At 36.1% G+C, this 144179-nt stretch overlaps 1 long non-coding RNA gene across 1 annotated transcript; it reads right to left on the bottom strand.

Annotated features, from left to right (window-relative positions):
* Positions 1–40596: 40596 nt before the first annotated feature.
* Positions 40597–110086, bottom strand: LOC126649623 (uncharacterized). Its single transcript, XR_007631093.1, has 3 exons — positions 109955–110086; positions 76878–76992; positions 40597–40695 (listed from the first exon to the last, which is right to left on the bottom strand). It is a non-coding gene; the product is annotated as an uncharacterized LOC126649623 (long non-coding RNA).
* Positions 110087–144179: the final 34093 nt, after the last annotated feature.

The following is a 144179-nucleotide window of genomic DNA, read 5'->3' as shown; positions in this document are numbered from 1 at the left end:
AACCCATCCTTCTGAAATTATATATAAAATGTATTCAGGTTAAATTGCTGCCACATAATTTTTTTTCTTCTTCATGGAAAAAACTGCACTGTATCTGGAAAAAAAGAATTAGCATACTTCATCTGGAGAACATTATCATTGTTTCAGATGAGTCTTACTGAATCTAGAGAAAATAATGGTAATATCTCTGGGAAAAAAATAGCCACTGAGAGGGAAAAAACAAAACACAGAGATTGCAAGAATAAAATAAGGTTATTATGAAACTCAGAAAAAAAGTATGGACTGGTAGAATGCAAAATACTTCTGACATGAATGTTTACAAGATTAAATGTGCTGATGTAGCTTTGGTGCAAGATCACAATACCTTACTTCTAGTTATGCAAAAAAGGTTGACAGATCTCAAATATCTTTACTTCTAGGAACTTATTTGAAAATCAAAAGTGGGAGAAAGACTTACATTACTAGAAACCATATTTCAAGAATGATTACATATAAGGATATCAAATAGGCTGTTAACTTAGTCTTTACTATTAGTTCCACTAGTGCATTAGAGTCATAGTTTTAATTCTGTTCATGGGTGTGTTTTTCTTCTACAACGAGAAAATAAATTAAAAAAAAAATCCAGGAAAGAAGAAAATCCAAAATAAATCTGAGATAACTGAGAATTAGTCTGAAGCATCCCACTAGGGTTTTTTTTTTAAAGTAGTTGCTGAGGACATATGCCACTCTGTACTTCTGTTATTCACAAGCCTTGGATAGAAAATCTGTGAAAAACGAACTCCGATCAGCAGCCCAGTTTTGGTGCAGACAACCACATGATCTCCATTTTTAATTTGATGGTTTATTTTGAAAAGTAGTGTCAGTGTGTTCAAACTAGATTCTTTTCTGAGGACATTAAAACCTAAGATCTAATTTAATGTACACTAAACACACTCCCATCTGTAATAAAGGCAGAGGTAATTTTCTTCTCAGTAGCTGTTATGGTGCTGTGTTTTGAATCTGTGCTGATAACACAGGTATGCTTTATTTACTGCTGAGCAGTTCTTGCACAGAGTCAAGACCTTTTCTAGAAGCTCCTCACCCCATGCCACCACCAAGGCAGCTGGAGGTGGACAAAGAGTTAGGAGAGGACAGAGTCAGGACAGCTGACTCCAACTGTCTGAAGAGATATCCCATACCATATGGTGCTATGGTCAGCCTGTGAAGCTGGGGGAAGAAGGAAGAAGGGGTGTATTTCAGAGTGATGACATTTGTCTTCTCAAGTCACCATTACGCATGATGGAACCCTGCTTTCCTGCAGATCACTGAACACATGCCTGTCCGTGGGAAGTGAATGAATTACTTGTTTTGCTTTGCTTGTGCACACAGCTTTTGCTTTACCTATTAAGCTGTCTTTACCTCGGTCTGAGTTTTCTCACTTTTACCCTTCTGATTCCCTTCCCCATCCCAGACGGGGAATGCGCAAGTGTCTGTATGACTCTTATTTGCCAGCTGGAGTTAAACCACAAAACTAAAGACCTGGGGTTGATCCTTTGTTTCCTTACAGTGTTCTTCTATATTTTTGTCAGTCATTTGCTTCCTTGCTTTTCTCTTTCACAGTTAGACCTGATATATCAAGAGTTGTGGGGAAGACTTACACTGTACATTTTTATTGTTTTCAAAATGTAGCAGATCCTCCCCACAGTCATGTGGCATTTACCATTCCTGACATCTGTTTCTTGCTGTTCAGCCCAGAAAAGCCACAGTCTTGGATTCATGCTGTTGTCTTTAAAAGCCTGGAATATGTTGTCTAGCACTAATATTTGGATAAGTGCTACTAAATCTGTCTTGCTAATGATTTGTATTGAAACCAGTCTTGACTAAATAAATTCAGTGGAAATGAGTTTGCAAACCATGTACCCAGGCTTTGCAAAAGAAGACTGTATCTTCAAAAGAATTTTTTTCCACTGTTCTGTTCCTTTTTCTCCTATGATAGATACTTTTATCTACACAAAAGAGGAAGCAGATAATATTTTTCCCTATCAGTCTCTGCATATGGTACTAGATAAATATAAATATTACACCAATAGAAAATTTCCATTCCCATATTTTCTAATTTCATTTTCCAATTATTCTATACACAATGGCAGTCAGGCAATCATATATATTTTTCTCTATTGAGCTGCTAATTACAATGTCTTTTGTTTATCACCCAATTTAAGCACTTCAGGAAAGAGGGGAAAATGTCTACGAAACTTTAATACTTGATGTATATATACACTGTTTGAACACATGTACGTAAAACAGGCTGAATGACCAGGTCCGGAGGATGGTACAATACTCAGAAGAAGGGTTCAAAAAGCTTGGAGACAGACTCTTTTTGGTGGTGCTCAGTTACAGGACCAGAGACAATGGGTATAAACTGAAGCACAGCAGGTTCTATATGAGCATTAGGAAATACTTTTTTACTGTGGGGTTGACTGAGTACTGGTACTGGTGTCCTAGAGAGGTGGTGGAGTCTCCAACCTTGGAGATATTCGGAAGTCACTGGGCATGGCCCTGGTTTCTACATGACCCTGATGTAGCAGGGAATTGGACTAGATGGTCCAGAACCCCTGGTCTGGCTTATTCATAAAGACAGTATCTTTATTAATTAACTGAAGGAAGTCTATTCAAACAACCACTTGATCCACTTAACTGAAGTCACCTGATCCACTGATGTTGTTTTCTATCTAAAACAAAGGCTACTCTGGTCCTCTGTGTATTCAGATAAATTCAGCTTTCTTTTCCTTTCAGCAACACTCAGTCACTGATGAGTCATGTTCGTCCCTGAGCTTGCCCTGAGAGTGGTCATTGCCAATCTCCTCTTACAGTGGAAATTTGTTGATTGATCAAAATAGTTCCAGTAAGTGTGCCCTGGATAAAAGTGTATTTTAAGATAGTTTAGACATTTGAGACCACAAAGGAAATAGCTATAAGAACAAACAAAGGGACAAATACCTGAAGAGCAAATGCTAAAACATGTTGTAAAGATGTATTCATCTTTGAGTAGAGATTTAAATACAAAAACAAAGAAATAGGCAAAACAAAACTTCATGACATTTATTATCATGTTCTGCTAACATTTTTCTAGAATCTCAGATGTGAATACAACAGGTATAAACAGGGTTTTTTTCATACTGGAAAAATTTTCTTTTGCATCTGACAATGGTTTACAACAAAACTAGAAGACTTTAAGCCATGTTGTAAATTTTGTCATGTGTAAAAATTAGATTTTATGATTCAAATGAGTTCCCCATTAAAACCTGGTAAATGGCAACTTTATTTGTGGGTTCCATTTTTATAACTTTATACAACCCTACATATGGCAGAGGAACCCAGGAAAATTATTCATCTTCTCTTTATGAACTAGATTATAATGAAAAATTACTCAATTTACTTTCAGGTTTCTAAAATCTTTTTTCACCATTTTTTCCACCTCCTGCTAGGTAGAAATATTTAAATAATTACAAAAATTATGATTTTGAAAGTCAATAGAACACAGTAATGCAGAAAGACACATCGTTGCTTTAGAAATTTCCTGGTTTAGCCCATGTCTTCACTAGAGATTGAGTCTATGTTTGAAATAGAATGGGATGTTTGTCCTTAAGACGTCCCACCTCCTTTTGTGCATTAAACTTTTTGATGCTGAAGTCTTTATAAACTGCTTTCATTATCCACTATGTACATTTGATAAACATCAAGTCAGAAGTCTTTGGAGATTTCAGATCATTATTACTCTCCTGTTAGTCATACCATGTTATCCATAATGCCTACAGAGCAAAAAAGAATTTGATTTAATGTTTTATTCAAAGGGTAAATCCTTCACTGGTATAACAGTCCCTAATGCAGGGCAGATATTAGTTGATGTAAAATGGCCGGTTTATTGCATCCTGAGATGTAGATTTGTTTTGACCCTTTCAACCTGGAGGTGAAAGAATTTACTATTGATGGCCAGTTACAAAACTATTAGTACTAATAGTATTTTTGACATCCTTTCTTACTCTGATTAATAGTTATATATCCATGCAAGTGCTTTGCCATCAACCCTCTGTCGGTTTTCTGAAAATACTTTACTCACTTTTGCTCTCTCACTGAGATAAATATAAATAAATACAGTGCATTTTTTGCTTTCCTATTTTTCATAATTGTTTCAGGGTTACCCTATTTCATTACATTAGTTCTCTAAATGTGTGAAGGCCACAGAACCAGTAGATATAGAACTCACTAATTTAAGGAGAGAAATGAAGTGGCCTCAGATGTAGTTGTACTCAGTATGGCTGTAACTGTGAGGTTTCTAAACTCTGAGATATTGGTATTCACTTCAATGGAAACAGTGTAGGCTCTCAGTAGAACAATTTATTAATGTTCTCTGAAATGCTCTATTCGATGAGATCATTCAATAAAGTCCAGTGGGTGTTAGTGATGTTTAAAGTTTTTGTATTGGAAAGTCTCAGATCTGACTGCTAAAGCATATCCTTAACATTGGGAAGATAATTGATGACTCTGGCTTTGGTGAAATTATTTACATTCTGAAAAAGCAGCAAGTAATTTCCACATTGGATTCACAGTTATGATAGCTTAAAAGGTTCCCATGCCGGAACTGTATCAAATGGAGAATGGGACATTCATAAAAAGTTGAAATCCAATTTTATTTCATGTGTGGTAGAATGTCCCATTTGTTTGAGTAGTAGAAGTACTAGTGTGGTTAGTAATTTTGTCCATCCCATGTGCAACATGTCAACAACTAAGAATCAGTGCTTGGAATTCCAGTTTAAACAGTGAGACATTATCCTACATGTGCTAAGTTCTCGTGCGCAGGAATAAGTACCTTCAATAAACAACAGTTTCAACAGAGTTCACAACTACTACTGTCAAGATAGCTCACATAAGTAGTTCATAATATGCCTTCAGTGTCATTAATATTTTTAAGGGAACTGAATCTAAATAACTATATTTTAGTTAGTTTACGTCCTTAGATGACAACTGTAACGTCTGTGTTAACCTAGACTTACCAATTTTTATCATGAATTCCGTATCTACCATCTCTCCATCATCCAGTTCTGACACGCTCCTGCATCAGTCCCAGCTGCAGCTTCCTTGCTATTAATTCAGACACCAGAGGCATCATGAGATGATAAACTATAAGCTGCTCCTACAAACTACTACATATCTCACAGATCAGAAAAGCCAGTAAACACCTGAAAAAAATCCCATAAAAAACGCTGTGAAATACAACCAGGCCATTAAAGATTTGCTTGATATACCCAGTTCATCTGAGTAAAAGAAAACTGAACCACCAAACTATTTTCCAGAATGCATCTTTGAATGACCTCTGAAAGAAATACATGAAAATTAAGTACAAAAATCAAAATGTGTTGCTGATAGTACACCCCTAGCAATCACATACCATCATAAGCTAAAACAAAGACTAAAATTTATTAAAGAAATGTTATTTGTATCTTGAAATACATGGTCAAGATTCCCCTATTACTTTTCGAATGGTACCCTCCTAGAGCAAAATGTAGGCCCTCCAAGGATATCTATATAGGTGAAGTTGAACAACTACAATACACTGAAGTGAGCTCAAACAGACATCTGATAAAGAATAAACCAAATAATTACTCCTAGGTGAGCAATAGCTTTCACAAGACTACCACCTACCAAGACCTCACACTACAGATTCCTAAGGAACAGCTTCAAAGCTCCTTTCCAATTGCACTAATCTATTGGATATCCTCACTCATGGACTCAGGATATAAGGACTTCTCTATGTTATATCTGTCCCACCCCTAAAGTGCTGGAAGTAAAGTTGGTTGATGCCTGTTTCTCTCTTTTATATAAATTTAATACGGTTTTCACCTGCTTTACTGTTACCCCTGCATTACAGCTGCCTATTGTCCTTTCAACTGTTCTATAGGAAAACATCATATTGTACTTAAAACAACTATCCTAAACCTTTAGGTCCCTTCAAAAGTTGCTGCTTCTATTACAAAGCAGACTACAAGCATGTGAACCTAGGAGATCACCTCATTCTTTTTTTTCCCCAATTATATAATTGATCTAATACTGGATCTGTTTAACCTGTTTTCTCATACTCTCATAAATACAAATCATAGTGTGACTCTGAATGGCAGATGTCATTTTAAAGATAAGCATACTTATTTCCTAATATTTACTGTTTCCAGAATATAGAAAACTCTAGTCTTTGTCTATAAGAATTTTGGCCATTAACTATCATTCTCTATCTTGTCTTAACCATGGACTGTATTGCTAGTGACAGTTAAGTCAGCTTCTTGGGAATTCCATACCTCCACAAAATTAGTCTTAATCTATAAATTTTAGTATAGAATTGTGACAAGAATAAACCTCAGTGTCCAAATATTTCAGTCTAATTCTTCTGTCTTCTCACTATGCTTCTGCTGATATTTTATTTATAGAACTTTTTTTTCCTTAATGTAAATTCTTCTGTTGTTATTTTGGGGCTGAGAACTGGATAAAACCATAAGAAAGCTACTGAGTAAAACATTTGGTCTCTTTAATGACAAATTTCAATTTAAAAAACCCAAACAAACAAGGAAACAAACAAACCCCAAAAAACACCAAATTACTTTTGTGATGGAGAAAATAGAACAATAGGCATTAATGCAGAAAACAGAGTCTATAAACTAAGAGATAGCAGAACATGAGCTTTGTTATCCAAGTAATTTCACAGACCTTCACAGCAATTAAGGTTAACATTTTGATTGGTTTTGTGGTATCTGTGTACACACTGGTTTTCAGACAGCAGGAACAAACAGGCCAGCATTTGTGTTTGTTTCCATGGGGAAGTTTAGGGACAGAATAATTCTGGCTAAACTAGTGATTGTAAGAAAGCTTGTATCTTGTTCCTAAAATATTGTGCAATGTTCTACTGAAAATAATAACCTCTGAAAATGTGGAATATTACCACATAACTACTCTTAAGTGAAATATTTAAGTTCCTTCTGTCTAGAGTCATATAAGTTATGTTATTTTGGTTCCCATCACTGTTGGATTTGGGATGAAGTATTGTCATGAAGGGCTTGTGAGATGGCTAAGTTTATATCTTCTATTTTTGAGAAATAATATGAAAATGATATTGGCATTCTATATGAATGAATTAGTCAGGATAGTAGGAACTTATGTTCCAAACCCAATTTATTTTTTGTCTTTTCATAGAATACTAAAATAAGATGATGTCATATTTCCAGAATAACACTAGCTATCTTTTAACGTTTAAAGAAGAAGCACTGCAGTGAGTGTTCAAGGCACGTGAATAAAATCTGGCTCTCTGATGTCTCCTCAAATACATTTTTCCTGTCACTTATGCTTCCAGATTTCAATGAATTTTACTATGTGAACCATCTATAAGTCTATGGTGGGTGTTGATATTTTGGGTATCATGCAGACAGAGGTACAGGGATGGTTTGAATCTCTGTGGACAGAAAAAAGAAAAAAAAATGAGCAAACTCTGAGACAACAAGGAGAGAATTAATAACTTGACCATGAAGACTGTAAAAATTTTAGTATTACACCATGAACTCCATTATCAATCTCTCTCTATAGTGGAAATAATTAACAAGCTCCAATTTTCAGTTAATTGTTTAGCTGAAACATATTACACTGACACATTTTTAATACAGTTTGGCCTGCATATCATTTTGGAATGGGTAAAGCTTGAAATAAGCTACATTTTATGTTTAATGGTGTGGGAGTAATTATGTGAAGTGGTATATGATTTACATAACACATGTTGTGTTACAATGTACATTCTGTATTTCAAATTATTCCTTCCTTAAAATGTTTATTATTTCAGTAGTTATCAGTATTGGAAGAGATTACTGTAACTAATTCTGGTACAATTTATATAGTAAGCATAGTTTCTTTGAATGTTAATTATTTTGAAGCTTTCTTTTCTTTAGTTTTTCTTCTATATTTCTATGCTTAAAGTAATTATAAAATAAGCATTGAATTTTCAAAAGTTCTCACGAGGTTCTCAAATAGTATATTGATGGACTGGTAGACAACTTACATATAGTGAGAAGAGGGAGGAAGACGGAAGGGAAAAGAGTAGCAGTGAAGAGAGGGGAAGGAAGAGAAGGGAGTCATGGATCTCACCGTAGATATGCATCATGAAAGGGTTTAAGGGGTTTTTAAAGTTGCTTTTGAGAAACTTACATCTATTGCATTGTAAGTAATTAAGTCCCTTTTGAGGGAGGGGTGTTTTTTTCTTGGTTTGGTGTGTTTGTTTTTTTTAACTTTTTTTCTTTACTTTGACTTTTATTTCAGTACTCATTTTTCACACTTTGGTTTAGTCAATTATTTTTAAATTTTAGTATGAAATTTTTATTTATTTATACTTGTCACCATGATATAAAATGATTTTCTGTTACTTATTATGGTTCTATATAATTTACATCAATTCATAATGTGATTTGAAGTAAAGCTAATTAAAAAAAGATACTTTTTCATGAACATAAGAATTATTTGTTGAATGTATAATAATCTTGTGGATGAATATTATAGAGGTTTGGCACACAGAATCTGTTTATATTTCTAAAAAAAATATTGGGTCATAGTTTTAATATGTCAGTCCCATATATGCCTGTTAGAATTGTTATGATATCAGAAAATGTTCAAAACATTTTCTCAGAACACAGTGAGTGGAGAAACAGAGAAATTGTATATGTGCAGGTGAACTGCTTTTGAGATTCACAGCTTCTGTTAGATTCTAAAATGAACCTTGAGACATGAGTCCACACAACAATTCTATTTCATGAAAACTTCAGATACTCAGATTACAAACTGGACTCTTTTTGACAAAATTAAAACAGAAGGCTCATTTCAGGATAGTACTTAATGCACTTCAACTGCTAAAGGGTATTCAGTTCAACTCATCAATCTAATCCCATTCCAAATTTAACTTTTATGAAAGACACACATAATGTAGTCATCAGATTCTTGGTGAGAACTGTTTGTCTCTACAAATCCACCCTTGTTGGGCCACACAACTTGCTAAGGAGAGCTACATTCTTCAAAGAACCTCCACAAGACGTTACAGGTTCAACTTGCCAAACAATTTGTCGCATTCAGAGGTTTTGGTTTTTGATTTCCTTACTTACAATGAAGACACTTGATCTGATTTTACAGGAAAGGACCAGAACCAACAGAACATGTATATAACCACAGGGAACTTCAGTCACTCAGACTTTGTGATTCCTATATCATTCATCAGGCCAAAACCCTTTGATTTTCCAGCTGGAAACATCCACTGGTGTGTGTTTCAATGTTTTGTTTCTATCTTCACATGATATTGTTTATAGTTATCTCTACAACATTTAAAATGGATTATATATAAGACTAGAATGAGATTCTTTATCAAAATAGAGAATACTGTGACTAATGCGATTTAGATGTTTTTGGGTGTCCACTTCTGCTTGAATATCCTAAGATCAAATCTGAAAAAGTGAAAATTATAATAACTTTTTAAATCTTTCTTTACTGTAAAACCAACTTGCAGATTATTCTGCACATGCATAATGTGCAGACCAATTCTATGGGTACAAAGATTCATATCTATGCTATATCAGTAAATAATTTGTTGCACTTGTCAAACAATGTGGAAAAAATAGAACTATTTTTAATAATTTGTGTTCTGTATCATGCTTAAAAGGTCATTGAAATTACTTAAAATTGTTGTGAATCATCAGAAAATAGAACTGTCAAATTTTCCAGGAGGTAATACCCACCTGACTTTACAGAAAGTAACATATTTTTGTTCTGAGACACTAAATCAGACTGCAATCATCTGCCTGCATAGTCAGAAAATAGCAAGAAAAATTTTTCAGAAGAATATCAATTGGAATATTTATTTAAATATGCTCCTTGCCTTTCCCTGAGACAGTCCTACTTGTTTTTCACCTACAGTAGGTTTAGTGTTCTTTTTAAAGTGATAAGATCTGTTTGGCAAATCCTGTATGTTCGTCATACTGTTGCAGATGTGTACAAACCTACTATCATTTAATTTTGTTGCTTGAACTTATGGTTAAATATATTTATGGCTCAATTAATAATCTGTACACATAAACAGAGATACACATACACAAGGAAAACTCAGAAATATTAGAAATTATATTTCATTTAATAATTTCCAAAGGAGTTAGAGAAACTTGGACTTAGTTGCAAGTTTCAATGGCATTTGCTATTTTCTTACTGCAAAATCTTACAAGATTGTATGTCACAGGAACGACATACAATAAGTGAAGATATTTTTAAACTTCATTTTAGTAAAGGGTTTATAACACAATTAAACCAAATAATAGACAGAAAACAGTAATCAAAATTATATCGATGCATAATTTTTAAAATTAGGTTGTAATCTCTTTAATTATTATTTTTTTCTCAGTTTTACATGTTGAAAATGCATGAAAAAAACTATCCATAGCAGAGTACACAATGGTGACTGACACACAAATAAAAACTTTTAAAGGTGTACATATACCTTTACCATTGTTTCTCTTATTAGGCCTGAACTGAATCTAAGATTTGGAAGAGGAATAAATATTGCAGATTTGAAATTAACAGCCATCAGGAGAAAAACTCCAGAGGTTCATTCACCCTTAAAATCTAACTTAATGATGTCTAAAAAAATTTTATTGACAGTAAAAAATCCAATAGGGTTCCTATAAAAAGAGTGTCCCCTGAGCAGAGAAGCTATTGGAAATGACAGCAATTAAATCAAGCTTATGAAATATTTAACTCATTCCAAGGTGAATTTGCTTCAGTGAATATCAGCTCTTAGACCAGGCAATGGAAGAAAGAGAAGATTGAAAGAAATGCATGTATACAGAATTAATAAATTCAGCATTTGCACACAAAGGGATGGATTTTATTTAATCAGAATATATGTTTAACATTTTGTCACAATCTTGAATAACTGGATTCAGAATAATAAGGAATGACAGAACTATTGCAAATAGTGTTACAGATGTGCAAACAGTGGATTGCCATTGCAGACATATAGTACCAAGCACAGAATGAAGGGCATTTTAGCTTAAAAAAAAAAAGAAAATAATCACAAACCACTTTAATTACCTGCAAATGCTCTTGATGTCTTTTCTTCTTCATGTGCCTTGCAAAAATGGATGATTTCTAGACAGTAATTTTTATATATCACTTCTAACAACTCTATTATGCTCTGGAAAAAAAGATAACATATTTATCCAGCTTAACAGGCCACTCTGGGAGCAGTGATAACAGAAAAATCCACCTGAAGCAAGCAAGGATTTTGATGTTCTGTATATGGGAAACTGATGTTTTGGAGTCATAAGAAGAGCTACTAAACATCTTGTATGGAATTGAATATTACAGCTAAAAAGCAATGTTTTATGTATAAGACTTTCACATAGAAAATTAAATGGTTTTATCCCTCCCTAATTAAAATTCCATTTTAGCAAAGCAAAGACTGTAATCTAAGCTACTGATGATTGATCTTCCTGATAGAAATTCAAGGATATTGCTCTTCAATACGTTGCAGAGATTTTCTTTATGTTTAAAGTATGTCAAGATGTACACAAACATAAGAACTGAAATTTACTACATAGAATAATTCTCTCTACAAACAAAAAAAAAGAAAAAAATCCCAAACAACAAGAAACAAAATGTGGAAAACTAGAGCTAAGCCACAGTCTTTTGCACTTCTATTTGAGAAAGCTTAGAGCTGTGATTACAGCTTCAAGAAATTTGTTTCAGTGTAAACTTAACTTACAATTTCAAGAGATCCTCTTTATCTAAATGTTGTTTAGAGACATAAGCTTGTAGCACTTTTTTGGGTTGATTTACTAGCCAGCAAAGATAGTTTATATCTGTTAAGATCATGCCACTCAAATTTATCTTGTTTTCTGTTCCCTAACATCCATTTACATGAAAGCCCCTTCTGCAAGTAGGTAGAAAGGAATATGTAGCACAATAATACAGTCTATTGCACCCACCATAATGTTACCTGGATTGTGGTCAGACAGTCTTCCAGAAACATCTTCCAGAGCTTCAGAAAAAACCTCTCAGCCTCTCATGATTTACCCCATCACTAGCACTTACTACTCTCATTGTTCAGTTTTACAAGTGTGTGTCATCTTCTCACACATTTTGTGTGAAAATATCCAGGTTTCTTCTTACTGGTGAAGGTGTTTAAACTGAGTGTTTACAAGTAAATTAGAAGCACTCAAAAACTTTTTTTTTTTCTCCATTCCCCATAGGAATAGCAGAGAGAGGAACAGTTACTTCTTCCTACTTAGTTACATGGCATTTTAAATGCCTCAAAGATTTCTGCAGCAATTGTGTCTGTGGGGTTGCACACATTTGAGGGCTGGAACAGGCCAGTCAGTCTCATCTCTGTGCCTGATAAGATAATGAGGCAGATCCTCCTGGAATCCATGCTAAGGCACATGGAAAATAAGGAGGTGATTGCTGACAGCCTTAATGGCTTTATTGAGGGCAAACAGTGCCTGACAAATTTGGTGGCCTTCTATGATGGGCCGACAGTGCTGGTGGATAAGGGAAGAGCAACTGACATAATCTTCCTGGGCTTGTGCAATGCATTTGATACAAAACATCCTTAGCTTTAAATTAGAGAGACATGGATTTGATTGATGGATCACTCCGTGGATAAGGATTTGGCTGGATGGCCACACTCAAAGATCTGTGGTTAATGATTCAATGTCCAAGGAGGGACGAGCAATGAGTGGTGTTTCTCAGGGATCAGTGTTGGCACCAGTGCTGTTTAATATCTTGCTCAGCGTCGTGGACAGTGGGATCAAGTGCAAGTTTACTGATGACACCAAGTTGTGTGGTGCAGTCAACACACTGGAGGGAAGGGAAGCATCCAGAGGGACCTGAACAGGCTGGAGAGATAGGTCTGTGTGAACCTCACTTCAACCATGAAAGTTTTTTTCTTTTTTTAGAATAGAAAACAGAATTTATGGAACAAAGTGGAGCATTGTCCCCAGGTAAGATTTTAGAAATAAAAGTTTCAAAAGACAGAAAGGTTTGGAAAAAAAATGGCTCTGGTTAATAATGATGATAGAAATTGTTGGGCAAAAAAACCCCATGTGAATCATGCACTGAAAGACCATTCCATCTTTGATCCACAAGCAGACCAAATATCCTCTTTCTTTTTTTTTTTTTTTCCCACTAGAATAATCATCTAGCTCAAAGAGAAGAAAGGTTGGTAAAGAGTTAAAATACAATGTCTTTCTATGGTGTCTAGTAACTAATCAGTAAGACTTGAAAAAATGTTGCAAAAAAAAAGCAAAAGCCTAGTGCCCCAGACCTTGAAGATCAACTATAGGCAAGACTGAATATTTTATACAGGAAAAATATGCATTGCTATGACAATAGTTGGTTCTATTTTAAAATTCCAGGATCATAGCAATCTATGAATATTCATAATATCATTTTTGCTGCTACTCTGGAGAAATCTTTACTGTGCTCAAATTACAGATTAAAACTGACAGTAAAGAAAGGAGGGAGAGGAACAGGGAAAAGGAAGAGAAAAATATTGGCTAAGACAATATATTTAAGCAGTGTGAAAGAGTGAAACACCAGGCCTATCTGGGCAAGAATGTAAAAAACCTGGAAGTATTCAGTAATTAGAAAGAATATCTGCAGATGCAAGGAGAAAGAATTTGAGACACAATTTTAGGATAAATTCACTGACCAAATGAACCAGAACAATGAGACTAAAAATAAATCAGAACAGGAGTAAGATGGTAAATACTGTCTCTGCTTCCTAAATATGGGTATAAATACAAATATACAAACACATAAATATGTAATTATATATGCATATAAAAATATAAATGTTGATTTTTTAAAACTCTTGTTTTTAATCCTAAATGAAAATTGAAATGCTACTCCACCAGTTTTACTGAGCTCAAATTCTACACTTAGGAAATATTTTTAGAACGGAATTGTTGTATTATTCCCAAAACCAAACATTTCACTCAGCTGCTTGAGTCCAACTTCTTTTCCTTTCTACCTGTCAAAAAGGAGGGCAATATTCATTGCCTGGAGAACTGAGTATGTGGGTACCTACTGAGTCTAGATTATGAGGCATCTGTGAGCAATATGAAAGCTATCTACTTGGGCTAATTTCTGGAGATCCTTTACTTTCACCTGGGGAGTAAAACACTGGAGAAACCTCTCAGGAATCAAGGTGGTTTGTACATCAAGGCCTATCACAGGTGGTGCAGAGCACGAGTTGTCAAAGCTCAAACCTAAGCTTGATGTCAGGTGTAGCTTATCCAGACTGGAAGTGGAAGAGAATGGAGGTACAGGTGATATACTAAATTAACAAAAGGATACATTAAAAACCTAGCAGACAATAAATATCATAATACCACTCTTTCCTTTTAACATCTCTCCCACATTGACACTCATTCTCCGGTGCTGTAGAAGAGAAGGTAAAGACCTACCAGTTTTCTCACAGAGAAGTTTACAAGTTGAAGGAAGCAAGCAGGCAGTCTCTGTCTCCCAGATTACATCTAAACACAAGTTGAAAACAGCTGTCTTCATCCTTGGCTTCCTAGAGCATATGGCAACAAGTTAGCTCAGGAGGCTCTGGCACTTAAAAGGAGTTGGGGAGCCTATTCCCCTGAAGGGACATACTAATGGAAAGCTTTTGCTGGGCCACTATCCTAGGAATAACTTGAAAAAACAGAAAGAAAGGTGATAACAGACAATAATTGAATTGCAAAAATACCATATCTAATTTTGGAAAGCAACATTTTGGAAATGAATGAAACTGTCTTTTTGTAAACTTAATGGGCTATTTTAGCCTAATATCTTTAAAAGTTATTTTGGCACCAGTAAACGTGTTTGGACTGTTGTCACAAATGACCTTTCATCTTGATTCCCAGATGCAAATCTAACTGCAGTGACATTCATTCTCTAGAAGAACTCAGGCAGCTACAGTGAAATGAATGTGAAGAAAGAAAACACTAACTGGGTTTTCCAAATGTATAGGAAATGGGTCATGCAATTTCTAGCTTTTCACCAGCTAAGGAGTGACTTGAATAGAAAATGAAAAGGTGGTGACAATGTGGCTGTAATGATATAAAAAGCTTGAGAAGTCTTTCAGATTTTTTTTCTTCAAGAACATTGTGGTGTTGCACTCCCTAAAAGCCTATTTGTCTTAAACTAAAAGGAAAGATTTTCTTGCAAGTCAGGGCATGAGCAATTTTTTTCTTTTCTTTTCTTTTTTTTTTTTAATTCCATGAGCTATAAGACAAATAAAGACAGTTTTCTCATTTCCTCTGCAAAGATAAAACTGAGATAGTGTCCCCCAAGGCATGTTGAACAAATAGAGACAGAAATTTAGGCCAAAGTATTGTCAGGTTACAAAGCAAGATAGCAGTCAATGTATGATTATCTTTTGGTTAAAATTGTCTGCTGACCTGGATATTGTCAAATGGATTTTGATAGTTGAAGGTGACTCACAATTACTATTGCATAGTTTATGTTCATTATTTCAGCTTATAGTCTTTGTGGTTGCACAAATCTGTAAATGAAACAACAGACAACATTTTTTTTGTTATCATGATGAGGATATTTAACGTTATGACCTTCATGCAGTAGTAAAAGGGTAAACGTCAATCACTAGAGCCAGTTGGATTGTCTATAGCACAGGAGTTTGGGATGTAAGAAAGGAATTCTAGAATTATAGAAATGTTGACCTATGGAGGTCATTTAGTCCAGCTGTCAATTCAGAGATAAACTCCTGCACTGAGTCTAACTGGCATGGAATTAACTGTCCTCACAGCAGCCCACACTGTGCCATGATTTGCATTTGTGGCTAGAAGAGTGTTTTGCTGCTTGCACAGCATCAAGGCTGTCTCCCCACACCCAAAGGCTAGTTGTCTGGAAGAGGATAAGAGATTGGCAGGAGACAGTGATCCAAATTGGCCAAGGAGATATTACAGACCATATAACATCATGTTATGACATTCATCTTCCAAAGCAACCATTACACATACTGAGGTCCTGTTCCCTAGGAAGTCTCTGCACATCTGCCTACCAATAGGAATTAGTGAATAAACTCCTCTTTATATTTGGTTTTCATACTCAGCTTTTTCTTTTATCGAATCACATTTATGAAAAATCATGAGCTTCCCCACCTTATTTTCTCTCCCTGTCCTGTTGAGAAGGTGGAGTGAGAGAGCAACTGAGTGGGCATCTGGCAGCCAGTCAAGTTCAGCCTGCCACAGCTGCCACCGACACTACAAGTCATCACACCAGCCCTAGCTTTACCCTCCAAGGCTTGAAAACCTCATAGGATGGAAATTCCACCACCTCTCTGAGCAACCTGTTCCTGGGCTGTGCAAATCTCCTACAGATTTTCTTTTTCCTGAATGATCAAGAAAAAATTTGTATTTTCCTTTTTTATATTGTGTGATACTACCAAAAGTAATCCGACTGTAACATCTTCATAACTGCCCCTATTAGTATCAAGAAAATTGGGGCATGGCCCCATGCCCTCAGGTATTAATATCCATAGATTTTACTGCTCCTGTACTTTGCATTATTCCTAAGAACTGTAAGCAAATTAAAAATGAAATCACTACTAGTTCCTATTTACAAATGTAGCACAAAAAGTTTAAGGTCTACATCAAAGAGGAACTTGCAATGCTCAGTGCAGCAATGGCCAAAAGTTTAAAATATTTCTTGGTGCAGAACTCAAATTTAAAGCCAGGAATTCCCTAATTACTGAGCATAAAACTTTCAGGTTGATAAGAATAGGATCCACAATAAGCAGCTAGCAGTTGCTTCTTGAAGTACAACATGCAACTTTTGGAGGGAAAAAAAGTATAATCCTAGCTCATTTCCTTGAACATGCATCTCTCTCATTCTTCTCTGCTAAGAGATATGCTGCTACTGTTCCTGAAGTCTCTATTTTATACAAAGTCTAATGGTTGCAGCACTTGCCAAGACTGAAATGTTTCTTTAGGTCTGAGCTCCTGTTTATGAGGATAGCTCTTTACATGTTGAAGGACACAGATCTTTCTCTTCCACTTGAAAAGGTGTCTCCATGGTTTCAAAATAAAACATTTTTAGGGGCTGAATGCAAACAGACAAGTGTAATCATTCCTTATTAGTCTAGTGTCCTTGATAATCAAAAGGTAGTATGAACTAAGCTGCTGTTCCTAGAAAACTGGTATATATTACTTTACATAATAAATAATTAAGACAAAAAGATATTCTTTTAATCTCACTGTAACTGACTTATTTATAGCACTCAGAAAGATTCTGGCAAAGCAGATAATTGATACTGTATCACCCAAGTGCTCATCTAGTGATTGATTATAAAATCATCTTTCCTTTTTGTCCTGTCTGTGTAATAATAACTGATTTTTAGTGCATCTGGTTGCAGTTGGTAAAATGCTCTAAAAAGTACGTACAGTTATCATGAGGGAGGGGGTGAAATAGCTCTATACTATACAAACAGAAAAACGTTGTAATTTTTGTATTTGTTTTCACAGTGTCCCAACACCAAAATAACAACCGTGTCCCCTCAGAGAGGATGTGAAGCACTGAGAGGTTTGAGTACAGAGCTGCAGTGCAAGAGCTTGTAATGAAAAGTGTAGAATGGCTGTTTTAATTGTTTCAAAGATTTTCAAGAGTTTCATGTACCTTGTATTTAATCATTGTTTCAATTATCTCACCAGATATTAAGCACCTGCAATGAGTGCTTAATATGAGGCGATCTTATTAATATATATGGTCATGGACATCTGGACCAAGGCTGTTATTTAAGCAAATAGAAAAGGAAGTTTGAATTTGAAGTGAATGTCTTCTTTGTTTATTATTTGAAAATGAAATTTTTTTGAACATAAGAGCTGGGCTGGACATATTGCTCCCTCATGGAGACACTGAATTAAAGTCTCTCTTTAACTGAACATCGATGATGTAAAAAAGGACAGCTGATGTATAGATGTAATTCAGAGCACAGTTTGAACTATTCTTTGAGGGAGATGTACAAGTGAAAATCTATAGTGACAACATGCCCCATGGGAAGTGTACAGGCCCTGACTAATTTTTGAAGGAAATAAACTAGACTCTGAGGTTAATCTTAAGTATCTTCTTCTCCTTTTCAAAACCATTTTTTATAATGTTTTGGTCTGAGCATTTATGTGTTTCTTGTTTTTCTGGTGTTACTGAATCTTTTCTGCTCTGAATCGAACACTATTGAAACAGTTTGACATCTCATTGACTTTCTCAAGGTTAGTCTTATTAAAATAAAGTTTCTGGTTTCTGTAGTCAAGTATACCTTTATAAAGGTAGCAGCACAGTGTCAAGAGATGAAGTGACTGTACAGTACTTCGTGTTTGTTAGTTTGTGTTTCACTTGTTAAAAGTATGTGTCTGACTGACTGCCTACAATTATTTAAATACATGTCTAAACATGAGAGTCTTGAATGTGAACCATGAAAAGAATGAACTTTATCAAAAAGCTTCTCTGCAGCATCTGATTACTACACCTAATGCTTTCTTCTGCAGAAGCTTTCTTGTCTCACAAGCACTGACTTATCTGTTGGAAGTAATTGCTCCCCTGAGCTTGTCAGCAGATTCCAGAAGCAAGAAGCTGTGGGGATATAATCCTCCTGATGCCTCTGAAACAAAGTGTTTCCCCCTAGTTTCCTTCTCTTAAAGAGATCAGGAGTTTCTAAAAAAATCTGGTTTTCCTTTAAATTTTAACTGTTTGTTCTATCTGCAGTTTAGGTAAAAGAATACGCTGACGATCTATAAAAGCATGTCTACCAGCATGAGCTCTCACAGCTGCTTCATGAGCTCATCTGGTATACCACACATTTTGGAGGTTTAGGGACACACCATTTAATGTACTGTCCTGTAGCTCTCTGAATTATATAGGTCTGGGGCCATTTTCGGTGGCTCATGTGTGTGCAGAAAGCACTGCTTCTGGAACACACCTGCAAGTCCACCTAATTGTATATGTCAGAATAAAAATCTGGTCAACTCATGTCAACTGGAGCTCAGTTTAGTTACTCTATCTTCTTGTTTTGTGTTTAAATAGGGTCTTAACTGAGGAGATGTATAAATAAAACAATGAAGGAAAGGAAATCTCATGCCTAAAGGTAAAGAACTGTAGTTCTGTGGATCACATTATAAGGGGGACTCAAGGTCCCATGTCATTAATTTTCTGTATCAGTAAGCACTCGATGTCCACTGGCACAGGAAATAGGAGCCTTCCATTATTCTACATGGCAAAATGATGTGCTGATATTACTGTCACAGAGCAGGCACAATCATTTTACAGAAAGGTGAATGTGTTTGGGCTAACAAAGGTCAAGGGACTTGTTGTATTTTTAAAATTTTCTCTAACCCTGATGTCCAATAAATAATCTTTACTGAGGGGACCTTAGTGCTGAAGACTTTGTGAACAGGTCTGTCTGTTGTGTTGTTTTGAGTCATACACTGTTTTCTGAGATTCAGCTGGTCCAACAAAATTCATTTCACTTTGTACCATAATTCAGCCACAGTTTAAAAACTGATGCTCACAGCAGGCAAGTGGTAAGAACATTTTGAAACATGTTCCTATTTTTATGATTTTGCTATCAGTTGTCTCACACTGTTTAAATAGAACACGTCCATGGTTGTATAGTTTGTAATTATATCAACCTTTTATTTAACTAAATACCTTCACTACTTCACCTTCTTTCACTCAGAAAAATGTTTAATTTACCACTGAGTTTTGCTGAAATGTTTGACTTTTTTTATGGATAAGAATTGAGTAAAGGATCTGAAAAGACTTTTAGGTCTACTTTTATTTTTTTTTTAAACACTATTTCTGAATATTTGTATGAGTCATTTGCTGATACTTTTATCTTTCTGGTATGATATTAGTGGTACTTCACCCTCTCTACCAGAAGTGATATACACCTTAAAAGTTCTTTCACACTGTATTGAGTTATGAAGTGCTGTCACATGTCATACAACAATCGTGTTTACTGAAGATTGATTCAAACCTACCTTCTGAAAAGTAAGAATTCCACTTAAAAAAACCCAAAAATCCACAGCTGTAACTAAACAGGAAAGTATGTAGACAATCATAAATATTTTCTGTATTTTCCATGAATAGAAGATTTTCCAAAAAGATCTATTGATTACTAACATTATTGATTTCTCAAATGTGATATCCTAAGGTTAAACTTTTATCATATGAAAAGTTCAGGGGATCAGTGGTTATATCCTCTCATCTACCACAGTCATTAGGTACCATAGTGTGTTTACTGCTGGAAAGATATCTTCCTTCTTTTCATAACACAATATGAAATCTTTTTTTCTAATAATGAGTTGCCTAATAGAACAGTCTAGCTTTCTTTATGATACAGATGGGAAACATTGAGATGTCATGACATGTCAACTGCAGCTAAAGATCTTCAGTATGAGAGAAAAAAAGAACAGTTTGATGCTGTGGGTTTATCCAGACTAATAACAGGCCTATCAGTTCTCTAAAAATGGAAAAAAATATTGGTCTGCAGATGCCAGAGCACTTTATCTGAAGTTGGCATTAGTCACCACTCACTCCTTCTCAGGTTCCTGGCGGTTTGGCAGAAAGCACTCTCTACTCCACAGGTCGCTTAAAGATGTTTGGGTATTTATTCTCTCAGAGGTGTGTGCACCACTTTAATATTTATCCTTACTTTATTGAGGAAACTGTCTATTTAAATATCTCAGTTCCATCCTTAGTCCATCTCCTCCTCTCAAGATGAAGTGATCATCAAGATGAAGAATAGATTTACTAAGCATCACCTAAACTCAGGGCTCCACCTACAAAGAGTGGATAACCTACAAACCAATATGTAAAACTATTGTGTCCTCAGTGAAAAAACTTGATCCTCCTCTAGCAGTATGGTCTGGAAACAGGCCCCATTTTTTGTGTAATCAGCAGCATAGGTCAGTAAGTGTCCCTCAAATGTAAAACCTAAATAGTCTTGAGTCTACCAGCACTCTCTGCAAGCTCTCATCTAGCATTTTCTCGAGATTTCTGCCATTCTTTTTGTAATTTAAGCATCTCATCCTCTGGGAATAGTCTATCTTTTCAATGTGGTAACTTTAATTCTTTCTTTTTTTTCCCCTCTATTTTTCTCATGTTTAACTTCTGTTTTCAAATCATACTCAGTTTTGCTTTCTCACTCCACTTCCTCTGCCTTTCAAAGCTGAATTTTAGGTATCTGAGCAGATTATCCTTGCAGGCCTTCCCTTGGGCTGAATGCATTTGGTTCTTACAGGTTATTATATTTGGGTCACTCCTACTCAGCCTAATAGTCAGATACCTTAGTCAAACATTTAATTAATTCCCTAATCCCAGCTGGAACCTCACTACCTTATACTGAATACTAAAAAAGTTGAAACTAACTTGGTGTCTGGTATAATACAAGCTCTTTGAAAAGACCACACAGGATTCATTTTCTATAAAAATGAGAACTGTGTCAGAAAGCCACATCCAATAAGTTTAAGAGATTGCATACCCCCTCTCATCCTGCTAACTTTCTATTTATCAGCGTTAGTTTCTCATTGTTACATGTAAGTTATATTAAGCAGAAATTATCTGATGAAAAGAAAAAGGATTATCTAAAAATCATAGAGGTTTAGAACCATAGAATCAACTGGGTTGGAAAAGACCTCAAGATCATCAAGTCCAACTCTTGATCCAACACCCACGCGGTTACTAGACCACGGCACTAAGTGACACATACAGTCTCATCTTAAAAACCTCCAGGGACGGTGAATCCACCTCCCCTCTGGGCAGCCCATTCCAGTGTCTAATTACCCCCTCTCTAAAAAATTTCTTCCTAATATCCAACCTAAACCTCCCCCGGTAGAGCTTAAGATTGTGACCTCTTGTCCTACTGCTGATTGCCTGGGAGAAGAGATCGATGCCCACCTGGCTACAACCTCCTCTCAGGTGATTGTAGAGAGTGATGAGGTCTCCCCTGAGCCTCCTTTTTCCCGGCTAAACAATCCCAGCTCCCTCAGCTTCTCCTCATAGGACTTCTCATAGGATCTGTGAAAATGCTGCAGATGAAGTGGGCACAAGTATGTATAGCAAGAGTAGGTAATAAGTAAATCAAGACGATTGTTAATACAGCAGTAAAAAGCACTGATTCTAGCAAATGGACAAAAGAAGAGAACAATCTTAAGAAATGAATACTTAAGAAATTTGAATGCTATTGGAAAGTAAGTATTGGAAGGAGACTTCAAGGGCTAGGAGCTGAAAACCCAGCAAACTCCCTATACTATGCTAGATCTGACATGTTGAAAGTAAATCAGGCATTAATCAGAGGTGTACTTTTTAAAACAGTCTACACAACGAAAAAGTCTTGCCTGATAATTTTTACAGTCAGAGTGAGTGGTGTTGGCATAATTTTTAATTAATTCCCTAGGAATAAAGCAGGAAAAACACAGCTTCCAACCAACACAGGCTGAGAATGAATGCCATTGTATTTCCAGAGAATCTCAGATTTTATGGGGAAATACAGCCAGAGTATATTCATCTCATGAAACAAAACAATTTTACATTGTTTAATCAAGAAAGGAGTCTGATTTCTTTGCTGGCAGCCTAACCTCATCAGCCTCCCTTACCACTGAAGATAACTCAAATCATGTCTCTGGGTATGCTTAGCACCACCGTCAGTCCTACAGTCAATGTAGTGTGCACTTATTATTATTATTGCAGTAGTAGCAGTAATAATAATAATAAATATCATCGTTATTATTATCATTATTAGTGCAGTGTGCACACATTAATTATAGGTGCAGCATATAGTGTTTTACTGTCTGAAATGATGTTAATATCAAAACAGATTATTTACAAAGGTATTTTGCTGTAACATATTTTTTTCTCTTTCTACCTTTGTGGATTCAAGAGAAGCAATCACACCAATTACTCATTTTATTACTTTATTACTAAAGAATATTCCAAATCTACCAAAAGCAAAATGATTGGAATATGCCAGATTTAACTTTGTCTGCTGTGTAATTACATCCTGTTGTTCCCTGTTGGACCCACACTCAGGTTATAAATTAATGCTGCAGAAGCACAGGAAGTATTGACATTAATGTCAGTGTTTTTCTGGCTCAAGCATGCAGTGTTTTGACCATAATTCCTAGCACTTAAAGTGTAGCCAGAGGTTTTCTCTATCACAAAGGATCATTTAAATGTTTTAGATAGAGAGAGAATCAGTTAATAATAAATGTATTCATTTTCCCCTGTTCTTTGGTCTACCCATTCCTCTGAGCAGTAAATTAAAAGGAACAGATGTAGAATTTGGGAAGTTTTCCAGATTTTGTTTTTTTTTCTTCTAAGTGAATCATTAAACAATGATTGCTTTGTACAATGTTCTTCTCTCTATATCAGTTTCATAAGGATCCTAATTCTATTCTGCATACACTGTGAATATACCAATTAGAGGGGAGATTTTTTTGAATCTATATTACTTCTGGTATTTAGAATATAGGCACCTATATCTGAGCTTGTCATTGAGTTTAGAGTTTGTGGTGAGAAATAGACATTTTAGGGTGTGATTCACCTGAAGCTAAAGAAAGCATTGGAAATATATTAGATGGATCAGGTCCTAAAACACCTATTTCTCTCATAACAACTAGTAAATGCTTTTAGTAGTCTCTCCTTTCAAACATCACTTTCATACTTAAGGTTACAGTTTTGTTTGAATATAATCCTGAAGATAACATTCTGAATATAATGGAATCATAGAATCATAGAATCATAGTACAATTTGCATTGGAAGGGACCTTCATATCATGTATAATATGCTTTATATAGAATAGAATACATATAGCATATAATTATAACAGCCAGTCTTCGGGAGTGAAGGTCCGGGGAAGGTCTTTACAACCTTCCAGCCTGCGCATTGGATTTTTTAGGTGAGACACAGTGTGCGCGGAACTGAGCCCACCCTTTAATCCTAAGGTTCATCTGCCGGGGCCAAGCGAGCTTGGACGGTGGCAGCGAGGTCCTTAGGACGTAGGTGGGTTGCCTTTAAGGGCTAACGAGCTCCACCTGCCCAGGAGTGGCCCTGACCGGGAATTAACATAGAATAAAATAATAGAATCATAGAATGGTTTGGAATGAATCTTCAAGATCATCTATATCTAGCAGAATTTGACATTTCCCTTTTTTTGAACTTCACAAGATCCCTCCCTGTGAAATTTTCCTTTCTGTTGTGGTGCCACTGAATGGTAACACAAGCAGCTGATGACTCAAACACTCCTCCTTGTTATGTGTCCTCTGTCAATGACTTTTCACATACGTGCAGATATCAGTCCAATTCTTTATGTTTTTTAACATTTTTATTCAAATTGTGTGGCCCCATAATGTCCTGGAGTAGCTGTGGAGATTGAGTGCTTCCAAGTGATATGTGTGCAGAAGGGATTTTTGTGTTAACATCATAACAAAGGACACAGCAAGGTAGGATTTCAAACTATGATTGCAATTAACTTATTTATGAAGGTAAAATAACGAAAATAATAGATGCATTTATTTCTAAGGCAAGATGAGGACAGAAAAAAGCTCACTGAAGTGTAAAAACTTTCAAACAGCCAAAGCAAATCACAGCAACTGCAGAGAAAAGCTCCTAGGAGAATGTAAGGGTCTTAAATACTACAGTGATCAGCACTTGATGGCAATTAAATTAAAGTTCACTGTTGCAGTGCTGAAAATCATTATTGTTGTGGTATTAGAAATGTAAGACAGGAAACTCAGATGGAAATCTGGAAATTGTAAGTATTAAAATTATACAAATGAATATTCTTTATTACTTATTTTCTGTAAAAAACATTTGCTGTTTCAAAGGTAAGTGAATTCATAATTCAGGGCATTAGAGTTTAAGGGCATTTAAAAAAATACTCCAGGGACTTCAGGCTGAAGAGAAATATTAAAGATAACATTGGCTAAAAATACAATGAAATTAATGAAAGAGCTTAGCAGCAATGGATCCTGACTATAGCTTGCATTACATTTCAAAGACTGCATTTACATTTCTTCTGTAACATTCAAAACAATTGCAAGTAATACTCCAGTGAATCCCAAAGGGAATTGCTATTTGTGTCAGTTATCTCTGCATAGAGGAACGAAAGCAGAAAGAGTTTGGAAAATCCCCATAATGTGATAAAATGTTGTATGCAGGAGAAAATCATAAACATTGAGATTAATAGTGTGATTCATTCTTGAGTCAAAGATGATGTGGTATGGGATGCTGATGATAATTAAGGAAAGAATATGGAACAAAAGAAGCCAAGAGTTAGAAAGCATGCCTTGTTTCCAGGATACCACTTGATGTAGTATAACACATCTTTTCCTGCCAGGTTTTTAGGCATGATTTTCTATCACTCCTGCTTCCTGGCAAATATTGCATATCTTCTCCTGTACAGTTTCAGATCTTAGCATGACCACTGCCTGTTCTCAACCTGAGAAGTAATTGTATCTTTGTGGACATAGCAGCCATTTCTTATATCTTAAAACCACAATACATGTCTGGTAGAGAAATGAGTAACATTTAAAAAAAAAAAAAAGAGTCTTCTTTAAACTTATTAACAATTTAAAAAAAAAAAAACAAACATAAAAAACATGACAGATTAAATCACACAAATATATGCATAATTATCACCTTTATATATTCCTATAAGTGGTGGGGGAGGGTAAGAAAATGAGATCATTTGAGAACAAGAATAAGATAGGGAAATTTTTTATGATTAATCTGTGGAAAGAATGACAGTGGTAGTGGAGATGGTGAGGTATTGTGCCAGGTAGGGAAAAATGAAAGTGAAAATATGCTCATGAAATCAGAAAAAGAGGACCTCTGGGCACATTCTTTTAAATATATAGTTTTCATCCATGAGTAGTTATTATTATTACTGTTAGTATCAGTGTTGTTTTTGTTGTTGTCATTGTTGTAAAATTATATATTATTAATATTAATAATAATAATGTCATATTACAGTTGTGGGCACAATGTAACAGATGGTGCTAAGCAGTTTGTATACTTTAGTGAGGATTTAGTGACAAAATATGATTTCCATATTTTGAATATTGCATACTATCCAAAATCTTTCTTGCAGTAATAGACGAAAGAGATTTTACAAGTGTTTTTTTTCCCCTGATAATTTCAGAACAGGTTTTAGCAGGCAGCCTGGAGACAATTGCCTATTCACAATGAAATTGTCTCCATATGTTATTGTTAGGATAAGCCTTCTTTCGGTTGTTGACTTAATCATTAATCAGTATTTTTCCTTAACAAGGTTATAAGAATGAGAAAATAGTAGTTAGAAAGTTGTTTTGAATTGAGTAATTTATCTTAGATTAGAAATCAAGTAGTATAGTGATCAAAAGTGGGTTTCCTCTTCCACAGATATTTTGTTCAGTGAATGATAATCTGAAGGTTGTCACAAGGAAGAGGATGTGGATGAACAGCTTTTTTATTGGCTGCTGAAAAACTATTTTAGGCTTACACCAGAAAATACTTCTGTAATCCCATTTTTACTAGTATGAATTTGGACTAGTTTTCCAGCTGAAATGCAGGCTCTTTGGAAAAGACAAACAATTCCAGCTATCTAATCAGTTGTTTGGGTGGGTTGTTGAGTAATATTCATGAACTCCCTGTGTGCTGCCTCCTGTAAAATCTCTGCTTTCTGTGAGTATGGATACTTTGCAGTGGTTAAGAGAGAGAGCCTATGTACATTTACCTCAGGTTATAGATTTCAAATGAGAAAGGCTAAAGGGAACCTTATAAGACAGTGCAGAGCTTCTGTCCTTCCTTGGCTTTATTTCCATCCCACCAAGAACATACCTCTAGAGCACTGCTGGCCTCCACTTTACTTAATTTTGCACTATGACAGGAAAGGGTTTATTATAGTATATCTTATTAACGTACTATAAACTGATCTGAACATTGAACATTGTTTTCAATAAAAGTAATACCAAAGACTGCCATCATTCCTCTTTCTGCTCATAACATGGTAGCAAGTTGCTTCTGCTTGTAGAAAGCTAGTTCTAACCTAGCCTTTCAAAAGCAAGATGGTTATTACTGAATTTTTGTTCATTTATTATGACCCTGTGGTAAATGGCATGATTTTTTATATTTCTTCTTTGATGATTGCTTTTTAAAGTCCTGCTTATGCTTAATACTGTGGTTTTAACAATCACAGTGTTTTGAAGGTGATTATTACACCAGTGAGTTGTGCACAATAGCGTAATGTGCTGATGTGCTATTTAGAAGCAAATGAAACACATATGCAATTGTCTCTAAATTGAAACTGTCATATTCACTCAGCCTGGTGACCAGAGTCACCAAGATAAAGACATGGTGCTCTCCAAATGCAAGAGAAGGCATAGATGCAAAATGGGACTTTTCTGTTAATTTACATGATGAACACTGGAAAACGTTTTCTGTTGGATTAATTATGAAACATATTTACCAACATTAACATTCCTTCACACATATTCATACTCTTCTTTCAAAAACTGACAGTTAATTGTATGTTCCTACTAAGAAAGAACCTTGGTAGCCTTTAGCCTTTCAATATTTCCCATAGCAAAAATAGGAAAAAGAACTAAAACCAAGCAAGCCAAGGCTTAATGAAATCACTAGTTGAGACGGTTGTAGATGCATTCTAGATCTGTTGGGTGAGTGCAGTGCTCTGCAGGCTAGCAAAACAAGGTAAAGTGATGCAGTAAGAATTCTCTCCCGTATTCCTGGAACTGATTTCTCAAGACAGATGTGTCTTTCTGGCCCCAAGTCATCAGCTATGAAGGGTACACACTTGCTCTGTCATTCAGGTCACTGATGAAGATATTAAACAATATTGCTCCCAGTGTCACACCCTGGGGCACACCACTGGTGATGGGCCTGCAGGTGGACTTTGTGAGGGTGACCACAAGGCCTGGTAATTCAGACAGTTTTCAATCCACCTTGCTGTCCAGTTTGCTAACTTAGCTTTTCTAAGAGGATACTAAACATTGTCACAGCACACTCTAAACTAGTCTTGGAAAGGAAAGTGTAGAATTAGGAACTGTTTGGCTGTCTGGACTGAAAAATGAAACCAGGTAGGAAATTTAAATACAGCCATCATACATGAAGCTTGCTTTCAGGAAGCTGGAAGCAACCTTTAGGGTTTATAGTGCAATAGAAAAGCTTCTATCTGATAAAATGTATATATACTAAAAAAAAAAAACCAAACCAAACCAAACCAAAAAACCAAACAGACAAAAAAAGAAACAAAAAAAAGAACAAACAAACAAAAAAAAAACAACAAAAAAAACCCAGAAAGATCTTGTTACTTTTTAGAATTAAGCTGTAGCAGAGAAAAAGCTCATGCATTAACCTATAATAAGTAACAACAGTAGACTTCAAAGGGAAGAAATAATATCCAGAACTAGCATATGTATTGATAATGTATGATCCTATAATCACAGAATATCCTGAGTTGGAAGGGACCCACAAGGATCATCAAAGTTCAGCTCCTGCACAAGAAAGCCCCAGAATCACGCTGTGTACCAGAGGGCATTGTCCAAGTGCTTCTTGAACTCTGTCAGGCTTGTGCTATGACCTCCTTTCTCAGGAACCTGTTTCAGTTCCCAGCCACTCTCTGATGAAGAACCTTTCCTAATTTCTAACCTAAATCTCCTCTGACACACCTACATGCCATTCCTTTGTGTGCCATCATAGGTCACAGAGAGAAGAGATCAGGTTTTGCCCTGCGCTTCCCCTCATGATAAAGCTGTAGACCTCAGTGAACACTCCCCTCAGTCTTCCCCAGGCTGAACAAGCCAAGTGACCTCAGATGCTCCTCCTTTGGCTTCCCCTCATCCCACCACCGTCATGGCTGGCCCAGAATAGAAAGATGTGGAGGAAGCAATATTGGCACTCTGGTATGATTCCCTTAGTATACCTTTTTGAACCCCAGTGTCCCTGGCACTTGAGGCTCTGTGGCCCTCTGAATCCTAACCTTAATGGAACCTTGGTGTTAAGGCTGCTGTCAACATCACCCTGGGTAGCCCAGATTTGAAAAGTGTGGAGTCAGCAATGTTGGTGTCATGCTATGCTATGTCAAATCCAAGAAAACTTCACATGCCATTAGCATTTCTAACATAAAACTGTAGATTTCTAAGGTATTCTGAAAGGACCAGCCAAAAGACAATAATGATACAGCTTAGGAAAAATGTGATCTCAGATCTCACCGTTTGAACTAATGGGGTTCCAGAAATCTGACCCTTTGTCTCCTTTAGAGGTTTTGATCTTCCAGGTGTTCTCAGAGTCTTAATTCAGTTATACATTTAACATCTTCCCAAAATATGTTTTAAGCTACTAATCCTTTCAAAATAGTCAGAGGAGGATATAGGCATGTTGTGACAGCTGCCTGGTCTTTAGAAAACTCCCTAGACCTTTGAAAGAGGCAAAATTAATCCTTTTCCCTTTCTGGGAGTATTCACATTCAGTTACTCTTGACTATCAACCTCCTTTAAACTAAACAACTCAGATTTCCGTTGACATATTACAGGTTGAATATCTTTAGGATAGAGGCTTATGGTTTTGGGCTCACTATTTTCATAGTTAAAAGGATAATTATTTTCATTATTATTTCTGCAAGGATTACATTCTGATGGTTACTGTTCTGATGTGGAACAATTAAAACAACTGATGCACATTATCAGAAAAGCAAACAAATTGTGTTAGATAACTTTTTTCATCAGCAAGCAATCAATAATCAATAATTTGGAAAAGAGAAAGTGAGCTTTTATGTTTCTTGAATATCTAAACTACTGTTAGGCAAGATTGTTGTCTCTGATGATGTAGATTTAGTAGTAAAACAAAGATGAGTGTTACTCTGTAACTTGAGGCAGCAATTAAAAATGGAATAAGTGTTGACAAGGCATAGAAATCTGTTTTCATAGTAGCACCTCTTCTAAAGAACTTTCAGGTGAATACAAATCATCCACAGTAGAAATATGAAATTTCACTTGCACATGAACACTTGAACTGTTTATCATACACAACTTGTATATAGAAGAACTAATCAAAAATTCTCATTAATAAATCATCTAATTAATCTAGACTTCAGGCTTGTCAGAAATTATTTTCAAATTGACTCCAATTTCTGTAAATTTAGTTGTTATTACATAGTTGCCATAACATTCACAGGAGTTTATTTATGTGAATTACTATGATCTGTTTGCTTCACTTATTCATGATTCATTGTCTAAGATCTGTGACTGTTTGGTTTTGTTATGTTTACTGAAGGCATTTGCAGACTGAATAAATAAAAATACAATTGTACAATACATAGCACTTTGTGATGTCAACTGCCTGCTTGAGTCAATTCATTTTGCGTTCTTCAAACACTGTTCAATCAAATTTCTAGTACATTCAAGTCTTTCAGAAAAATGAACCGCTGTATTAGAATGAGTAGCTCGGGCCAGAAGGGACAACAGGATGTCTCCAGTCCAAACAACCTTCTGCTCACGGCAGGGTCGTCTACAGGGTCAGACCAGGCTTCCCAGCTTTATGAAGTTGAGCCTTTAACACCTCCAAGGCACTGGAACAACTTCAACCTCCCCATGGTCCATTTAGTTATGTCCCAGTCAGAAGTCAGAAGCCATCTCTGCTACAGGCTGAACAAACCTGGCTCCCCCAGGCTCTCCTGACAGGGCAAGTGCTCCAGTCCCCCACAAGGACAAGACAAGGACAGGGAGGGATCACTCACTGATTACTATCATGGGCAAAACAGTTTCAACTTGGAGAAATAAGCTTAATTTATTATCAATCAAATCAGAGTAGGATTATGACAAATAAAACCAAATCTTAAAATACTTTTCCCTCCCACCCTCCTCTTCCTAGGCTCCGCTTCACTTCTGCTTTCTCTACCTCCCTCCTGCCAGCAGCACAGGGAGACAGGGAATGGGGTCTGCAGTCAACGTGAGGTCCCTCCCATGGGGGACAGTCCTCCACAAACTTCTGCAATGTGAGTCCTTGCTACCAAAATCTTGCCATTCAGACCCAATATACTAGAGTACTCACACTTTAGCACAAGAACAGTACTCCGTTACAAGCTACTGATTGCACATTAGGGTGCTATAAATGTAATATCGCTCTCATAAATGTACATGTTATTTTTTTTTAACTGCAATGTATGGCTAATTGCACCTTTTCACCTTGTGGTTTCTTTGTGGGATATGAAGTATAAAATTGTTACAAAGCATCACTTTAGTTTGCAAACAGTAAAAGAAAGACCCTTTGGTTATCAGGCAACTGTGAACTTATATCCTATTTATTTACAGACCTGTTATTTCCTTGCTTTACTTCCCCTGTCCCACCATCACACACATTCCTTTTAGAAAAGAATACAAGCAACTTGTGATTCAGAGGTATACCATGAGACTGAAATGCATTTGGCCTTCTTCAGTTACTAAGTAAACAGGCACCATGTAAGTAGCTTGGATAGAAATGTGGTAGGATTGCTGCATGTCACAACAAATTGGGATGTCATAAACACAGGGAGTCCAATTCCTAGCAAAAGTACCATTTCCTATCAAAAGTGTATTTTTTAAAGAACAGGAAAATTAGTATAGATACTGCTACTTTTCTAAAATCTGGCCTTAGGTATGACAATTTTCTGTCCATATGGATAATGGTTATTTTAGTATAGACATATATTTTAGACATGACATTTTTCCATCCAGTGATTTATTTCCCACATTATTCCGTCCTTAACTGGAACTCTAACATAAAGATTTCTGAGCTGAAAATTCTAAGTGGTCTAAGTGAGCAGAACTCCACGGAGTAATAAAAGATGAAAAAGTACTGACAATTTACATATGTTGCTAATTCCACTGATTGTGTCCAAATTCAAAAAACAGCCCCTGAGTATTACATTTAAACATTATCTTCTTTGCAGAACTTTGATTTGAAAAAAGAATATGTAAGGAGTTGCTCAGAACAGTGACTACAAGGTTACAAATAGCAAGTTCTAATTATATTTTCTTGGAGAAACTGGAAACACATGACAGAGAAGGGCAGCAAAGTAAAACGTGGACATAATCAGCTACAACTGTGAGGAAAGCAAAATACGTGCTTTTGCCTTTCTACCATGTGAGAGAATATCAGCATAAATTAAATTGTTTAAACAAGTGAACAAATTTAAAGCGTAAATAATACACTGAGAAAACTAGTACACTGGTCTAGGTCTTCAGTGGTCTCATTTACTTTGGATAAAACTAACATTTAGAGCATGTGTGCACACACACATGCATATAGTAAACATAAATGAAATATGATGGGCTAAAATTTATCCAAATTATAATACACTTTCTTTAGGCAAAAAGTTTATACATGGGTTGTTACTTTAGCTCAGGTGTTCAGTCACTGTGTAACCAATCAGTTTGTCCTAAAGTTATTTATCTACTTCTGAAAATTAGTGAAAATTTTAACTAGAACCTATAGAAGCATAGTTTCTTGGGAAAATTTATGTCTATTAAATAAATGCATTAATATTATTTTAGGAAATAAGTAATAGTCACCCTGATATAGTTAATACTGTACTCAAAATGGGAACTGTTATCACCACAGCCTGTTCCTATAAAGCCAAACTAAGCCTTTGCCTTCACTCTGCCTGCTGCAGGCTGCAAACCATGTCCAACCATTTCACTTAAGAGTGGGTCAAAACAATGCCAGTGCCAATAGTGCAGCTCTCTAGGAAATCATGACCTGTCTAGTTTAAGATGTCGAGTTTGTACCATTTAGAAAATTATTCAGCTCTCTAATATAGATACTGCCACTTTTCTGAAATCTGGCCTTTGGTATGACAATTATTAATGGCAAGAGGGAACTGAATGTTCAGATTTTTTGTTTCAGAATAGTCTAGGTATGTTATTTTCCCCTGAAAGACTACCTTATGAGTAGCAGGTCTGGATAAACTGTGTTTATGAGTTACAGAAATAATCTTAATTCACATTAAAATGAAACAAAGAATTTTCATCAAGGTTAAAAGTTTTATAAATGTAGCTATAGATAAATTTTTGGTGGCACAATTAGCTGGCTGTTTGCATATGAAAGAGAAACATATAGCCAATGAAATTGTCAAAGCCTGCTGCCATTTAACACTTTGTAAAATTTACATTAGAAACCTTCAGTCTGTTTTAAAATAACATTGTATTCTGTCATCATTACTTTGATAGGACATCTTCAGCATTTGGAAAAAAAAAAGTTCTAGGAATATGAAAAAAGTAGAAACTGCAATTAAGAAAATTTAAATGCAAAATAATAAGTAACATCAATTCAGAATAGCTATTGCTACTATTTTGTATCATCATGAGGTCAAACTCATTCCTTATGAGAATGTGTTCTTCAACCTTTTATTATTTTGATTCCACAAATGTGCTGGATAAGTAGACAACATAAAACACACTTACTTTATTCCCTATGGTCAAGCTTTACCATGTTGTTTACCAAATTATTATGGATAGAGAACTAATATCTAGATGTAAAGCTACAAGCCTGCAAGGATTTAAAGCACAGAACTAGAAACTATGTGCATTACTATTACTACACATCTGGGATGTGACTACATGAAGATAAATAAAAGTGCATGTCCTTGGGTAGGCTCAGACTACTTGTCTCAGTTATTGGGTCCTTTTCAAAATATCTATTAACTTCAAATCAATTAAAGAATAAATGAGCGGCTAGGTGATCTGTCTGCACACCTAATTGCTTGTCTGGTATGGAAGTTCTATCTTTAATATCTCTTCACTGCAAGAAAGCTAGTATCCCTTAGAGAGGGATGACTAATGCCTATTGGAAATATTTTAATGAACTTCTGAATTTCTCGGGGAGGTGTCATAGTTTAATAGCAGATTTTTGCTCACACAGCTGTCTGTGCACATTTTAGGTGCACTATTATCTCTTAAACTTGCAGAGAGTAACAGCATGGTGCTAAGTGTATTCGCTGGCTTTGCAGGAGATTGAAGCTCAATTTTCTTTTCTATTGGACTCTTATGATAAACTTAAACATTGTTCTTTTAGAAATGAGCCTTAGCTACCAAACTGGTTAGGAATCTGGTCTGTTTTCTGGAAGGTTTCATTTCAGAATTTGTTAAGAGTTCAAAACTGAAACCTGAGAAAATTTAGCAAAAGGAGAATAATATTTGACTTAGCTTCCTTTGTACTTACTTTTGACATAAACTAGGACTACAGTTAAGATTCCATTCCCAAATCATGTTATATTTACATTATTTCCTGCATGCAGGTCCAAGCAAAAGTATCTTAGACTTCAAACTTGCAACACGCACTAAGGTCACGGCTAGATTAGGTAACAAGGACAACTGTGTGCTCTGCTCGTTACCGAGTCTGAACAACTCCAGCCTTTGGGTTAAATGCTCTAAAAACTCTAATCTGAAAGGAACTTTCTATTTCTCTTTTTTACAGCATGCACTTTTTCAAAAGAATTTCTAAGACAGTGTTACTAAATGGATTGTTTTAAAAACAAAACACATCATTAGCTCCATTGGTCTATAACATGTCAGTAACAGCTGTGTAAAGATCAGCCTCTTGGGTAGATAGCAGAATGTATATCTACATGACATGACATCATCAAAATCCACTGAGATAATTATATTTTAATAAGAGAGAAGTAACACCTTGTAGCATTTGTGATTTTTCTGTGAAGATTCAGATGGGGATAACAGTGGAATCACTGAAAGGAAGAAAATGGAAAAATAGCATTATTATGTTGTAATCTGGTGTCAGTAACTTAAGGTCAATAATCGCAGAGCTGTTCCATCCTAAGTTTGATTCCAGAGAAAAAGGATCCTGATTTTGATTAGAGGTGAATGCTACCTGAATGTAAAGAGGAATACCCAAACATAAATTGACTGAGCATGAGAGTGTGTTGCCAGAGCCTGTGTTGGAAAGATATAATGAATTAAAACAAAATTATCTATGTGGAACTGTGATTCTCAGTAAGGAATCACCATCAGTCTGTAGAAGAAACTGAAATCCAAGTCATTCATGAGGTTCTTTTTTATCCTGAAAAGTAAACTGTAACTCAAAGAGCACAAAGAACACAATCCAATATATTATGAAAAAGAATACAGCAGAGAAAACATTTTCTGAATTTTAGAAACTAGTCATTATTGCAGAAGTTTGTTAAATTTTGTGATATAGCCCATAAAACCAGCATTTTAAAAGTGTAGTGTGGATACCACAAATATGGAATAGGTACTTCAAAGTGAATAAGACTACAAAATCTTATTCATGAACTCTTTTCTTATTTCAAAGAAACTGGAAGGAAAAAGCTGTCCAGTATGTTTAATTTCTGAATCAAAGTTAAAATTCTTCTTTTTCTTCTCCTGTATCTAGCGGTTTATTACAATGTAGAAATGTTCCAGCCCTATTTCTCAGATCTGTGCTTTTTCTCAGCTCTAGGAGGTTTTAAAAGATCAAGTTAAAACTCTCAGATAGTCAATAATGGAAAGATATTTGTTTTGTTTTGTTTTGTTTTTTAAATAAGGATACCAATGGTTTCTGATTCAAAGACTGAATGACACATACCAGTAAAAAGGTGTGCTTGAAAGAGTATGTTAATTAAAGATATAATCCTTTCTTCTAGAAACCAGGAATGGACAGTAAGGAGGGGTAAGTCAAACTTACATGCTGATGAAATAATTGTGGGAAGGAATGGGATGCACAGGAAGGAATTGAGAAGAATGGAAGTGGTGTCAGTGAAAAACTTTGAATTAAGGCAAATTCTTTTAAGAATTTGTACAGGATGATAAGCAAGAAGGAAGAGAGATAGCCTGGGAAGAGACTATTGAAAGTATTTTATTTTTTCAAGAATAGATATTTGGTTACAAGTAAGTATGTGCCAATATCCTATAGAATATGCGAATCATGAACTGTTTCTTCAACCACTGTTTAAGAAAAGCATATTGTTCCAATCTTTTCTTCATACATCAGAGATGTTCTGAATAATTTTCAGTGTTCTGGCACTAGTTTAAAGCTAGACTAGCATAAAGAATCCTTCTACATCCATTCCTTTTGAGAAAACCAGTTTCTGAAAGGTTTTCTCCTTCTCTTTCTTTGTATGTGTTTCTTTGATAGAGTTTTATTTATTTTGGTGAAGTTAATGGCCCTTAGGATCCTTCTGTTCTGCATGAAGCACACATCATCAGCAACAGAAATATGTTTTTCTACCCACATGAGTTCAATACTCCTAAATCTAATCACAGTAATACCAGGAGGCTGGTTGGAAACCACTGAGTAATTTGGAAGTGGCTTTAAGCACAAGAGCTCTGCAGGCTTTTCATTAGCACTTCATAGTACGAGTATGGGAAGCAGCAACTGTTTTTTTCACTCTGTGTCAGAAGTTTAAGTTCCAGGGGTGGAGGATTTGTCATTGGTGTTACTTAACAGAGAATGTTATATTCTTTTCAGAACAAGTGCAGATGTAAATCCTTCTAGCACCCAGCAGAGAATGAGTTTTCTTTGTCGTGACAATATCAGTAACAAAAAGCAGAACACCTCTGCAGTTTAACTACAGTGCTGGTGGAGACATTCTGCAAACCATCTGCATGGGCTAAGTAATTCAGGGTATCTCACAGTGCTTCATTGCATTTTCATATATAGTATTCTTTTCTTATGTTGCTAAATGTATTCTGGGGAAAGATTCTTTCTGAAGCTGTATTTTGTGGAATATTTCCTCTCTTTTTCTCCATCTTATCTCTTTCCTTTCCTCTCTTTATGAACTCTTTGTGGGATTTAATATCAGTAAGGTAAACAATCCTTATAATGATCTTCATGCTTTTTTTATTCAATGACCTTAGTTGAGGCTAATAACAAGGTTTCTTTTTATTGGGCTTATTTTCTTTATGTGGACATTTTTCTGTAGAAAACTGTATCTAATGGATGGCTTCAACTGAATTGCATAGGAGCCTTCAAAGGATAACAAATTTGAGGCACTGGGCATTAAACTAGGTTAAACATGAGTGATCTACAGCTGGAAGCTTAAACAACTAGAGATTATTATTCTTCAAAATCCTTAAAATTATTTCTAAGTTTCCATGAGCTGTAATTTTAGCTACTTTTTGGTACTCATTTTTAATTTTAGAACTTATAACTTTAAATGAATCAGACCATTTCATGTTTCAGATCTGAATATCATGAGATGGCATAAATTAAATTATTAGGAATTAAGAAAAAAAGTTACTTTAAAAATCTCTTATATGTATACATAAGTCCTATTGTGACTGAGTTTATGTTAAAAAATCTTTGTGAGTCAGAAGGAAATTTTTATTTTAAGTGTCTTTAATATATATATGAATCCAAATCAAGTATAATTTGTTGTTGAAGAATAACAAATAGTAAATATTGTGTGTGTGTCTATACCTCAGTTTTGTCTCTGTGGTTATAATTAGCAAGAAAAAACTTGTGCATTTTTTCTTACTAACTTTGTCACAGTACTTGTGTTTTCTCACAGTAATTGCATTGAAATTATTGTCTTCCAGAAAAGTTCAAAGAAGGAAAGGAAAATACTGTTCTTCAACAATAAAAATATTATAAATATTTTCTGAAATATGACCATTTTAGAGAACAGACTTGAGACCCTTATAATGTCACCAAGAATATCACTTTTTCATTCTGAGTGCATTTATTATCCATGAAAGATACCAGACTGATGATACTGAAGATGAAATTACTTAATTTATTGTCATATATGCTTCAACACTCACCTGCAAAAGCTTTCTCAAATGGAGGAAAATAGTCAGATAGTCACTTTTGACTAGACACTATCAGCTTTGATGAATTATATTTTACTGTAGAAGGACTCCATTGAGGTTAAATATAGTAAAAACTTGCTAATTTAGAGGTGGAAGAACCTTTCTTTTAACTGTGTTAAATAGACGAAAAAGTGAAGTTGCAGAGTAGGAACGTTTTACACACCATAAATTTTGAGGAAAATCTGTACCATGACAGTTGTTTTATTTTGGTTGACACAGTCAAGAAAAGTTTCTTCCTACCATGCAAGGTCAGTTTTTAGATTTAGATGTGGTTCAGGTTTAGAGTGAAGTCCTTTCAGCAATCCTGACAGCTTGCTAAAATTGAGCCCTGTGGAACACCACTAGTGAGGGGTTGTGAGCCTGATGTAACCCCATTTGATACAAACATTTGTGCCTGACAGGTGCTTACAGATGCTTCTGAGTAGGATGAGGCCAAACCTTATGTGGTGATGTGTGAGAAGAAGAAGCAGTCTATACAAAAGTCCACTAGGATTCAGCTAAATCTCAGCATAAACAACTGTCCAAGCATGACTTGCTGACCTTCTATAAGGATTCTCTCCAGCTCTCCACAAGATACTCAGGTATCTATGATTATATGAGTGTGCACCTTTAATAGCATGTGGTTATTATTAATGACATCTTCCTACATGTACTCCGCACCATAATTAACTAAAATACAAGAAATCAAAACAGTCTTGCTGTGTTTTCAGGTATCAGTACAACTGTTTTACAAGTTTCTCATTGGAGTGTAATTTTTTTAGAAGTTAATGTAACATTTTTATTCTGCTTTCAACTGCCTGACTATATGTTAGTTTGCAATTTTCTCTGTAAAATCTCACTGTTCAGAGCTGAGCATCACGTTAAAGAAGCACATTCATAGGAGTCCGCAAGTTGATGTGTATGTATCTTCAGTTGATTTGTATGACTTTTGAGGCAGGTTGCATCATTGACTATCCTGTGGAAAGCACAAGAACTACCAGAAACTTTGTTAACTCAAAAGTTGTTCTAGTGCTGACGATTTTTCGTATCTACTGAATCTCATGCAGACATATGGGGACTAGCCCATGGGCATGTGGTTGTCTTGTACACTTCAGTTTGGTTTCACCACATGGTTTTTCAAGACTGAGTCTTAAGGATTCAGGTGGTTTATTTTGCAACAGTATTCAGGTGCTGGAAATTTCAAAGACTGTCAGAAGTTTCCCTATGATTTGCATAAAAGGAATTCTGGTAAAATAATTTCAAAATAAAAGATGTTTCTTTCTAACCTCAGGCAAACTCTGCCTGTATATGCAGAAGCACAAATATATTGCACATCTAATACACATTACACTTTCACATGTAAATAATCTGTGTAACCTACTAATTCATTGGGAAGAGTAAAGTGATGTAGCAAAGAATTCCGTGGCTTAATTAGATATCTCTCAAGTTTGTCAGTTGCCATTGAATATCTTTTGCCTAGCTGTTGTATGATAAGCTAAATAGGAGAACTTGTGTGACTGCTTGAGTATATCATTATATAATAAATGTACAGGTAACACAAAGTTTATCATTACTTGTTTCCAAAAGATAAAAAGCTGTAATATTATCGTGTAAAAAATTTTTAGGCCTTTAGAGGTCTGTCTAATTTATTTTCCTGGATTATTTCTGTTTATATCTTGAATATAGAATGATCAGAAATATAAGTAGAATTTAATGAAAAAAAAAAGTCTTGCCATTTTTCTTCTTGTGGAATTAAACATTGCACATCTGTGGTTAATATAATATGCAACTTATGCATTTTGAACCATCTTATTTGTCTTCTACTAAAATGAAGAAACATTCAGGTCCCAGTCAATGGGACCAGATACACATAGAGGAATAAAGTCTATCTTGCAGAAACAAAATCTTTTAATCGCCTTACATATGTAGAGACTGCCCTCAACAGGAGATCATCACTAAGAAATCCAATTTTAACATGAAATATTCTAGATCTCAGGGAACGTTAGACATGAAAATTTCAGTTAATGAAACAACCTCTTGTACATGCTAAGAAATAAAAGACGAAATGTTTTGAACACAATGATTTTTGCTTCATCATTCTTTATTAACATTAGACTTTCCAAGACATAACGGATAAATTTACACATTGAAGAGACAGCCATAGAACCACCTTTAGAATTCTAAATCTTCCAAAATCAAAACACAGAAAATGATGGTAATTGTGTTTGTTTTCCCTGATATCAACACAAAGCTATGGAAATAATGCTTGGAAAAGCCAACAGTAGGTCATGGTCAAGGATTTTATTGTTCTTTTCCTTCTCCTCTTCTGTGCCAACCTTCAGAGGATTTGATGGAAAAAAATACTATTATAAAATCAATTTTGCAAGTGAATTTTTTCAAGGTATGTATTACTACTTCTCTTTGGTAAAGTCTGGGTTTTTCACATCTTCATTCTCCAGTATGATGCATTTTACAACAAGTTGTCAGTCATTTCTGTTTGCGGTTTTTTTCCTATACGGTCCATCAAAATTATGCTTGTACTGTTCTTTCCAGATGAGAAACAAATAAAGACAGATGTACAACTATATGGAAGAATCTGTAATGAACTAGTACTGTAGGGTCCAAAACACTGACTGGCTCCCTAATATGCAGGATGATGCACAAACACACACAAAAAAGACAACTCAGTCTCAGAAACTGTAGCATCTCATCTGTGTGCTTTGAAGGAAATAAGTATTAAAAGACAGGTGAGCTAAAATGTTGTCCCTGTGCTAAGTCCTTGTTTTCTCTTGTTAGAAGGCACTTGAGGTTGACGGTCTAGGAGAAAAAAAAAAAAAAAAAGTAGTATTCAATTTTTGGGATTTCTTGATTTCCAAGAAGGAATGTAGTTGCCTTATCCTTGCCAAGTACTCTGACAAAATGCTCATGCTCTGCATGAGTGCACTGCAGTTCCTGCTTGGTGCACTTGACATTTCAGTGTCTTTCCACATTATCTTATCATGTTGGACTCTATGATACTTGTTGGATCCCTTCCAACTCAGAATATTCTGTGAAATCAGAAACAATTCTGTGAAATCAATTCTGTCTGATTTTAATACAATATCATGAATACAATTCATGATAAAGGTTCTCCTGAATACAAATAACACAAGGAATATATTGCTTTTATTTTTTTCCAGTATAAAGATAACACAGTACAACAAATAATATCAGTCTGAAACAAAATTTCTCTTCATTGAAGAGATAAAGCAGGCATGCAGTCTTCTCTCAGCTGTAATCAAAAAACACACCTTCTCTACCCAGAAAGCTTGAGCATTCCTTGATCCGCCAGAATGGTCCTGGTAACAAAGTGATCAAGAGGCCTATTAAACACAACATACATACATACTTCAGGAAGTAAATACCTAAGACTGAGAGATCCTGTTCCTTACTGAGTGACTAAACAGATACATGTTCACACTGCATCATTTTTCCTTCTTTTCTTCAATGAAAATTGTCTTCTTTGCTTCAGAGTGAGAAGTAGTACATGACACAATGATTTGTTCACCATTTGTAAAGTTTTAAGTTCAAACTTTCTCAGGTTAAAGAGAAACCTGAAACAGGATTTTCATCTTCATCTAACATCCAAGCCACAATGTGAAAGTCAATTAACACTAAGTTGGTTCAAGTCACCATAATTGCTTAACTGCATATTAAAGCAGAATTAGCCTGTGTGTTAGATGTACTGAAACAGTATCTTCAAGTGACTTGGGAATTCTTCTATGGAATCAAAAGTCACAGCATCCAGACATGTTTTAGATATGTACTTAAACAAAACTATCGGTGCCTTTATTTGGAAAATTACTATTCAAGTAAGAATACACCATGGGAAATGTAGACATAAGTTAATTAGAGTTGTTTTGTTATTTTGGAGTTAGGTATACCTTTTTATATCTGTTAGAGTCCTCAGCATCACTTCTCACTTCAGAGTGGTCAATATGCTGTACAACATTTCATATATTTGTGTTATATAATACATTGTCCTTTAAAAGGTAACAGAACATACAGATGCTTTAGAGAGGTGGTTTTGATTTTTTTTCTGGAGCCTCAAATAGTTGTGAAAAGGGGCAGAAGAGCAAAAGTAATGAAATTATTCCACTGAGCTAAATTAGCTATCATATATTTTGTATTAGCAGAAATCTGATGGAGAAACTGAATTCTCAAAGACATTTTTAGAGAAAGAAGCCTTGATTCCCCTTTGATTCAAATATATTAATAATGAGAACAAAGGAAAGAAAATTGAAACTGCTTTTCTAGGTTTTGCCTCTACGCTCTCTCAGATGAGTGGTAGTGTGCATTTATTTTTTATTCCTCTGCTTAAATTTAAATTCTGGCAAAGGAGGTACATAGGAGAATGGTGGCACACTCCTCAGAATCCTAAACTCTTGCAACTTTTCCTCTGTCAGCCTAACTAACTGAAAATATGCATTTATCTCTGAAAAGAAAATTATCTGATCCCACCATGCACCATAAAGAGAGCTGGGACGTGAATAAATGACAGACAGATTTTTAAAGTTGCTTTATGTGGTAGATTCTTTGCCCTGTAATCCTAAAGTTTTGGAAATGTACCATTCTAACTACTGCTTCATTTCATAACTCTTTGAATTTCTTATGTTTAATCACATGAAGTGTGCTGAGCAGACACAGGAGTTAGCCACTAGCAACCTGTTTATTGATATCAGTAAACTTTCCCAACTATGGTTTTCACTCCTGTAGGTTATTGTCAAAAATACTACTAGGTACAGTTGGAAGATATTTCCTTCCCTGCTCTCCCCACTATTTCTGAAAAAACATTCATAGCACATTTTCCATAGTATTGACACTATGGTGTGTATCTGCATTCACATAATGATAAATAACAGTCATATTATAAATTTGGGCTGTTTAGATCTTCCTTCTTCTCCATTTTCTTTTCTTTTCTTTTCTTTTTTTTTTTTTTGCCATAAATAGAAACTTTGCTGGATGAATTGTCTTCTTTCCCATGTTTTTCTGTTTTGAAGTCTACTCTGTCTAACACATAGATAAAGAAGTAAATAGTAGATGGTGTCTTACAGACCTCCAATAGTCCACAGGCCACAAGTTGCAAGAGACTGCACTAAAGTACTTAAGAAACATGTCAATCAATTTCCAACCCATTAGTAATTATCTTTAAGAACTCCCACAGGACCACAGAACATAGATGAGTGTAATCTCCTTGCAAAGGAAACCTCTGTGAGCAGAACCATCTACATATTAATCCTGGATCCTATAAATATACCAGGAAAACTACTGAACAATCTGTAAGCATTCAACAAGTAACAAAGTGATAATAGGATAAACATCTTGCCAGACATTTGTATCAAAGCATATTTTCAGACCTAAACACCCTCTCTGAGGTAGTAACTGACATAGAAAATCAAGAATGTAACATCCTGGTTTAGACTCTGATAAGCATTTTTACACTGATTTGTATGACTTTGATAGGAAATTGTAATAGAGATGAACCATATTACAATTGAGTGGTTATAGGCAAATTGAAAAAGAACATACTTAAAAAGATGTGGTACTTATTGAACATTTTTAAGGAGAATTAAAATGTCCTAAGTCCTATAAAATTCAATATTTTATTAATAATTTATTTTCATTGTAAGTGCAATCGTGGAACAAATCAATGAATGTTGGAATGGGAGAGGCAGTGCCCGTCTCCCATCTTGGAAAGGATCAATAAAGCGCACTGAGAGACATCGGAGATGATATCTTAGTTCTGCTTACTTTCACAGCAGACTTCAGGAAGCAGAATATCAAGTTTTAAGCAGCATGTTACAAAACATAGAGAACATTATAGACCAAGAGAGAACAGAGAATAAAATTATGAGCTTTACAAAAATAAGAGAAAGGAAATGGTGTCTTTGGCAGACAGCTTTTGTTCAACTGAGGAAGGACATGCTGAGAATTTACCATTTATGGACATGCTGAAAAGTAACCATTTATGGAATTATATTTGCCATTTATGGACCTATGAAGGTTTCTTGTTCTGTCTGTCTTTGGAAGACAGCATGAGAAATAAGCATCTCTATTTTCAGCATTAGAGGTTTTTTTAAGAGGGCTTTTCAGTCTGAAAGTAGAGGTGAGTGCTGAGTGATGGGGGCTGTAAAATTCCTATCATTAAAATAAACAGAGTTTAGACAGACATGAGACTAAGACAATCTATACATACTGTGTTCTGACACAGGATGGGAGAAGGAACCACAGAACTTTGTCAACCTTTGATTTACCTGTTTCATCCAGAATGACAATTTCTTAAGTATTTTTGTTAACACCTTGTGAATACTAGCTAAAGTGGTTGTTCTCTGCCTGTCCCACAAATTCATTTAGTTTGAAGTAAACTACTTACATTGTCTTTCAGACGTAAGTAGGGGAGAATAGAAAACCCTGCCTTTTACAAACTATATTTAATTTGAACACACTGCTGAGATATGGCCATAAATCAGCATTTTTCAATGGAATGCCATTTATAAGTATGGCACAAATATTTTGTTTCAGCAAATATGTAAGATACTTGTACTTTAGTACCTTAGTACTTAAGATACTTGTACTTTAGATAGCCTTAGTACTCTGACCAACTTTTCTGCAAAAAATTTACCATTATTTGTGCTCAACATGATAAGCAAACATCAGCATTATTCTGGAACAAATTTACAACACTGATTTCTTTAAGAAATTTTTTATAACCAGCCCGCATACTGGAATTTGCTTGTGTCCAATTTTGTAAAGTACAAAGCCTCAGTCATCTGGATTTACAGCTGCATGCCAAGTCTGGGAATTAAATTAGTAATTAGACAAAATTGTATTGGATTCATTAAATGAATAGATATGTAGTCTGTTATTTTACTTGACTGTAACAACGTGATACATAAGCTGCAAACATGATCAAACTTCTTATACTTCTTATACTTAACTAAGACTGCGGCTTTCCACTTATATTTTACAAAGATTTATTAGCCTTATTCAAAAACTGTGGATTTTTTTTCAAATTATGTTAAAATATATTTACTATCTAACACGTACCTAGGGATATTCCTTGTAGATCAAAAGAAATATACTTCTACTGACTACTTAACTCATTATTTGGATGTGAATTGGATTGTAGACAATGCTTTTCTCTTCAAATCCATGATTTCCTTGCCACTCAGGTCCTTTCTGAAGATTTGTCTTTGCAGTGATAGCTACAATTTGTTGTATTATATGCAATCAGATCAAATACTAATAAAAAATACTTTGCATTTTCCTCCAACTTCTTTAATGTTTCCTGCTTTTCTTCTCTCTCTAGCTGTTTTTCAGCTCTCCGGGGCAGGAATTATGTTATACTATATAATTCATAGAATGCTTTATACACCGTAAGGCTATGATATATCATATTCCAGTGATTGTGCTCCAGTAGGAAAAATCTCTGAAGTGTATTTCATTAGCATGGTAACGATCCTTGAGTAAGTACATTATGTACAGTAAAGGGTTTTAATCACAGAATCATAGGATTGTGTACTAGTTAGGACTGGAAGAGACTTCAGTAAGTCTTTAGCCCAGCCCTCTGGTTAAATCCATGAGGACTGTTCCCATTTACCTTATTCACCTCTATGTGTACAACAAGGGTTATGAAGAGGACTAGTTTCTTGATTTCCCCTGGGACCAAACTGGGGCTGAGCAGCTCCATGGATTGTACCTTCTGCCTGTTTTGGAGATGGGTGCAGTAATGGCCTTTCTCCAGCCACCAGGGACCTTACCTTGCATGATCTTCACAACCTTTTAAAAATTACAAAAGTACCCCAGCAATAACACTAGCCAAAAAAATTTGTAATTCAACAGCTTGAAGGGTGAGATTCAGCTTCAAAAGAAGTCTCCTAAATTTCGGCATGAATAGTAGATGTCTATACAGAAAGCTAGATATTTAATCTTCTCTTGTAGAAACACTTTAAATATTGGTTTTTGGCAGGTAGCTGACTTGCTTCTTAGATACCACTGACTGCTTTGACTACTTCTTTAATTACTACTGCAAGTTTCATGTATTATATCTGTCACTATGCTACTGGTAAAAAAACAAACAAACAAAAAAACGTGTAAGAAAGGATTAGTGGATAAATGTAAAATTCAAGAAAACAGTCTTTCCTGTCTTTGTAAAGAGATATCATACTTGACAGAATAATTTGTTTCTTTGGGAGAGTCAGCATACAGACAAAAAGGATATAGTTTACTCAGATTTCCAAAAGACATTTGACAAGATTCCTCACCAGGCGTTCTTCAAGAATAAAAAAATACTGTGGAATAATAATAAAAAAAAAGACCATTACCTGGAGGAATGCCTCTCAAAAAAAACCAAAAAACAAACAAACAAAAAACCAAAACAAACAAACAAACAAAACCAAACCAAACAAAACAAAAACACCAGAAACAAAAGTAGAAGGTAATGGTCTATATTCCCAATGGAGTGTGATCACTAATGGAGAAAGATTCCACAGACATCTGTACTGGTGCCCGTGATATTCATATACACTTCAGAAAAAGGAGACAGTGAGGTGATAAAGTCTGCTAACAACACAGAATATCTACACAGAACAATTCAATGCATATATATCTAAAGCAATGTCCTTAGGGAAAAAGTAATCCAGACTTTCCATACACATTCCTGGCTCTAAGTGAGCAATTAGAACTCAGGAAAGAGATTTTCAATTGTATTAAGCAACTGTGTGAAAACTTCAACTCAATTATCAGTAGCAAAGCAAGACTGAAAATGTTAGGAATTATTGAAAAAGAACAGTGGGTTTTGGTTTGTTTGTTTGTTTGTTTGTTTGTTTTTAAAGAGAAGACAACATACCCCACTATTCAATCCCTATGCCCTCATCTTGAATGATACATAGATACCTGATTCCCCTATTAAGAAAAGGATATAGTAGTTTTAGGCAGAAAATGCACAGAGAAAACTGATAGGAATTATTTATTTTTAGACGGTAAGGAACCATTCCCCATGCAAGGAACCACTAAAGAGAAAGATATTATTCAGTCTGCTAAATTGACACAGGGAGGAGATGGACAAGGAGATACAACAGAGATTTACAAAACTATAAGTGACACGGAGAGTATGAATGGGGAAAGATTTGTCACTGCCACTTCAAATATAAACATTAGGTAGCATCAGATTAAACTGACAGTGGAGCTCTATGGCACAACTTACTTTGTATTTCAAGAAGTACCAAAGGCTTCTGAAACAACTTGAAACTCAGGGAAATTACTATGAAACTGATCCACTGAGGGCTATGAGACATGAAAATACACCACTTATAAAGTTCATGATCTGCAAATTTATGGGAGTGTATTGAAAACCATGGTAGTAAAATATTTTTATTTTGACTAGTGTTTTCCTCACACTTTCACCTATACATCTATTATTAGCCATCATCACAGACCAGATACCAAATTTGACAAGCTTTAGATTTAATGACTGTTCCAATGCTTTTAACAGTGTATTTTTGAATATGATTTCCAAATGTTTGTGAAATAACAGATTCTGCCATTTGTCTATCTGTTCCTAAGCCTCTTGTGGTTTTATCAGCACCTCGAAAGAAAAAATAAAATCATTACTATTGAAATTTTTAGATGAAATATTTAAGTTTTGATTAAAATAGAAAGCCATTATTTATACATACTGACTTAGCTAGATTTATAAACAGAAAAATAACACATAAGGAACTACTGAATGATAAAGATCTATATTTTAGAACAGGGTTTCAATAAATTCTTTGCCATTACTAGTCCTCTTGAAGTACAACCAGGAGTTACAGGATTATTAAAAAAGGTAATTGATGAGATATCTTGGTCTCTATACGCAGATGGTCAGACAACATCATAACAATAAAATGCTTGGATCAATGAGTAATTAGCACAACTCTACAGTCTCTGACTTTGGAGTCATGGTTCTGAGACTCAGCACCAAGTCTAGACAGAAGTAAAGTCTACTGAATCATTCTAGTAATTTTCTCTGTATTTTTATGTCATGTCTTTTACCATGAGATGAAACACAGATAATGAAAAATACTCGAGCTTTCAGCCTGGGCATTTTATACAGAATCCTTATATTTCAGCATCCTCATTGATTCCCAGATCTTTTTCTGTGGTTTTAGTTTGTTGTGGCTTTTTTATTTCATTTTTTGATTGGTTGGATGGGTTTTGTTTGTTTGTTTTTTCCACTTATCAGGTAGTTCACCAAAAATCCTCTTTGACCAAGAGATTTGGGAATCACACTGACTTTTGTGTTGCAGTGTCTATGCATCTCTGACTAAATAAATCTCAGAGGGGGCTTCATCATAATGGTCTGTCAATCTTCAGACCTGAAATAATATTTTCTACTGTGATTCTGCTTTGGATTTTATTTTTTTACCACAGTTACTGCTTTCCTTTTATCTCTTTTTCTAAAGTGATGGATTCAGCTGTGCTCCTGATGTGCTCTTCTTCTTGAGTTTATTAAAACACAAACATGAGGTTTCAGCTGATTTCTGTTTCTGCTTTGCTACTTTAGCACAATCACTTATTAATAAATTATTTGTAAGTCTCCCACGTTTGTATTAGAATGTTTTTGTTGTTGCTCTGCATAGAAAATTTCTTTGATCTTTTCAGTGTGTTTACCATGCCATTTCTCTGTTTTCTCCCATAAAATAATAAAATAAACCTATTCTCTCTAGCACTCACCTCCTTTTCTCTTTAGCACTCACCTAATGTCACAAAATACTCTGAATAGGTCAAAGGACAGTTGCTATGAGAATCAGGCTGTGATAAAGCTTGAATGAAAGCAGAAGACACAGAAAGAGCAGATTAATGTGCATTATATCCTTGGCATGAGACTAAACCTCTCTGAGACTGTGTGCAAGCTGGAGCTAAGTTATTTGACATGCCTGCAATGTCCTGTGGCTACAAAGTTTAGAAACACCAAAGGATGTTAGTACTCCAAATACTTTTGCGATGTAAATATAGCTTATGATGAAGATATAAATCAGTATAAATCTTGTTTTGAAAGGAATGGTGGCGTACACTATTGATTTTTGTCAACTTTCATTCTAAGAAATGTCTTCTACTTTTAGTCCCTATGCAAACTGCTTTTCCATTACATACATTTATAATAAGCTGTAAGTTGGAGTATACTCCACTGTTACACTTATCATACTAAAAATAAGGGTTTTAATCTTCATACACAAGAATAAAATCACAAGGTAAGGTAAAAATTAAATTTCTGTTCTTGGTACTGTATTAGTGCTATACAATCAAGAACACTAGTGACTCAACTTCTTTAGGAAATTCTCAATTTTGAGCTTTGCTGGATACAAAAAAATACAGAGGACAATAAGGCAGTTTTTGTATTCTCGATAAGTCTTCTGTTCATCAAGGAGAAATAACTGCAAACTATTTTCCTTTAAATCCACTTCAGATTCCTTTGTTCAGTATAAAAAATAAAAATAAAATAAATTGAGGCTTACTAAAATAAAATCAAGTGGTCAAAATTTTGTGGTTTGCTATTTCTCTTCTGTACAGAGGATATAGAGTGCTACTAAAACAATTAACTTTTCTATGCAAGGGTGAAAATGGATACAAAAGGTGAAAGACAGTGAAGAGTGAACACATTATTTTCAAGTCACATAGCATGTTGTCTTCTGGAAATTATTCTGAAACCCATACTTCACATATGACTCCTTACTGTCTGATTTACAGTGACACCATAACTCCTAATAAAGTGCCTGCCAGCCTTTTCAAGGGCAAAAGAAATCTATAATTAAAAGTTTTAAAACAGTACATTACTTCCTTTCCTTATTTCTAGGGGACAGGAAAGTTAGAGCAAGAGTATTTTTACTGGGAACACTTTTAAATTTGGCAACCTGCTTCTGTGAATAAACATCTAGCTTATGGGGCAAAATTCTTCTTAAATCAGATATAAAACTCAACTTCTGTAGAAATGGAAAATCTGTGATACTGACCAGCTGAAAACATCTCAGTGTCTGTTGCATGAAAATCTTTGTTGACTTCAGGAAGCATTTGACATAATTTTTATTATGTAGTATGCTATGTAGAATTATAAGCATCTTTCTTCATGTTCAGTATGCAAAGAAATGCAACTATGTAATATGGATTTGTTGATTGTAAAATTGGCTATATGATAAAAGCTTTCTACAAATTGAATCTAAAAAAAAAAAAACAAAAAAAAAAAACAACCTGCAAAGTTCTGTGAACTTAAAAGATTCCATGCTGCATTGAAAAAGCCCCATCAATCTGTTTCTTTTAATGGTTTTTTTGATGTTTCCTGAGAGAAATTTGAATAAACCCTATCTTCTTACACATGTAGGTCAGAGTTTTCTTCTTATCAAGCTGCAATGATTTGTTTTATTTCACTGGAAGACTTCTGGCATGCCATTTTTTCTTAATTCAGGCTTTTCCATAGATGAGTGCTTAATCAATGTTCTGCTAAAAATTGGCTTCATAGAAAAAAAAAATGTTTACATCCTGCCTCAATTGGAATTGCATGAACTGCAGTGAGAGTTCAAAATCTGTGGGCACGTCCCTATTAAAAAAGTAGAAGTGGTGAATAGGCAGCATTGGATCTCAAGCATAGTAGCTAATCTATTCTTCATGTTTGATTCTGGTCTCTTTACTCATAGGCTCTTCATATCAGCTGAATTTTGTTATTAATTTACAACGATTCTTTTAATGCATAGCTACTACGGGACCAAAGAAAAACAGGTTATTTTACACTCCCCTTACTTTTCTTGAATAATAAACTGTGCATTTTGAGTCTCTGGTTGACTACACCTAGGCAAATTCCAATTAAATTCCTAATACCTCAGCAGGTATCATAACCATCTCTACATAACATTTTAGCTATTGATGTAGGCATCAGTTTTAGGGTTCATCTTGTCATCTTTGTTATTGTATGACATTCTTCAATCCTGTTCTGGATACCCCAACAAATTGAAATACAAAATTCTACAGGGTGAAAAAGACAATTTTTACCTTACTTGGAACATTTTACAGGGAATATAAATCCTGAAGAAGATTTCCAAGAATTTTCTAGAGAATGGGAATAGCACTTCTTTTAGAAGCAGCACCAGAGGACCCTGTAGTTCAATGGCTCTGCTACAAGCATAGTAACCCAAGCTTCAACCCTCCACCCTCCTTTTAATGGAGAAAGGATGTGAACTTTTTCAGGTGAGTGACTCACCAAGTCAAATTGGTAACTCCTACATATGATGGACACTTTACCACAGTAAAGAGCTGTTTCCTCATTGCTGCAGATAACACTGGTGAAGATGAAGATTTACTGTACAAAAACATGCAATTATCACATCCCTTTTGTAAAGGTCAATGTAGGAATAATTTGTATAATAACCCCTAGGAATAAGTCTTAGGAAGTAAGGAGACAGATTCAGCCTAAGTTTCAAACCAAGCAGTAAAGCCAGAGAAGACTTAAAAGTCAACAGGCTTAAAAAGCTTATAATGGAAATAAAAAAGGGCAGTAATTACCGATTAAAAGCTTTACTGTCTGAGTTAGACTTTTGGATACCTTATCCCTTTGGCATTAATCTTTGTGGAATGCTCATTGCAAAGAGTTAAGATATTTTGTGTAAGTGCTACAACAAGAAATTCTAATTTTGAACAAAAAAATATAATTCCTACAGTTTCATCTCAATCAAAAGTTTAAGGACTTAAAAACTTCAAAGCCCCTCTCCTTTGAGATACAGACATCTAGAGAAATAGGAAAGAAAACAATTTTACCAAAACTGAGCTTTATGCTAAGGAGAGAATGAAATTGCCACAGTGTTTAATCAAAATCTACATACTAACATGGGAAGATGGAACTTGACCTGTTAAGGAAGACATTGGTTTTGTTGCATACTATTTGCAGGTACTGTGTCACCCATTGTTTTCATGTAGTACTCAAACTTCTACCATGTTCAGATTTTGTTTTCTTATGGTTTAGTAAATACCATACTGCTATTGTAAGTAAAAGCTTCAGGCATTACACTATTTTTCCTTCCCTTAATTTTTCAAGACATCAGGGATAGAGCCTATTTGGTTTGTTATGAACTTGTTATGAGAATTTCCTGTGGCAGTCAAGTAACAGGAACTTTGTACCTGAGTCTCTTGTTACAATGTGGTATTTAAGGGAGTTTAACTTTCAGAGGACTTGAAAGTAAGGACAATAAGCTCAGAATAAAAGCCTCAGGGTTGTAGACAATGCTTCGATGGTCAATTATCAGTCACCGAAAATGTACAACCTTGAGCTGGAAAATATTGCCTGAAGTATAAGAAGGAGGGAGGAAGGAAGGAAGGTAGGCAAAAAATAGCAGCTGAGCAAACAGAATAAGGTAACTGGTGAAGCCTGGATTTTAGCACCCTCCATCATCATGCACAGTGTATACCAGTAGCCAGACTACAGCCTAGCCAAAGGTCCAAAGGAAAAAACTCAAACAGTTTTATAAGTAAGAACTCAGCACTCAGTGGCAAAGGTTAATGTCATGGAATGATGGGGTGGTAGAAGCTGCAAGATTGCTGCCAGCACAAGAGTCTCAGTTCCTTCCAGTTATATCATGAGCTCTGACACTCCAACAGCCTTTTGACCTGCCAGCAGGTTGTCCAAGACTGCATATGGCAAACTTTACTTTATGTGTCCCAGTGTATATTTTCTTAACAAAAGCAGTGCATTTTTCCTCACTAACAAACCCTCTAACTTCTCAATAAATAAAGCTTTAGGTATGTGACAAATAAAATTTAGTACATGTAAATTCAATTTGACCTCTTACTGCTTCAGGTAACAGCTTGAAAGCTTGTGGAATACCGTTGATGGTATTTCTGTTTGAAGGAAAGAGAAAAAATAAATGCACAAAGACCTTTAAATCTGCATAAACTAGTCTTGAACATTTCAAGCCTCAGTGAGGCAGAGAAAAAGGTCTTCCTCTTTATGAAACTTAGACTGCTCTCTCAGAAAACTACTGCATGGTTTAGACAATCGATATTATGAATCATTATATAATGAGTTTATGTAATCAATTATACAAGATGTCCATAGAATAATAGATGTGTAGTTAGATTAAACAGGGAGCAACCATTGTTACTGATCAAATATGCAGTGATAATAATGTGTTTAGACAACTATTTAAGATTTTAGAATGCTACAAAATTAATACTAAATTCCTATTCCACTAGTTTTAGATGTGCTTCTCCAAGGTAAATCTGGAAAGACATGGAAGTGAAAAGATATATTCAATATTAACTGGCGATTCTGAAGGATGGTTTCAGTATTGAAAAAAGAGAATATTTTAGGGAAACAATTTTCCTTGGTGTAAGTATTGAACAAGATGAAAGAAAAACATTTTTGCAACTATTGTTGCAAAGTTATTTAAAATATGCAAAAAGAGGAATCTCATCTGAACTCTATGAAGATAAACAAAAGGTGTTATCCACATTTACCAGAATAAGATGAAATACACCTTAGTTTCATCCAGAAAGTCTTTAAATCTGATAGAAAATAAATTGTGATTTTTCTGAGGTATTTGTTTATTTGTATGTTTGTGTAGGGAACAAACCCTTTCAACAAAATAATTTTCCTTAGGATTCTACTCTTCCAAATTGGAGTAGTATAAATTATTCAAAAGCAGTAACATATTTAAAGGTCAGTTTAAACTAAAAAGTATGCAGAATGGTTGAATAACATTAATTAGTGTTATAACAATTAATGCAGTTGAGTTTATGTTTGGATGGAATTCAAAGAAAGGAATAATGAAAGTGAGTAGTGAAGAAGTAATAAGTTGGCACTTACCAAAAAGGAAAAAGATGATTGAATTTGTAGAGAAAATCTATGATAATTGATTCAATTTTATTTTAATTTCTATTTTACAGTGGAATGACATATTCTAAACGAGTCCCCTATGATTCATTATATCATGAAACTGTCTTTGTGACTTGTTTTTGGAAGACATATTGTATGAGTCACTGTAAAGTGAACTAGATAATGATCTGTTTAAAATAATCTGGACTTCGTAGAGAGATGATTCAGGTACACAAATCTTATTTATTTCAGTGATGGACAAACCAAAAGTGCAAAACTTCCTGATGCATTTGGAACTTTCAGATCAAGACTTTTGATATTGTGTGACCACAATGTATTTCCTGATAAATATTCTACTCTACTTAAGACATACTTGTAGACATTGCCCGTTTTAGTTTACAAATTTTTATCTTCTTCCTCTAGGTATGACATTCCTGTAATTCCACCGGTAGTATGTTACTTTTTCAAGCTTTTTTAGGTAATCATTAGCTGTGATTTTCTCCTTGTATCCTATTACCTCTTCAAGAAAGGCTAAGGTTTTTATGTGCCCAGGAAGCTAAACACAAATCTGTTTAATATCTGCTAAGATGTTTCCCTACTATTTATAAATTTTGCATAAGTTATGCTTTCTGAAGATTCAAAAATATAAATAAATAAATAAATTTAAACTAAATTAGACTTCTGTATGAAAAAAAAATCTAGACTTTAGTTCCCACTCTACATTTTCAGATTAATTACAGTATCTGGTAATATCTTTCTGATGTTCTGACACTTTCATTTTGTTTTATGTGTTTTGATATGCCTTCCACAAGAACCATAAAGTCTATACCCAATGGACAGTACAAAGTCTGTGAGGCACCAAAACATCCAGAAAGATAATGTCAACGACTGAGGAAGCAAAAACAGTTTCAGTTCCAGAGTATAGTTCAGAGATGATTATGAATGTGGTTTAAAAAAAAGTCAGCCTCTGCTCCATTAATGAGGATGCTGAGGCTGTAACTGTCAGAAATGGTACCACTTCTTTCCTTGTTCTTTTATTAACTTATATCCTGAACCAGACATCCTGACACTTTGTTTATTTAAGTATTGCAGGCTCCAGTTTCAGTGTGTCTTAGATCTCCCAAAATCGCACTTTTGTATACAAGAGCTGATATTTGTGTTACTGAAGATGAGTTAAAAGCAACCTATTTGAATGCTTCTTCTGATAGCTGATGTTTCAACAGCCACCAGCAGTAAACAAATTAAAAAAAAAAAAACGTGAATGGAAAGCTAAACCAGCTTTCTATCTCCAGACCAGTAAAAGTCCGGGTGGTTTATCTAGGAGTAATTAGCATGAAAATAACCACTGCAATAATTTGTCTCTGGTGCGAAGGAATTTGCGCACATCCTAAAATCTTGGCTTTCTATGTTACATGCAGTGACTGATCGTCCCCACTGATTGTGTTGAACACCAGTGTGACAGCCTCAGATGCCAACTGTTTTATGTCATTCACTGATACACTGATTTCAGATGCAATAACAGCTGCAACAAGTAACTTAAGTGAATTTAATGCATATGTGAACAACAAATATGAATGAAAATGGTGTTGGATTAGTAACTTATTTTTTCTTTATAAAATAAAAAAAAAAGCTTACATCTCAATATCACATGTTAGACTTAATATCAAGGTAAGAACTGACTTCATCATCAGATACCACAAGATTTTCTTTTCTCAGTAATCAGAAGTTTATTGTCATTCTTCTCATCCAAGCATATTCTCCTACTGAGAAAAACCCTTTTGTGAAGATACTGTGACAAAGTTCAACACGACCCTATGTCCATCCAACTGCTATTCTCTTCTAGTGAGGGCTGTTAGGCAACAGTGTGCAAAAAGGTTGTTTTGGTTTTGGTTTTGGGTTTGGGGTTTTTTTGCCAAAATCCATTGTCATTTGTGCAGTTGAGTGTCAAATTAAATCAAGCACTTACTATATATTGGATTATATCCTGAAGGGTTAATTCTTTGACAGCTACCAACTCTTCAGGCTGTTTGTGCAAGAAGCTATATACAGAGACCAGAGCATCCTACTAAAGAGTTCAGAATTTCTGACACAAACTTCAGGATTTGAAACCTTAGTGCCTTATAAGAGGTGAAAATAAGTGAACAAAATCCTTGGATGACAAGGCATATTGATACAGAATCATCTTTTGTTGATGTTTCTCTCTTCTGACTAAAATGGAACTGACTTAAGGACAACAGCACTGGTAGAGGGGTTTTGAAACCTTTTCTGTATGATTCTTCCAAGTGGCAGACCATAAGAAAAGCTCTTCTCATTGGGCTGAAATCAATAAAGCTTGCACTTAACTGACATCTTGAAAAACCGAGCAACATTCTCTTAATCTGGTTATACATCCTACCATGACTGCTGTAACTAAACTCCATGAAGAGATAGAGGCAGGTTATGTAACTTTTAAATAATTTCCTTCTTTTCTTTTTATCTTTTTTCTCTTTTTTTTTAGGGATCCTATAGAGGAAGTTTTAGTGCTAATAGAAGTCTAAGCTTTTTTAAAGCATGTTACCAGTGAGAAGCATTCAGATCAGCCCATTTCACATTATTTTTATTAATAGCTTCTGCTTACTTCAGTAGGGTGTCATTATTTATCTTTGTCAATGACTGTGACATACGGTTAAGTCTCACAGGCACCAAATGGCTAAGCTAAAGGCTAAAGGTTCAGCTCCAGAGGGAGTAGAAAATCAACATGAGTGATGCAGATGGCTCATTCATGGCGCTAATTATCTTTTGTAAGAGATATCACTAAAGGCAAAATGGAAACTAAAGCAAGAAGAATTTAAATAGAATCTTACATTTGTCTTCTTTTGAGAAGACAAGTGACTTTTTGGTGTGCCTCAGGGCCCATTACAACAGCAGCAGCAGCAGAAGCAGCTTATAGCATATACTGATTCTGGGTACACTATTGTTCAGATGTATCTGTGTCTAGGACATTTTGGACAGGGTCTTTGATAGTGGCACAGAACAGGAATAAAACACAAGACTCTCTGTATCTGCTGAACTGCCATGGGATGTTAATTACAACTTACAACTGTGCTATATTACCTGTGGCTTCCTTTTGGCAGCTGCTACTAAATGAATACAATTACATTTGATAATGGATCTGGGCTCTGATGTAGAATTATATAGATGGCTCCTAACTCCTATATGTTAAAAACTGTCTTAGTATACTATTTATGAAATGATTATTTGTTTTATGAGTGTTTTATAGTGTTTTTTGGACAAGAGACAGATGTTTGGTCTGTGTAGGGTCAAGAGTTTCTAGTGACAGTATATCATATAATCATTGGATGTATGCTGTGCTGCAAAGATACTGATCATCGTGTTTTATAATTGGAATGGAGCTCAGCTTTGTATCTCTGCAGGATGCAAAGTATGCTCTCATTTCCACGAATTTTTGTACTAATTGGGGCTTAAAACAGCGCTTTCTTTGATGCTCAACGATTTACTTCACATGGAAAAAACTTCATTTTTGGTTTTAGACTTACTATAACCTACTGAGAAGATGTCCCCATATACATCATACATTTTACTAACATATTATCAGCAATGAAATCTGAATGGAATAATTTGAACAAAATATCACTATTAAAAGAAGTATAACTGAATTACTGGATTCATTTGCCTAAGCAGGGCTAATTAGAATGGACAAATCACTACTCTAAAATGACTATACTCCTCAAGCTAATACCTCTGCAGAGACCTGGTATCTCACTCAGAGCCTGCTGAGGAATCTCTAATATTGGTGGATTGCACTGTGTCCAAAAAAAATCCCAACACCTTTAAAGACTATAATGAACCATATTCTCATTCATACTGCTGTTCCTTAAGTACCCACTGAGCTGCAAAAAAAGGTCATAAAATCTACATCTTCAAATAAAAACGCTTCAAGGAGTAAAATCAGGACCCAATTGACCATTATGCTTAATCATCATCTTCCCTCACATTATTTTGGACCACTGCAGCTCTCTGAGTCAAATCTACCCTAAATGAAGCTAATCCTAAGCAATGAAGACACAAGCCAATGCATGTTCCTTGGTCTGAAAACTGTCTGTCTTGTCAGAAATATCCACATAATCTCTAACAGCTTCTGCTGGCATTTGGATCCCTAATCACTCAAACTGTGGAAAACTGTCAACAGATGCAAAGGCAAAGCACTTAATTTTATTTGTGCTTGTCTTTTTAGAAGGATGTGGTGAGTTTCTGGCAACTGATATACATACTATTACATAAAAAGTTATGAGGGTGAAGACCTTTCTCTTTAATTATGTTATATTCTGTTATTATTTTCTTTTGTTTAAAGCAGAAAGTAATTTAGAAGAAAACATATGGTTTCTTTTACTACATGAAGAAATACACCATCTGGAAACCTCTCAGAACAGGTTCTTAGAAACTATCTTACGTTCATAATTTTGTTAATAAAGCAATTTTGTTTGCTTTAATGAATAACTAGCAGTAATATGACTTAATGTTGTCTTCTAGTTAAAACTCCAGTTAACTCTTAATATGGGTTTGCTACTTAAGCAGTTAAGTTACATTGATAAGTTACCATTGCTAATATGGTCTCATGTGCACTGTGCCATAGTTTTGTTTACCTACTTGTTTGATTTTCTCAGGCTGCTTGAGTTTCATGCCCTTAAGTCTCACAGATCTTAACTAACAAGGCATGAAATGGTATTCAGTTTGAGATTAGACATTTGTGTATAGATGTTCATAGGTAGGTGTGTTTGTGTGCACTGAATATCTAAGCTCTTGTTTTCATTCAGTGGAAAGCTGGTCAATACAATCAATAGAACCTAGAATCAATAGACAATGATTGGGACAGAAATTCTAGAACTAGAAATTCTAGAATTAGAAATGCTACTTAATATCAAAATCCAACTGGACATACACCTGAACATCCTGTACTAGGCGATCTTCAACAGCACAGAAGCTTGGACTAAATGATTTCCAGAGGTTGCTCCACAACTCTATTCTGGAATTTTTCAGTTGAACCTTGCCAGAAAACATCAGTCTTCTCTCTCCCTGTTGTTGAATTCACAGAGGGAAAGAGGAGGCAGTACTGGAAGAATGAAAGAGGAACCTTATGTTCCAGGCATTTATATGGGAATATGGAAGTTTTGTTCTTCTGCTACTAACCCACTTCAGCAATTATTTTTAAAGCACCGTATTTCCAGGAGTAGGCCTAATGCAAAGTTACATAAGGATTTTACTCTCCAGCCCCAATCTAGCATCTCACCATCTGCACACTTGTCATGCCACTCAGGGAGCAATTGTTCACCCTCTTACATGGTTGAACATGACCATGTTTCAAACACTGACTGCCTCTATCCTATTAAACATGTTTACATTTGTTGGACACCTGGAAAAAAACAAGACAGTGGAGAAGGGTGCAAGTTACATGAATTATATAGTGCATACACAATAGACAGTACATTTCTGCCCTGAAATAAATGCAGAAATACAATGGACAGTTGATACAAGGGCTTCAGCTGTCCCTTTACTAAAGATAGGACCAAAGCGTAGAAAGTCAGAAAAATTTTTTAAGAAGAATTTATAATTATTACAGTCAGATTTGGAATCAAGGCAACTGTAAAATAAGAGGTCTCTCTGAAGGATATGTAAAAAGGTTCTCATAATCATGTAAGAAATTAAAATACCCTTAGACTATTGTTTGAGAAGTTTTTGGTTCCTTAGTATTTTTCTTTCTTTTTTTTTTTTCTTGTTTTTTTGTTTTTTTGTTGGGGGAGGAGGGTTTATTTCGTTTTTGTATTGTTTTGGTATACATGGAATTATTTTTGGTGCATTAAAGTGTTTAGCCTGTAGCAATCTATAGCTTTGGCCTGCATCAAGAGAAAATTCTGTATTGGGTACTCTCAGCTTTAATACTGCTTATTAAAATAACTTTTAATATGAAACAAAAATAGAAATAATTTAGGAATCTCTAACATTTCATAGGGAAATGTCTACCAGGTTCTGCAAGATGTGAAAGTGCACAGAATGCAATTAATCACCCTGCCTCTTTTACGCTTGGATTCTGCAGCAGCAGTTGAACGAAAGCAGTTCTCTTATTTGTGTTTTGAACACTGACAGTGTCAATATGTTGGAAGAGAAGAAAGGCATGTTCTTTTCAGGTCTAATTTTGAAAGCCTAACAGGCTGACTTTGCTGCAGAGGATTGCATTGCTTGCTTGTTTCTTAAAGGAAATAAGTCTGAAGTTAAGTCTGTAAAACAGATCTCTGATCTGCATTCCCAATCTTTTGCTAAAAAGATAGAAGAAAAAATGTATGTTGCTGGGTGCATTTGTGTCAGAATTTTAGGTCAGACCAGTAGAGTGCTTTTGAAGGAAATCTCCTGATGGTACCTATTTACAATGTTTGAATTTATATCTTCAAGTGATTTTTGAGCTAATAAATTAGATTTATTTATAATAAGACTAACCTAGAAGATTCACTCTGGGATTGCATCTACATCAAACAACTACCAGGCATTTAGTGTGCAGAACTAGAGAGGAGACAGTCTGAAATAAAATGGAGTCACTACTGAGTCCTCAGAAAACTTTTGAACTGTTACAGCTGCACTACACTACTTACTAATGTAGATTAGCCCCTTCTAAAAACGGGCATTTATGTGTCACGGTCTCATTACCACCTACACAACGTTCTTCTACTTGCAGTTATGTTAAATGACAGCTGGAATGCCACTTGACACTTGAGGTGAGGTTTTTCTGGGCTTTCGCAGAGGTTTTTTAATTTTTTTCCCCAGGAAAAAAAGATATCTGCCACTAAGATTCTGCAAAGGAGAAAAGTATCTTTAGGAGAGAAAGCTGCAAAATGTGATGAGGCAAGCTTCTAAGCTACCTGTCATAAAAAAATTAGATATTATTAATTAGAACAGATTGTCATTAGTATAAAATTTCCATTACATTCAGTATAAAAAGGACTGGGGAATTAATGATTTTGTGAACATTTTTGATGGATACGGTCAGCCCCTTAACCAAACCAGCAGTGCTTTGGTACAGGCTCCAAAGGAGATAAAGGCCTGAGCTGTAACTAGGCCAAGGACTCCTCCAGGGAACCTCCAAATGAGTAGTGTGACCCAGCAGGCATTGATGCATGTGAGCTAGGAACACCAATTATGTGGTTAACGTTTTTTCCAAGACTCATATATCAAGAAACACAGAAAGTTGTGGGTATAAGGAATCTCATCCTCTCCTTCCCATTATATGCAATTTGACTATAGGCCAACCACTTTGTTCCATAAATATAACAGCCTAAGTGAGCCTTCTTTGAGCCTCCCTGCTAGGTAGTGTGGCTGCATGATACTGATCTCCTCTTGAGGTGAGACACCTCTCAAAGTTTCTCCTCAAGGTAGAGAGACCATCTACTAATGACAGACTTCTTTCTAAAGAAGGCTTAAGTTCTCTCTAAATTGCAAAAGGATTTCCTGAAGTGTTTCTCAATGGGAAAATGAGTCTTCCCTTGAGCACAGATGCCTCACAAGATTTGAAAGATCCCTTATTCACAATAGATCCCCAATAAGAGGTGGATAAAATGCTGAATTAATTAAATCCATGTAGCTGATTCTGTCAGACATAAATTATTGTCTAAGTTTGAGATTAAGATTGAACCTAGCTGCACCTAAACTCCATCTAGAGTTCAGAAAGCAAGGGGGTCCACTTAACCTTATCACTCATTCGGAGGTTCACCCTTATCCTTCTGAATCTCTGGTCTTTCTCGCCAGTGCAAATCATTCTAATTTGATTTCAACTTGATTCTTTGTATGTTTCTTCCATGTAGTAAGTAACTCTGTAAGTAACTAACAATTTGTTGTACAAGAAGCTCAACATGACCCAGCAATGTGTGCTCACAGCCCAGAAAGCCAATTGCATCCTGGGCTGCTTCAAAAGCAGCATGGCCAGCAGGTTGAGGGAGGTGATTTTCCCCCTCTAGTCTGCCCTTATGAGAGTCCACCTGGAAAGCTGCTTTCCAGCTCTGGGACCCTCAACGTAAGAAGGATGTGGACCTGTTGGAGTGAGATCAAAGGAGGGCCACGAAGACAGAGGGCTGGAGTACATCTTCAGTGAAGACAAGCTGAAAGAGCTGGTGTTTAGTCTGGAGAAGACAAGGTTCTGGGGAGACCTTAAACCACCTTCCAGTACCTCTGATTTTTTGATAGATTCATTATTCTGATATTTAATTGAGGTAAGGAGACAAGGGAAGAGAAGAAAGAGGAAAGAGAAGTATGTTTCCTGGATTGAATTTACCTAGTTGCAGAGTAAACTCCAGCTGTAAGGCATTTCTCTGGATCCTTTACACATCTTGTTCATATGTGTATATAGTACAAACCAGAGACACCAGAAACAGATACTGTCCTCCAGTCTCATTAGTGCCATTTATAGAAGCCATGCCATCTTATTACTCCACCATATTTCCTATCTTACACAGAAAGAACTCCTTTTCCCTCTTAGCTATGGCATAACACAGCAGCTGAAACACAAATAGTTAACCACAAAAATAATTAGTCCTTTTCAGAGCCATTTCTTCTTAAACACAATTGAAAACATTTGTTTTTTATATTCTCTGTTCACACATTTGGCTTCGTAGTTAGCTATGTTGAAAAAAAAAAGTCCATAGACAAAGTTCTTTTTCTCTTAATTTGATTATTTGCTCGTACCTATTTATCTGCTTTTAAACACAATACATAACTTGAATTTTTGGGGCTAAATTTTACCTTTCCCCTTACTCAATTCCAAGGTTTATTGGTTTAGAAATTATAGTTAATGAACCAAACAGCAATGATGAAGTATGGGAGGAAGGCAGCAGAAAAGGACAGGGGGATAAAAAAAAAGTTTAAAAAGTGCCTAACATTACCTTGATATTGGTATCAAAAAGAAGGGACAAGAAGGTTTGTTCTCCTCGTAAGTTGTCATCTCCTTGGAGGTGAGAGTATGTAAAACAGAACTGTTATAGATGAAATCATAAATGAAAAAGACCTTTAGAACAGAACACCAATGCCAATTAAAAAAAAAAAAAAAAGCAATTACACAAATAGTTCTGCAGAAAAAAATGGGAAAAAAACACAACGTCAACAACGGTTTCCTCAAAGATGAGCAGACTAAATAACAGAAAGATAAATGTAGAAAAAAAATATGAAAGGAAAAGGTCTATAAAAATACCAGTTTAAAAATAAAGCAGCATGTATAACTGTAATAAAATTACTTCTTGTGGGAGGCAAAAAATGTATCACCCATCTTTCTGTTTTGTTATCTGGTACTTCAGTTGAGCATGGCAGTATTGAAAAAGAAGAAAAGATCCCTCAACAAGACAATCAGTGGGATTGCTTTTGTGGTTTGTAAAACAATTTCCTAAATACATTTTGATATGAAGACAGGTGATATTTGAAGAAGGGTGGTTCTTATTTGGGACTTGGGACAGTTGTGCCCTCTTGGCACAACAGTTCTAGTCACCCACCCAAACCATTTGTGGGTTCTCCATTTGTAAGAGTTCTTTATTTGTCAGGGAATCAATTACTGTGCTGACAGAAGATCATATAAGTTCCGGAATATCATATATATCTTTATAAGACATGAATAGATCTGTGTGAAACAGGTTTTTGAGCCAGGTGGAACTTTGTACCTGATTTGTGTAGAGCTAATTTTATATTCTTTGTGTTCAACATATTACTTAATTGGGTTCTTGGAGATAAAAAGCTTTAAAAAGGTAAATCTTGTCATGGTAACACATCTGCAGACTCAAGTGTTACATTTGGAGCTAAATTTGAATTTCATCTTTCTTTAATGCATAAGACTAAAGGCCAGGATTTAAGCTTCTATGATATGCAACTTTGAAATATTAATTTTCCTGTTGTGATACTTGCATTAAGCTTTCCTTTAAGACTTTTTAGAGGCCAAAAACATTTCTGCAAAAATAAATTCTTGTGTCTGAACTCAGGTGTTTGGTTTCTCTAGTTTTTCTTACTTATAATGATATTGCTATGCTGTAAGAAAGTGAAAGGGGATTAGACAAATATTTGATATAGAAAAGTCAAACACGTAAGGTCAGTCAAGTTCCCCAAGCTATGTTAGACGACAGTACCTGAGATGTGCCTTCACAAGTGTTACTTTGTGTAATTTTATCCTCTGATGAAACATCCACAACAGTCTATTGATTGTATCTACTTTGTCCCACCTGTACAGGAAAGACCTCATCTTTCCTGATCTGAGTGTGATGAAAAGACTTAAACACAGAATTTCTCAGTCTTCTCTTTATTTTGCCCACATCAGTAAGGTCTATAGTCACAACAGAGTGATCAGTGTGGAATTAAGAGTAACTACAGGAACCTTTAAGAGACATAAACTAAAGAATGGATCCTAAAGTTCTTTAGGACTGGATCCATTGAATAGGGTGGATAGAGAGAGGAACTAATCTAAAGTATGAAATGGTAGATGGAAAAAGCTCAAAGAAAACCTTTTCAAGGGGAAATAATGGATTTTATATTGAAGTTCAATTGTTCATTTTGCTTTCTTAACCACGTGTGTTAATAAAGGCCATGAAACAATCCATCCACTATACACTGCATGTGTTGATAACCTTTAAATAAAACCGCTGAGGGGAGATATATTGGGAAAGTTTCCATCCTGTTTTTCACTTGGACTGCTTCTATTCATTTTCTGTAAATAAACTAGCAAAATAGGAAAATAATTCAAATATATATTCTGAAGACAGTACTGAGAGAATTTTAAGTATGTTCTTTCAGAATAATAAGGCACAGAATATTTTTAATGTACTAATGCAAATATTTGCCCCAGAAATTCAGCTGTAAGTATTGTCAGTTTTAGATAGGGTGTAGGGATATATCAACATGTCTAAACATGTCAAAAAAACAGATGAAATTTGAATTTTTGAATAAGCTAAAACCCAGTAAATGATACATGAATATTCATAAATTTGAAAATCTGTACACTGAAATGCTATTTGTTCAAGACATTCAATGAGTTATTTTGAATAACAAAAAAATCATGGAAATCCTGATGTGTTTCCTAGTAATTCACACTACAAAAACAACAAATGAATTCCATCAGTGATTCACAATGAATAGTTCATGGTGCTGTTTATTATCCTGTGGAACTCTACAGATACTCAATATGTCTGTGAATAAACATTCATGTGTTTGTGTGTGTAACTGCTTCTTTTACATCGATTTTCTATTTAACTTTTACCAAATTAAACTTCAAGTCAGTGAACTTTTTCCCTGTCCATGCAAAATTTATGCTATGCTTGAGTAGGCTTTTACTCTAGCTTTTTTTGGAGAGCAGTAGATATCCAGCATTGTATGTCTTAGTCCTATTTGATTCCATCAGCTTTGAGATGCCCATATAACTCGGGTATATAAGAAAATTAGGATTCTATGTATTTTAGAAATCGTTTGCTATTTGAAGAGACAATGATGCCTAGGAAATATTAGGTCCCATCCAGAAGGTTTACTAGGCACAGAGAAGGAATCAATTTTTTTACAGTTGCCCAGCAAAGCTGACTCATCCTCTTGTGTTTTCTTTTGTTTAACTTGAGCACAAAATAAAATCAATCTCTGTGGGGAGATGAGAGCAAGAAATACTACTAAGTAGAAGAAGAAATTTTAGATACCCTTTATATCTAATAAAAATGGTTATAAATGTCAATGAAATTCTTCTAGCCTGCCCAAGAGAATCTTCATAAAACTGCTAGTGCCTTCTGGCTGTCTGAGGTCTGAATGATCTTAGCAGCCTCCTATAGGAACCTGGTGATTCTAGTATGCTTTTTCTGCTGGAAAGGATACGCAACAGCTCTACAGTATTAAAGTGGCCAACACCCTGTTAGCAGTTAGCAGTTAGGTGGCAATAAGTGAACTAAAGCACACATATTTAACATTTTTTGGTAAGAATAAGTGTCTTCCTCAGTCTCCAGCTGATTATTGGAAATGCAGAGTTTCTATTTTACTTGCAAAAGAACAAAAATATAGTTTTGATTTCCATAAAATCCTAATTTTTATTAAAGTTTTTAAAAATAAACATCTTTTAGTTAATTTAATTTATATTAATTTATTTCAGTTTAGTTTATGTGAACCTTCTATAACAATTTATTTCATGTCCCATTAAAATTTATTCATTTAACTATATATTGAAATTTGTATACACAGAAGTCCATACAGTTTCCAGACTAAAAACAAATAAACAAACCAAAATCTAAAGTTACTGTCAATAACTTTTTGAAAGTGTGAGTTTAATATTTAACTATAGTGAAAAACACAATGTCAAGAATAGTTGAGTGATGGATAGAGAGCAGAACTGAAAAAGAAATAAAAACTGTATAACTCTATGAATATATGCAGGTCACTGGTGTACTTACATTTTGAAAACTTGATGGACTTACTGGTCATCTCATATGAAGAGGAACATAGTGCCACTAGTAGGCTAAAAGACATGTAAGACTCCTCTTGAAGATTGAGACATTTAGACAGGAGATGACTGAGATATGGCAGAAATCTATAAAATTAATATGGAACAGGTTAATTATATTTTGTTTTTGATGAAATGGAAATGAGAGAACATCAAATGGAATTACAAAGAAAATTTTCTGAAATACTCAAAGGAGGTACTTTTGTCATTCTATGTTTAAATGGATTACTGAACCTGTGGCTACAGGATGTTTTGAATGCCAAGAGTATAAATGGATTCAAAAGTTGATTAGGCAAGATAATGGAGAAAAGCTCCACCAAGGACTACTAAACACGTCTGATTAGAGCCTCTGGCTTCAGTTCAGGTCATCTCTGAACCAGAGAGAGCCTGAAACTGCAAGAACATAAGCAAAGAAAGTACCGTTCTGTGAGTATCCTGCTCTTATACTCATTCCCTGAACATCTGTTGCTAGCCCCTGTTAAAGGTAAGCTTCTAGTCTGATTAGCACTGTAGTTCTCACAGGGAGAGGGAGAGAAAGGGGGTGTGGGCACCTTTGGTGACTATTTCGGTGACATTTACTGCATGGAATAAAAAACTAATTAAAAAAAAAAAAAAGATAAAATACAGCATCCTGACTCTAATTCCTTTTAATTCAAACCATTCTAAAAAGTTGTTATGTGACAGTTCTATTTTATTCTAAGCAGGGAAACTTCAAAGAAAAGTGACAAAGGATATCAAAATGGAGATTACCTCTAATTCCTTCAAAGAAAGGAAGGAATGGATCTGGGTCTCTTATTGTTTGGATACAGTCTCTAAGCAGGGAACTAGCAATGGTACAAGTGTCACGTATGGTGTATGCAAGGCTTGTTACAGTACATGTGTCATGAATAACACCAACAGATTCACAGCTACACTGTGGACCCCAAGAGGACAACCGAAGGAGAAGTCAGGACTGCTCAGATGCCAGATTTCACTTTCCTGGAAAATGTCATTGTTGACAGCAGTCCTTTACATGCTTGAAGTGCCTTCAAGGTTAGGTACTGGTGTGTTCAGAACTCTACTTTTGAATGCACAAGTTAGGACTGTACAGATAACATACAGCCACCAGTCACATGTAGGAGAGGGACTGGGTAAGGCAATGCCTTACCCAGCTCCCTCAGTCTTCACCCCCAAACATCAACTGAAAGCTGTCTGAACTCAGATGCTTTAATTTTGAGCTCAGAGACTTTAAACAGAAGTTTGCTGCCACTGTTGTCTTTGCAAAAATAGCCCCAAGTCATTACCAGAAAAAAGCCCCTCCTACTAACCCAGCAAGGTACAGTTATATATTAATAAAAGAGAACAAACAAAAGGAATTGAAAAGCATTGCACCTCATGCCTAAGATCTTTTATTCAAGAATTGTTATAAATTTCATGACCTTTCAAGTTATAATCTTTTTGTATCCAGAGTGAAAGCTATTTTTATATCACTGCAAACAAATTTATGTCACTGAAAGGTAGATCAGCGGCTCTCAGTCTCCAGTGTATCAGGATGACACTTTGAAGATGTGATTTCTGCCCATCAGATCATATCCCCATGTAGCTGGTAATATGACTTGACATTCTATAAACTTGTCCATCAACCTTCACATCCTACAACAGAGAAGCTCCAACTGCACCATCACTATTCATTTGGTCATTGTCAGTTGCTTCTTAAAAACAAAGGCACATACGATTTTCTTCAATTGGTCAAGATAAAGAAGTTTTGAGAGAAAATATCTACCCAGGAGATGCACCTGGGTAGACAAACCCTGCTTAGTGAAAGAGCTCCAGGAGGAGGTGAATAGTTTGAGCACTATCAGAGAGTGAGAGAGACACACTGCTGGAATCAAACTCTTCCTTCCCTGGGACTGGCCTGCTAGGCAGATAGGATGCATGATACAGAGAATTCCCTATCCTCTCTCTTCCTCTGGGTAAACTCAGGGATTTAAGAGACAGGGACCAATGGTGACAAGTTCCTGTCTGGCACAGCAGGTGCTCCTCCATGACTCCCCACATCCCCAGGTGCCCTGGTATAACAGAATCATAGAATCACAGAACTATTATGATTGAAAAAGGCATTTAAGTCCTGGATCACAGAACTATTATGATTGAAAAAGGCATTTAAGTCCTGCCAACCTAGCACCACATCAATGTTCACCATTAAACTATGTCCTCAAGTGCCATATCCACACACTTCCAGGGATGGTGACTCCACCAATTCCCTGGGCAGCCTGTTCCAATCCTTTACAACTGTTTTCATGGAAAAAAAATATCCTAATATCTAATCTAAACTTCCCATAGTGCAACTTGAAGCCATTTCCTCTTGTCCACTCACTTGTTATCTGGGAGAAGAGGCTGATCTCCACCTGGCTACAACCTCCTTTCAGGTAGTGGTAGAGAACGAGAAGGTCTCCCTTGAGCCTCCTTTCTCTCCAACTGTAGTGGGTTTCTGTGGCTGGGTTTTGGTAGCGGGGGGGCTACAGGGGTGGCTTCCCCTGTCTGGTGGAGCCAATGCCAGCTGGCTCCAGGATCGACTTCCTGCCACTGGCCAAGGCCAAGCCAATTTGGAGTAAAAGTAACACCTCTGTGATAACATATTTGAGAACAGAAGGTTGTTGTGCAGATGAAAATTCCAGCCAGGGAAGAGCAGAGTGAGAACACGTGAACAGCAATGTAGACACCAAGGTCAGTGTAGAAGGAGGGGCAGGAGGTGCTCCACGTGCTGGAGCTGATAGATAGAGCAGCCCAAGATAGAGCAGGGTCCTGCCGGAGACCTGCAGCCTGTAGGGATAGGAGTCCACATTGGAGCAGGCTTTTTTTCCCGGATAGAACTTGTGGCCCCTGTGGGGTATCCACGCTGGTACAGCTCATCCATGAAGGACTGCACCCCATGGAAGAGTGACCCATGGGACAGCAGTTTCATGAAGAACTGTTGCCTGTGGGATGGACTCATGCTGGAGAGGTCTGTGAAGGACTGTCGCCTGTGGAAGGGACCCCAAGGGAAGGGGTCGGGAAGGACTTCCTCTCACTGAGTAGCAGCAGAACCAACAACTGACTGTAACCCCCATTCCCCATCCCTCTGCACATCTGGGGGGAAAGAGGGAGAACATGGAAAGAAAGAGGGCTGGAGAGAAGGTCTTTTTAAGATTATTTTACTTCTCACTCTTTTGCTCTGATCCTGTTAGTAATAAACTTAAGTAATATCCCTACTTTGAGTCTGTTTTTTGCATGAAGGTAATCAGTAAGTGACCTCTCCCAGCTCTTAACTCATGAATCCTTTCAGTTTTTTTACTCTCCTCTGTCCAGTTGCAGAGGGGAGTAAGAGAGTGGCTGTAGTGAGTACCTGGTGACCAGCCAGGGTCAACCCACTACACCAAACTAAACCAACCCAGCTCCCTCAGCTGCTCCTCATAAGATTTGTTCTCTAGACCCTTCACCAGCATTGATGCCCTCTCTGAAATGGCTTCAGCACCTCAATGTCTTACTTATAGTGAGGGGCCCAAGACTGAAGACATGGAGACCCCATCCCTGGAGGTATTGAAAAGACAGGTGGATATGGCACTGCAGAATATGGTTTAGAGGTGGACTTGGCAGTGCTGGGCTAGTGGTTGGATCTGATGATCCCAAAGATCTTTTCCAAACTACATGATTCTGTGATTCTGTACACATACACAAACCATTCTCAGTGGAAGTTTTGAGGGGACAGAAACATAGAATAAGAATATTCTATAAATATGTGTGTATGTACATATATGTGTGTGTACATATACATATATGTATGTGTAGGTATGCATATTTTCTGCATCTATTATTATAGACACACACACACATTGGGGACAAAACACTGAGCCACAGACCCAATCTGGAATGCCCTTTCTTATGCCCTTAGGATATTCTGAACATTTGATTTGCAAAAACATAAAAAGATAAATAGTGATATGTTACAGTCTTATAATGCAGAAGTTGCAACACTGATTTAGCTGGAATGTTTCCACATCAATATAAATGTGAAAGTGAGAATAGAATTTGTACAACAAAGAAAATTTCTTGTTCTGGTCATGCTACAATCAGAAGGCTGTTTTATTGAATAGATGTACTTATCTCATGAAAAGACAGCAAGTAATTTCGAATACAAATGGAAATATGACTGTGAATAGACAATTTACACATTCAGAGACAGTCTGAAGATAATGAAAGAGAGTTCTTGACCACTGTAAAAGAGATTTTCAGTAACTGACTGCCTGCCCTGCAAGTATATAATGAACATTACCTGAAATTCCTGATCCCTAGATATCTTGACTAAAACTATTGCAGCATATTGTTTCCTGCATACTGCTATTACCCAGAGTTCTTTTTAGTGGAAATGAAATAATGAATGAAGAATATGAACATTACAATATTCATATGCTGGTTCTGCTTGGGGTAGAGTTCATTTTCTTCACAGAAACCAGTGCAAGGCTGTGTTTTGCATTTGTACTGGAAACAATGTTGCTAATTCTGGTATATTTAAGTCAGTGCTGAGCAGGGCTTGCACAGCATCATGGCCTTTTCGGTTCCTCACACCACCCCACCAGCAAGGATGCTGGGGGTGCACAGAGTCAGGATGAGATACAGCCAGGACAGCTGACCCTAACAGACCCAAGGGATATTCCATACCACAGGCCATCACGCTCAGTAATAAAATGATGGGGGAGGTTGGCAGGGGACCACTGTTTGGGGACTGGTTGGACATCAGTCCGCTGGTGGGTAGCTATTTGCATGACTTGTCTTTCATGGGTTTTATTTCTCTTTTTTATTGCCTTTTTGTTACATCATCATCATTGTTGTAGCAGTAATAGTAGTAGTAGTATATTTTACTTCAGTTATTGAAGTGTTTTTATCTCAACTCATGACCTTTCTCACTTTTACCCTTTCAATGCTCTTTCTTCATCCTGCCTGGGGAGAAGTAAGTGAGCAGCTGTATGGTGCTCAGTTGCCAACTGGGGTTACACTACAACAGAACACTCTCAGGTTTAACTATAATATAGAAATGGGTTGTTCCTGGAGTGCATGCTTAGGAATTTGAAATGATTCTGTCCTATGATTTAATTTTTGACCTGGAGGACAATGGCTCCATTTCATTATATCAGTTGTTTTAATGAGCTAGACTTGGGAAATCCATCTGCAAGCTACACTGGAGATGGAACATAGGACAATTTTCAGAAGTTTAAAAAAAAAAAAAAAAAGGATGAAAAAGGAAGATATATTTCTTTTGAGTTTTCTACTTTCTTACTCTGCTTTTCTTAATGTGTCCTTCACAATGCTATTTTTAATGCATTTGTTGAATTAATACTCTGATTTCCACAGTTTATAAAATAAAGGCTTATTTATATTATTTAACTATGCAACATATTTCATGCAAAATATCCTAATTAAAAACTGCTATATTATTTCTTGATCCCAAAGGGATATTTTAGCTGGAAATTTGTAACCTAAAGACTGTGCCAAATTATCTTTTCCATCATAGACAAATGATTAAATTGAACCTAAAATGCAAAAGAGAACTTTTCTCAGGTATCTTGGAATTTCTGTCACTGCTGACTCTTTGTTGGAACTCTACTAGGTTTTGTAAATCTGTCTTGAAAAAGAGGACCAATGCTGGATGCAGCAGATTAGGTGTGGCCTCAGCAGTGCAAGCTACTGGTGAATCATAACTTCCCTCCATATAGTAGCTATATTTCTTCTAGTAGAGCCAAATATATTAGAATAATATTGATATTTGCAATGGAAATTCACTGCAGAGCTGAATCTTGTTGTGGTTTAACCCCAGCTAAGCACCACACACTCATTCACTCTCTCCCACCAGTGGGACAGGGAAGAGAATCAGCAGGGTAAAAGTGAGAAAACTCCTGGGTTGAGATGAAGAGAGTTTAAGGGGTAAATCAAAAGCTGTGCCTATAAGTAAAGCAAAACAAGGAATCCATCACATCCCATCAGCAGGAATTCAGCCATTTCCAGGAAAGCTTCGCCATGCGTAATGATTACTTGGGATGAAAAACATCATCAATCTAGGTGTTCCTTGCATCTTTCTTCTTCCCCCAGCTTTATATTCTGATCATGACACCATATGGAATAACCCTTTGAATATTTGGGGTCAGCTGTCCCAGCTGAGTTCCTTCAGAACTCCTTGTGCACCCCCAGCCTTCTTGCTGGCGGGGTGGAGTGAGGAGCAGAAAAGACCATGACTTTATGTAAGCACTGCTCGGCAACAACTAAAACATCCCTCTGTTATCAACACTGTTTCCAGCACAAATCCAAAATATAGCTCCACACTATTTACTAGTAAGAAAATTAACTCTGTCCCAGCCCAAACTGTCACAAATCTCTACAACTGCCAGAAACCTTTCATGAGGCTATTCGCCAGTCAGTAGTTTCCTATCCTATACCACAGAATTACTACACTCCAGGTGCAGAACTTGGCACTGCTGTCTGATGAACTTCTTGAGGTTTCTGTCAAGTATCAGTCCCTAGAGTTGTTAATTGAAATATTCATCAGTGGATGCAAGCCAGACTGGAAACGCATATGCTTTTCCCTTTAAATACAGCTGACCAGACAATCTTCAACCTACTTAACACTTTCTCAAGTTCCAAGTGAGGGGATGGAGAAGAGGTTCAAAACTTAAATAAATTTCACATGTGTACCTTCAATAAATGTGTATTACACCACTCTTACCTGCCCATGTAGCTAGTCATTTCATTGTAGCCATTTACACTGGATGACTCTGTGAACCCTTCTCAATTATTCCTGATGGCCTCTCCTTCATGCCTTTGGAACTGAACTCAAATAGGAATTAGCCTAATGCATTTTCCAGGGACTGAGATAATCCTATCATTTTGAAAACCTCATTTCTGCGTTTCCTATAGAGTGAGAACCTTCTCTCTTTGCCATGATTTTTCCCCTCTTTTATTCAGCTTGATTATACCTCTTCCTAATATGAACTTTTCTACTTCAAATGATGCACCACAGCTGAGGTGGCAACACCATCTGCCTCACAAGGTTTTGATAAGGTGAATGCATCTGCTCAAGAAGGCAACCAGCCAGAAGTCTTCTAGCCTAACAGGTTTGTTGTTTGCTCGATAGAACAAAATTTCAACTTGTTTCATGTAAGAAAACTGAATAATGGATGTGGCATTACAGAAAGCTGTCCTAATGCTCAGTATGTAAGTTGTAACAGAAAGTAACTTTATTGGCTAGAAAGGAGAACAGAGGCCTGCTATTTATAACAAGTTTCAACATCTGAGTTGTTTGATAGGATTGGATTTGGGCAATAAATTTTCTGCAAGTTTAAGTTATAATAATGATATAATTATGGTAATATGATAATAATTGCTAATGTAAGTTTGATGTTAATGAAAAGAGTGATTTGTGTAGGTAATAAGAATTAGACACCCTAATGTATTGATCTCAATCTGTATAAGAATATCTTGGAGAATGAGTATGCAAAGTAGATAAAATGAGGCATGTTTGAAGGAGTGATTCTTCAGAATTTTCCCCAGGGTGTTTTTTATTAACAGCAGACAACCTGCTTCTGATAGGTCATGTGAAAAGGAAAGAAGACAACAAGCCGAAACCCTACTGGAAAACAAACACTTTAATTTTAGTGATAAAGAATGTTAACTCAGATCCCTACTTCAGCTGAATTAAATCTCTGATTTTCTTTAATAATCTTTGTGTGACTGTTCAGACAAGAGCCTAGTGAGATTAGAAAATATTAATCAGAGCTCATCAATCTAATTTTATATGACAATTTAAACTCTTTCTTTGCCAGTAGCATCTCTAGAAGGTCTGCTCACAGGACACTTAAACTGAAACAGGAGATTTTTTTTTTTTAGTACTCCTTTTTCCATGATAAATGATAACTAAATCAGCACACCCATCTTTATATCAGAAGACAGTTTTGGGTTCCTAACAGTTTCTAAGTAAGCAGCACAAGCTGTACATAGTTTATTCGAGTAAACAATAAATTTACAATCTTTATCAAGGCTGTACCTAACTATATAATTACCTACACACTCAATGAAGCATGGATTGGAAATAATTTTCTCAACTGGTATAATATTCACCATGATATAAGGTCTTTCTAATGTCATTTAAACTATATGGATATATAAAAAATGAGGCAATGAAAAAAACAAAGGAGGGAGTTTTCTAAGAATAATCAGTAAAACAACTGTAGGGGGATATAAGTTTCTAATTCTTGTTTCAAATCAAGAAATAGGGAGGACCTTACTTTCTTTTTAGACAAAATCAAAATTTTATCTATTATGTGATAATACAACATATACATTGAAATTTTTACCTAGAATGTTATAATGTAACATATACATTGTACAGTATAGGAAAAGTGGAAGTTTTTTATCCTGAGAATATATTTTATTTAATTTTTAATGATTTAATAAAGTTATGTATAAATTATGGGAAAATAGTTTTAAAAGCTGAAATTCAAATTAATGAAACTTTAAAAGGGTTGCAGAGGACTTCTAAACATTTTTGAAATGTTAAAAAAATTAGTTCAATTTCCTTCAAAACACATTATTTCTTCCAATTTATCTTTTAATAAATTATCTCTGTTTAAAAACACACTTATTGTAAAACTCCTAGTCTACACTCATATCTCATCTTTGACCAAAGCAGTCAGTCAACATTTTAGGCTTTTGATTAATATGAAAAATAAGTTACAGGAATCCAAAAAGATTTTGGGCTAAATGTTAATGAAACTATCTATGAGCAAAATCCTTGCAACACAAAAGCTACTCCCACATCTGCAGCTGTAAAAGCCAAACTGGCAGCTGAATGTAATTTTAGTCAAAACACCACTGTGAATCTTAATGGCAAGAGACTGGGATATGTTGATAATCAAACTAGTCCGACATGATTCTGGATGTTGGGACTAATTTTTGATTACATGACTTTCATTAACATAGAATATATACTACTAATAATACTGATTTCCTTTATGTAATTTAGAAAATTAACCAGTGTTGTTTTCCATCCATAGAAAGGCTGCTCAATTTTGAAAAATTCTTGAAACTGTTCTTATTTTCACTCCTTTTTTTTCTTAGCTTAGGTTAAGCTAGGTTTCCAGATGAATATGCGTTACTAAAATGACAAGAGAGATTACCGAAGAGAAACTACATGCAGTGTGCCTTGATCCTCATCGTCTGATGGTTTCATCATTAAGTTTCATGTGACATGCAGATACTTGATTCTTTCTCTCTCGGGACTTTGTAAGCATACTGAAAACATAGCATATTTTTGAACACTAACATTTAAGTCTAGACTAGACAAAACACTGAAGAAAATATGGTCAAAACCCAATTATTTTGTAAAGTATTCTGAAATCAAATTATAAAAAACAGTGTGAAACAACCAGGTACTATTTATTGTCATGAACAAGGCCTTTGATATGACTTTTTATTTTAACCCTGTATTCTAAATCTTCTGTAGATACTGTTCTTTTGTCAGTAGCAGGAAATTCACTGCAGTTCTTACCAAAAGAGAGATGAACCAAAAGACAAAGCAGATGGCTGCTGCCTGCTCCCTTGCTTAGGCATTCAGAGAGAGCCTCCACCCTGGTGATATTTATACAGGTTTTCTCCTGACAGTTCTTGACATCCAAGGTAAGCTTTCACCAGTCGTTGATGTCATCAGAACCCATGAGAAACATCCTTGTCATGCAACTATCACAAGTTGTGCAGCTTCTTACAGGAGCACGTCAGAGAACCAGAAGACAGAGCAAGAGAGGACCTTGGAAAATGATACTATGTGGAGCATCTAAGATACTTTCAGAAAGATTTCTCAGTAGGAATGCCCCAATGGAAAGGAATAGAATCCAGGACACACCCTGCTCCCCCAAGAATATTTACTTTGGTGAGATAAAAGCACTGGTATTGGATTATGAAGAGAAATGGGCCTGTAACATATTAGCCTAAGTTCTTCTCCATCATACAAGAGCAACTACACATAAATCATGTCAGGTATGATTTATCACACCTGTGTTTTCTAAAGCTTTGTGACTTTCATGGCTAGATAGTTAAAACTAACTGAGGTCATTTAGACAGTTTACATTAACTTTATGACTATTATGGTAATAAATTTGCATTTTTTACAGAAAGGAAGGATAATGAAATATAGGAATTAGCGGAAGAAAAGAAAGAAGGATAAGGAAAGGTAAGAATAAGCCACATCTGTTCACAGGTCTGACTCAAATTCACTCTGAATGTTAAAAGCATGGTCATATTTCAAAGTGTTTCAATTCTAGACTCTTTTGTCACAATGGCAAAAATCAAGATTGGTATTAAGGTCTGAATAGCTAAATTACATTTAACATCTAAGAAAAATACAAACAAAGCACTGAAAAAGAAGCACTAAATTAAAATATTGACAGACAAATACTCCAAAGTTAGTAAATACCAATATTAAGGTTTCAAATGTAACCCTAGTTTGACACCCTATGCTTATGCATTACAATAAACCCCTGTGAATGGTTACATTGTACTTTGTTAATCGCCAGCCCCAAATCAGAGCAACCAGACACAGAAGAGATGAAAAACCCACACTGCAGGAGTGTGACTCACGCAGAATCACAACAGAACACTCTGAGGAAGTCCAGTTTCTTCGGAAAGCACCCAGCAATCACAATTATTAAATCTTCTTTCAGCTCCTGCTTTATTAACTGTGTATCTTCATTTTCTGGGAAAAAAAAAAAAAAAGAAAAAATTACATGGCTATCCTACAGTCAACAGTCTCTTTCATTATAAAACTTGATTGGCAGTCTGTGAACTGAATGAGCAAAGAATGCTATGAAAAAAAAATTGCATGTGCTAATGTAATTATAGATGGTAATACTTACGTCTCAGACAGACTAATTAAGGCTGTATAGGCAACCTTAATTCTGACATTCTTCTAACTTCTGAGTAATTGACCTTGCAATCGCAACACTCCTCATGTATCAATTATAATTAGCTTTTAAAAACATGAAAAAAAAGCCACTGTTGCTGAGGCAGAAAAAAAAAAAAAGCAGAAGAAACCTTTTCCTCTGCAGAAAAACTGTGCTTTTCTGAGAGTCAGATCTTTCAGAACCACAACTCAGAAGGTTGCAAGATGACCTACCCACCCCAATGTTTATTCATTTTCCTTTGCCTCTGTCCGTGCAACTCTTCTTCTGAGCTGTGGAATGGCTGTTTCTTTCTTCTCAAAACTGCCTGTACTCAGCCTGCCTTCTCTCAGACTTCATCTTATTTGAAAAATGAACCATGAAACTTGTTGGATATTCCACTAAACTGTAATTTTGGGGTAAATTTTGGGTGTATTTTGGCACTGGTCTACTTTCATACAGAGCCCAGAAGGTAGAACCAAAATGTCACCTGTTAAAAGATAAAAACCTTCCATCCCTGTCGAGCTGTCACAGTATTTATTCTCCTACTATTGTTTTAATATGACCCAGACATATTATCTCTCTAATCTCAGTGTAAGAACCTTTTTGCTCATGTTTTATTTATTTTTAAATAATTCAGAAACTCAAGATAGAAAATTTCAGTATATATCTTGGAGCATGGTAATTACTTGCTAGGTAATTATTAAAATGTAAGATTATGTTAAAAAAAGTTCACTGAGAAGTGCTTTGGAATCAGTATCTCTATCTCTTTTCCACAGAGAGTAATAAGCAGAAGGATATTATTACAATAATAACTTTAACTGAGTTGTGATTGGTAGACAAAAATTTAACTTACACTGTTTGAAAGGCACAGAAATAGAAATATTTCTTTTACAATATTTTAAAACAAATAAATGTCTTATTGCATAGATGAGTTCCTACTGACAGTGGCAAATCTTGTTTCAGTTCAATCTCTGTTTAAGCTTTAGTGGGAAACCAAACATAAATAGTTTTTTTCAAATGAATAAAGAGAGTTTAAGCCTAAGAAGTTGCAGTGGTAAAGCAGAATCTGATCTCCCAAACTAACCTTACTTTGGAAGAGAAAAATAAAACAAAGGCACTATTCTGGAATCCTGGTATAGGTTGATTTTGGTGTTATAATGTTAGAGGAAAAAATTCCATAAGGAACTATAGTGTTCTCAAGCCAAAACATTCTTAATATGCAGTATCAGAGTTCTTCACCACATACCACCAAGGGAGAACACCATTTAAGAATAAATGAATATAAACAAGCAATAAATGAATTTGGAGTTAGCATTTTCTTGCCATTAAAACAATGAGATTCTGGTGCGTTTCCAAAGGTAATATGTGTATACAAGAGCATATGCAGCTGGCTTTATCTCCCCAGGGCACATATTTATATTTGAGTTTCTTGTCCTGGGTTTCCCTTAACAGTGAGGAGGAGGCAGTTCTAGGGCCCAGGCTCTTACTAACCTAAATCTCAAAAAAAGAGCCATATCTAATTAACCGGATCAGGTGTAGTCATCTATGATGTAATCTACATTGAACTCTGATGCCAGAAACACAATTTTTTTCCAGATAATCCCCCAACAGACTGTTCAAGTTTTTACTGACTCTTAATAACAGTTTAGTAACTCTTAATAACCAAAACCCAAAGGTTTTGGTGCTGTTTTTTGTTTGGGGTTTGGTTGTTTGTTTTTTTTTTCCCAATAATCATCAGAGAGACTGGAATACTCTTCAATATCAAATCCTATTTACTCAGGGGAAATAAAAGAAATCATCTGGTAAACCTGACACCCAGTTTCTCTTTTCAGAACCTGTTTATAGTTTGAAGAGTTAGCCTAAAGCAATGGAAAATAAAGACTAAGATTCATTTCAAATTTGAACAAGTTTATAAAAATAAAAGTAAAAAATTAATTGTTGATATTCTTTATTGTATTTACTATTAAAAAGAGAGGAAAGCAGAAGAAAATGTATAGGTAAAAAGCATATACTTTTAAAAATAATATTAAAAACTATTGAAAATTTACCATGGCATGTTGCTTTTGATTATATTTTTCAGTAAATTCTAGCTGTTCTAGGGTTTTCAAAATGTGTTTTCCCAAGATAAAGATCATTTATGCATGGCATTGAAAGGTGTGGATCAAAGGCTTTGCTTCCTTTGTTCATGCTGTATAGAGCAACAGCTAATGTAGTATCAGAAGGCAAAGATCTACAGGATTTTTTGGGTTTCAAATAAGATTGTGAAGTAATAAGTAAAAACATGAGTGAGAATGAGAAGAATAAGTCAACTTATTTTCATTTAATCACTACTTGTGAATTAGATAAACAGGAGAGGAACTACCAGTTAACTTATAGAAATAAAACTGAGTCGTGTATTGGGTTAGCTTTGCCAACAGCTAAACTCTCACCTAGCTGCTATTCACTCCTCTCTCCCACAGGATGGTCCGCTATGAGGAAAGATAAATCCATCCCAGCCAGACCCAGAAAACATATCTACACAAAAGACTTCCCAGACAAAATATTGAAGTTTTTGGTCCTACTTTCATTGGACTTTTGTATTTTCAGATTCTTGCTTTGAATTTGCAAGAACATTAGGTATCTCCATATCAATTAATTACAGATTTTGATTTTGCAAATGGTCATTCACATAAAAATAAAGATTATACTCAACTACTTAGAAATTAAGGTTGACATGCTGTATTAATTAACAATCAATAAACCTTGTCTTAGTGTACAGAATTTTCAGCAGGTGGACTTAAGCAGATAATAAAATAACATTTAATGATGGAATTTCTACAGGGGAAAAAAAACCAAAGAATAATTCTTGACAGAAATAGAGTTTATTCTACAAATTTACTTATGAAATGTCAAATCTTGCCCCCAAAATTCATTGTAATACTGCAAAAGAAACTGGAAACAAAATTTTCCCTGGAGCAAACTTAAGCACATGCGCAAGAAACAGTGGAGTATGTAGATTCAGAAAGACACAAATAACTTGCTGCAGTGTAGAGCATTGGAATGCTCTGGCAGCCATTCTTATTTATGGAAAAAGTTCTCAATAGCTAGAGGACATGTTGTCAGAAGGTATCCCCACATATAAAGAAGGCAATGTAAATAGTACTTGCAGTGTATGTATCTTCTACACAACTTCAGTCTTTCTAGTACACTCAAGTCTGAGTCTACGAGTCATTTAATGGTAATTTATAAATTGATTCTCTACTAACTGTAATGGCAGAAGACTTAAGATCCTCAGTGTACATGATGGCAAAAGAAAAGTCAAGTTTTCTTTTAAGAATAACTTTCCCCAATAGCTGTTTCTTTGGAGTGTTTTCTAAGTAAATGATAATAAACAGTACACTAACCTGGTAATAATTTACAGCACCCACACCTTATCTGTATAAGAGTCTACACAACAGCTCCATTGTGGGAATGAAATTCAGCTGTGTGAACAAATCTGCATGTCCAGACAAAGTGAGTGAATGGGAGACTCACTTGGTTCTGGGGGACTGCATGATATGCAAGAAAATAGGAAGGGCATACCTGACCAGACCAAGGGTCTGTTTGCTGAATGGTCTGTCTTTGGCAATAGGAAGTGTCAGCTGACTGGATGGAACCTGCGAGAACAATTCAAGCCTTTAAGGTACAGGCTTGTTCTATATTTTGCCTGCTTCATCCTCCCAGTTTTTAAGAAACTGTCCAGGGATTTCTGCAGCTAAAGATATTTTTGTTTGCAAAAGTCCCCATGTGTTTCTCTCCATGAGTTTGTTGTATTGCTTTTTGAACTGATTTGCACATTTGATATCTGGAATGCTGCTTGGCAGAGTTTCCACAGTGTATGCATTCAGGTAGAAATATTTTTCTTGTTTACCTGCTTCAACCTGTTCAGGGATGACGTCATTTGATGATCCCTTGTTCTTATACTGTTAGAAACAAGGAGAGTTTTCTATTTTTATATACTGGATATTACATCCACTGTTTTCTACTCATATCCTGGGACTTGAAATCACAGATAAATTCAGTCCTACAGGAGTCATATATTTCTGAACTAAAATTTAAGTTGCTATATCATAATGTTGCAATGAATATATTTATTTCATAGAATACTGGATTAATGTTCAGGAAAATTATTTTTACTGTTTGTCCAACATACCCTCAAAAAAAAATTATATAAAGATTGGTATAATGACAGTTTCAAATTTGTTTTTAGAAATACCTGTCAGATACTTAGACAGAATCAGTTTAAGGATGTTCATTCTTTATTTATCATAAATAATAATAATAAGAAGAACCTTTCCAATTCCAGCTTTTTAAAAAAAGATATTTTCATGCATTTGCAATAAATAATAGCACCATTCAGAAGCACTCAATGGAATAAGTGTAATGAAGGGCATTGCAAATTCCAGTTTCAGATAAAAATATATTGCTTTTTATCCAATAAATAAGTAGTTGTTCTATGGCAAACTACCTCAAAAAAATTTATCCATAACCCCTTGAAAATTGCAAAGAAAATACAGAAGTGTCTGATTGCATTCAGCATGAACAGAGAAGTTTAAATGATTATGACATGAAGTAATATTGCTTAATATTCCTTTTAGCTTTCCTGCTAAACTCTGCCTTGTCCAGAAATTCTTACCATTCCGGTCATTTGCTGTGATATACATAAGTATTTTCTGTACTTCTAGCACAATTTTAAAACAAATCCAGAAGCCTGAGAAATTTGTAGATTTCCTCAATATATCTCCATTTTGGGGCAAAGAACCACTCTTTTAACCCTTCTCTATTTTCCGTCTTATGCATCTAAACAACAAAGTTTCACATTATGTATAAGTATATTGAATGGTTGATTAACATACAAGTCCAGGATGTTAAGTTTCAAAGACAAAAGACAGGAAAGGATTGGTAAATTAATTGCCCTCATCTATTGGTAGATGCTCAAATTTGATAATGGGTTTTGTTACTGAAAGACATTTAAAAAATAGCGTTTTGTCTCTATCAACTCTATCATTATTGATTTAATGATACAAAATATCAAAATTAATATAAAGGAAAACCTGTCAAAATCCTGCTTTGTCTAAAGTTTCCCACTTACTCAAACCTAGCTCCACCAGACTCCTAGTATCAGTACAAATTTCAATTTATTTCCCAATGATCACTGTAAAGTTTCTCATTGCTCTTCCTTGTGAAGAATCAGTATAATATGAGATATCAGCTATTAGAAGTCTCAAGTACTTCCATTAGATTTTGCCTTATTATTTCTGACTTTAGAAAGGGGTATTCAGAGTGCTGTATGAAAATTAAGAAGTGACACTTTAGAACTGACTGTCTCAGGGAAGTATCAGGGATCTCCGCTATCACTTTGAGTTATCTCCTGCCTTGATCCTTTGATCCTCCACCATGCACATTGCTGGTTGTCCTTGTGATGCCACCCAGCACACCACACTCACAGCTCTGCCAGGAGCACATCCACTCACATACTGTTATCTCCCCCAGTATCCAAATCCCTCACAACCTACGAGGCCAAAAATGGAATTGAAGAGGATTAGTATGCATTCAGTATACTATAAAACACTAGTATAGGGCAATAGAACAGGATTGAGGGAAAGGAGACCTGATTATGAGACTACATTACAGAGATCGGATGAGGTGGCTTCAAGCTACAGATGGAGATGTTATGCTATATTGCTAAAACAAAATTTGAAAAAAATGCTAAAAGTAATGCATAGTAAGAATTAACATGATCCCAGAGCAAGAATGAAGCAGATGGATTTTGCATAAGGTATATGCACTACACAAATGAGGCACAAATTAACTAGTAAGAGACATTTCCATGGGCATTCTCGCACCCTGACCACACTACAGTAGTCTATATGAGAGTCTCCTTGGCCAGCTGGTTGGGAATAGATATGCTTACTAGAGTAGATAAGTGAGAAAGTATAAAAGGATCTACAGTTATTTGCTAGGTTTCTCAAATCTCTGCCTAAGAGCACCTATATCACAAAGGATGAAAGTCATCCTAAACAAAGCAGGAAAAATCATTCATGTGCTGTTAGAGTTTCCAGTGCTGCATGACATAGTGGGAAAGAAGGACGATTCAAAATCACATATTGCAAAGAATCATGAGAAAGTTTTGAAATTCAATATTTAAAAAATAATATCCAAGAAAATCAGACCTTGTAAATTTGGAATTCTTGAGGTTTAGCTTTCTTAAAGAAAGTTGAAATTTGTATATAAAGATGTATTTCAGTATATGAAACCACAAAAGCTGTAATAAAATCATTAGAGATGATAGTCATGGAAGAATGATAGTCTTATTACTGAAGTTCTTGTGGGAACACTCTAAGAGCTATGTAAGATGGTCTATTTGAAATACTGCCATGTTTCCTTCTCATATAAACTCTATCAAACTTGGGTGAAAATGGTAATGAAATGCAAGATAGTGGATAATAGAAATATGGATGGAACTTTACACACAAAGAATTAAATAATAGAAATGCTGAGGAAGTAAACCTCTGTATTTACACTACTTTGATGTACACTTTATTGCCTACATGTCATAGAACAGATAAAAATTCTTTCTCCTGGATGGAGACTCCCATTTAAATCCAAGGTACTGTGAATCAGAGACGCTTGGTGGAAGAGTGGAAACAGGTATATGGTATGAAAAAGTGATTTTAGCCACTTGGATTTAGGGACAAATGTTGGAATTGGGAAAAAATTACAAGACAACCATTCTAGATATAAAGGCTATTCTGTAACTCATATTCTGCATATGGAAATGCTGACATAATTTTTTGTTGCAATTTCTATCTTGGTTGAATGCCAGCAAGATCTGTGTATATGTTGCAAATTAAACAGACTGGCCTGAATATTGCAAAGAAGCTAATAAGTGTAATTCCTAAAAATACTACTTGTGCATGGTAAAAAGGATGAAATTTTTATCACAAAATCTGTTACCAGTTCTTAGCACTGTAGTATAACTGCTATTGCCACCTTTTTCTATGAGCCTTATGAAGAAATAATATCAAGTCGCACTATCTAATAAACTCATAAAATCTGAGTAACAAATCGATATTATTTTTTTCCAGTCTGAATCAAAACTAGTATATACATTGTGGATATTCAATTCAAAACTATCTTTGAACTTCTAAAATTTACCTGGGCTCAGGTCCAGGAACTGTCCACTTTGCAAGTGTATATTTCTATTTGTCTTATACTTTAAATTGTTTCTAGGCAAAAACTTTCTGTCTCTTTATGAATCTGAAGCCGTGACATTTAGACAAAAAAGTTCTTCTATTTACAGGCTAGATATGACAAAAAACGGTTGTAATTTTTTTTCATGTATTGCTTCTTTCTCAAAGGACATTTGGATGTTTGTGAAAATATGAAAAGCAATGGCACTTTCTTTTGCTGCAAGATCATGTTGTCTAAGAAGTAATTCAGAAAAGTATTTGAAGGAAGGAAGGAATTAGCATAATTGCCGTGTGCCTCCTTCTTTATGTAATGTTTTACAATGCTTTAGAAAGAGCCAGTGAAACTTATTTTTATTTGAGATGATAAATAAAAAGTACTGTCAGACATCCTTACCTTCCAAATCCCAACTTTGCAAATCCCACTGGGGTCAGTAGGAGACCAGTGACAAAGTCTCACAGAACTATAGCACAGTGGCTCTGAAGAATTCACTGATCCTTTTCCTCCAAGTTATGAGTAAAGGAGCATATTAGCTAGTTTTTGGGAGCCCAGATTACAGTACTGCTTCATATTGGACTGTACCAACAGCCGCAGATAAAAAATACACTTTATTGCTCAAACTGGATAACATTTTACTCACACATATGCTGATATTCTCATTGCAACTCCAAGTTTAGTCATTTATTTCTAGAAAAACCCCAGAATTTATAGTCTAATTTCAATTGAATTGTGTATCATGTATGCATCAAAAAAAAATGCAGCTGTTTTTGTTTTTGGGTTGGGTTGGGGGGGTTGTTTGGTTTTGGGGGAGTTGTTTGTTTGTTTTTTATTATTTCTGGACACTTTTTATTTTGCTTGTTAAACCACTATTTTGATTCAGTATGAAACAAGTTCTGATCACCATAATATTTTACTCTCCAGCTAGCAAAATAAAAGCAAACAACATGGAACTATGAACTACAATGTGGTCTGTAAAATCTTGAATTCCTCCTAAATGACAATACAGTAATTATTAATTAGAAAAAATTCAAAAGATATTACATTTTCATGTCAATTTAAATCCCAGAAAACATCAGTAATTTTGTAGATGATTGAGTATAAAAAACAGGAGATAATACTAAGTTGTTTTTAGTATTGTGCACTGATTACTAAATTAATAATTTATAGAAGTAATAGACAATAATTACTTGAATTGCAATAACTGAAAATGGGTGTTAACTGATGATGTATTCTATTTACTGTGAGAAGCAATGTTAAAAAGCTTTGTATTTACCTCATATCTTTTTTTGCAGTCTAACAGTGTAAAAGAACTTGGTCCAAACTATCAACCTGTAAATGTAAATTACGATGATCCTAGCTAGCCATTTGCAGCACTCTAGACAGTAGTCTGCTCTCACATACTGAAGAGTAGGACAATTCAGAGATTCTCAGTCTGTCAAAAGAAAGAATGTGCCTACATTTATAATTGCAATTCAGTTCACAAGAGGTAGCAGACCTAAATTCTTAAAAAAACCCACACCCCTGCCAGAACGAGGAAGCTGGAATGAGATGTTGAGGTGTGACCTTTTCCTGAAGGCTTCTTCTCCAAGTGCCAGTGGCCAGTGCAGTGCCCAGCTGAAGCTGTCCATTGAAGACAAAGAAGTTGCATCTGAGGCTTTCAGCATTAGCCTGTGGTTCAGCAAAGTGGCTGAGGTCCATCTCTTAGTCAGGGGCCAAAGCAAGAAAAGAAGTAGCTTAGTTGCAGCAATGGCACAGGAAAGCCATTCACAGGAAATACACTGGAAAACAGAAGGAGTCTGAGACTTATGATGTAAGTGGTTGTTCCTAAAATCTGCTGGCAGCAGACTAAAAGCAATAGAGCTTGTTCTATCAAAATGAGTGAAGCTCAAACTTTATGACTGCTTGACCTCCAAAGACATCTGCAGTTTAAGTCAGTGGTAGAAGCCCACAAACGAATTAAAGGTAATGTTTCCTCCATGTTAACAGCATTTCTCCATGTTAGGACATTATTGCTCTTCTCTACATTACCTTATCTACATACACTTATCTACCTACCATAAAAGCAATAGAAATGCTCCTCTAGTCAAAGAAAGAAAATAACAAAGTTATAACTAAAGCATGATTATGAACTGTCCAACATACACAATAGCTCTGCTAGAGTAGATTAGGACCTATAATGAGCTCTTCTTAACCTACTGTGCTATATATAAAACCAAAATTTTCTGACTTTCTGAGCTACCTGAGTGCCAAAGACTAATTTACACACTGAACTGCTTCTTAACTGGGGAGTGAGGTGACAGGGGGAGTGTCTATGTATTTGGGATACCTCCAGATAAACAGAAGTTTTCAGTCTCCCAGTTTTGGCCATGTGCTCCCAATTCCTTTGCAGATCTTCCTATGAGTGTCTCCGGATTCTAAGCAAGCATTTTTTTGATACTGAAAAGCATTTCATTAGGCAAGCAGATTTAAAATTTTGCTAATATTCTTTGACATTTAAAACTGATTTATGTCTTAAAGTACACAACAATGATCTATCTTTTAAAACATAAATAAAATAAATCATCAAATATAAACCTTAAAATCAATAAAAATAATAATAAAAAGCCAAGTAAAGAATTTAAAGGAGAATTCATCTTCATTTTTACTATAAACTATTCAGACAAGGAGACCTCATAAAGACATAGACAGTAGATCCTATTGGTCTTCTGGAATTTAATAGCTAAATGTTATCTCTGCTTATTTATCTTCTTTCCACTGTAAATGATTCCTTTTATTGATGCTCTCTAAAACACTGAATGGAAATCCAAATGTGCTTTTATCAGAAATCATGGAGTACAGGTTTTTTGTAATTATAAATATTTATTAATGACCTGTAAGTTTTTTTGCAGGCACAAGCCAAAAAAAACAAGTGATATAATTTTTACACACAGTTAAAATAAGAGCAGATAAGAAATAGAGATGTGCATCAAGCTCTTGATGCATAGTGCACATGAAACAGCTGTAACTCACACAAGAGTTTTCTAAACTCTAGGGCAAGGGCGATTGATATAGACTGACTGTCAGAATGCATGCAGTGACTTTCTCACTCCCCCATCTCAATGGAATGGGGGAAGAAAATATGACAGCAAAGCTCAAGAGCTGAAATAAAAGTAGTTTGTTAGTGGCTTGTTATTCATTCTTATGGGCTACCGTGAAGAAAGTTAACTCCACTCAGCCAGACCCAACATATAAAAATATCTAAAATAATCAATTACATGCTGTAATCCACTCTAAAATTTGACTAAGAAAGGCCGTAATTGATTTTAGCCTGGCATAACAAAATATTCACAATGAATTTTTTAGAAACATTTTCAATGCTAATATAAGAAGAGCCAGTTCAGGGTTTTTAGTAGTGTAGTCAGTTAAATTTTGCCACTCTGAGGATGCAGATCAGATTAATAAACCCTAGAGAGACAGACTGTCCTTTGAATGTTACCAGTATATGGGGTAGAGCTGGTCAGATGTGGCAACCTGAGAGCCAGCACTGTTAATACTGGGAGGCCCTTCAGGTCCCCAAGGCCTTGTACACTCAGATCCTTCACCCAGCAGTAAGAAGAGCAGCACATCCACCCCCACACCTCTCTGAGTGTGGCACAGGCAGAGGAGGCAGCAGCTGTTACCTCCCTTCCTGAAGTGGTTTAGAATCAAAAAATAACTTAGTTTGGAAAAGACTTTTAAGACCACTGAGTCCAACCATAAAAACACCCCACATTTTACCACATTTCTTCTAGAACTAGTTCCTTCTAAAACTAGACCCAAATCTACACCTTCCAAAGTTTATGACATTAAGAACCAAGGCAAACATCAGATCCAGGAGAGAGACCATATGTCATTCCCAGTATACATTTATGAAGTTCCATCATAAAGCTGTTCATAAGGAACGCTGTAGCAAGCTGTTATTCTGCCTTCAACAGTGATAGGTAATCTACTCTTAATTTCCACATCAGATTTGTTTCTGGCCTTTTCATACCAATTTCCTCATTTGTGCGTTACTTCTTATATAAGCAATTACATATTTATTGGACTCACAGGGGCGTAAATCTCCTGGAGAACTTGAGATAAAAGGGGTTTGGGAAATTTTAGTCCTGCCTTGCAACTGACCATTGGTAATACATGTTGCCAGGTCACCCGACATAAACACGAACACAAAACTGACCACCTTCATCATATATCTGGGCTGCCTTGATGCCTTGATGCCTACAAAATATATTTCTAGGAGCCTTAAACATTTGCTTCTTTTTTTCTTTGATTTTCTAGAGATTTTGTTGACATTAGATAGTTTTCTGAATATCATCCAGATGTTAGGGCAAAATGTTGGCACTTCACTGAAAAAGTTCAGCATTTTCAAGTAAGCTTGGATCCAGCACTGGGAGCCAAGATGAAGCCATAAAACCTTCTGCTGTGATAAAGAAAACATCATTTCTTGAAAATGTCATTTCTGAAAGAGCTGTTAGTTTTGGCATTTCATACTTTGTTCTATTTAAAATTAAAACAATAGAACAAAAGTTTGTATCTTCTCTTCAGGATAATGAACACAATACTTTTAATGTACATTTTTTCTGAAATATAACACACAGCTACATAGGGTAGGGGAAAAGAGACTAAATTAAATAATTCAGAAACTGAAGAAGGTGAATATAACAAAAGAATGCAAAAGACAAAGAAGGCTCATTGGACTGAGAAAAGATGGATAATAGCTTCCTTCTACTTTTCCGTGTTTTTTTAAAGTAGCTTTTATTGTGTCAAAAAACTTGTAAATGACTGAGACACAGTTGAATAGAGCAATATTTCTCAGATCAAAAGTGACATGAAAAGTGGGATTTAGATAATCTGGCTGTAACCACCAAGAAAAATAAATTAATCTTAAAATTTATCTAGTCATCTGGATTATTTTCACAGTGAAAAAAAGAAAAAGGCATCACTGATGAGCAGTTTACACAAATTATGTTAGATGTCTAGGGTGTAGGAAAGATGGATCAATGATTAACCTAGCTCTTGAGTGGAGTGAATAAGTGAGATGAATCTCATCATATATCAGACGCATGGGCTTTTTTTTTTGGCTTTTTTTTTTTTTAATAGTCATATATTTTGATAGACTCTTCGTCTCAGTACCAATTCCTGATATCAATATAGTCCAGCCTCTGATTCCATCATTACAAATGGGCATGTGTATGTATGTCAGTATCAATCACAGCACAATGGGTCTTCAAATAGCTTTAATATTTGACACAAAAAAAAAAAAAGCTGCACAAGTGGTGCAGCTCAGCAGTGGCTGAGCACAAAACATAATGGAATTCATTTAAAGCACATTCTTAAAAAATTTAATCAAAATGCCAACTTCACATTTCTGCCTTTAAATTAACAGCTCAAAGTTACTTGTTCGCGAACAACTCCATTTTAATCCTCATGTATAGATGCTGCAAAATCAACTACAGTAGAGATGTGTGTTTATGTGATTTTGACCTCTTTATATTTTAGTTTTTTAATCATATTAATATATATTTTTATTAGTCTTTGCTTGATGAAAACACTACACAGAAAAAGTAATTTTAGCCTCTGACAAGAATAATGAAGTTTTTAAATTTGATTCTCAGTCTATGTCACCAGATGCAGAACTTTGACTTTCCCCCATGGTGGCCCTTTGTGTGACATTAAAAAATCCCAAAGACCTTAAAATATTATTCATTTGAATTCACCACATTTCCTGGGTTACTTTATATTAATTAAATTTAAAGTTGGAAAAAAATTATTTATCAGGTATGCAAATATATGTTGGGATATTGAATGTTTGGTTTAAAATACCTAATGAAAACATACAAAGAACAAGATCTCAAAAGTCCTTTAGCCATGCTATGACTTCCATTTGTCATGGTTATCTCATAACTCTTTCATAACCTCTGCATAAGAAATCAAAGACCTCAGTGGTGCTGTAGAACAAGTGTATATGGTGACAGAAACTGATGGTACATGTGCATGCAATCTCAGTAGGAAAGTGATTAGAGAGATGTTAAAGAAGCTATTTGCACTCTCTGATGTTAGGCATCTGTCTCAGGTAGGTAGCTATAGGCTCTGTTGGCAAGCAAGGATGTTGTTGATTGAGAAAACTGATGAAGCTGCTACCCTTTCCTGTCCATTCTAACTAACTGCTGAAGAGATTTCTGAGCTCTTTGTCAGCTACCTCCTGATTGTAGGCTAAATTCAGTTAGGTTTTTTCTCCCCATGAAAATTGCACCGTAAACTCTTGTTGCTCAGGATTTGATTAATATCCATTTCAGATGTCCCTGCAGCAAGGGTAGAGCACAGATGGAGGCTGGACACCCATTTGAGTTAAGCCATTCCCACCCATCAATCATGGTCTTAAGGAAAGGTGGTATCAGTGATATCTTACTGTAAGAAGCTGAGAGGTTCAGAAATTGATTAATGAGCAGGTCCAGAGTCCACCAAGTGAGAGCAAGATAGAGAGGTGGGTGTACCGTTCTAAGGTAAGCTCTCACCATCCATCAATCAGAGCTCTACATTAGTAGATGAGTCTCTTCAGTTTCCCTCTTCAGTCAATGGAGAAAAAGGCTTCTCTTAGACTGAGCTGAAGCTAGAAACTAATGCAGCTGCACTCAGGTGGAACTCGTTCCTTTCCTTTGACAGGAGGACTGGAAAGTTACGGTACTTAAACACAGAAGTTAGACCTTGTGAGCACTCCTTAAGAACAAATAAATGGTTCTTTGAAATCTTGGAAAAATATGTTGAAAGGGCAATTTTTTTCATAAATGATTTAACAAATGGCTACACCGTGCATCCATTCTACAAATACAGTGAGCAATACATTTCAGTCAATATATGCCTCAGCTTTTCCTGAAGAGTATAACAAAGAGTAATGAAGAAAAGAGTGGAGAAGACAGGTGGCTTCACCTTATTTTTTTCCATTCTGAAGCCTAGCAATAATCACGGCAAAAAAATGAGTGATAATATTGGGAAATACATGATTTTCTAGTCCTTTTTTATACTGGAAATTTATAGTGGACTTCTGAGGTCTGCACTCCATTCAGGTTATTCAGGAAGGACACAATAAAAAGTGATTCTGACCCTGACCAAGCAAGCCATTTTCTGATGCTAAATCTCCCATGCCTGTCTGTTTCTACTGTGAGAATGTAGAGTGGGTAGCATTTGAAGGATTTTATCTCTAGGCAGAGATGGTATGAGATACAAAAGTATTAATACTGAAGTACAGGACTGAAGACATATTATTTCTTCTTTTCTGAAGCGTTATTGGAAAATTACTGATGAATCAACAGGGTCACAACAACGATTGGTGTGACACACAATATATGTTGCTGTAATAATGATAAATGGGTCCCTTTTTATGATTATTAGTTTTCCATTTAAATTAGCAAACATTCAGTCATGGAGGCAAAATTATTATTTTTTTTATTTTTTGCTATCTCAGCAAGAGCTCAATGGAAACTTTGAATAGCAATGTCATGATAATGATAAGATTAGGATCCAAACGCTTTCCACCATTAGATTTCTTTTGCTCTTCAGTTTTAATTGACTGCAAAACTTTATGCACACTGAATAAGGAAAAATCCACTCTAAGAGAAAGGGTATACAGAAAGCAAAGCAAGTGTAGTGAGTTAGTCAACATTTAGAACATTTCCTCTGAGCAGGGTATATGAACCTTTAGTGAGCTCCCTCCTGCCACATTAGACCTCTTGCACTCTTCAGGCTAGTTTGACATCTCTATGTCAAATTGCAGTGTTGAGTTACTCTTAGAACCACCTTTCTAACTCAGAATAATCATAATTTTATGTAATGTCACATAGCCGGAAATAATATAATAGAGCTATTTATGCTAAGCACTTATGGAATAAACACAGCACTATTTTTTTTTAACAGGAATCCATCAAGGAGAAACTTTGAGTTCTCTAGAACTCATATGGCATGGGATCCTTGTGGGAAAACAGGGAACTGGCCCTGGGTAAGAAATATGCATGCTAAGGATATTGATTTAGATGGACTCTGATGAGCAGTGTTTCAGAGACTTTTTCTCCAAGGTATATTCTATCTAAACTTATATTACACTAGTTTTAGTGAATCTAAAACCCACTCATGGGATAGGTGATGGTAGGTGGCTGCCTTGGCCACAGTGATCATGAAATGGTTGAGTTTAAATTTTTCAGTGTAATAAGAAAAAGAAAGGACAGCAGAGTTGCTACCCCAGAGTTCAGGAGAGCAAACTTGAAATTATTCAGGGAGTCATTTAGGAGAGTACTGCTGGAATTTGCTTTTGAGTGCCTAGGAGTCCAGATGTGCTGGTCAGTCTTTAAGAATCTTGTTTTAGAACAACAGGAACAGGCAATTCCACTGAGTCCTTAAGTCAAGCAAGTAGGGCAGAAGATCAGCTTGACTGAACACGAAAGTCCTTGTTGAGATCAAGAGGAAGAAAAAAATACATGATCTCTGGAAGCAAGGTCAAACTTTTCAGAAAGAGTCAAGAGCACGTAGAAGACATGAAAGGCCGAAGCTCATTAGAGTGAAACTGTCCAGCATTGTGTCATAGAACCAGAAGGGCTTTTTAAAGTAATTTAATAGCAAGAAGACATCTAAACAAGAGGACATTGGACTAGTCCTTGTTGAAGCTGGTCATCCAACTAATAGGGATGAAGAAAAGGTGGAGGCATTTCTCCTCAGTCTTTGATAATACTGATGGACCTTGGTCTGCCCACTCCCTTGAGCCAGAAGACCATGAAAGTGGGAACAGTGACCTTCTATCTGTGGACACTGAAACTGTAAAGGACCAGCTTTATCAGATGAATATTCACAAGTCTATGAGGCCTGATGGAATTCATCCCAGAGTTTTGAAGGAGCTAGAGGATTTTATGGCATGGAGAACTACAGACCTGTTAGTCTAACATCAGTTCCTAGAAAAATTATGGAGAAAATTATACTGGGTACTATTGAAAGACATGTAAAGAATAATGAAATTTTCAGGCACAGTCAACATGACTTCACAAAGGTAAAGTCCTCTTTAACTCATTTGGTATCCTTCTATGATAGGGTCACACACCTAGTCCATGAAGAAAAGGCAGTGAATGTAGTTTTTCTGAATTTTAGTAAGAATAGTCCCTAACAGCATCCCTCCTGCAAGTTGTCCAATTGTATGATGAGTGGATTCACAGTCTGCTGGGTGAAGAAGTGGATGAAAGGATTGCAGTGAGTGGAACTGCATCTGGCTGGTGACTGGAAACCAGCAGTGTTCCTCAGGGTTCAATTCTAGGGCCAGTCCTGTTTAATATCTTTATGGGTGATCTGGATGCAGGAGCCTGTCAAGGCTTGAGTCAATCTTTGCAAAGGGTTTAAGTGAAAGGGTTTGAGTCAATCTTTGTAATTATTTTTTTAGTTGTTAATCAGTAGCTGTAGCTGGACAGTTATGATTAAGGAACTGCATTGTGAATACTGTATGCTTGGTTAATCTTTTGTTTTAAGGAAAAGTGAAGACAATCTGTCTCCAGCTATCTGGACAATAGCCACAAGGAATTAATTCAGCAGAACTGAGCAGTAAATGGGGAAAAGGTAATTCCAGCAATGGGTGATTGAGACCATTGACTCATTGACCCCATTGACTCAAATAGACTCCTCGCTCCCTGATTTGTGCAAATTAGAATAAAAAATAGAAATGGTTCACCTCAGTGTCTGAATTGGTACTGCACATCCAGAGAGGAGCCCATGTTCAGGACACCACCAGCAGCAAGGAGACTGGGGGTGCACAAGGAATTCGGAGGTGACACAGCCAGGACAGCTGACAACAATTGACACAAGGGATATTCTAGACTGCATGGCATTGTGCTCAGAAATTAAAAGCTGTGGGGAGAGGAAGGAAGGTGGCCATTCAGAGTGATGAGTTTCTAAGTTAACACTGTGCATGATGGAGCCGTGCTGTCTTGGGGATGGCTGAACACCTGCCTGCCCATGGGAGGTAGTGAATTAATTCCTCGTTTTGATTTTCTTGCATGTGTTGTTTTTGCTTTATCTAATAAAGTGTCTTTATCTCAACTCACAAGTTTTCTTACTTCCACCCTTCCAATTCTCTCACTTATCCCATTGGTGGGGAGTGAGTGAGCAGCAGGTGAGGGCTAAGAACAGTTGCTTATGCACAGCAGTCTATTTCAAAGAGGCTGCCTGTGATAGGAATGTGGTGCCATGTCATGTTCAGTTGCTTGGAATTATTTACACACTTATCTTGTATGTAAGTCACCACCAAACAACTTTGTTATTAGTATTTTTATTTCTGTAACAGCAATCTGAATATCAATTAAAGGTTATGCAGATGCTAATAAATGAAAACTAGCATAAAGTAAATGCCAGCCTATAAAATCTCAAAATAGGTATTTTATATCCTACTTTTAATGGAAATTAGTTAGGAAAATATCCAATTTTACTAGAGAAAACAAATAAACAAACAAAAAGTGTCTATTCAGAAGTCTTCTGCTAAGATGCCTCTTGCATTTCCTTTCAGTAACACAGAACCAAATACCAGCAGTGAAAATGTTCTTGACTAGAAAATAATAACAATTAGAGAATTAAAATTTCTTTCTGTCCATATTAGATTAACAATTGGATTAATGTAAAGGTACTCAAGAAATAAAATGAAGGGACTGAAAAAAATTACTGATATGCTTAACAAAAATTTACTGTTAATAGTATTCTGACTCCATTGCATCCCTTTATTTTTCCCATTCAGCTCAGAGTCTGGTCACACAGCTATAATCTAACTAGGTTTTGTCCAGCACAGGAAATATCTGAAGCAGAGTGAGCGCTGTTGTATAATGCCATAGAAAAGTTACATTTATCCCTACTAAGGGGTCTGAGCAAGAAAAAAAAAAAAAAAAAAAAAAAAAGGATAGGATGAGCCTTAGATAAAGCAGTTCTGGTCCTCATACAGCTACCAAATTTCCATAATTACAGTCCAGGGACTTCTCCAAGCCAGAGGTTACATCCTCAGGATCATGTTTAGTAGCCACTAAAGACCTATTCTTTGTGCATAGGTCCAGTCCCTTTTTGAACTCATTTGTACCTTTGGTCTTAATAACATCTTGTGGAAATAAATTACATGCTCTAATTGGGTTCTAAGTGGAAAAGAATTTCCTGTGATTACAGTATCTTTCTAACATCTCCTAGATTTTAGGAGTGTAAGACATGGACTGTATGAAAGATAAGCCAGGAGAAAGAAAGGATAAAATGCCTATTCTTAATGGGAAAGTAAAAACTAATCATCCTGTATTTTTCTTAGTACAAGGACAGTGAGGGGAGGTACTGAGTATGTTTCTATAGCTGTGCAACAAAAATACTTTCAGTGGGTTTCTAAAGACCTTGCTTCAAAGAATTCTGCAGAGACATTACAAATTTCTTAGCACACATTTGGTTTTAGGAATTATCCAAAAATCTTCCTTCTTCATTAAAGCAAGGACCTAATTTTCTTCAGAAAAACAGTTCTCCCTCCATTGTCTAAAGCACATTTTGGAACTTTAAACGGATGTTTTTGTTGGGGAGCCCAGCTGGTTCTGGGCTCTCAGCAAGCTGAAATCCTGAAGATGGAACTTCTTACACCTGGCAGAGGGTTAACCACAGACAGTGGGGACTGTGACACAGAGTGGGTTTCCTGTTAGAATGTCAGCCTATTGTGTTAGGACATGTGGCTGTATGTCCAATCATAAATTGTTATGAAGTAGTAAACCAATGCTGTGTGTACATGTGTCACCCCAGAACTGTATAAAGGTAGATGCACTGTTGCAATAAAAAAAAGCTGCTGGTATCCTGAAACCTATGTTGCCCCCGCCTCAACCCACAACGTGTTTTAAAACTTGGTATATGGTTCCAGATACTTTTCTTGATGACAAGAAATTCTACAATCTATTGCGCTCACCTCCTACAGATATTCTATGAACAAGGGTATTAAAGATCTGAGTAAACCAATGCAGGTTAACAACTTGCTCTTTCCAATCTGTTTTTTCAGTTAATGACATAACTGCAAGGGAAGTACAAGAATAAGAAAAGGTAGCTAGAAACTCCTGAAGCTAGCAAACCTGTCAGCTAAAAACAAGTGAAAGCATACCCCTACCATCCTGTCTTACATCTGCTCACTTGCTATGGAAATAAGACAGCAGTAACTGATTCATACATCTCAAGGCCAGAATAGTGTCAAGTGGCTGACATGATTTCTGCTAAACTGCCAGCAGCCCTTGTTCTTCAGTAGCAGAGAATATTAATGAGCCTTAACCACAATCTGTTCCAGGACTTCTTCGTACAAGGTGGAAATTCCCTTCAGTTCTGTTTCATAATATAAAAAATATGGAGGGTTTAAGCCATAATAATGTGGTGAGTTCAATGATCAGTTGAAATGACAATATTTGTCACAGAATAATTGTCTACACAGCACATGGTATGCAAAAAGAGGCTTTTGTAATGCAAGGCAGATATAGCTCTATATGACATATTTCAACTGCTGATTTTTAAATTTATATCTTTCTATTTTTCTAAAGGGCAAAATTAAGAACACCAATCAAACCTTAATGTACTTCACTAGCAGGTAGCATGGGTTTTAATGACCTTTTTATTTTCTGCATTAAAACACCTTTTTTTTTCTCTATATATGTGCCTACGATCTTTTGGAAAAAAATTAGGAGTGCTTTGAAATCTGTTCTATTTAGTAATTAGTCAAAAGAAGAGCTCAGTTATGTCTATAACAAGCTCTTGATTTAGCAATAAGCCATAAATGAGAAATTTCCCAGACCCTAAAGGTTCTTTCTAATAGGAAAGTTAATTTCTTACCTAGTCATTTATTTCTCATGAGTAATCATTCCCCATAGACAAACATGGCATTTCAGAGAAGTAATTTGTTATTTTTCTTTGGCGACTTTTGCTATATTTGCAATTGTCAGACCTTCAACTTGTCATTAACAGAAATAGAAACTCCACATTACTATTATTCTACTGGGCACTGATCCTGTCTTACTTGGGCTGAACTTTCATGCACTTTGGAAGAGGGACTAATAATACCAATTACAAACATAAAAATAACATTAGAATGTAAAGTGTTTTTAACTGTTTGAATTTCAATGCTCTTAATGAAATAGACTTATGATGTGGTGTATAACATGGGCAATGTTTTGTCTTTGCCCATCATAAACAGTACTGTAAAACATCTGAAAATCTTATTACATTTGCAGGAGAAAAAAAAAGACGACATGAAAAAAACAAAATGAAATGAGAAAATGAACTTAACAGTTACCTTTTATTTTTCCCAATTCTGTATTCTATCCAAAACTCAGTTGATTACTGGATGTTTTTCTTTCAAAGTTCATGCAGTTTTGGATTGTCTATTTAATGGAAGATCTTAGGCATGCTTTCCTTTGAGATTATAGGTAATACCCAATAGCTATAGGAATATCAGGCACTTGCTTAGAGCAATAGGTTCTTGTGGGATGCATAACAGCTTCAGAAAAGCTTTTCTTTTTCTTTTGGCTCCTGGAAAAGCTAGAATTTTGCTGGTTTCATCTAGGTAATATTATGTTGATACCTCTGAGAGAGTGTATCTGCTGCAGCATATTCCTGCAGAGGTTGAGAAAACATGAAGAGACAACAGGCTGATAGGATTGGACCTTGCTGCAAGGAGCAAGGAACGAATTCTGAGGATGTGAACACATGTATGAGAATTCTGGACAAATGGAGGTCTTTTCTGAACGCTGAAGAACTGTCACTAAACTACTCCCCTGGTCCTAGCCTTCACAGAGGAATAAAGCTGTAAATCTGAAGATTCTTGTGTAGGAAAAAGTTTCAAATCCCACCTTTCTCTCTGGATGATTATTCTAATAATCAAACTAGTAGGCAGTGATAGGTAACACTATCCTGAATTTTCAGACTGAGTGTGAGTCATCTGTAAACAAATGATCAAGGCAGGTTCATCAAGATGTTTCATCCTGGAAACCACCATATAATATATGTACCTAATTCTGATGTATACATACATGATATGGGACACAATTGGGATTTCAGAGCTTTTTTTTTAGTATAAGCATTGAAAGCAGTATGGGTCTCTTGATCAGCAGGCTGGCTATTATTAAAGCTGTAATTCTTCCCCTTTGCTGTATGGGAACAAAAGGACCCATCATGGATTTGTAACTTCTCAGAAGTAGGATTGCAGATAGGTGCATTATGCTTGGACCCATCATTTTCACAGTCAAAACAATGCATTCATGCTAAACTTGGGCATTTCTCTTCTACTGATGCAGACACATCAGTTACAGATGTAACAGACACAACCAAATAGTCATAGTATAAATTTGTACAATGAAAAAATTTGACCTCTAAAAGATGCATTTAAATTTCATTCAATGTCATTGAATTTCAAACTTGCAAGCTATTTGTGTTGCTTCATGTTCTTTGTTGTTATTTGGGGTTTGTTGGCTTTTTATTGTTTGGGGGGTTTTATATGTTTCTTTGGTAATATGCATTATATGCACAGGTTATTATATTATTATATGCTCCTGAAATTGATGCTTGAACCTAATACATGTACACACATGCAAACAGCATTCAAAAACTGTGTCAGGTTAACAGAAAGGCAATAAAGAAAACCAATTACCAGTGTAAACAAAGCATTTTCTGTTTTGTTTTCAGTGTTATCTCATACCAGAGTCAATAAATCTCAGTCCTTCACTCTGGATGTCTACCTGAATCTTTACCTAAACCATTTACATTATCTTGAAGGGAAAGTTGGATAACATCCTACTTCAACATTTGGCAGACTATCAAAAATTGGTTCCTTCCAGCGCACCTTTTATCTTGCAAGTGTATGATTTAGTATACAGGAAAAACAGGGAGATGTGTAAGTGTAACAGCTATTTTTGTGTATTTCTATTTGTATGTTCTGCTCGTCACAAGCATGGATAGAACTTCCAATGATATGGGAGGCCTAGAGTTCTTATCCAACTCTTAAGGAGTTACAAGTCATTATTATATTTCCTAATCAGAATACTAGTAGCTTAAGAGGAAACCTGAAATCAATGTGTGTTTCTAAAGTATCCAGCCTAGGTGAGCAGCACAAAGGTCATAAAAAATAAAAGATACCATGATTCACTTCACACTACTTATTCTAGAACCGCATTCAATATGCCGTATAGAGATATGTACAGGCAATAAAACCCACATGTTCTACTTCCGACTGCTACCCTTGTAAGTTCCCCATTAATTAGAAAGCATATTTAATTTGTATTAGGAGACATACTTCTTTTCTATATGCAGTTGCAGACCAAGAAAATATGTGTATATCTTTGAAATATATTCACATTATTGATTACTGGTTCTTCAAGAACACTTCACCAAAAAGAGCATATTAAATGTATTCCATAGGTAAATAACGTAACAAAATTACATTACTTAATTTTTATAAATTAATAATTAATTAATTTTATTCCATTTATTTCTGCCACTAGCATTCTTTTCATTTTGATCAGTCAGTTTTAATAGGGAAAAAAATAATTCTGTTTCATCTGCATTAAAAATGTCTTCAGAATAATCAGAAAAAGGAATGAGAAAGCATTAACCATACAATCAGAAATAATGCAAGGATCACAGAGGAAGTTGTGCTTCATAATTTGTTCCCATCACTCACTTCAAACCAGGGCAGCAACAGAGCCACTGCCATTCATGCTGGCACTAGTTGCTGCCTGCGATTTTAGCTGCAATTCCTCTTATCCACCGAACCTGGCCACCTGTGGGCTCACCAATCCCCTGATTTCCACGAGAGGAAATCTTTACCACTGCTCCTATGTCCTTCCACACTGTAGGCATTTTTAGCCAGTTGAATTGATCCCTGAGGAGGGAAAGTAAAGCCCATTTCACATCAGATCATCTTCAGCAGATCATACCTGGTGTTTTGGTAGGTTTATGAGTGGCACACTGAGAGCAATTAGTTCCTGAATGAGGATAACAACAGGCGATTACCCTATTTAACAGCTGTTAAGTGGTGTTAATTGCTGGCTATATACCACAAGCTGAGCAATTTTGTGCAAACTGTACAAACAGAACAAAACAAACAGATGATGTAGGGAGAAAATGGGTCTGCAAAATCCTCTATTAATCCCAAATATGCATACAGCTGGAGAGATTATATTCATAGCTGGTGTGAATTACTTCTAACAAACAGTTTGTCAAATCCAGCCCATTACTGAATTGCTGTCTATTGTGAATAGACAGTAATTTATATTAGTTTCTTCATTATTCACAGTCATGTAATGAAGGGTTTGTATGAAAACATTTTTTGCCTAAGGTTTTCTCCAGCAGGGCTAGTTTCAGATAAACTCGTTCTTGTTGAACAATGCTTTGATTTCTGTGAAACAGAGTACAGAATAAGATAATTTCAGAATCTATTCTTAAATTGTATGTTAATAATAAGCAAATTATCTCTACAAATGGGAAAAAAATATCACTAAATGAAATTATGTAGAGTTTCTTTTGTTCTCACTGAAATGTTGACAATTATTGGAAAAGTCTAGACAAAAGGTGTTATAAACGCTTTTAGCTTTTTTTTTTTTTTTTAAGATGCTCTGTTGGATTTCAGGTCTCTGTTGATAAGAGCATTCAGTAATCGCAGTGCAATACTTGACCAGCAAAGTTGGCCACTGCGTACATTGTATTGCTTAATAGCGCATTTTAGATTTTACATGACAGACAAAGGTTGACTTGTTTGGAAAGTATGGGTAGCAATGTTAACAAAGGCCTGGATGCTGTGAAGATGTTTATAAGTTATTAATGTAATCATGGAAGTAAATAATTTTTACAGTTTTGTAGGTCCCTGTTCTGGTTTTAGCTGAGGTAGAATTAATTTTCTTCTTAGTAGCTGGTACAGTGCTGTGTTGTAGATTCTGCACTAGAATAATGTTGATATCACACTGACATTTCTTTGGCTGTTGCTAAGTTGTGCTTATCATAAGTCAAGGACTTTTCAGTGTCTCATACTCTACCAGTTACGAGCTGCACAGGAAGCCATGAGGGAGAAAGGCTGGGACAGGTGACCCAAACTGGCCTTATGATATTCCATGCAATAGAACATCCTGCCCAGTATATAAACTGTGAGGAGTTAACCTGCAGGGGTTGATCGTGGATTGAGGACAAGCTAAGCATTGGTCAGCTTGGTAGAACAATTGTATTGTGAAAAACCTTTTTCTCTTGGGTTTTTCTCACCTTTTTATTACATTTCTTATTTTTATTATTATTATTTGTGTTTTGTTTTGTTTCAGTTATTAAATTATTGTTATTTCAACACATGAGTTTTACTCTTTTCCCGATTCTCCTCCCTATCCCACTGTGAAGGAGGGGGAGTGAGTGAGCATGGTAATTGGTTTCCCATTTGGGTTAAACCCTGACAATCCCAAAAAATCACTAGAATAATGAATCCACAGCTGAAAAAGATATTTTGGAAACTATGAACATCCCTTTGAAATTATTCTTTGTGATAAACTACACACAAACAAGCAATGACAATAAATGTGCTAGATAACACCAAAGCAGTGGCATTGCTGATCTACATAAGCAAAATGCTCCATGCTAGTTGCTTTTCCAGTTGTGAATCGAGAGAACCCACTACCAAGTACACAGCAGACTGAAGGACCAGTATGGTCTTCTGGTGTCTGTTTTTCTGGTTCCTCCTCAGCTTAATCATCTGATTAATATCTCTTGACCTTTTTTGCTTTATTTTAGAAAGGGTGTTATTTTCCCTAAATTTTCTGTTGGTCTTCCACACATAAATATTTCTCCCTACATGCACACTGCCGTTATAAGCCATGACAAAATTCTTTAATACCAGTAAGACCGTTTTCAGTGGACTTCCACGGAAAAAAGCAATGATCTTAACTTTCAGACAGCTTCATAGACCACGAAAGTAAAGGAACTCTTATTTAGCTAAGAGATCAAATACCAAACATGTGATCAAAGTCCTTAAAAATTGTGCCTCCTTTCCCTTCCCTCCCCAGACAGTTTTTGAAGGAGAGTGCTGGTATGCAATAAACTTCGCTTATCTCTAATACCCAGCACTCAAGCTATGCCATTGGATTTTTGTTTGTTTTGAGTGGAAATTTTCTTGAATTGTGAAAAATTCAATTTTAGACTACATTTGATCTTCATATAATTTGAATGTTTACATGGACTTTGACTTTACAAAGTAAATTAGAAGTCTTCTGAATTCAGTGAGTTTCATAATATCAATGGGAAGGTCATTTCTATACTAAGTTTCTAAATGGTATTTAAACACTGAGCAGTAAGGAATTTTTTTTTTTTCTGAGGGGTGTTGGTTTTATTTCTCTTTCTCTTAGCATTTATTTTCAGTTGGCATCCCTCAAGAAGAAAGTCATACAAACAAGAGAAGAAAAAGAACAGGAAACCTGGTGCTGGCAAAATGTCCACAGATCACAGAAGAATAACCAGGATGACTCTTGGATTTTAGCTGTACAATATAATAGATTTAAGAACTACACTGCTGAACTTCTTAGCTTCCATGCCCTGGAGAATCTAGTTATAGATTAGTCCTTTCTTTAAATAATGCAGGTTGTAGTTTAAGTCTACAGTCTGTGTAAATACATACAAACAGAGAGAGAAGAGGCACATAAACCTGATCATCATTTTAATATGGCTATATTTTAGATATGTCACTAAATGCTTGAATGCTCCAATATCATGTCAGGGAACACATTCCCCATTCAAGTAAGGTTCCTTAACTTGATATGCAGAATTTGGTTTGGATAAAAGAATTAAATCCTTGGTTTATAGATGTTACAGTTTCCAAATAGAGAAGCCTGCTAGGAAGGAGGCTGTGGTGGCTCCTTTCTCCCAGGTCTGACCAGCAGCAAGGATGTACTTGCATTCCCAATAAACACTTCCCATGAGCACATGTATACACTACCCATATACATATATTCACAGGCAGACATTTGCTGCAGATCAAAACAGACACATAGAACATTCACACGAACACCACCAGCACCAACAACCTCTTCCTGCTCCCTCTGCTAGCTGAGCAAGATGAAGATCTCTTAGTGGGGATATATGTGAATATATGTGTATATCTATATCTACCTATATCTATATCTAGATAGATAGATATAGATATGTAGATATATAGATATATGCATATATACAACATTGGCAGCTACATGGGCTCAATCAATCAGCCTGCCCAAAAGCTGTCCCTGGGTCCCATTCTCTCCAATATGGACATAGTAGAGAGATTGTTTTCTTCTAACCTCATTAGACTGATGTACCCAGATGCATCTATTTTCAGGCAGTGCCTGGGAATTCTTGATGAAATAAAATTACAAATTTATGTATGTAATATATACTATCTCCCTTTTCATAGATGATTATGGGTTGGTGCTACTAAGTCTCTGAAACCCTCTCCTGCACATCAAGATGACTATTTCTTCTGTGCTTCCTTTATGCATCCCCTGGCACAGTTGTAGTAGAGAATGTGGACGGGCAATATGAGTAAAAAATATGTACTTCAAAGGAATGCTGCAAGGCTTTCTTGCACTCTTTGCTGTCTTGCCTACTTATACAAAAATTTCTTCAACTTCTGAATGTTACCACAGGACAGATAGCATTAATAATTTGGATAAAGTAAGAAGATATCAAAAGTGAGGAGGGATATTTTGACATTTTCTGTAATATCATGAAACATCAGGTAAGATGAATTGGAGGAAAGAAACTGACTAACCAGCAAAAAATCAAATTCTCCCTCATACTCCTCCAGTGCTATAAATCAGGATATTTTTACCTTGATATAGCTGACACACAAGTGTAGAAATCGTGCCACTATTTCTTTTTTCCTATTAGATTTCTTTATTAGGATTTAATAGATAAAGGCTGAAATAGTTAACATAATGAGTAGTGACATTGGCACTTGAACTTATGGAGTAGCACTCTATGTAATAAATGGACTTCACACTTTGTACTTCTTGCATTCCATTGGAGAAGTCCTTCTGTGATTTCACCTTAAGACTGAAGTGCGATGGAATGCAAGGGAGCATGTGAAATCTAAGCTCCTCCAAGTCCGCAGTGGGATTTGGGATGTAGATTGAATCTTCTTACAAAGAAGGTTGCAGACACATTTGACTTGTTAGCACACCAAATTTGTCTCAACTCACTAACAAAATAACACCTTCTTTCCTGATATTGTTAATGTGGTATTTTCTTAGAAATCTCTTCACAGCTGCATCTCGTTTCTCATCAAGGTCTATAGTCCCATGCGAATGCTTCCCTTAATACTTCTTCTCAGTATTTGATCATGTTAGTATTTTGTGAACTTTTGTGTTGAATCTAAGAACACAATTGATTTAGCCGAATTAATCTATTGTTGCTTCCCCTAGCTACCATCTGAAATGAAATAATTTGCAGTAGTTTCTTTTAAAAGCTGTCAGCATTTCTACAATCTTTTTCATTTCCGTACATATATATGTATGTATATATATATATAACTTTCCTTCCTTACAAATTATGACAATGATTTTCCTTAGAGTCCCTTGCTCTTACTTTGCTGATCTCTATCCGATGTTTTAAGGATCATATCATAATGTTGTCACTCTCACTTTCATTTCAGCCACTTTATTAATAGAATCAATACAGAAGAGCTTGCCTGTCTAATTGATGTCTCTGTCCTAATTTTAAATAACTGAAGAGACCATCTTCTGAACTAATTCCAAAATCTTCCAAAACCACCCATTTTCCTTTTCCCTGCTCCCAACAGGCGTCTTGATAGCTAAATATTCCCTTTATTACTAGTTACAACACTTTACTCATTCTTCTATTAGTCACAAAAAGACTTCTCTCCGAGGCTTTATTCACTGTATGTATTTGGTGGCTTAGAGTAATCCCCAGCAGTTCTCTTTTCTTTTTTCCTTTTAACACTAGTCACAGGTTTTCAATCAGTCTGTTCTCATGTAGCATCTAAACTAGTATTTACACCTCTGATATAAAACACATTTCCTGCCTTTTTTTCCTTATTTGTCTCCCTGAACAAATTGTATTCTTCTATGTCTCTGTCAGATGTGCAGCATATCCCACAGTCTCTGTGATGACAGTTCAGTCATCATTTTGATCATGAATTAAGACCTGAAGTATCTCCTTGTACTTCTGCTTTGATAGTTTACAGACACCTAAGATAGTGTCATTATTCTTCCAATAATTCTCTTATGAACAAAGTCCTTGTCTTCTCCTTCTCCATAAATCTTAAATTTGGCGGTTTATATATATTCCTTCAGAATTTAGATCATTCTATTAGAAAAGAGATAAGTTTAGCTCTTCTAAGTGGTACAATATATAATAAATTCACAGAAATTGGAGTTGTACCAATATTAAATCTTTGGAACTGAGAGGAGAATTAGACCAGCAATCTTGCCTGACTTGAACAGATGTCTGCTGATGATTTGCAAGAACTATTAAAACATTATATTTTTGTTATTATACTTATTACTATAGAGACAACTACAACAGGACTGAGCCCATACTGTAGGGAAGATAATACGTTTTCCCTTTAGAAACAATAACAAATTGTGTCAGTTTTCTAGGCCTAAGCAATATCCTTGAAGAGTGTAATTAATTTGTAAGAAGACCCCAACCAACAGTAAGGACTGCAGTATTAAATTACAAATCAGAAACTTGGTGAAAAATAATACTTGCCATAAAAATGATAACAATAGCATGCAAAGGAATTGAAAAGTAATGTGTAAATAAATTACTGTGGTGCTGTTCTTGCTGCTGTGGTTAATGTTATGTCAGCATTTCCATTACAAGATCCATTTTTCAGAGTTTATGGGTCAGCTATGAAAATTTTTAAAAATCTTTATAAAACTAATACTGGAAGATCTTGTTCTAGAATTTAATTACAATATTGTAGAGGAAAAAGACCAACCACTCTTCACAAAATATCTGGCTCTGTCTTGAGACAAAAATCAAGATCTCAGTCTGCAAATATAATTTACACTTTTTGAACTGAAATTTTAGTTGGAGATGCAGCCAGAAAATTGCTTTTTTTCCCCTGTCATTCAGTCATCTTAGGGAAATTTACAATGTCATCTTAGGGAAAATGGGATTGAAGCTAATGTTCTTAAGTGGAGAGTCTGCACAGTCTTTGAATGAAAAAACCTGTGCTGCCATCTTAAATCCCACTGCTGCCCTGACAAACGTTGAAGGTGGATAGGGAGGGGAAACCCCAGGCAAGAGGCTTTTCCTTTTACCCCTTGCTCCAGGGAGGAGTGGTGCTCCCTCCCTTCCCCCTACCCACGTGGAGCCCCATGGCCCCCAGAGAGACCACAGGACACCAACAGCTAGCAGGGAGAGCAGGCAGAGAGAAAGCTTTACTGTTCTGGTAACTGCTTAAATACCTTTTGGGGGGATCACAATGTAACCATTAGGAGTCCAGGAGGTCTTACAAACCAATCAATTACAAGAAAGGATTGAGAACCAATAGGGAGACTTTCAGGTATCTCTTAGACATTCTAATGGTATAGATAAGACTGAGGAACCTTGAGAAGAAGAACGGTGAGTTTACACAAGGAGTTACAAAACCATTTTGGAGGCATGTTCACTTTAACAACATTAAAACTTCTGCGTTCTTTTATATACTGCAACACTGCCCCACTTACTCCTCTGTAAAGAAAAACTTTTAGGAACTAAGCTCCACATCACAAAGGAGTGACAATATACATGTAGCTGAGTCATTGATGCAAGTTTATACTGGTGCAAGAACAACAAATTGAAGGCATTTAAGCAAAGATTTAGCAAAGCAAAATGTTTTCCTCACAGATATCGAGAGAAGATATGTATTTACTTTGTTTATACAATATTTTCTAACAACTTATTTAAAATATGGTATGTCTAAATAATGGAGTAATTGGTGCGTGAATGAGTTTAAGAGATATTATGAAGAAAATGTACCTTATATGCTTTATCCATACTTTCTCAGCAGCTTTCTATTACTGTGAGACACAGACTGCTAAACTGCAGGGATCCTTATCACACTAAACATAGTGTTCTTATGGTTTTATGTGGATTTGTGGTAGTGTTTCAGAGCATTAGCACTGAGATCATGTTGAAGGACTATGGACAGCATAACGAGACAAATCCAGTACAGTCACTTTTCATCTGTTCAGCCTGGAGAAAGATGACTGAGAGGGGACCTCATCAATGTCTATAGGTATCTGAAGGAGGGGTGTCAGGAAAATTAAGCCAGGCTCTTCTCATTGGTGTCAAAGAGTAGGGCAAGAGACAATGGGCAGAAACTGATGCACAGGAAGCTCAAGCTAAAAATGAGGAAGAACTTCTTTACTATGCAGGTGAGCAAGCACTGGAATAGGTTGCCCAGAGAGGTTGTGGAGTCTCCTCACTGGATATATTCAAGACATATCTGGATGCAATCCTGTGCAATGTACTCAAGGATGTCCCTGCTTGAGCAGGGAGGTTGGACCAGGTAACCCACTGTGGTCCCTTCCAACCTTACCTTTTCTATGATTTTCTGATTCTGTAACCTTTGTGAAGAATCCTGGTGTTAACAATTCCCTGATACCTTTTTGAGGGTAAGTAGTTGAAAAGCTTCAAAAAAACATATTCTGTACAACTCTCATATATTTTACTTATGAGTAGAGACATAGAAATCTATATAGAAACTTTATTTTAAGCCCATGTTCTCACTGACATCCAATGCAATGAGGCATCAAAATCACATTTCTATTAAAATTGTATATTGGAGAGAGGAAAGGGTTTGCAGTGAGACTTCGCTTCATTTTTCAGGTTACAAGATGGGCTACCATATTAGGCTCCTTTGTGTCCATGGTGTAGGTATTTCTGGATACATGTGAGTATGAATCAAGGAACTTCAGTTTAGTTGTCTGCATTGTTGTATTTACAGTTACTAGAAACCCCACTTCCCTGGCTGAGGCATTTCTAAGTAGCTCTGCTTTCAAAAGCTCTTCCTTCTTTGCACATATCATCAGAACAGAAACACAGAACTGATGTGAAAAGGCAAATCTAAAGATCAAGTCCAATGCCCTGCTCAGAGCAGGGTCACCTACAGCAGGCTGCCCAGGGCCTTGTCAGTTGGGTTTTAGATATCTCATAGGAAGAAGATTCCTAAATCTCTCTGAGTAACCTGTTCACTGGGGAGCACTGAGACCACTCTGGCTTCATCTTCTTTACTCCCTCATCAGGTATTTATACACATTTATTCAATCCCTCTCAGATTTATCTTCTGCAAGCTAAGCAGTGTCAGCTCTGGCAGCCTCTCCTCATATGAGAGATGCTCCTCTCCTCGCATGAGAGATGCTCCAAGACCTTCATTACCTTTGTTGAACTAACTCCAGTAAGTCCATGTCTCCCTTGTGTTGAGCAGTCCAGCAGTGGGTGCAGCACTCAGGTTGTGTCTCACCAGGGTTTAAAAGGTAGGAAGGTCATCTTGCTAGCCTTGCCTGATGCAGATGATCAAGCTGCTGGTCTCATTATAGGCATATCCCTCAACTTTAGGCATTGATGTTAGGATCCCACTGAGATTAAGACACCAACATTTAGATGTGCTCCATACATCAGAATTCATCTAGTTCTATTCAATATCATTAGTGGGGAATGGAAAGTTATTCAATTCACCTGAACATAGATACTCATGGTGGAATTCAGTTGTCTACCCAGAGATGTTTTGTGCTCTTTCAAAAATGTCTGGAGTATTTCCTATGCCCACCAACTGCCATGAACCAGAAGATCATGTTTGTGATCCTATGTGAATATTTTGGAAACTTTGTTGTTCACCAGAAGCCACTAACAATCTGGGTTTAGACATTATTGTAACAACCTTAGACAGCATCGCCTTTCATTTTCTATGTGTTAACTTTATACATAAACTGTGTAATACAGTTTTAACCACATAGGCTACGGTTCTCCCTGGAGTCACCAGAATGTTTGCCAAAGGCAGTTCAGAGGAAGAGATGATGTCCTTTTATTTAACCAGCTGAATTAAAATGAAATGGTATGAACATGTGCTCACCCCTTCTGATCACTCACTCCTTCTCCCAACTTCCACAGCCAAGGTCTCTCTGCAAGGTGGAGAAGAGCTCTGACTAGCCTAGTGTTTCTACCAGAAGCACAAACAAATAAAGGAACAATAAAAGAAAGGTGCAATCCTAAAATACTTGAGAATTAAAAACAGGAAATGAAGAGCTGATTATAGGTCAATTTTTTCTCTCCTCCAAATTTTGCAATAAATAACATGCTTTAGTAGTGCTACGTCTAGTATTTCCCAGTGATTATGTTTACAAAGCCTCTCATTATTACCCGCTCTCTCTATGTGCACTTTAAAAAATGTGAATCACATTAGCATGATTGCATTTGCATTAAACACATGGTTAGTTTTTTAAAAGTACAAATGCTTGTAATTTTATTACACACCCGTATGAATTATAAAATGATGCATAATAAAACTTTGCTTGATTTCATAATTACCTGTTGTTATCTCTGGTTAATTAAATATTCAGCACTGCATGTTAATCCTGAAGGTCTCTCTGGCATCCTCTCCTCCTCTTTCCTGACTGTTTCTTGCGCATTCTGTTGAGTTACAAGTTGTTTCGCGGAATCTGTGGAATAAAAAATGTTCAACAGCTATGTATATATGCAAATCTTCAAGAAGGCATGCCCAAAGTTAAAAGTGGAAATTTCAATATGTACCTATTATTTCTGGCAGGCATATATTATATTGCTTTGATAATATTTCTTTAGTAAGCTTCCTCATCTGGGTGAAATAGAGCCTCTTACAGCTATTTTCTCTATTTCTCAGAAAGTTAGCTTGAATTTTATACAGTATAACCTTCTAAAAAAGGCTGGTTTCTATTTGTCAGTTGTGTACTATATGAGCATCTAAAGATATGAGAACTTTGAGACTTGAAATACCTTGTTCAAACATAGAAAGTGTGGTCGAATAATTACAATATAGTTGTTCCTTAATTCATATGAACAAAATGTCCAGCCTTGCTATCATTCAAGTCAGCAGCAAGGTCCTCAGTAACTTCAGACAGAATACCATATTAAAGTGTTCAGAGATTCTGTTCCTTTCATAGCAGGTAGAACTCATTTTCTTAAAGAATATGTGACTTAGGTAAATCATCAAGCAACTTATTTTGCTATCAGAAGGAAATCACTGATTTCCTCTGATGTTTCATTTCAACCCTAACACAGGGCTGAAATGATACCTGACACAGGTATCTTCAAGACGTGTCTCTAGAAGTCAGTTCATTTCACCTACCTTGCCCTGCTGGCTATAAAGAAAATTAGTTTTGACTTGGGAGGCAACTCATTTGTCTACACAAAAACCTCTAATGTAGATATGCCTTATGATATCAAACCAGTAAGGTAAGAGGTTTACCTTGTGTCTTCTGTCAAATACAAGCTGTGTTTTGATGTCCCAGATATTGTAGGGAAAATAAAAAGCAGTCAATACCTGCATTTAAGCCAATGAATCAACTTTAGATGTTTACATTTGAAGCTGGCTAGAGATAGGTAAGAAAGGTTATTAAACTGTCCACTATACTTCTTTTTGTAATAAGTACCCATAGGTTTTCTCCCAATAGAACATCTTATTATCCAGAACAAGTACTTGCAAAATATGGAATCACAAAATTTAAGTTTTTGTTGCAATTCTTTGCTTCATAATTTGTTTAAGTTTAGAAATAAATACCAAATCTAAAAAACAAAACAAACTAAAAACAATCAAAAAAACCAAAACAAACAAAACCAAAACAAATCAACCAACCAAAAACTAAAGCCACATCTGTCCTGTTTCCAGCCAGGACAAGGCTAATTTTTGCAGTAGTTGAGAAGGGAAAGGGCTAGGACCCAAAGGTTATTCTATACCACCTCATGTCATTTTCTGGGGAAGCACTCGCTTCCATATAGGCCTAGAGTGGTGGAGGGAATGGCCAGGTGTTGTTTCCATGTGAATCATTGACCTATTTCTTGTACCCTCTCTCATTACAATTGTTGCAGATATTGTTCCTTTTCTTATCTCATTTCCGTTTCCATGATCTTTGCCTTTTGTGCCTCCAGTTCTCCTTTCTCCACTGCAGGGGAAGGAAAAAGGGGAGGTGGGAGCGAGTGGTGCGTGGTTTGAAGAGTCTCAGTGGGGGCACTAAACTGAGGAGTATAATTCCTAATCCATGGCAATAACAAAAAAAAACCCCACAAACTAGTTTCATCACTGAAGGAAAAAGGTTGCTTTAAAAGATAAAATACTAGCTTGGTTGTTTGTTTTTATTCAACCAAAATTGCTCCAGCCCCAATGCCAAAAACATCCTAGGAAAGCAAAAACCCAACCAAATAAACCCCAAAACCTAAACTTAAAAAACACCCCAACCCAAACTCAACCCCCCAAAAACCCCACACACCAAAGTCCACTACAAAACAAAACAAAATAAACCCCAACCATTTTTTGAAGAAAATCCAGGCCTTAAATATGCCAGATTTTGCATTCATGATGGAAGTGTTGTTCCCAAACAACTGTTACATATGTTTAAAAAAACTTTTAGCAAATGCATGAAATATAACTTCTTTACTTCTTTACATATCCTGATCTCCTCCTTGTCACACTGTTCCCTGAATGCACACCTAGCCTAAATTTAATTTCTTGTTTTTAAACTGCTACAATATTACTGCTTTCAGCACTCTTAGTGGTGGCTTGCACTGTGCAAATGAAAGGGATGTCAATCTTTATGCTTTTAGAGTCTTGTATTTCTCAGTTAATAATGACGATCTTTGAGCTTGCTCCTGCAAATTATCATTTATGTGAGTGAAATTTGAGATATAGATTTGCATTTGTAGGATTAGTGACAACATAAGCTTTTGCATCATTAGGTTGCTGTGAAAATACTTAGCAAGTCTCTCTTTGATTTCTTCCATTTTCATTACATTCCATATCCCCACACCTTCTTAGACAAGTGAACTTATAGTCAGTTTCTGTGGAGATTTAATACTTTGCAAATCTGAACCCTTAAACCATGCTCTTAAACCATGTTTGAACCTTTAAGGCTTCATTGGAGCTAATCTATCACAGAAACTATATTGGGAATAGAAGTGTTAGCTGCAGTTATCCAAACCTCTGATTTGAGTTGTTTTCCAGCATACCAGCATTGGAAAAGACAATAACACCATCACCAAGACCCCTGTGTACGTGCCCGTTCACATCTTTCATGTATTATGTAAATATCACTTTTATTAAACATTTAAACTAATCCATTCCCTCTCATATGTTTATCCTTTTATTAGCTGTAAATAGCTGAGCCGTTTTCAGTGCAGTCATTATTGCTCTCCACTCCACATGAGCTTTCCCTCAGCTTAACTGCCTTGTAGAAAATGCACCAGCCCGTAGAATTATACAGAAGACAGAAGAATAATAACAACAAAGATGAAGCAAAAAATAATAACTTACATTTTGCAGTAGCTGTGCCTTAAAGACCCACAATCAGTACAACACAAAGCACTCTAGCACGGTTTGATTCTGTATCTTTTGTTGCCAGATTGCAGACACACGTTATACTAATGGAAGTGTTATTTCCTCTGATAACCACAGTAATTCATCAGAATATTTCTCCTTCTTCTTGAACAATTTTTTCCAAAGTTTTGTTGCATTAAAGTAAATTTAAGAAATTTAGATCAGGTTTGGATCAACTCTTACTTCTTTGTCAAAGTCTTTTAGAGCAAACCTCAAATGCAGTTTTTCTTGTCCTCTGTGGCAACGGTCATCACAAACACCATTAAGGATGTGAGGTCTCTCCCTTAATAAAGAACTAAAAGGTTTCATTTCCTAAAACAAAACCATGTGGCAGGTTTTATTGATCTGGTCTATGTCGCCAACTGAACACATTAGCAGGGGTTATTGATTACTCTAGTGGTAATGAGCTTTGTTCCTCGTCAGGTAAAGCACACATTCCTAAGACCTTTCCTAAAACGGCCTATATGTACATACACATTCACCAAGTTATACAATGAAGGAGGTTTTAAAAGTCTTTATTGTCTATCATTTTTTAAAATTTAACAGCAGTCATTAGAAATGTTATTTTCAAGTCATTATCTTGTTACAATTCTTTCTGAATGCTAATGATGCACTTAGGAATTAATTCAAAACAAAAAGAAGCACAGCAATATATTTTTTTTAAAATATAAGCACATATAGCTATTACTGCTTTTAATAATCCCCAGCAAAAGAACCACCATTATGGTAATGAGCAGCTGTGGTAAATAATTTTCTAATGGAATGCATAGGATCTTTCCCCAATTTCAAAAGAATAATTTCAGACTGACAACTGTCCTAGTTAATACCTTAACAATATTTAGTTCAAACTTTGCTCTGCTGTTAAAAAAGAAGTTACTCATATTCAGTAGTACTTCTGTGAAGAAAGACTTTATAGATAAAAAGGGCCCTAATAGTGTTTGGAAGCTGGAATTAGACTAGTTAGGATTATGACGTAGTGAGAGAGACCCTGAAATCAGCAAAACTAGGCTGAAGGGAGGCCACCTCATGTGTATGCAAACAAATAAGTAGTGAGAGGACATTGTGACATGTGAAACTCTCATATCCTTCAGAAGGATATGAGATATCAGAAGGATATCAGAAGGAGTAGGTGTACCTTTGACTACTGTATCCAAACCTTTGCAGCATGGGGAACAAACAGGAGGGATTAGAGGTCTGTGTGCAATTGGAGGGCTGCAGTCTCACTGGGTTAATGGAAACATGATGGGATAGCTCCAGTGGATGGATACAGAGTCTTTAGGAAGGACATCCTGGGTAGGTGTGTTGTCCTTTATGCAAGGGAGCAGCCACTATGTCTGTCACCCTCCTAGGCTTGAGTTGTTGAGCCACCTGAGAGCTGAGGGGGCACATTTAAGAGGCAGATCAAAATGCCACTCAGGTATTGTACTGGGTGACTGATGAGGAAGAAATAGATGACACTTTCTTCAGACAACTGGAAGAAACCTCTCATTCATAAGTCCTGGCCATTATGGGGAACTGAAACCAGCCCAATATCTGCTGTAGGGAAAACACAGCCGAGCTCAAGCAATACGGGAGGTTTCTGGAGTGCATTGTTGACAACCTTCTGGCACAGGCAATCAAGAAGTTGAGTAAGGGAGCTGCTTTGCTGGATCTCAGAACTAATGCAAATTGGTCAAAATGTGAAGGCTGGGAGAAGTCTTAGACCCAGAGAATGGTGGTGGTATTTGTGATCCTGAAAAGAGGAAGGCATAAGAAGGGGATGGGAGAGCTGATTAATTTCCAAGGGTAACTTTTTCCAAGATTGTGAATGGTCCATCATAACATGAGAAATCAAGTAAGGGTAGTAGGATACCTGCACAGATCAACATAGACTGAGTCTCGCATGTATTAACTAGTTAAATGGGAAAAAAAAATATGTAAGAATATGAGAGGTGGAAGCAGGATAACACAGAAAGAGAAGAGACACTGTCCAAGTGTGCAAGGTGTGGTGAGGAAAGCCAAAACTCATTTGGAATTGTATCTGTCAAGGTTTCAACAGGTACATCAACAGCAAAAGGAAGACCAGAACCATCAGGCTGCTTCTGAACAGCATTCCTGAGTGCTGATGTAGGTGGAAAATGTTGGAAGGGCACTTTCAACTACCTTGGAAAGATTATGGTAACTGCAAGAGATTCTTGGGCAATGGAAAAAAGCACACTGACCAAGAGAGGCAAGAAGAGGATCAGGGAAACTGCAAACCCATTAGATTCACCTTAATCCCTGGGGAGTTGATAAAAACAAATAATCCCAAAGTACATTTCCAGTCATATTAAGGAAAACAAGCTGTTTCAGAGTAGTCAACATTAATTTACAAAGGGGGAATCAATTACATATATTATTCTTTTATCTTACTTAAATCATAATATCATATCAATAATAATAATATCATATCAAATACCTGAACAACCTGATAGTCTTCTGCAAAGAAATAGCAGAATACTGTTGTTTATGTTGACTTCAGATTTTGACACTGTCTCCCATGAAATCCTCATGGACAAACCAATGAAGTGTAATTTAGATAAGTAGTTAGTGAGATGAATTGAAAAGCAGCTCAACTTCCAAGCCCCAAGAATGGTGATCAGCTGCATGAAATCCAGCTGGAGGTTAGTCCCTAGTGGCCTGTGCCAGAGTTTCATACCAGAGTCAATTCTGTTCAACTGCAACATGTTACAAAATTGGGACAGTGGTTGATACACCATATGGTTGCACTGCCATTCAAAGGGACCTCGCCAGCCTCAAGGAAAGAGTCCACAGAAGCATCATGGTATTCAATACAGGGAAATGTGAAGTTCTGCACTTGGGGGAGGAATAAACCCAGATATCAGGACCAGGTTTTGTTCAAATGGCTGGAAAGTGATGCGAGGAGAGCTGTGACCCCCTTAGAGCAAGACCCAGAAAGGACCGCTCTGTTGCAAGTCACAGTGTGACACAAAATGGTTGTTTATTGAACAGAGGCACTGGCTTATAAACGGAGAGCTAGAAACTCAGAACAAAGGGGCAGAGACTGGGAGGAGTATTCAAAGGAGTGACTAAATATAGGAAACAGGGAAGAACTTATCTACATATAGAAAGGGGAAACACTATCTAGGGGGAGTGCTGCAGTGCAGCAATGGAAGGAGAAATAGGAAAGGGTTTCACATTGAGCTAATGGAGGAGAATATAACAGGGGCACAAAGAGGGAATTATATATAACTCTAATACACTTATTATATCAACAAACATCACAGCCTCTTAATAATGGAACATTGTCATAGTAAATGGAACACTGGAATCGAATATTTCTTGCGTTTAGGATTATTATATCTTGTGCATTACAGCATAGGTGCATTCTGAGTCAACTTCTGCTTCCATATTCTCCTCTGTGAGTCTTTTCCACCACTCATAGGAGTCCCTTGGGGCACCTCCAACAGGAAAGTAGTTTGGCAAGGAAGGACCTGGGAGTCCTGGTGGACTCTTAAGTCAAACATAAGCCAGAAATGTGGCCTCACAGCAAAGAAAAGGTCCTGGGCTGCATCAGGTAGTGTTGCCAGTAGGTCTAGGGAGGTGGCCTTTCCCCTGCTCAGTCCCGGTGAGACATACCTTGGGTGCTGTGCTCACTGCTGGCTGGGCTGCCCAGTACAAGAGAGACATAGATTTCCTGAAACCAAGTTCAGTGAAGGACATCAAAAGTGATAAAGGTCTTGGAGGATCTCTTATATGAGGAGAGGCTAAGAGTGCTGAAGCTGTACAGCCTGGAGAAGAGAAGGCTCAGAGAGACTGAGTCAATGTGTATAAATTGTTAAAGGCATAATAAAGGAGATGAAGCCAAAGTCTTCTGAGTGGTGCCTAGTAAACAGAGATGAGATAACTGACACAAACTGAGATACAAAATTAATCCTTTTCAGGTTTGTTGGGTTTTGGTCATTGTTGGTTTTTTTTTTTTTGGGGGGGGGGGGTGCTGGGGTTTTTTGCGGTTTTGGGTTTTGTTTGTTTGGTTTTTTACAGTGAAGGTGGCCAAACACTGGACCAGAGAGGCAGTTTTCTTTATAAAAGTAAAGCTCTTTATAAACTTAATCTAAAATCTCAAAACAATTTGAATTTTTGTAAGGACAATGATGTTGAAAAGAATAAAGACTGGTTGTGAAAATAGAATAAAGCTGAGATATAAAAACAACCCCTCACAGATCTAACCTCTGCTCTAAAATTTTGTATGAACAAACACAGGAATTTACAAATGCTTTTAATGATACTGGTAAAGATGTCATACTATCCAAGAATAGCACGACCTCAGTGATGTACAAGCTTTTAGAATGCATTTTTCAAGACATGAAAATCATAAACATAGGAATACAAGATAAAATCAACAGAACTGTTGTCATTCAGAAAATAATTACTTAGGCAAAGGAAGGTGGATAAGAATTTGGACACAGGCATGAAACAGAAGAAAAACATAATGGGTTTAGCAGGATATAGAAATAAAAGCCTGGATTGACATTATGAGCAGAGCAACAGTCTTAATTTAACGAGACACAGATGTTTGCTAACGAGGGCAGGTTAGAAAAAAGGAAACCAAACTCTTCCCTCTAAGTTATTACAGCTTTGCAATTAAGAGGCTTCAGGTGAAAAGGTGTGGAAGAGGAAAATAACAACTCTTTATATACATATATACATATGTATATAATAATAATGGCCAGTCTTCGCCAGCGAAGATCCGGGGAAGGTCTTTCCACCTTCCAGCCTGCGCATTGGATTTTTTAGGTGAGACACAGTGTGCGCGGAACTGAGCCCACCCTTTAATCCTAAGGTTCATCTGCCGGGGCCAAGCGAGCTTGGACGGTGGCAGCGAGGTCCTTAGGACGTAGGTGGGTTGCCTTTAAGGGCTAACGAGCCCCACCTGCCCGGGAGTGGCCCTGACCGGGAATCGAACCCGGGTCTCCGCGATGATAGCGCGGCGCCTTTACCACTAGACCACCAGGGGGTCCACATATGTATATACACATATATGTATGTGTATGTCTGTGTATAGATATAGATGTATATAACGAACTCGAACGAGCAATAGGACCGTAATCAAAACTTTCAAAACAAAGTCCTACTTCCCCTCTCCGTGTAACCATAAACCACTCCAAGCAGGGCCGGCTCGCACGTTTCAGGAGGCGAGGGTGCAGTGCCTCGCAGGCAGGCAGCAGGGAGGCATGAGCGGGCACCAGCGAGGCGGCGACCTCGGTCTCTTACCCGCGGCTCAACAACCGCTCACAGCCACGCAAGCTTTGGCGGCTCCACGGCTAACAATGACGAGGGGTTTCCCGCCTGGCAGCGGGGGCCAGGCGGCCGCCGCAGGGAGATGCTCGGAGATGCGGCAGAGGCGCAGGACGCGGGCTGAGGTAGATCCCTCGCTCCGAAACGGTCGGCGGGGCTCTCCCAGGGCTCATTCCCGGCGGTGCGAGTGACAGCTGGCAAGGGAACTGGGGGCCGACCCCCAAAGACGGTATCAGGCAGGGGACCCCCTTCTCGGGGGCTGAACGGGAGAACAAAAAGGTGGCTGACAGCTCCTTCGGCAACAGGCAGGAAGAGCCACAAATAAAGGCTCTAAGGCGTGGCACCAGCTGGTTTAAAAACCCTCCGCCGCTCCCGTGTCCCTTTGCGCGCAACCCCGCTCCTCCCCGCCTCCCCCACCCCGGGAAAAAGGCGGAGATTTGGGAGGGGTGCGCTTTTCTTGTCGATGAGCACTTACCCCAATAATTGATATTGGGAAAAAATTCCAACAGCCCTTTTCAAACCTATAACATCTACTTAGAAAAATACCTTGGGACCAATACAATTCAATAGTTTGAGGGTTTTTTACAGTACATAAAAATAACTGATAACTCTAACGTGGGAAAAAGGTTAGGATTTTAATGATGACTGTTGGTGACTGTTAATTTGAAAGCATTGCTAACATACCAAAAGACCAGAATATATTTTAGAGTGAAAAACAGAGATGATATAGAAGAGCAGTTAAATATAATAAGTTAAGGCATATGGTCATGCACTTGTGTCCTAAATTATCTCATTTTAGACAGGTCTGGGGATGTAGGTTATTCCTACAATTAGTTGAGAGAAACAGGCCTCTCCAGACCGAGATACAGAATCCCAAGGGAATGAGTCATTTTCTGGGAGAGCCTGGACTTTAAATACTGTTTGAAGGGTGTCTAGTTATAGCTAGGGCTGTTTTACAGGATTAATGAAATATCTTTTGGCCATAAAGTCAAAGCTCATCAGTTGAACTTTTCAAAATTTACTGGTACAGAGTTACATTTAATCTACATCAGCAATTAAATGCAGTTAGGCCTATGTATCACCCCTAAACAGCTGCAGCAGTTCTGATGCAGTCTGCTGAAATTGTGAATACTTTTCTCTTTTTTTGGCTTAGCATCCTAATATTCCTATTAAGCATGCCCTGCTCAGTGACACGAATGCACAATACTTTGGTTTTTTCCCAGTGAAAACCTGTCAGCATTTGCTTGGCGACTTTTAATGGGTGCTTTGCAAATTTGAGCATGATGGGAAGTTTTCCAGCATTAGCTTTATCTCAGCAAACATCCACACATATGATTTAGTGAAGCAATGAAAGGCCCAGAGAATCTTTAATTAATAATAATTAATCTTTGTAATTCCCAAAATCCCAAGTCCATTCAAGGAGCAGAAAGCACAATACACGCTCTAGCAGTAGTTGTGCTATTGTCAGGTTTTTTAGAATATAACTGTGACTAAGATGCCTCTGCATACAGGGATAATTCTGATTTATCTGGAATTTAAGAGAGACAGAGAAAGGAATCCTAAATTACCAGTCTGTTGGAGGATGATGGTGAGCCAGCATCATGACAAGGTTATCAACTGAACCAGTAATGTCATATTTTTTCCAAACTATACTAGAAATGAGTCAGCAATCATAGACAAGATTTCATCTGGAATACTGCATACCCTGGCTATTCAGTACATGTCTACACTGCCTGCTGTAACAGACTCAGGAACAAGTTTGGAGAATTTGTTACAAACAAGTCAGACTTGTTTCTCCACTCTACTTAATTGTCACTTCACTCTCAGGATCTGTCCTGAAGCACTCCAGCATGTTTTCCATAAGACAGGTTCATTCCTGTTCAGGGAACAATGCCATCCAGGTTCTCCCTTCATAAGGCAGTGTATATACAACCACACAAGGTCCATCTGATACAATTCTATTTAGTCTTAAAATATTATCCTATCTGGTTTTGTACCTTTCAGTACTCACACATATGCCATATGCCAGTGCACAGAAGCCATGTGTATAACATTTTCATGCTATAAAACCTTTTCCCTAGCAAATTGCAATATAAACTTTGTATTATTTCAGGTGCTTTGAAATTATCCTCACTAGCACTATTGCCACACCTGCTAACAATTTTTTATTTTATGTTTTAGGGGCACTGACTGAGTCTAAAGATGTCAAGGACCAGTGTATGCCTGTGGATGTATCCAGTCTGCCAGGCAGGGGCTGTCCCTGGCATAGCATGGTCCTGAGCAAAACAGTTCTGCCTGGCATCAGGCCCAGGGGCTGCTCCTCGACTTTTTTCATCAGGATAGACACACCTTTAGGCTCCAGATACATTAAATCAGATCAATAGTAAAAAAAAAAAGAAAAGAAAAAAAAACCAAACCTGCCCACAAACAAACAAACCAAAACCAGAAAACAGCCACCCAAAAAATCAAACCAAACCAAATTGAAAACCAAACTAAAACAAGCAACCAAACAAAAAACAAATAAAAACCCCCAAACAAACAAACAAACAAAAAAACCCCACCAAAATCTCATAAACAGGAGATCAGGGATTTGGAGTTACTGCATTATGAGATAGGAAAAAAAGTGTTAAAATACATTAATTCCCAGAGGACACATAAATATCACCTATAAACATACCTGTAGAGTAGGTTCTAGGGTATCAGAATAATTTTGAATTGATCCAATGTTTTCCAGCCTTTTCCAGTCTGTAGATACCTAATATTTCTTTAGGGGCTTTCAATAGATTGAGGAAAATCACATAGGTACTATTCTGTACAAACAGGCTTTTCTCTTTTCACTAATGCTTCTTCCAGTCTCTTTCAGAGTAGTCCATAGATAAACAGTGGTCTGCAGACACAGTGGGGAAACTGCTAAACCCTTCATAGATAGCAAAACAGTGATCCAGAAGTAAAGTTAGAATGGGAAATAAAAAAAAATGTTTCTATTTATTAGAGCACTGAGGTTCTGGAATGTGTTCTAAACCTCAGGAGTAGACTCAAACTGAATGTTATAAAGACTGTTACAAAATAAATTATTTCACAAAACCATTGTGATATGCAAGAAATGGATTGATGAGAGCATTATTGTTCTTTATGGTGCAGAGAAACTACTGAGTATTGTTCCTCTGACTTGGTCAAATAATCTAAAAGTTCAGAAAGAGAAAATTCTTCTCCTGTATTAAAAAACCTGCAAAATACAGTATAAAATTAATTTGCAGATCATAATTATAATTTTAAAACTTTATTTTTAAACATAATTCTAGAGCACTCATAGCATGCCGAGATGCTGTTTCTTATCTAATTGGGATAAAAAAATAATGTATTCTATGAATAGAATAAAAAGGTCTCTGTCAGAAGAGAAAATACAAAACCTATGATTCATTCTAATTAAAACAGGAACTTATGAACTCATGTTCCTCAAATAAATGTGAGAAATCCACTTTTCCTACTACTACGCTACATTTTAGGATTGTTTATTTCTTTCATAAGTCAAATTGTAAGGTATTAGAGATCCACTGTACCCTTAAAATTTTACACTTCAGTTCGCTCAAACAGACTTTATATTTTCATTTCAGACTTTACACTACAGACTTTAAATTTCCAATTTTACTCTTTTGGTTTGTGGTGGTGAATAGTCCTCACTGGACCTTTGCACAGAGCACAGAGCTGTAGTATCCTCTGTCCCCGGTCAGTTATGCCAGATCTGCACCACAATCTAAGTGGGCAATCCCGGGAAACACCAGAGTCTAGATGCATCCTCAAAAAAATTAGCAAGAAGGGAGTGTTGCACAAGAATTAAGCCATAACTACCACTACTAAGTGAAATGCAACTTTTAAAAGATAAAATATTCAAAATTTTTTGGTGTCAAAATAGGAAGTAGAAAGAAAATTCAAACTAATTTTGTGGAATGCAAATTCTTTTCAAGAACCTATTTTTGGTATTTTAATTACAATGAAAAAATTTGTGCATTCCCCAAATGCAAGTTCATTATAAAAATGAGGATGGGATTCAGTAAGCCTAATTTTAGTCTTCATCTGAGTCATCTTATGCTCCTTCTGTAGCTGGTAGAATTAAGCAGTGCTAGAGAGCAGTTCCTTTGGTTTGCTCTAAACATATACACCAGAATGGGAGCCTAAACTTTGTTGTTGTCATTGTTGGTGTATTCCCTCCCTGCCACCCATCTGTGTTTGACTATAAAACACTCCCAAAGGGACCAGTTCACTGGTGTCATAAGCGCTACACATATCTAAAGGTGGCTGATATGGATACAGCTATTTTTTGCAACTCTGTTCAATACTAAACTGCACTTTTCCACGTAGGATCAGGGCACAAAAGTGACTGCAGTATGGGAGCACAAGGTCCTTGTTTTGGACAGGGAGTCTTATCTGCCGACATGAGGCAATGACTGTAAACCCAGTCTCCATGAAAGATAGGAAACAACATTGTTTACTGTTTTGCTAAAATGATAATAGAATGAAACCAGTTTACTAAAATTAAGTATTCCTGTTTAGATAATGTACACAAATACTAAAATAAGATATATGCTTTTAAGTACCAACTGTTTTCAGAAATTGCAATGATTTATGTATGTAAAATTATCTTTATGGAAAACTCTCAACTAGATCTGGAATTTTGTGTCATGTCCCCCTCCCCAGTCATAAGCTGAGCACCCACACTCACCACCTTCTACAAGGAGATTGATGATGTCATGCTCATGACAAAAATGGGGTGAAGGGCTTTTTATCTTCAAAAGTCCCCATCTACCATTGTTTCTCAGGATGTGCTATTTTTCTATGTATAATGTACTGCAATTCAAAAGACCCTAAAATCATTTCTCAAAAGGTTTCTATGTCAACATAATCAGAAAGCAAATCTAAACCCATCAAGAAATAAATGAAAGAATATAAATACCTGGAGTCAACATATTTTCTAGAAAACAATAACAATTTCATCTATCTGAAACGTTGCCTAATCCCCTGAAGTAAAACTCAAATGTTTGTCAGATGGCAAATAAACACTTAACAGTTCTATTACCTGTATCCTTTTCTCTGTAGATAATGAAGAGTCATCATTCCGTTGCTTTACATGGATGTCAGATTGAGGCTCATTTGTCAATTACGTGTCTGAGCATATGAAATGTAACCACTAATCCAACATTACTGTGTGTTTCTGAAAATCATGAACCAAATACCTAGTAATGGCCCCATGCTCTTTTTCTTAAGTGTCTGTTTCAGTAATTAGGGAAATTAATCTCCTCACAAATTTGAAAGCATTGAAAGCCCTACTTGAACCAGACTCATTATTTAATAATGTTGCTATGCAGCCTAGCAAAAAGAAAAACATTATTTTTAACCAAGAATGACAGGCTGCCTTTTAATTTCTTTTAAGTTGGTGTGTAGAATTTGGGAAAGACTTAAGGCACATTCACACCCTGCAAGTGTCCTTGTGATTTCTCCCTCTAGAACACAGGGCCAGCCCCAGTCCTGCACCCATGCTCTGCATTGTACGCTGGGGATGTGGGAAAGGTGAACTCTTCTCTTAGGTGTTCATGTACGTAGGAGATCAGCAACCAGTAAAGGATGCTCTCAGGTACATAGCCATAAGTCAGGGCTGAATTTACATCAGTTGAATTCTCAACTAATGCTACTAGGTTTGGACTTTAGCATTCTGAGAGGTTAAGACAGGCTGTAAAATCTTTGGTGAAAATTGTGTTGTTCTGATCATATGAATCTTAAATAGTTAAACCTAAAATTTGTACTGCTGCCTGTAGTGGGAGAATGTTACCCATTCTCTTTTGTTCTCTGAGAAGAGTTTGATGTTATTTAAGAACACAAAAATAAGTAGTAATGCACGAATGAAAATAAACTTATTTCTAGGAAAAGATGTTTTAATTAACATAATCTGCTAGAGCTATATTAAGTTTTTGCTTCTATAACTGGTCATGAATCTTCATGAAATTTTTTGAAGCTTTATGGATTTTATGTCCTTACTATTCCACTATTGATTGTTAAGTTTGTCTGAAAGGCTGCAACAAGCTCAAAATTCCTGAGGAAATCAGATACACACACACCCCCATACACACAAAACTCCCATGATATTAAAAAATCTGCTGTTCATCATCAAAAATCTATAAAAATTTTACTATGTTTTCTATAATTTAATTTAATTTTTAAAAACTTACTTTGTATTTACATTCCCAATGCATTGGACAAAAAAACCCTTTGAAATAATTGAAAATGTAATTTTTTCTCTCTCTTATTTGTAAGTCAAACATGACTTACAAGATCAAGCAGTTCCAAAAAAAAAAAAAAAAAGTAATAATTAAACACTGCAACACATGCCTTTAAAGATCCTGATTCTATATGCCTCAGCTCCCTATCTATGTAGTGAACACAGCATTAATTTATTGATTTTCTGAACCGTATTTAAAACACATTTAATGAAGGCTGTGTCCCCATCTTATATTCAGTAAACATTAATAGACCTGAATGACACTTAGGAAACAGTATTTTCTCTCTTGTAACTAAATTTTTGCTTGGTAAAACTAAAAAGTCATTCTTTGCTCTAGAATTTTAGAAGAATAACATAAATAACAAGAGATAAAATCATAGGTATTACTCATTCTTTTCTTCTGATTTAATTACTTTATGACAGCTTACTTTTCATCAGCAATACCCAAACTTGGAAATGTATATTTTGTTTTATAAACAGGGTCTGTTCATAGAAAAAAAAATCAAAGTACATGTCATAAGATATGATATATGCAATATAACATTTAGTAGCATTCATTTGCTCATTTAAAGTCATAGACTAGTTTTGCATAAAAAATGAAAGAAAATATGTAGTTGTTGTGTACGATTCCTAGCTAGCAGCTAAGCACCACACAGCCCTCCTTCCTGTCACTCCACTCCCCAGCAGGACTGAGGAGAGAACAGGAAAAACAGAAGCAATAAAACTCATGAGTCAAGTCAAAGACTTCTCAATAAATGACAAAAATATAATAATAAATGACAAATGCACCACAAACCCAGGCAGTCCTGAGCAATGGACCCAGTACACCGAATTTTACAGAACAGCCATTGTGCAGGGCATAACAATCTTTTAAATTGAATGTCATGTATCCTTTTCCCTAGTCCGAATTCTATTACTTATTGAAATAATAGAATACATCAAAATGTACCTCCTTAAAATTCATTTAGTCTCATCAGAAACTGAGATGAACCAATTGCTGAAGAATTAACCTTCCAAAGTGTTGCAAAAGAGTGATACCGGGCTGTTTTCATCATTAGAAGGCTTTGATATATCACGTTTCAAATAGCTGTAAAAATCTCTACTTGTTTAAAGTTGATACAGACCTTTAGGTGTCAGAAATTCACTGTTGTGATGCAAAGTCACTTTCTCCATTCTACAAATGAGTTATGAGGGTGAAGAAGGCATAACCAGGACAAACGATTGCATGGAAAATGAAGAGTGCAGTAACCAGTCCTTAGGATCATAAGTAGTTGGTGAAAGCTATTGGGAAAATCTCTTCTAATTTCTCTTGATCCTCATGGATCAAAGATCAATAGTTAAATAAAATATAGTCCTGGTAAACCAATTTAAAGGTTTCCAAGGTTCCCAAGCATTTGTCATCCAGAAATATCACTTTATCAACGTCAATATTTCTAAAATGGAATGTCAATTTTGACAAAATTGGATCTGAAAACATAGCTGAGACAATAGAACATTTGGGCACTTTTGAATAACAATGCTTAGATGTTTTTCAGGTATCATTTTGAAATCTCTTCCTATTTTTAATCATATTTCATGTTATCCCCAAACTGGCACAGACTTCTTTGATTTATGGGATGACATTCTGACACTGACATTGATTCAAACCTCTTTCTAACTCTCACCTACCCATCCAAAAACTTGATGAGTTCTGTTCTTTGTTATTACATATTGTTCTAAATATATGAAGACTGAGTGCAGAAAAGAAATTCTTTAGGCTTCAACAAGCTTAAAACGTACCAACTTATTGCTCTCTTCTGGACAAGGCTTTCACAGACGTTTAGATACATTACATTACAGATCTCCTTACCTTGACTCTGCATTCTTCAGCAAAGTAGCCGTTTGCCTTTATTGCCATCACCCTTTTCTGTCACTGGATCAGTCTAAAACTGATTCCAAAACTTCTAAAGAGATGGATAAAGATTTATCTTTATATTTTTTTCTAGTGTATAGGAAATGTGCTTCTACACACCAACACAGCACAGTGGCTGGGATGTGGCTTTGGAGAAAAATACTTAAGCAAGCAAAATAGTCATGTATTAGACTTAAATATAAACTTTCTGGTCTAGTCTTTGATCCCCTCACAACAAAGCGGTTTTCTGAAACTGGGAAATGTGGAACACCTGTGTTGAAACCACTGTACTAGCATTAACAAATATGAATAAATAAAAGAGATAGCTAGCTAGCTAGCTAGCTAGCTAGGTAGCTAGCTAGCTAGATAGATGCACACACACAAATATACATATATATATGTATACCTATTACCATAGATATATCCCAACTTCAAATCTACTCTCAGTTCCTTCTGCAATCTGAAACACAGACACATTCTGGGAAAGATGGTTCTGCAGCAGTGACTCTTACAATTTTGCCCTTTACACTTCAATCAGAATCATAGTTTTTCACAGAAGACTTCACCTGTAAGATGTTTACAAAAAAAAAAATAAAAAGAACAAAAAGAGAAAAGTGAAGCCACTTACCCATTTTCACCCAAAGAGCTAAAACCAGAATATAAAGGCAGAAACCAAGAGAGACAGACATTTGACTTTTTCTTTTTTTCCCTGGGTTTTCAGTTTGTTTTTCAAGGAAGAGGAGCAAAATCCCAGGGTACAACTCTGATCACTAAGCTATAGAACAAGGAATATTATTCATGTTTTCATTTAAAGGAGATAAGTACTGCTTTTTCTGAGACATTAGAGAAACTCTCCTACACTTCCCACTTAAGCAACATTTTAGAGGAGAGGATTGCTTTTGTTTTGTTTTGGTTTTTTTTTTTTTTTTCCCAGAGGTTTAAGGGTAATAAAAGTTTAGTTTTATTTTTTCTTAGAATTGCAGTATTTGTCTAACCTGCAGGTTTCTGGTTTCATGCTGAGATGGAAACACTTCATTTTCCTGAGAGAGAATGAAAACTACTGATATTATTTATCTCTCAAGCAGAATGAGAGCATAGAAATCTCACAGGAAAACTCTCCTGGAATTTCCTACCTAACTTTATATAGGGCCCTGGATACAGCTTCACATTAAAAATTTGAAAAAAAAAAAAAAAATCCTGCTTTTCAAATGTAAAATCTCTGAGGTTTTGTTTGTTTGTTTGTGGGTTTTAAGATGGCAGGGGTTTTTGATGATAGGGTTTTTTGAGGTTTTTTTGATTGGTTGGATTTTTCTTGTGGTTTTGTTTGTTTGGGTTTTCTTTTAATTGGAAGCCTTTACAATTCTGCAGACATTAGGCTGCCTGCTCTGCCCACAACCAGTTAGGAAACACCACCCAGGAACACATCCATCCCTCATAAGTAGTGCTAATTTCACACTGCAGCTGTGGAGGTGAGCCATACAGCTGCATTAGCAGGGTTAGGCTGCAGTCTTTTGTAAAAGCCATTGAAAACTACTTAAATACAGTAAACAAAGGGAAGAGAAATTACTTAACAAACCTCAAGTGTGACTCTGAACCCCTCTGAGAAGGGACTCAGAAGGATTTACACTAATTTATAATCACCAAAAGGAAATGCAAAATCAGTGCTCCGAGAATTAGCTCATGGATTCCCTGCAAAATACAGCAGGTGTAACCAATGTCTAAGAATAATTAATGTGAAATACAGGCATGGGAACAAAACCAAAAACAGAACCAGACAACAAAACCATAACAAAATGTATTATTTACCATTATCTGTTGCTCTGTTTGTCCTTGTGAATATACCAAGATTGGCTCTTCTCTCACACTCTGTACAAAATGTTCCTACTTTCCCTAGTGGCACTAGTCCCTTGCACACACCCACCCACACACACACACACACACACGTGCAGCTTTTCTGGTGCCACAGATGACCGTGTAAAGGCAGAGCACTCTCTGAGCAGTGAAACCAAAACCCCAAGAATGGCAGCACTGAGAATGCTCTGGACTTTTTAATGGCCAGTGGGTGCTCCTCTGCTGTACATACAAAATGAAAACCAGCCACTCACCAGGACCCTTACCATCTAAACAAATAAAAAAAAAGCATAGTCAGCCTCTCTGGAGAACACAACAGTTCTTTTGGATGTTGGTGTATAGGAAATGTAATTTTTAATTCATTAGTAATTTAATATGCATTGGTCTACTCTAACGGGGCAGTGATCTGGATTTGGACCTGAGGCTACTGATGCAACAATGTTAATAAAGAGCAAATCACTACAATAATTATGATTAATACTTCCTTTCAATGCAGTCTGCTTTATCATCTTTAGTAAAGTGTTATTTTTTTAATTTAAACAAAGCTCACTGCCAACAAGCTAAATGCATCAAATTGAACAATTTAGTCCTCCTACTATATATACCCTCAAGTGCATTTTTGCATCTGTTACATATTCAGTGGCTGAGGGAATGTTGTGCTTTTTACAAACAGCTTTCCATAAATTTAAGCAGACAAGCAGCTAAACTGACACACAACTGCAATACTACAGCGCTGGAAGGAGTTTCTGGTGGTGAAAAGTTCTTCAGTAGGGTTGCCTGGGATTATCTCTTTAAATCCTTGAGAGAATGGGATTTGATGACACTCTATCAATGGGATTAAGCCTCTCTTTTCCTTAGCGCATTTCAAAGCTATGCCCTTTACAGACAGACCTGGTGCTCTTCAGCACAGCTCTAGAACCACTGACATGAATTAAACTAGTACTACTATTGCTGGATTTCGAATAAGTACCAAAGTCAAAATAATCCCCAAGCTTTCATATTAGTTTGTTTAAATACATGAGATCTATTACCTTTCTGCAGAACCTCACTGCTGCTGCTATCAGCAAACATGATGTCAGAAGGGTGTTATTCAAACCAAACACAGTGAAAATATTACTGAGCAATGTAATCCTGCAAGTTTTAATTGGAAATGGATAAAGAGATGTTGCTGGTAGTACATTTTACTCCAAAAAAAAAAAATCAATAAACTATAAAACTGTATCCAGATCCAAGTTCACTATCATGTGTACACATCGAACTGTCACGTGTAAATAAATCTGTACATGTATTTGCATATGCACTCATGAGTTGAAAACCCTAACACCACAGATTCAAAACAAAAAAGACATATTCTTATTAATGTCTCTTTTTGGTGCTTGGGAAAACAACATGATAAAAAAATCTGTTCAATCATTAAACTTTTTTTTCTGAAAAAATGATGAAATAAATGTAGAAAAGCATACGTCTGAAACGTATATACAATTTAATTCCTGTTTATTGTAATAACCTCAAAAAATTCATACTGATTCACTCAAGGTTTCCCATAATCAAAGAGTTGAAGATGAGAACTGGTTTTCATAGGAAAGTTTGCAAGAACTCACTCTGCCATCTGGTCAATGCTCTTACAAATGAATCATACTAATATCATGTCTGTCAAAAGGTGACAATCAGCTCTAAATTCTTAGACTGTTAAATTGTTATGTTGAGAGCATTGTTGCCTGCTTGTGGTCTGGAGATCTATTTTCCCACCATAACTGAAGGAGGTCTGCTCAAGAAGTTCAATGAACTTCAGGGAGTGACACTAATTAAAGGATTTGGTTCTGCTGCCCATTCATAGACACGCAGTGTCATTTGAAATACCCTCCAGTATTCCCTTGGCCCTCAGATGCCATTCTAGCAAGACATAGGATTTCTCTATGTCCTGAGTCACATTTGAAGGTGCCCTAGATGTTTTGGAGTGTTTCAAATGAGAGGAGATGTGAGGGAAATGCTTGAGGTCTAGTGATAGGAGCTCACATGCCAGTGAAAAGCATAGGTGACTACAATGAGGAGTTTAATCCGTATGCTTCTTCCTTGTGTCAGCTCAATGCAGCTGTATTTAAAGAAGAGTATTCTCTCATGAGCTATTCTGTATGCCTCCCAATTCAGTAACTATGTTTATTTCTTGATCTCAAGATAATAATTTACTTTACTGTAAGGAAAAATAGATTTCCCTTAGTCCCTTACAGTCAATTTCCATAATACTTTTTTGATTTGGTTCCCAAACTGTGATTGTTTATTGTGAAAGATCATAAAGCTTGCAACTAGATTAAGATGAGCATTTTTGGTAATCTTTCTAATTTGCCACTTTGCTACTATTGAAACATTAAGTTTTCTTTAGGCCAGCTGGCTTTAGGTGCTTGTAGAAAAGATTTTTTTCCAATAAACCCATTTCAAAGTAAAGGCTAAGACTCCTTTGACAGTGGAGCTCCTGGATTTATACAAAAATTCTACTTTTCCTCTTTTAAGACATGATATGTTTATAGAATGAGAGGTTAATATCAGGAACAAATTCAAAGCACAGAGTACCTGCAGACAGGGAATACCTAAAGGCTCTAAAGATAGAAACACCACTTCTTTTCCTTTTCTTTAAACGATAGCTTTCTGAGTTCTTGAGACAGATATTTCCTGCAGGTTTCTAAACAGTTGTGGGAACATGTCTAAAGGTTTGGTTTTATCAGCACATGAAAAATCTACAATAATGCCCATGAGAATTTGGATGTTTGAAAATAAACAACAAATGAACACCTATGGAAAAGGAAATTACTTTATACTGTGATTATTGGCATGTACAGATTCTCATTCAGGTGATTTTTTTAAATACTGCAATTACATGTATTCAGCCAAAAGTTAAGAAACAGAAAATTTACAAGAACTTATAGTGTCTCAGTAATACATGTTACCTTGGTAGTATTCTTGTATTACAGTATTACATTATTTTGTATTTTTACAGTATTGCACTGATGCATATATCATCAAGACACCAAATGAATGAAGGATAAAAAATAGCTGCACCTAATAAGGAGATTTCTTATGTTATGAAACTAAATATCATAAATACTGAAATCATCTGAAAATTAAACATAGTGCTGTTTTTTTTTTTTTTACTATAGTCTATATCATAAGGGGAAACAATTTTAGTAAAGAACATGTGTACTAATGTACATGGTAGACCAGCGGGATATAAGAAATCATATCTGGAAGAGAAAAATCACTGCTTAATTTAGTTGTCCATAAAGATAACGCAAGCATGTCAGAAAGCACAGGGCACATAGTGCTCTATCTGCAGCATTGTTCAGTTTGCCTCCTGTAATTCCACCTCAGTGCAATCAATCTTGATTTGTAAAAAGAAAAAATCCATAGAGAACTGACCTAATTGCTTTCTCAATATCTCATTTCAAAATTTTTTTCATTTACTGGTTTCTTGGAATTGAACTTTGTTAATCTCAAGTGTTTACTATGTAAGAAAACAAAGCTTCCAAAGTAATGAAGTTATTTTTCTAAAAACATGAAGCGTAAGAAAATTTTGAATTTTCTTCCCTTTTTTTTTTCCTTCCTGTCACTGACCAGATACATATTCTGCAGATGTCCATACTGTCTGGGGGTTTTTTGGAAACAGATAGGTTGGCAGATTACTTGTTTACTTTCTTAAAGAACGATGAGGTTTTCCAGTAATCACCTGATTCCAACAGCTGCAGAGATAATAATTGTTTTATATTCTAAATGACTCCTCACAATAAAATCATGAAAAGAGACAGCAGTAAATGCAATTTTCAGAGCTTTTAGCAGAAGTACTCAGGCATGGCTAGAGGATACCTGCCCAGGTAGATATTCAGAATTTAATCTAGCTACACAAATAACAGGACCAGCTGATTTGATCACTGCTTAACTTGATCTTCTGTTTCATTTGATTAGAGAATTAGAGGCCAATATGTTTTCAGCTTAAAATAATTCAAGAAGTGTTTGTTTTTTGCAGTACACCAGGACAAGGTTATAAGAATTAAGGAAACCACATTTGCAGGAAGTTAGAAATTTAGTAAGTAGGCTATTTTGGGAATATGTATTAAACTGCAGCATGGTGAAAGAACATTGGGAAATCTGAGACATCTCTAATGTGTACCAGGCTACACTGTTCCCATCAGAGAAACCCAAGTGATTTTACTGTGTGGATGGCAAAAGTATCAGGTGCATCAACTTTGACCATGTGATTGCAGGAAGGAAAAGCAGAAAGCTCTCTGAGAAAGACAGAGAGCAAGACCCAGACTATTAGTAGCACTCTGCATTCACGTCAGCAGGCACTGTTGCAGACTACACTAAGAATACAGTGTCACAAGTTTCAATTGTTTTGCCCACTTTCAACTACCTTGTGAACATTCGTCTTCATCTTTGTGTATTGGGAAGTCCTCCCGAAGCTCCTCTCTTGGACAAAAGAGCATTCCAATCCCCACAGTTATGGAACAGCTGATGTGCGAATGAACTTCTGGAAGTCATCAACTCCAAAGCCCTGCTCCAAGTATGGTCATCTAGAGCCTTCTTTACTGCAAGGGTTCATTGCTATGTTATGGTCCTTATGGTGTCAAACAAGACCTCCTGGTCCTCTTCTCAAAACTCCCTCCAGTCAGCCTTCAATCTATACTTGACCCTGGGGTTTTAACTCCACAGGGATAGGAGTTGGCATTTCCTTATGTTGAACTTCATAAAGTTCCTGTTGATCCATTTCTCCAGTCTGTTGAGGATGGTCTGACTGGCAGTCTCACTGTCTGGTACATCAACTACTTTCCTCAGTTTTGTGTCATCTGTGAACTTATTGAGGGTACGCTGTGACACATCATCCAGGTAGTTCCTGAAGATGTTAAAAAGTATTGGTCCCAGTATCATCCCCTGGCATATACTATTAAAGACTTGCATCCAGCTGTGCCACTGATCACAGCCCATTGAGCCCAGTGGTTCAGCCAATTTTCTAATCCATCTCACTGTCCTTATAGAGCTCATGCTTCAACAGCTTGTCTATGAGAATGTCATGGAAGGCAGAGTTGAAAGCTTTGCTTAAACAAAGATAAACAGAATCTACTGGTCTGACTTCATCCATCTTGCCAGTCACGTCATCACACGTTGCTCAGGCACAATCCTTCCTTTGTAAATCCATTCTGAGTATTCCTATTCATCTTGCTCTGCTTAATATGCTTGGAAAAGCATCCCAGGAGGACTTTTTCCATCACCTTTTCAGACATCAAGATGAAGCTGACCAGTCTGTAGTTTCCTTGATCTTACTTACTTCTTGCCCTCCTACCATTGCTCAGGAACACCTTTGTCCCCAAAATCCCTGCGTCCTTCCAAAGATAATGGGAAATATCCTCAGAATTATATATGTCAGATTCTTCAGCAGTCATGTGTGCAATATATACGTAAATTTAAGACAAGAACCTTAATCTCTTTTGTCCAAGTTGACAAAATTAAGAGGAACAGAATATGAGTTTTAAAATGAAAGAACATAAATTCTTATACCACTGGCCACTAAAGGTGATATCACCAGAAGTTATACTATATGGATTATTATATATTACAATTAAACTTTCCATAGACTCTAATTTCTGCCAAAATTACAATAAAATAACACCACAACCTGACTAATTATTTAATGAAAAAGTATTATTCTAGTCACCTTAGATTACTTCTTTGAGTATTGCTGGGGAGTCCAAACTTTGAGAGGTTTTGAGAGTTTCCATCTGGATTGCACCAGACCACATTTACATACTTAGCTATCTTCTGGAAATGCTTCTGCTTGGGAATTTATTACTGCCCAGCACAGAGAAGTCCATAACCGATTAAAGGAATTGTTCTACTGTTAGTGTCACCAAAGCAGGATGGCCAAATCAGATCTTAGCAGGACTAAAGAGGAGAGGAGACAATTTTGTGAGGAAGTGGGAGTGGTGATATGATGTAAGCATCTTCAGATGCTATGCTACAGGACTAGGCAACTCCTTCTAGGTGCATTATGAGAGTTAGCATTTTCAAAGCTGATAAGATTTAAATGCTTGCAGGTGCCATGTATTTTGGTATTAAAAAAAAAAAAAGAAATTCTTACTATGTTCATCTTTATGAATATTATTGAAATCTCAATATATTCTTAAAATTCTACTTTAACTTTTCAGAACTGAGAAAATATCCATTTATTTGATATTAATAAATCTTTCAAAGAGGCTATCCTACATGCATACTGTGACTGCCACTCCATGTACTCAGGATAAATGTCATGTATGACTTCCACAAAAAATCCTTTCAAAGCTAGTCCTATTAAAAAAAAAAAAAAAAAAAAGAGAGAGAGGGAGAGAGAGAAACAGATTTCTGGGTAAAATGGATGGAGTTGGAGCAAAGAAGCAATAACTGAGAGAAGAAACATTGTGTCTTGGAGTGAAGAAGAGATATGTGCTATAAAAGTGGTTTCCCTTGTGTTTTGCACAAGGCACATACATAGGATTATTTTGCCAGTCTGTCAATAGCATAATGCATGAATATGTGGTCAGGAATCCAGAAAAAATCAATTTCTGGCACCTTCAAGAAACATATCAAATCATGTCTATAGGAAAGCACTTTGAAGTCTGCAAGCGATTATTAAATATTACTTTTAGTTGTAGTGTAACTGGTAATATTATGCTAAATTGAGAATAGTGTAGTTACATCCTCATATTTCATCTGTTATCTGTCTGTCCTTTTGTAACAGCTTTTTCAAATGATAGTGAAAATTGAGCAAGTGTTCTGCACCTGGTCATAAGTTTCTCTAATTTCCCTTATGTAATATTACTTACACACTTTTTTTTCCAGTTGTAACAAAATATATGACTTTTTGTTACTATTTACAAAGGGAATCCTATTACTCTTTCTCAGTGATTGTCCAGAGGATTGAGTAGCTCCATAGTCTCTGTTTAAACCTTGCCTTTGAGGCGTCTTTGACAAATTACTTAAAGTAAGTTTTCAACTATAATTTAACTTTTACATATGTGGGAACTATTACCTACTGAAATCTTGGGACCAAAAAAAAAGCAGAATGGGAAGATATTGGGTTGCAGAAATAAAAAAAAATAATAATCCTAGTTCTCTAGACCAAGACAGTTCTGGGCAGGGTAGACTCTTAGCTTGGGGATAGCATTATCCAACCTCACTAGAGCTTGATAAATTTCCTAGTTTTTTTTTTCTGAAGAAAATTAACTCTACTACAGCCAAAACCAGCACATCAATAATATCTTCCTTCAGCTCTAAGTGCAGCGACAGACTCACTAGTGCTGAGCCTGTCCTCAGAGCGTGCAAGAGCAGCAACTATAAACTTGAATGGGAAGTACACAGGAGAACCATTGTGCCTGTCCAGTGGTCCTCAGTTGGAGAGTTTTGATTTCTATTGAAGTTCTAGGATGACTATGAAGGTCTTCAGGCCCTTTAGACAGCAGTTAAAAAAGCTGGCTCTTCCCTTAAGAATCATTCTCTCAGTGAATGGGCTAAAGACACTAACCTGCCTTGAGCAATTTTTTTCTGTAGTACAGAAGATGCTGAATGGCTGTGCTGACTGTGACTGTTCTGAGAGAGGGAATTTATTATCTTCAGTGTGGTGCCATGCAAACACAGCAATATTGCTTTCAGGCCTGAAGGAGTCTGCATGTAGTCTCTCTGCATGCAACGTGAGCTGGCTGGACCCAACTGTTCCTATGTTTGTTATCTGCAACTGGAAGGCTCTGGTCCAGCAAAGAAAAAACTTAATTCTCTGCAGATCAGCATCTACTGCCATAATAAGAACCTTTGAGCATACACCATCAACCTGGTATAATACACTATGCATGTCAGTAAATATGAACACTGGTTACTACAAAGCCCCTGCAGTCTACAGGCTAAAAGTATATATGTTTTATGAACCAGTTTCATACACTGTTCATTAAGGAAACCATCACCATGGTAACTTATACATTACAAGTCACTGCTACTATGCCTAAGATCTTTACACGCATAGCAACAAGAACATGCTGCTGGAGCATCTCCATTTTGGTCATGTTTAAAGCTACAAATAAGGTGTACTAAGCACATTATAAGTATTGGAGAGATGACATGGGTGTTTAATTCATGGCTGGCATACAGCAAAATCACATTATTGATTTGTAGATTTAGTGATCTTGATTCAAATTATGCCAGACAAACACAGCTTGCTCTCATGTTTCATCTTGCCTTTATATTTCTCCTTCATTACATTAGCTATTCTTTTAAAATCGTTGGTAATATGAATATTTTGAAAAGGAAATACTTTAAGCAACTTACACTAAGTAATAAGCTACATGTGGGAAACCTGTAGACCATCAAGTGATCTCCCAAGAGACATGGAGCCACTTGCTCTAACCCTATTGCTCAATACTCTGAAGGAGGCTTGATTTCCAGATGCAATTTTCGCAATGACATGATTCACATCCCAGTAACTTTATCTAGTTTTATCACTGGGAGAATCAGCAAAAGACAGATCCTGCTAGAGCTGTAGGAAATGAGAAGAAGCAGTTCAACCACAAGAAGGTAACTCAAAGTCATAGACAGAGAATATTTCTTTGTAGATTGATGATAACAGAAAGGTAAAAAGAGGAGTGCATCTTTTATGCATCAGCTTTTCTCTGTGTGGCTTGGCCAATCAAGACATGGCAAACTCTGTGGGCTTTCATACTAGTGGAAGTGATCTGCTTTTTGTAAATTAATGGGAATGACCATCTCTTACTTTCCCTGTGGCTTTGCCTGACAAAATGGAAGATCTGGCTAGCCTCCTTTATGTGCACATCCATACATGTACAAACTTTCCTCACCTCACTGACTGAGCAAAATGTTCTAGACTGGATCCAATAAAAAATTTTCCATTTATATTTTGTGGATAATGATTTTTTGGTGATTTTATTATGGAACACTTTATTGACCAAAATTATTTTTAATGAAAAGAAGCCCTTACTTTAAAGACCCTTGATGTTCTTCCCCAAATTTGTGAGAAAGCAACAATAAATTAATACATAACCAACATGTTTTCTTTTTTTTGGTTGTTTTGGGTTGGGTTGGGTTTTTTGTGTGTGTCCATCCTGGTAATAGAAAATAGATTGATGTAGTCTAAAAGAATAGATTTAAATTAGATAAAGTTTGAAAATAATAGGTTATGGTGTTTAAGAAAGTAATTAATATCCAAAATGGATGAATGTCATTGATGTGCTGCACCTTTTCAGCTCAGCTTTTTAGGCAACAAGATACTATTATTAACATTTAAAACCACTGTAAAACAAGTGGAGCAAGTTCCAATTTAGCAGCAAGTAGCATCATGAAATGTAAGACCCTTTTCACTTTTTGTCACGGTAGCATGAGTCCCTTCCCTCTCAGAGCATCTTGGTAATGACACCTTCCATACCCTTTGCCATCATGGACTTCAAAGACTATACTTCTTGTACTCCTACATCAGTGGCTCTCAATCACATCTTTCCTCTGAAGGATGCTGTCTGTGTATCACCCTGTTTTCTGAGAAGTTTTGGTCCTTTGCCACATGGCAAATAAAATCCTCTGCATGAGAATTGCCTTCGTGGGCTCCATTACCACTGGTACCCACAAAGCCTCATGCTTTAATGTCAGCATATTTTACCATATAATTAATGACAGATGAATTATGCTTTATTTAATGACACTTTGAAAATTCCTTGTAAGGTTACCAGATTTACTGGCTTATATTTTCCACTGTTTGAGATTGAGTCCTCAAGTATGTGACTTCACACCTCTATTTGTCTGAGTTTAAGGAAGTAGAAGTTTGCCAGAATGAGCTCAGCATCTCATAGATTATGCTCTATTTTAGATTTAATCTTAGTACATCAGCCCACTAAAGTTGAAAAGTTATTTTCATGTAATAATCACACATTTTCTTTTTTTTTCCCTTCAAATTATCCCTTGCTGTATTTCAGAACTTCAAACTTGAAGATCATTACTAACTTCAGAAACATAAGGGAACAATGCAAGCAGGAAAATGTTTGAATAACTAGTCACAGGGATATTTAAAGACAGTGGAAAATGTCAAGGCTGTAAATTTAACTTTGACTCTAGTAGGAGGTTCAGAAAATGGTAAAGCATAACTGGAACAAGAGGGCAAGTTCCTGACAACCACAGTTATCACACCTAATCAAAATTAAACTTCCATTGTGTGAAAATACTCAACCTGACAGAACATTATGTTGTTTTTCTTTAAATTAATACTCCACCAATAATTTTCACTGTCAAGTAAATGAGAAAATACGTATATTTAAAGTATGCACTGTAGGCTGCAATTATATTTTTTAATGTTTTCACTTGACTTGTGGCTTAAATATAGATTTTTCTTAGTGCTGAGTTTATGTGGCAAGGTTTTCATGGTTGGGAGGCTAAAGGGATGATTGCTGTGATAAGCTGCCAGAAACTTCCCCCAAGTCTGATAAAATCAATGCCAGCCAGCTCCAAGACAGATCTGCCACTGTCCAGGGCTGACTACATCAACAGTGGCAGAGCCTCTAGGATAATGTATTCAAGAAGCCGGAGGGGTGGGGGGAACTGCAAGAGCAACTGAGACTGGAGAGAAGAGTGAGAATAAGTGAGAGTGTGGTAGTTTGTACTTGTCTGGATGCCAGGTGCCCACCAAAGCTGCTCTGTCACTGCCCTCCTCAGCTGGGCAAGGGAGAGAAAGTAGAACAAAAGGCTTGTGGTTTGAGCTAAGAACAAGGAGAGGTCAACAATTACCCATACAGGCAAAACAAACTCGGCTTGGGGAAATGTAATGGCAATCAAAGAGGTAGATAATGAATATTGTTATAATTTATCTAAACATATTTCCACTTAGGGTACTCAGTTGTGTTTCTTTTTTCTCTTCAAAGAAGTAAAGACGTGTGAATCCTCCCTATTTTAGGATAGCTGAAGAGGTTGTCTCCTTTTCCAAGTTGTTCTGATGGGTTTGTTGCCCACACACTGAAGGTAGCTAAAAAGTGTCCTGAGACTTCAATCCATAGATTAACTAAAAGAGTGTAATCTTTCAGATTATTGTATTATAAAAGGATTTTTTGAGTTCTCCTCAAAAACTCACGACTCTCCCTGTGCATCACTCAGTGCCTTAAACATCTCACACAGACTCCTGGATTCTGCTGCTGCAGAACCTGCTTGTAGGTTTAATGATATGTGCAATCATGTAAAAAGTCTGCATAGCAGTAGGTGGCATTAGTTGAGTCCTTCATGGACCATAATGCACCATCCTACCCCAGGCACAACACTGTTATGTGCTATGGACAAAAATCACTGAAATATCAGCAGAGCACAAGTGACAACACAAGTAAGAGCTGGGACCTGATCTGATTTTTCTTGGGGATTGATACCTACTCCTAGAGGAATTCTTGTAACCTTCGGATTCTTGCTGGTAGTATAAGTGAGAAAATGCTTCTCTGCTTCAACAATTTGCTGGGAGCAGAGAGATTGGGGATGTGAATTGCCTTCAGTTGCTCCCACTCAGTGTTCCTGGGAGCAGGGGGAGGAAAGGTCAGGGGCCTTTTGCCACATTTCTGGACAGTGGGTTTCATGCTGTAGGACAGGGACACACTGAGCCTGGGTAGTAAGAGCTGTAGTTGCTTACCATGAAGATTTGTGGTGATGTACACAAAACACCACAGATAGTGAAAGATGATACTGATACCTAACAACACTGGTATCAGGTATACAAAATTGCTGATCCAGGTGTATACTGTTGGATCAGTATAGTGCTCATCATTCAATCTGATATAAGAGAAAGTAAGGGAGCTCAACTTTCATCCACTTTTATGATCTGCCTTGACATTAATATCCATTTAAAGTTTTAAGAAAAAGAAAGTGCTTATATCATCCAAAGTAGGTTGTTGAATTAGTAAGTAGGAATCATTCACTCTCTTTGAGCTGCCATCTCTTTTTGAAACACTTGAAGGAAAACTATGTCCCAGATTTCATCAGAGGTGCATACAGCAGTCTACACCTGGCTTTATACTGTGTTCAACACATGTTGGATAAAGCTTAGGTAAGTTTTATCCATTGGAAATTAAAAACCATAGAGAGAGACCAGTTAGTATTTTTTTCATGTCTACAGTCTAAAATCAACAGAAGAGTTTTTGAGCTCTGCTGACAAGCTGAAGTCTTTGATTCCTCTATTCTATTTAATTGTATTGGTATCACATAGGAAGCATTCAGCTCCTACCTACATGTGGCAAAAGCCTGCCACCCTTTGTCTTGCTGAACAAAACCTGTCTCTATAATGAAATCTATTGACTTTATCTAGATCTGAAGTTTAGATGTGGTAGATAAACATTGTATTACTTACTGAAAGCATTAGAGTTACTTGATAGCTGGCTTTTAAGACTGGTGTAGTGTGTACACTGGAGTAGTTATGTATTCTCATCCAGGTAATTAATAATGCATCAGCTTAACTGCAAAGTTCTGAACATAACTGACTGCAACTGAAGTGTAAATAACTGCATCATGTAACTACATATAAAATGGATTTGTAGGACTATGAAATAAAAATATATTAAAAAGAAGTACGACAAATGGGACAAAACTTGCTATAAGAAACATTAGTAATTAGATACAGTATAATTACACAAACTGCAATAACTGTAATTACATAATAGTTGAGTTACAGTGCTATAAAGTGTGATTGCTTCTTGTCTTATCCTAACTCATGACCTGACATTTAATTTCAAATAACTTCAAAAGAAGATTAATTTTAAGATTTATAGATTTAAAACCTATTGAAGTAGATGGAAAACTCTGTTATTTCAATCAGTTTTAAAATGGGATCTATAGATAAAACTAGAATATGACGAATAATAATTAAGTACTCTGAAAATAAATGTGGGGTTGCTTCTTACATTCATACCTAATTCTTCCTTGTTAAGGTGATTTTGAGAAACATGAGGAGTTCAGGAGAGAAAGAGAGAGAAAGGTCTGGGGAGATTATCCCTTTCTGAGACTACTGATTATTCCTGAGACTGTATAGGACCTAGTCCAGGTACAGACTTAGGTATCTTGTCCTCCCATCTTGTTTTCTCCATTAGACTAAGCCTGTGGTTCTGTTATTAATGAGGTTTCCCAATGCTTTGTGTGATAACAATTAGGAATTCTATTGTTATAGAAGAAATACTCTTATTCTGGTGGTTTTTTTCTAGGGGTTTTTCTTAGTACTCTTATGTTATGTTTCATGAGGAACTGGAAAGTATAGAGTCAAATAAACTGTTGTTTTTGTAGAACTTGGATATCAAATGGTATCAATGCTTACTAATTTCATTGTCTGCAGAAGGCACAGTCTTTGTAATCCATTTGGAAATACTTCTAAGATAAATTAAGAAAAAAGCATTCAGAAGAAATAAAGGGACTTCATACTTCACTATTTTAAAGGATTTTTAGGATAAAGATATATGCAGGTGTGACAAGGCAGACAGCTGCCAGATAAAAAGCTTTCTGGATTTGGAGAGGGGAAAAAAAATAAAACAAACAAAAAGAAAAACATATTAGATGTAAGATTCCACATCCAACAATATTAATCATCACAAGAGAAAATCAAACAAGAAAATTTAATGAACAAGATTTAACTGAGAAATTTCTTAAGAATTTGAAGACAACAGACAGTGATTTTGGAACTTGTAGCACTGGCCTGTCTGTTACAAAATGCATTTGAGTGAATGCAATGGATTTATAGCAAAGCCTGTATTACAGAGCTTTGTGTAAATTGTAACCCTCTAAATATGCTGGAACTTTGAAGCTTCAATTTTTTTCTTATAAGTTTTTTTCTTTTCTTTTTTTTAATTCCACCATATGTTCTTGCTTTGCTTTTTTTTAATTTTATTTTTTATTTATTTGTTTGTTTTGTTTTTTACTGTTGTTTATTGTCTGGGGGTTTTGTTTGCTTTTAATACTGGATATTTTCATGATATCTCAGCTGAAATCATTCTGGTTAAATTTTCCCTCCCAGTCATATTTTATTCCTGTTTGTTTTATTAGATTTCTATTAAAAACATTAGAAATAACCACTCAGTTGAACAACATAAAAGAATTACACTGCACTTAATGGAAGCAGGAAGATATTCACTACAACTACAGTTGGTGTAAAGAAATATTTCCAGAATGGTCTGAGAATTCTAGAATCTAGTTTATAGCATGAGGTGGCACATCTTTGGTATGCTACTAAAAGCAGTAATGAAAGTCCCGATCTGCCTGTCCTTGATACAAAAGCTGTGTAATACTACAGACAGTTCTTGGGCATCCCACTGTCCTGCACTCTGCTGATAAAACACTTCACATTTTTCTCTGTTTCCAGGGGTTTCTGGAATTACCTTAGTGCAGATGTTGCTTACCTTAGGAACTGAACAAAGAGGTCTGAAGATCAGAGGAAGAAGGTACTGAAAGATCTTTTCCAAGGAGCGACAGACTTCAGTGAAGTAGTTAAGAAGTCTTCATTGTTGTCATCATCTTCTTGATCTCTATTTTTTGCCTGTGAATCCAATTTGAACAAGGAGTTGGAGAATTTAATCTTGTAATACTTCAGAAATTAAATATTCCGGCATTTCCAAGATGAAATATCCCCTAGTGGCCTACCTGCTATTCATCCAACCTTTTCATCTCCCGAGGAACCTTGACGCAGAAGCAGAAGTCCTAACTCCACTGATGTCTTTTAACTAAAGAGCCAAGAGATCAGATGGATTTTACTACTTATAACAAATATCTGATACTCTACAACCTGTTGGACATAATAAACAAAAGACAAAGTCCTGTTGTTATGGCATACACCTTCCTGATAGAAGACAAATCTTCATGTGTGTCTGTTGGACAGTGACAGGCGACCTCATGTGTGTTTCATGTCTGAGCACTCCTGCTCTCCTGCTAAAGACTCATAGCCACAGCAGAGGCAGAACAGACTGTATGTCTGTGTCTTACCTAACCAAGCTCAATCTGACGTATTTAAAATGTGGATGAACCTGTTTTGGTGTTGTACAAGGAACAAGGGAAGTCATAGAAATTTTTCCCACTCTGCCTCACTTACAAGGAAACACTGACCCTTGGAAGAGTCACAGGAGCTAAGGAGAACTGGTCACAGAAACGTTGCCTAAAATGATTGATGAATCTCTTAAATATGTAAGACTAATACTCCCAACTTTATCCATGTAATTTGTCCAAATTAATTAAACAGTACCAGCCTGTAATGACTTAAGAATGACTTTTTTCTCATCTGTTAAAAGATATGTTTATGAATACTTTGGATTAGAAATGTGTTATGAATTTCTAGGTTGATGGTCATGAAATCAGTTCAAAATTGTGATTAGACTATAGTGCTAATCACAGTATGGCAACAGGAAGGAAAGATGGTACCAGTTATAATGAACTGAATTATTGTCTTTAAAATTACTGGAGAATCTAATAATTATATAGTAAGAATTACATTCTTGGAAGAAACTACATCCAGAAACATTTCAAATTTCTGAATTTAACCCCCCTGTCAAAGATCAATATAAACATATGCTAACATTTAGCAATTAATTATTGATAACCCAATTTAATTCACTCTCTGTGCTGTTTTCTGAAATTAGTCATTTAGTAATCAATAATCATCCTTATAAAACAAGGATAAAACTTAGCTAACAATGGTGCAGATCAATAAATTAGCTAATCTAATAGAACCTAGTATTTCAGCTCATGTCTTTATCTAAGAAATAGTATGCACTATTTTCACTGAAGCAGCTATGAGCAATATGGATCCTTTGCACAATGTCCATCAAGAAAATAAAAAAAGAAATCCCAGTGATGATGGACTTTATTGCAAGTTTTCAAGTATGCA

Source organism: Myiozetetes cayanensis, unplaced genomic scaffold, assembly GCF_022539395.1.
Source record: "Myiozetetes cayanensis isolate MyiCay16 unplaced genomic scaffold, myiCay2020 scf5-8, whole genome shotgun sequence".
NCBI classification, from domain to species: Eukaryota; Metazoa; Chordata; class Aves; order Passeriformes; family Tyrannidae; genus Myiozetetes; species Myiozetetes cayanensis.
The sequence above is the reverse complement of the archived record's forward strand: the minus strand, read 5'-3'. Positions and strand labels throughout refer to the sequence as shown.